The 126,646-nt window shown below is 35.6% G+C and overlaps 4 protein-coding genes and 5 long non-coding RNA genes across 17 annotated transcripts; 6 read left to right on the top strand and 3 right to left on the bottom strand.

Moving 5' to 3' along the window:
* Positions 1-28,620: 28,620 nt before the first annotated feature.
* LOC110863756 lies at positions 28,621-36,362 on the top strand. 2 transcript variants are annotated; one of them, XR_002549339.2, is made up of 5 exons: positions 28,621-28,798; positions 29,358-29,414; positions 29,906-30,337; positions 35,480-35,536; positions 36,028-36,362. It is a non-coding gene; the product is annotated as an uncharacterized LOC110863756 (long non-coding RNA). The 2 variants fall into 2 exon arrangements; XR_004860065.1 differs by lacking the exon at positions 29,906-30,337 and having other exon boundaries at positions 28,626-28,798.
* Positions 36,363-39,076: 2,714 nt separating this feature from the next.
* Positions 39,077-49,096, top strand: LOC118479691. Its single transcript, XR_004860064.1, has 5 exons — positions 39,077-39,220; positions 39,351-39,494; positions 48,643-48,723; positions 48,836-48,946; positions 49,035-49,096. It is a non-coding gene; the product is annotated as an uncharacterized LOC118479691 (long non-coding RNA).
* Positions 49,097-51,732: 2,636 nt separating this feature from the next.
* On the top strand, positions 51,733-52,335 carry LOC118479690. The gene is made up of 2 exons (XR_004860063.1): positions 51,733-51,792; positions 52,198-52,335. It is a non-coding gene; the product is annotated as an uncharacterized LOC118479690 (long non-coding RNA).
* Positions 52,336-61,505: 9,170 nt separating this feature from the next.
* Positions 61,506-63,641, bottom strand: LOC118479689. 2 transcript variants are annotated; one of them, XR_004860062.1, is made up of 3 exons: positions 62,176-63,641; positions 61,773-62,089; positions 61,506-61,663 (listed from the first exon to the last, which is right to left on the bottom strand). It is a non-coding gene; the product is annotated as an uncharacterized LOC118479689 (long non-coding RNA). The 2 variants fall into 2 exon arrangements; XR_004860061.1 differs by having other exon boundaries at positions 61,773-62,079.
* On the bottom strand, positions 63,642-67,716 carry LOC118479688. 4 transcript variants are annotated; one of them, XR_004860058.1, is made up of 7 exons: positions 67,428-67,716; positions 66,558-66,587; positions 66,291-66,493; positions 65,795-65,871; positions 65,269-65,397; positions 65,005-65,143; positions 63,642-64,921 (listed from the first exon to the last, which is right to left on the bottom strand). It is a non-coding gene; the product is annotated as an uncharacterized LOC118479688 (long non-coding RNA). The 4 variants fall into 4 exon arrangements; XR_004860057.1 differs by having other exon boundaries at positions 65,269-65,394; XR_004860059.1 differs by lacking the exon at positions 65,795-65,871 and having other exon boundaries at positions 67,428-67,715.
* A 5,156-nt stretch (positions 67,717-72,872) lies between these two features.
* Positions 72,873-73,658, top strand: LOC110944394 (ethylene-responsive transcription factor RAP2-2). The gene has a single exon (XM_022186057.1). The coding sequence runs from the start codon at positions 72,873-72,875 to the stop codon at positions 73,656-73,658; it is 786 nt and encodes a 261-aa protein (XP_022041749.1).
* Positions 73,659-74,469: 811 nt separating this feature from the next.
* Positions 74,470-77,748, top strand: LOC110864709 (cytochrome P450 76T24). Its single transcript, XM_022113828.2, has 3 exons — positions 74,470-75,070; positions 76,487-76,939; positions 77,010-77,748. The coding sequence occupies exons 1-3, from the start codon at positions 74,615-74,617 to the stop codon at positions 77,625-77,627; spliced, it is 1,527 nt and encodes a 508-aa protein (XP_021969520.1). The 5' UTR covers positions 74,470-74,614; the 3' UTR covers positions 77,628-77,748.
* Positions 77,749-91,527: 13,779 nt separating this feature from the next.
* On the bottom strand, positions 91,528-93,672 carry LOC110864708 (casein kinase II subunit alpha-1-like). 4 transcript variants are annotated; one of them, XM_035974392.1, is made up of 7 exons: positions 93,468-93,672; positions 93,339-93,387; positions 92,694-92,732; positions 92,545-92,627; positions 92,371-92,434; positions 91,866-91,934; positions 91,528-91,752 (listed from the first exon to the last, which is right to left on the bottom strand). In XM_035974392.1, exons 1-7 carry the CDS (start codon positions 93,542-93,544, stop codon positions 91,693-91,695), a joined length of 441 nt encoding a protein of 146 aa, XP_035830285.1. In that variant the 5' UTR covers positions 93,545-93,672; the 3' UTR covers positions 91,528-91,692. The 4 variants fall into 4 exon arrangements, with proteins under 4 accessions (XP_035830285.1, XP_035830284.1, XP_035830286.1 ...); XM_035974391.1 differs by having other exon boundaries at positions 93,339-93,373; XM_035974393.1 differs by lacking the exon at positions 92,694-92,732 and having other exon boundaries at positions 93,468-93,671.
* A 10,537-nt stretch (positions 93,673-104,209) lies between these two features.
* Positions 104,210-105,284, top strand: LOC110863755. The gene is made up of 2 exons (XM_022113075.2): positions 104,210-104,559; positions 104,858-105,284. The coding sequence occupies exons 1-2, from the start codon at positions 104,404-104,406 to the stop codon at positions 105,113-105,115; spliced, it is 414 nt and encodes a 137-aa protein (XP_021968767.1). The 5' UTR covers positions 104,210-104,403; the 3' UTR covers positions 105,116-105,284.
* The last annotated feature ends 21,362 nt before the right edge of the window (positions 105,285-126,646 follow it).

Below are 126,646 nucleotides of genomic sequence, written 5' to 3'. Positions count from 1 at the left end.
TTAGGGACCAACTTCATAATTTTCAATACAAATAATAGTTTCAGTATGTAATACCCATTATGCCTCTCATTAGTTATATGAATTTGTATATGATATTCGCTAATTTACACATATTTTACTCCCCCGTTTTACCCCTATTTTATGCGTTTTCGGCCGTAAAACCATCATTCGGATACTTAAATATCTACATCTTTGTTTACAGGCCTAAAACAGCATACCAGACAAGATGATAGCAAAAACGAGGACTTTCCGGACAGAACGACGAAGCTGCGAAGATTCTGTGAAGAAAACTGACCTGGGCGTTTGGAACGGTCATGCGACCTCATGCACGACCGTGCATATCCGGTAATCCTGAATGACCCGGCAGTGAACGAGGCGTGCAACTCCGCGTGCAAGGCATTGAAGGCCAACCCGAAAAGGCACGGTCGTGTCGTATGCGGAACGATCGTGCGGATCCGACGTTCAAACAGGACCTCGGAACTGAACGACCGAAAGACAAGGCGTGCAACTAGATTTCGGTGAGGAACGACCGTGCCAACTGAAGAACGCCCGTGCGTGTCCGAAGACCAATCAACGATCTGTGACGTCATGCAGTATGGTGGACCACCACCAATAATTGCTTAAAGTGTACGGTCGTGCGATCGGAAGAACGACCGTGCAACATGGAAAAAGCATAAAAACAGAACAGAACTATTCTATTCGCAACTCTGGAATTTTGGAGAGCTTTGCAGGCGATTTTTAGGCTCCGAAGGCTTCTGCTTTCACTCGGATTCAAGCCACATTGCCCGGTTTTGCTCGTTTACTATCCGGATTCTTAATCTTGTGCTTGTTTATGGTTGGGTTTTCTAATCTTTCCATGTTTTTGTTAATATTTCAAGCATTTAGATTAATATTTATGTATTATTGTAGCCTTTGGGCAAAAACACAACAATCCCTTGCTTGATTATAACCATTAGTATGTTAATCTATGTTTGTAATGAAATTTGGAAGTGTTTTCTATGATTATCTTTGATGATTAGTTTGCAACCTTGTTATTGATATTGATTTCTTGATTATAAGTAATTGTGTTGGATGATTGGTGCTTGGTTAGGTAAGATAGTTGAAAAATGAAGCTTATTTAATCATGTATTAGTAAACTTTTAATTTGGTTAACTAGCTTAACTTGATTAAAATGTGGGCACCATGATACTCTAACGGGTTAGTGGTTTAATAAAATGTAATTATTGTTAATCAAGAAAGCTTGCCTTCACGGAAGGACTCTAACGGGTTAGATGGTGTTGTTATGAATTCTTGCCATGATTTGTTAGCTTAGTTAGTAGTTTCGGCCAAAATTGCTATCTTGGTGAATTTATGCGTAAGATTTGTAAAATGAACTCGGTTGTGATTTAATCTAGTTTATGCTTGTCTCGGTGGTTGCATTGTGTTTATCGGTGTTGCTTTCCTTGATTAAGTGAGGTTAGAAAACTCCTAACGGATGACTAACTTATTTTTAGGAGATCTTCATAGACATTTATCAATTGCACGTTAAAGAACAATTTTAGGTGGTTAAAGTGTGTTTATCGTTTTAACTTTCCGCATGATTGTCATGTTAGGATTCCCGAAAGGGATACTAATTGTCTTAAATTGGAAAATTGACCGAATGCATCTAGTGCCAAAACCGACTTAGTTGACATGCTTTGGTTGTGTATTAAGCAAGGCTATTTATATATAATTTACTATGTTTTATAAATATTTGTTTATGCTTATGTTAGTTTAATTAAAACCAAAACAACGAATGTTTTTACCGATAGTTTAGCGACAAAGGTCTAGTATTATTTCTCCGCTCATTTCCGTGGATCGATACTTGGTTCTTACCAATACTTTACTACATATATGACGGGGTACACTTGCCCTTTCGTGTGTGTTTTGATGTAAAAGTAATAATCATTTTTATAAATTTAAAACCAATTCGTGTGTAATTTCATTGAAAAATATGTATAGTCGCGCACGTACCAAGTTTTTGGCGCCGTTGCCGGGGAATGGCGAGTTTTAGGAACGACCCGAGTCATTGTGTTATCGGTGTATATACTTGTTAATATTTGTGTATATTTTCATGATTATTTATTTGTTGATTTATTTGTTAATATTTCTAGCTTTTAATTCAATTTATTCATTTTCGTGATTCTTTTGTACACTTGTAAATTTTTATTCTATTTATTTGTTTAAATCCGGATTTATTTATTCATTTATTCTTTGAGTTTTCGGCACTTAAAAATCATTTTCATACTAGCCGATTCGATTATTTTCGTTGCTTTAATTTTTATAAAAATTTCGGCCCATTTTCGGATTTTTATAAATTTTACAGCCCATATTTATACATATTCTGCTTCTATTCAGCAAAAAAAAAAAAAAAAAAAAAAAAAAACAGCATTATTTTATTAATAAAATATTCATTGTGTCAGTTTTTCGTTTGCAGGTTGATGCCTCAACTCCCGCGCCCGCTATTGCTGAGCCGACTGACGAACCAGCGCATAATCTTAGAAGAAGTAAGAGGCTGCGCGAAAGGTCGCTTGTCATTGCACAACGCATAGCAAATGCAATCGACGAGCCGGTGATTATCTCTGAAGACGAAAGCTCAGGGGACGAGGAGAGAGTCGTCATGGCGGACGACGACCGACCGCTGAATGAAACAAATCAGCCCGGAAGGGCAGGCCTGGAGCCGAGTATCCTTCAGCCCACTATAGATGCACCTACTTTTGAAATTAGATCTAGTATTATTAACATGGTGCAGAATTCAGTACAGTTTGACGGACGTGAGCATGAGGATCCCGGGAGGCATATCGCTGCTTTTCTTGCTATTTGTTCGACATTTAGGATTACAGGTGTTTCAGAGGATGCGATTCGGTTGAGGTTGTTTCCGTTTTCATTACGTGACAAAGCTAGAGCTTGGCTTATGTCACTTCCTGCCGGGTCCATCAGGACCTGGAATCAGTTGGCGGAGCAGTTTATGCAGAAATATTTCCCACCTGAGAAAACGAACAAGCTACGGAACCGGATTGTTTCCTTTCGCCAGGACGAGGGCGAGTCGTTGCATGCGGCTTGGGAGAGATTCAAGGATTTGTTGATTGATGTGCCACATCACGGCTTCTCCAAGCGACAGCTGGTTTTGACGTTCTATCAGGGGCTCAGCTATAATACGCAAGAGCGATTAGACGTGAACGCGGGAGGCGATCTTGGAACTAAGACGCCGACTGAAGCATATGATATTATAGAAAAAGCTGCGTTGAAATCCAGCTCGCGTCGGGACGGAGATAGAGGTCGGGCATCATCATCATCATCTCGTTCAGGAGTTCATGCTGTAGACGACTACACGGCCATTACTGCACAAATCTCGGCTCTTGCATCGAGATTCGACAGGTCCCAGATGATTGCGCGTGCTGGCTCGGGATGTGACCAATGCGGAGTGTCACACGAGCCTGGGGCATGTTTTCAGGGAGTCGTATATGAGGGCCACGAAGAAGTAGATTTCGTGAGTAATCAAGTGAGGCCGCAGAACAACCCGTACAGCAACACCTATAATCCCGGTTGGAGAAATCACCCAAATTTTGGGTGGCGAGCGAACGCAGGAAATCAGAACCCATTGGGGTTCACTCAGCGTGCTCCAGCGCCCCAGCAGGGTCAGCAGTACCAGCAGTACAACCAACCCTACCAGCAGCGTCCATATTCGTACCAGAATCAGGGCACTGGGAGTAGCTCCCAGCAGCAGGTCCCTCAGTCTAGTTCCAAGCTGGAGGATATGATGGCTCAGCTTCTCTCTAGCTCTGAAAAACGATACCAACAAAGCGAAGATCGTTTTCTAGCTAACGAGGGAGAAATGAGGAGTCAGAAAGCCTCGATTCAGAATATCGAGAATCAGGTTGGTCAGCTGGCACAGATGATGTCCAAAAGACCCCCAGGCGGTCTTCCGGGTAATACAGAACCAAACCCAGGCGGACACAGGGATGTGAATGCTGTCATGACCAGGAGTGGAAAAACTACCGGACCCGTCATATCGGACTCAGTACCGATCACTGAAGCGGTCCCGACTGACACACCGGACGAGGTGCAAGCCAGGCTGCGCCCAGCAAGTACAGCACAAGTCCAGGAGCCGGTCAAAGATTACTCTCCTCCAGTACCTTATCCAGGCAGGCTGAAGAAGCAGAAGAATGAAGAACAATACGGTAAGTTCCTTGAGTTGTTTAAGCAACTACACATCAATATACCGTTTGTTGAAGCCTTGGCCCAGATGCCAAAGTATGCGAAATTCCTTAAGGATATCCTCTCGAATAAACAGAAGCTCGAGGATATATCATGTGTGGTGATGAATGAGACTTGTTCCGCCGTTCTGCAAAACCGTCTGCCCACGAAAATGGGAGATTCTGGTAGTTTCACGCTCCCGTGTTTGATTGGAAACATGTCTGTTAGCCATGCATTGGCTGACTTGGGAGCGAGTATTAACCTTATGCCGTATAAGGTTTTTACTAAACTGGATCTGGGTGAGCCGTCACCTACTAGGATGAGCATTCGGTTGCCAGATCGCTCAATAAAGTATCCGCGCGGATTTGTGGAAAACATGCTTGTAAAAATCGATAAATTTGTTTTCCCCGTGGACTTTGTTATCCTTGACATGGACGAAGATTCAAGGGCACCTTTGATACTTGGACGTCCTTTCCTCAATACAGCGAGGACGATTGTTGATGTGGCAGCTGGCCAAATCACGCTCCGAGTAAATGACGAGCACGTGACATTTGATATTAAAAGATCAATGCAGCATCCGCAAAGTCACGATGACATGCTTTACTATGTCGACATTGTCGATGCATGTGTGTGCTCTCATTTTCAAGGTACTATTGACGAGATTGATTTGGACACACGTCTGTCGTGTGGGGACCTGATTGGCATTACGCAGGAGGGCCACGATTTCGAGCAGCCAGTCTATCAGATTGGTGACGATGGTTCCCAGAGTCCGGAGAGATTTCTTGAAATTGACCATGTGAAAAAGGAGGAAGCAGAGCCTTCGGTTGAAGATCCGACGCCTTTGGAGTTGAAAGAACTCCCACCACATCTCGAGTATGCATTTCTGGACGAGGAGCGTCGCCTACCGGTCATAATTTCGGCATTATTGGAAAAGGATGAGAAAAATCAGCTTCTCGAGGTTCTGAGACTTCATAAGAGAGCCATTGCATGGAAAATCATGGATATCAAGGTCATCAATCCTTCTTTTTGTACTCACAAGATTCTGATGGAAGACGAGTACAAGCCGTGTGCACAGCATCAGAGGCGTTTAAATCCAAATATGCAAGACGTGGTGAAGAAGGAGGTGATTAAATTGTTGGATGCCGGCATGATTTATCCTATTTCAGACTCTGTGTGGGTGAGTCCGGTGCAGGTTGTACCTAAGAAAGGTGGTATGACTGTAGTCTCAAATGATAGGAATGAGCTAATTCCTACCCGTACCGTCACTGGGTGGCGAGTTTGCATTGACTACCGCAAGCTCAATGATGCTACTCGCAAGGATCACTTCCCACTTCCATTCATCGACCAGATGTTGGAACGTCTGTCGGGGAAGTTGTATTACTGTTTCCTAGACGGATTCTCTGGGTACTTTCAGATTCCTATCGCTCCTGAGGATCAGGAGAATACTACCTTTACATGCCCCTTCGGCACATTCGCCTACCGGCGGATGCCTTTTGGGTTGTGTAATGCACCAGCGACCTTCCAGAGATGCATGGTTGCAATTTTCCATGACATGATCGAGGATTCCATGGAGGTTTTCATGGATGATTTTTCGGTATTTGGGGATTCCTTCGATCATTGCTTGGAAAATTTGAGAAAAATGTTGAAGAGGTGTGAGGAGACGAATCTAGTCCTGAACTGGGAGAAATGCCACTTCATGGTGAAGGAGGGCATAGTTCTGGGACATAAGATTTCGCATGCTGGTATGGAGGTCGATCCAGCCAAAGTGGATATCATTTCACGACTTCCGCCTCCCACCTCTGTTAGAGCGATACGGAGCTTTCTCGGTCATGCCGGGTTCTATCGGCGATTCATTAAAGATTTTTCAAAAATCGCCAGACCCATGACCCGTTTGTTGGAGAAAGACGCTCCGTTCATATTCGGAGATGATTGCTTGAGAGCCTTTGACCTTCTCAAGCAAAAGTTGATTGAGGCCCCTATTTTAGTTGCACCGGACTGGAGTCTGCCGTTTGAGATTATGTGCGACGCGAGTGATTACGCTATAGGGGCCGTTCTTGGCCAAAAGAGAGAAAAGCACTTTCACCCGATCTATTATGCGAGCAAAACTCTTCACGACGCTCAGGAGCATTATACCACGACAGAAAAAGAGCTCTTGGCGGTCGTTTTCGCATTTGACAAATTTAGATCATATTTGGTGCTTTCGAAAACCGTTGTATATACTGATCACGCTGCCATCCGATATCTCTTCAGCAAACAGGACGCTAAGCCATGTCTGATCAGGTGGATCTTGTTGCTGCAAGAGTTCGATATCGAAATTCAAGATAAAAAGGGTGCGTTGAATGTAGCGGCTGACCATCTATCTCGGTTAGAGCATGGAGACATCGTGGACGCGCGTTGGGATTCCATAAATGACAACTTCCCACACGAGTCTTTGATGAGTGTTGAGATATGCGATGAGTCGCCATGGTTCGCTGACCTTGCGAACTACCTTGCTTGCGGGATTCTGATTAAAGGGTTGACTCACCAGCAAAAGAGGAAATTCTTTTCGGATGTCAAGCACTACATTTGGGATGACCCTTACTTGTTTCGGGTTGGTGCTGATCAGGTGATCAGGAGATGTGTTTCAGGGAAGGAGGCGACCGATATTCTGCGCCATTGTCACGAGGGACCTACCGGAGGCCACCATGGAGCCAACTTTACCGCCAAGAAAGTGTTGGACTCCGGGTTTTATTGGCCGACTATATTTCGTGATGCGCAGAGTTGGGTTAAAGCGTGCGATGCTTTCTAGAGGGCGACAAATATATCGGCACGTGATGAAATGCCTCAGAACTGGATTCAGGTTTGTAAAGTCTTTGATATCTGGGGGATAGACTTCATGGGACCATTTCCCCCCTCACGAGGTAATAAGTACATCCTGGTTGCGGTTGACTATGTATCGAAGTGGGCGGAGGCACAGGCCTTACCCACCAATGATGCCAGGGTGGTCGTGAGATTTTTGAAAAGCTTATTTGCCCGGTTCGGCGCTCTGAAAGCGCTTATCAGTGACAGAGGGACGCATTTTTGCAATACTCAGCTCGAGAGAGCTTTGTCCCGTTACGGTGTGCATCACCGTCTATCCACGCCCTATCATCCACAGAAAAGCGGGCAGGTGGAAGTCACGAACCGGGGGCTGAAAAGAATCCTTGAGCGGTCGGTAGGTGCAAACCGCAAGGATTGGTCGGATAAGCTTGATGAAGCGTTGTGGGCTTTCCGTACGGCTTACAAGACGCCTATTGGGACTACTCCCTTTAGGCTTGTATACGGAAAGGCATGCCATTTACCGGTTGAGTTGGAGCATAAAGCGATGTGGGCGCTAAAAATCGCAAATCTGGACCTAAAAGCCGGAGGTGAAGCCCGGTTTCTCCAGATTCATGAGTTGGAAGAGTTGCGACAACGCGCTTACGAGAGCTCCGTGTTGTACAAAGAGCGCACGAAGAGATTGCACGATAAACGCTTGAAGGACCACAAAGAATTCCAAGCGGGCGATCTTGTTCTTCTTTACAACTCGCGGTTGCGCTTATTTCCCGGAAAGCTTCATTCACGTTGGACTGGCCCATACACAGTTAAAGAGGTATTTCCTTATGGGACTGTTGTAATAGAGAACGCGGACGGCGTTATTTTCAAAGTAAATGGGCATCGCGTGAAGTTATACGTTGCCGGGCCGACAGAGTCGGTGATGGAGGTCATTGAACTCCAAACCCCGCACACATCATAAGTGTGGGGAGGAGAGAGTCTACGCTGCTGACTCGTGGATCAAAAATGCAGCAAGAGCGTATTTTGCGCTTTAGGGGTAGTATCGTCATTTAGGATTTATTTTTCTAGTTTTAGCTTGGAGTCTTGCTATCGACTCGTCGACAAAAATTTAGCATGAGTCTACGCTACTGACTCGCCGACAAAAATGTAGCAAGAGCGTCTTTGGCGCTATAGGGGCAAAATTGTCCGTTTTTATGTTTTTATAGCTTTAGCGTAATTTAGGTTAGTTAGGTAGTTTCCGTTAGTTTGTACAGTTTCTATTCGTGCCGAGCGAAGGTTCTATGTTGCAATATTGTTAGAACAGTAAGCGTGTTGAAAAAATAGCGAAAAACGGCCAAAACAGTTGCTGGAAATGGATTCTGCAGAAAAATTCTGATCTGCAGCTGATGCACGACCGTGCCAGGATTCGCACGACCGTGCATTTCCGAGATGCTGGCACGGTGGATCGCACCCTCGGTGCATCACCGAGAAAAATGAAAGTCGTCGGATTCGCACGACCGTGCCAAAAGGCGAACGACCGTGCGTCAGGCTGAGGGCATTTTTGTCATTTTGCACATTATATATACCCTCATCTGCTGCAAAATCCCTCATTCGCGAACCCTAGCAACTGCAGCCGTTCCAGAGCGGTTTTTACACCAAATCGCATGGTTTTTCGCACGATCTCGCACCCAACTTCGCACGGTACGTCTCTAGTGTTAGATTTATTGTTTTCTTACTTTCTAGGTTAGATTTCTTCCGATTCTTCAAGGAAATTTTTAGGGTTCTCTTCATAAACAAATCGAAACCCTAACCCTTGTTGAATCGAAGTATCGTGAACACCCGGTTGACTTTCAGACCCCTGTTGACCCAATACTTGTTAAACTTTGGCAAAAATCAGGTTGTTCTAAGTACAGGGGTCGAAATCTGCAGACACTGTGTCGCACGGACGTTCCTTAGATGGAACGATCGTGCAATTCCGGCTTGTTCATGATATCTACTGTTGTTCGGTGTTGCACGGTGGTGCCACAGATCGGACGCCGTGCAGTTCCGACAATCTCTGGGCTTGGTCTGTTAGTTCTCGGAGACGCACGACCGTGCGTCTCGAAGAACGACCGTGCCATTTGCCCAGTTCAGTTGGACAGAAGCTTCATAATTTGCTGCTCGACTGTTTTCAATTCAATTTTCTCCTGTTTCTGTCTTTCTAACAATGTTCCCCATTACAGATGAATCATCCCTTCCTACAGTTCGATCCCAACGACGAGCGTGAAGCTTTATGCATTCCAAAAAGAGACGCATTATGGGCCCGGAGGGGGCAGTTCGGAGTCCCTAGATGGCTGGATTGGGAAGTAATGCAAGAACTCAATCAGTATGACCGTTTAGAAAACATGATGAGTCGTCCACTTACAAATCTGGTCGGTTGCAACCGACCCGTTTACAGGGAGCTGACCATAGAGTTCTTTGCATCATATGCCTACGAAAAGCCGGCTGCTGCTCGACGACCCAAATTCCGCCACAAGGAGCGGGTAGCTTTCAGATTATGTGGTCGATGGCACAGGTGGTCGGTTGGTCGTTTGGGTAGGAGGCTCGGGATTTACACTAGAGAAGACATGGATGATCCCGATGTCTTCACAGAGCAGTTCACCTTCCCTTCTGATGCAGCACGGGATGCGTTTTGGGCTGCAAATGCCGTTGGGGACCCATATAACCCGAGGATGTCAAAGGCCTCACGACTTAGAGACCCTCTGGTGCGAGTGATGCACCATGTGTTTAGCCACACTATATGCGGTCGCATGGACAGTCTTGGTAACTGTCCAACACCAGATTTGATTTTTCTATACGCATTGGTGGAGAAGGCACCCATCAACTTAGCGACGCGAATGGCTGAATACTTTGTGAAGTGCTCAGGGAGGACTTCTAACAGTCAGATACATGGCGGTCAGTATGTGACCGAAATTGCGTACAACGAACACCTTATGACTGAGGAGGTACTTCAGGGTCTCACTCTGATAACCGAGGGGGTTCATGTTGACATCAGGTCACTGAAGGCGATGGGGGTAATTGTTGAGACTGATCACGGGGATAGGTTGAGGGGGCTCAATAACGAGGTCTGGGACCCGTTGCCCCCACTCCCAGCAGAGGAAGAGGAAGAGGATGTAGAGATGCAGGAGCAGCACGGACCAAACACACCACCGCACCACACACCGCCACACCAGCCGCAGCACCATGAGTACTACCAGCATCAGGATTGGCCTGAGTTTTATCAGCAGTTCCAGCAGATGCGTGTTACGCAGGAACAGCATGGTACGTACATCGACCAGATTAGGACCAGCCAGGACCAGATCCGGGCTAGTCAGGATCAGCTCAGGGCCACGCAGGATCAGCTGAGGCATAGCCAGGAGAGCTTATACCAGGGGGTGAGTGCCGGATTTTCGTACCTATTCGGGGAGATGCACCATGCATATCCCGACTACTTTCAGCACCCTCCACAGTTCCCATCGTGGAACCCACCTGGTTATGGTGGTGCGGGCCCATCCTTCATGAGAGACGATGACGGTGACGACGAGTAGGAGTTGGTGGTGATGTTCGTTGGTGGTTTTTATTATTATTTTAGTACTTGTCATTTCGGGTGCTCTTTTTGCTTAGTATGTCGAACACCCTCGGATTGTATTGTATTTTCAAAACACTTTACTTTATGTTGTGTCTTTGTTTGGATTGGTAGTATTTATGTACATTATGGTTTATTTGTGTTTATTCTGTTACTGTTCTGTTTTGCTGTGCCATATGACATAATTGCAGATTTTGGCTATCAAGTCTTTGACCGGAGCATATGACAGACGCAACTTTGGAAGTCTCGATTCATCAGATATCATCTTGAGGGGAGTACTATTATCCTTTTTCTCTATATTTCGGGTTTCGCATTGGGGACAATGCGAAGTTCAAGTGTGGGGAGGGGGTTAACTTTGTTAACTTTGTTTGTCCTCATATATATAAAAAAAAAATCAGAAAATCAGAAAAAAATCATTCAAAAATACCTGTATTTTGTATATATTTTAGTAAATAAACCGGTTGGTTGTGTTTTAGAAAGCTTCGGACTTGATAAAAACTCGACAAGCAAAATATTTTTGAAAAAGGAAACCGGAAAGCGTGACAAACAAAGAAAGACTTACATGATAGTTTTCACACTTTTACCCATTCCATCCGTTACGTGAGCATATTTGAGCCTATTGTTATATATTTGTTCATTTCGGATATAGGAGTGAGCCGGATGTTATGTGTAATATAGAACTTGTCACTAGTATGCTTGTTAAAACCATGAACTTGTGGATTTGTGTAAAAGTGATAGAGGCACTTAGATTACCCCTTTGTTGTAAACCTTGTTCTTTGTGTTGTGCTCCCCGTTCACCTTATATTACCCTTTAGGATTAACCATGTCGAGCCTTCCCGTTTACCTTTGTTTACCCATATTATCGCCCACTTATCCCAATTTAGCCTTTGTATGTTTTATACCCTTTTTAGTGTTGAAACTCGGACAAAATAATCGTTTAACTAGCGTTTGTTTCAGTTTATTGTATAATTAGATTAAAAAAAACCAGAAAATAAAACACCCTAAAATAGGGTGAAGTTGATAAAATCGAGCAATTTTGAACACTTAAATGTTAAAATTTCGTTGATAAGCTCGATTGCGCAATAGTCGCCTTTTTAAGGCATTTGTATGTATAGTTGTATACGTTGTTGCTAGTTAAACGCTACTACCGAGTTTCAACCATTTTCGCCACTTTATATGTCTACTTCCATACCCTTCGCCCAAGCCTAACGTTACAACCCGTAAAGACCTCTTGATTTACACTTATTTGCATGTTAGTTGGTGGAGACGAGATCTTATGACAAGCTTATGATATTGCATGTTTCATTGACGAGGCATTGAGTGTTTGCACATACACATTATATGTATGTTTAATAAATAAAACCGAGTGTGTGTGAACATTGTGAGTCGCGTGAAGATTAACATGTTGAGTCGATTAAATGTGAAGTCACGGCTTTTTGGTTGTCGCTTTATAATTGCATATGCTTGTTGGGTTTGAGTCTTTTGATGTTGTCTTTCGACAAACCGGCTAACCGTTTATAGTAGTTTTCAATAAAATAGTGTGTAAATTATCGTTCTTGTTTGCTTCCGTCTTTTATTGCTTTTTAGTTCAGCTTGCTTGAGGACAAGCAAGGTTCAAGTGTGGGGAGATTTGATATTCGCTAATTTACACATATTTTAGTCCCCCGTTTTACCCCTATTTTATGCGTTTTCGGCCGTAAAACCGTCATTCGGATACTTAATGATCTACATCTTTGTTTACAGGCCAAAAACAGCATACCAGACAAGATGATAGCAAAAACGAGGACTTTCCGGACAGAATGACGAAGCTGCGAAGATTCTGTGAAGAAAACTGACCTGGGCGTTTGGAACGGTCATGCGACCTCATGCACGACCGTGCATATCCGGTAATCCTAAATGACCCGGCAGTGAACGAGGCGTGCAACTCCGCGTGCAAGGCATTGAAGGCAACCCGAAAAGGCACGGTCGTGCCGTATGCGGAACGATCGTGCGGATCCGACGTTCAAACAGGACCTCGGAACTGAACGACCGAAAGACAAGGCGTGCAACTGGATTTCGGTGAGGAACGACCGTGCCAACTGAAGAACGCCCGTGCGTGTCCGAAGACCAGTCAACGATCTGTGACGTCATGTAGTATGGTGGACCACCACCAATAATTGCTTAAAGTGCACGGTCGTGCGATCGGAAGAACGACCGTGCAACATGGAAAAAGCATAAAAACAGAACATAACTATTCTATTCGCAACTCTGGAATTTTGGAGAGCTTTGCAGGCGATTTTTAGGCTCCGAAGGCTTCTGCTTTCACTCGGATTCAAGCCACATTGCCCGGTTTTGCTCGTTTACTATCCGGATTCTTAATCTTGTGCTTGTTTATGGTTGGGTTTTCTAATCTTTCCATGTTTTTGTTAATATTTCAAGCATTTAGATTAATATTTATGTATTATTGTAGCCTTTGGGCAAAAACACAACAATCCCTTGCTTGATTATAACCATTAGTATGTTAATCTATGTTTGTAATGAAATTTGGAAGTGTTTTCTATGATTATCTTTGATGATTAGTTTGCAACCTTGTTATTGATATTGATTTCTTGATTATAAGTAATTGTGTTGGATGATTGGTGCTTGGTTAGGTAAGATAGTTGAAAAATGAAGCTTATTTAATCATGTATTAGTAAACTTTTAATTTGGTTAACTAGCTTAACTTGATTAAAATGTGGGCACCATGATACTCTAACGGGTTAGTGGTTTAATAAAATGTAATTATTGTTAATCAAGAAAGCTTGCCTTCACGGAAGGACTCTAACGGGTTAGATGGTGTTGTTATGAATTCTTGCCATGATTTGTTAGCTTAGTTTCGGCCAAAATTGCTATCTTGGTGAATTTATGCGTAAGATTTGTAAAATGAACTCGGTTGTGATTTAATCTAGTTTATGCTTGTCTCGGTGGTTGCATTGTGTTTATCGGTGTTGCTTTCCTTGATTAAGTGAGGTTAGAAAACTCCTAACGGATGACTAACTTATTTTTAGGAGATCTTCATAGACATTTATCAATTGCACGTTAAAGAACAATTTTAGGTGGTTAAAGTGTGTTTATCGTTTTAACTTTCCGAATGATTGTCATGTTAGGATTCCCGAAAGGGATACTAATTGTCTTAAATTGAAAAATTGACCGAATGCTTCTAGTGTCAAAACCGACTTAGTTGACATGCTTTGGTTGTGTATTAAGCAAGGCTATTTATATATAATTTACTATGTTTTATAAATATTTGTTTATGCTTATGTTAGTTTAATTAAAACCAAAACAACGAATGTTTTTACCGATAGTTTAGCGACAAAGGTCTAGTATTATTTCTCCGCCCATTTCCGTGGATCGATACTTGGTTCTTACCGATACTTTACTACATATATGACGGGGTACACTTGCCCTTTCGTGTGTGTTTTGATGTAAAAGTAATAATCATTTTTATAAATTTAAAACCAATTCGTGTGTAATTTCATTGTAAAAATATGTATAGTCGCGCACGTACCAGTATAACAAAGTTAAAAGATAATAAAAGCTGACTTTCAAACCAACAAAGTTCCCACAATACAATATTCGTTATTACCAGTGTTGTAGTAATCGCTAGTCGCTAGTTGGGCGGCGGGGTAGGGACTAGCGATTAATCGGGGATTAATCAGAACTTATGGGGATTAATCGGGACTAATTTGATTAATCGGCGACTAATCAGGGATTAATCGGCACCTAGTCGGGATTTTTACAACCATGGTTATTATTGTTTTAAGTGGTTCTATAATACCAATATTACAGAGATACAGAACATGAAGAGATAAGAGAGAAACATGAACCAAACACCTGGTTAGTCAGCTGTCCAGCTCTGCTCCACAACCTCCCTCACTTTCCTGTTATACTCGCGTTTATTCTCACTAAATAACCGCGCTGCCTCTGAGTTTGCCGGTGAATTTGGGTTCAGGTCACATAGCAATGACTACAGTGCAAGAAACTAAATCATTATAAAATTATTTCGGTTTATGATAACCTACAGAATACAAACTGAGTTGTAGTTATATTTTGTATATTAAATAAAAAATTACTATTTTGGTATGTGAAGCTTGGGCGCATTTAAGCTTGGCTCACTTGGAGGTTTTAGTGAGTCATTTTGAGTGTCTCACGAGTAGCTCAGCTCGTTTACACCCCCACTTATCTCCTTACTAATCAGGCAGCTTGGATTTATTACATCTTAAATAAATTTACTTTTATAAATGCATATCCTGTTCACCTTTTTATGTACTTTTTAGGCTGCATATGGCACATACAATGCTTATGAAAGCACCTATGCTCAACCACAGGCCCCAACTTCTGTTCCACAAGATGCTGTTGCCACCGCGCCTGTGGCGCCTATCTAGCAATCTACCCAGTCGAGGTAAATTTATCCATCCGAAATGAATGCTCTGTGATACTTAAATTATTTACTTATGTTAGTATGTTAATCTTTTATAACCCATCTATAATTTACAACCCACACAGGCTGCCCCACAACAAGTTTATGCACAACCTGATGCTTCAGCAGTGGCGGCACCACCACCAACATTGACGCCAGCTCAGCAACCTACGGAAGCCGTTGCTCCTCGGTCATACTACGACACCTGTTATTAATGTCACACCCCCAAAATACCACATGCGGAAACACCGTGACGCGTGTGACGTACCAGGATCCAGCCACCAATCACATTGAACCACAACATTGTAATAAATAAAAAGTTTCCATTTATTTCATAAGAAATTCCAAAACACAACTTAAACCAAATTCGTTCAGCGGAAGCATAATGTAAATAGTTGTTCAAGTAATTCAAAACTAATGTGCAAGATCAATAAACATGTATCCAAGAGCTACGACCCATGACCACTCCAGTTCTCCCAGATAGCAAGTTCCATCCGTGAATCTAACGACCTGCAAGCATGCAGAGAAGTGTGTCAGACGATGCTGGTGAGTTCAAAGTTTGTTAACACGTTTTAGTTACCAGATATAAGTATAACACATTTTGGAGATTAGATGTTGTTAATAACTCGATTACCGCAGATGGCTCCAGATTATTTGCCCTTCCTCAATGCTCTATCAAACATTGGTCAAGTGGTTAAGGTAATTAGTTCACGACCGTCCTCCCCGGTACGGTGTGAGGGTGCCAAACCTAATAGCGCTATCAACTAATAACCCCGTTGCCTCCCCGGCAACCAATCGGTATATGATGGGACTTACTGATAGAAATGAGTGTATTAACCAACATCCCAGGTTTAACATTCCAGTCAAACCCAATTACCCGACATTCCTCCCCGGAACGTTTACCAGATGTCCCTCCCCGGGACGCATGCTTGGAAAAAAGCAGTGAACTCACCTTAGATTTGCTTGGTATTTATCAAGTTACTCGTTCCGATTAATCAACCAACCCTACCGTGGTTAACAATATTATCAGTTTTGTAACAGACTAAATCACATATTTCACGCAGACTATATTCATCACCAAGTTTACCATATAACATGAATCAAGTACCCAGTTTGTATACACGGCAACACATAACAGTTGGGTCTACTACTCCTATGAATGAAACGTGGTTTCTCATCACAAGTAACAATTATTTCTAATGCACATTGACATCTATCAACATGTGTATCATAATGGTTCACACAAAACTGTATTACATATGACAAATATTTAATTCCCATACTAGTCAACATATCCATGTGCATGTTACACGAGTCAAAACAAGCTCCTTATTCTTAACCAGTATTATCATGTACTCAAATAATGTGCATAAACATCAATATTTATTATCATAATCATCACAGTAGGAAGCCGACGAAGAACCTTCACCTCGACGAAGATCCCTTCAGCGAAATACCCCATTCTTCGTCATAACCAGGTCGACGAAATACCCCATTGTTCGTCGAGATGCTTATCGACGAAGAATCATCCTTCGTCGACCTATGGTTCGTCGACTATTCTTGACAGTTTTGAGGTTTCCACAATTCCAGTAAACAATTTTAATAATCCAACCAAACAAATCAACCATATACTTCAGTTAGTTTTCATTCATGATTACACAGTTTCATATCAGCAGTTAACAAGTAATTGGCATGTTTCACAGATCAATCACATCTCCTAATAACATCGAACAACAGTTCCGATCTCGAAATCAATTTCATATAATAAACCTGACCTATCATCATCCACTCAACCACTTAATCAAACTGATAAACTAACAGTTTCTAATGCTAGCGTGCAATTCCCTAGCCATAACCAATTCATCACACAGTACGTTACAACCCATTCATGATCACAGTTTTTATCATCACTGACTTAATAGTATGAAACCCTAGTCAAACATTTAACAAAACAACATCGTAGGCATGATACACTGTCAATCAAGAGGGCACTAACCGTAAGATGCTGTAGAGAATACTCGTAATCGACTGAGAGTTTCGCAGCGCTAAGGGATTGCCGTATCGAATAGAGGAGGTGAGGGAGTTTAGGGTTTGATTGTGGTTTACGCACAACTTAAACAACTAAATAATAGTTGGGCCTAACTGGGCTATGGGCCGAGGATCCTATTCAGCGAAGGACCTGCTCGGCGAAGAACCCATTCTTCGTCGAGCCCAAAGGTGGCGAAGAACTTGTTCTTCGTCGAGTAGGACTTGTGGCGAAGAACATTAAATAAACTATATTAACATTTCATTAGTCATCAACATTGCACAATTGAATCCACCAACTATCAAGACTAATCTTTCAAACAATTCTACGTTACATAACATAAACCAGATTGTCAAAACAGAATTGCGAAACAAGTGATACGTAGATGAAAGAACTTGAAATCTCGAGTTGTCACAATTAAGCCATCAACAAATAATCTACCATAAAATCTATCTCGTTTTATACATGTACGCCTCTCATTCCTCCGTTTCGACCTTAATATGTCGTCTTCGTAGCGAATGTACCTCCCCTGCCCCATTCCACAGTTCTTCTGGTTGTTTTCGATGATCAATCGCCAAATATAATTTACATCTACTAATTTTTAACAATATCAGAATATAACTAACCTCGTTGTAACACCTCGAAAATTCATGTCCAATATTATATCGACACGTGTCATGAGCTCTAAACGTGTAACAGATTAATTTAGAGGGACTAAAGTTGACAAACGAAGAATCTACGTGTGTAAAAGGATTCAAAGTGTCAACAATGGATAAATATACATTTCAATAACCCTACACGATGTTTATACCCTTAAACGAATGAATTATGAATCATACGGAGCCAATTGTGGAAGAAAGTAAGAGATTACAAACTACAGGGGTTAAATGTGTCAATATGTTTAATTTATACCTCTGAGTGACCTTTTAGCAAACCTGAAGCATTGTAACGATTAATTATACTCACTTGAATAAGTGATAAAAATTTCACAAGGTTTCGATAATGTATGAGAAAGTTATGCTAACATTCGTATGTGAGGGATTAAAAGCGTCAACGTTGAAATTTAGGGCTTTTTCGGGTGATCATAAAGATAACCGGGGACTTAACAAAGTTTGGTTATGTCTTAAGGTCCTTAGAAATCAATTTGGTGGGTTAAAAGTGCAAATTAGGAAGTTAAAACCACTTTTAAAAGGACCAGTGGCCAAAATGCAATTTTTGAAACTTGTTTAACCTGTTCTGGGCACCCATACCGGCCGCGTAGACCATGTAAAGGTCTTACGCGGGCCGCGTGACCCTCTGCAGTGACAAAAACAAGCACAGGTGCCTGTGCAGCCTATTCCACCGCCTTTCAAGGCCTGATTTCGATTCCAGGGACTCCTCCAATGGTATTACATGCAATAGGGACACTTGTATTGATCATAAATCATCTGTAGACTTATTTGGAATGATCCTATGCAATTTAATTCACTATATAAGAACTTCCATTTACAACACTTGGACTTGCAATTCAAAAACTTTCACAACTTCTTTCCTGGAGATTTCTGGAGCTCAAGACCACTTCCTAGAGGTCATTAGTCGTGCATAGGACTTCAGTAAGTGTCCTTAACCTTTCTTAATTCAGTTTACTTAGTTTAATGGCCTAAAGTCAAACCGTCGTAATTAAGGTTTGACTTAGTGATTAATCACTAATGGTCCAGTCAATTCTCGAATTGAAAGTACCTATAAGTTGGTATTTATGTGGGTAATAAACCCTTAAAAGGGTATTCTCTGATTCCCACTCTAACTAGGTCAATTGTCGGGTTAAACTTGATTATAAAAAGTCAACAGAAAGCTAATTTTCAAATAAACGCATAATTCACAATGTAGAAGCCATGCAACCTGTTTTATCATTCATATAACTTGGTAATTAATGTAAGAACATGTCTAAGCATGTTCAACCCGACAATTTTCAGTTTAAAGCTCGGTTCGGAACCAAAAGTCGCATAAGTGGACTTTTACTTTTACTTTCAGCTCTGACCCATTATAGCATATTTTAGAAATGCCTTAGAGCTTTATTAGGACCAGGTTACATGTTAGTATAACCCTCTGTGATTATACAACTTGTTTCATTAGTTATCCGATTCATATGCATGTTTCCGTTATATGCCTAAATGTTGACCGTTATGCCCTTTTGACCTTAAAACAAGATTTTTGAAAATGTGAAAGAATAGAAACCTTCATTACTAATTTATAAACTTGTCCCTAAATTTTCACATCAGTTTGAGGTCTAGATTAGGAGTTATGCTCAATAGCGTAATTAGAAAGCTTTTTATTAATTAAACAGCGTAATTAGCGTAAAGCCTATCTAAACCCAATTTTTGATACCAAACTTTTTACCTAGTGATGTAAAATAATATTTTGGGATTTTTAAAGATGTTTATTTATTTTTAGGCTGAGCATAACATAGGGTTATAGCTTTGATTCGGTAAGTGTCGGTTTTACCCCTTTCTTGCATAAAATGAGTTTTACATAACATTTTGACACCAAACCTTTTGCTACTGATTTTATATGATAAATAAAACATTTTAAGCTTTCTGGAATGATAAAAATATCAGCTTTTCTTATAAAACCCGGAAATCGCTTAAAATCGCCTTTTTACGCGTTTTTAACGCATAGTATAAGTTAAAACTATTTTTAACATATAAGGTTTGATACCAACTGATATTTTTAGTAAATTTTATATTTTAACAGTAAGCAAAAGTTTTAAACAGATTTCCAGATTTGACCTTTTAAGCTTATGTGAAATTACCAAAATGCCCCTAAGGTGCATAGTTTGGTTATAAATAATAAATTTCACATATATGCAATACCCTACTGATATAAACTATTAAATTAAGTATTTTTGATGATTATATCAGACCTGAAACTCAGATTAATATTTAAACTCTTTTATAAGACTTAAAATGACCAAAATGCCCCTACGGGGCATAGATTAAGTTTAAATTCGTTTTGGGCATAACGGAAGATATCCTACTGATATCACAACATATTTAAGGCATATTAACTTAGGAAACATGTTCATGACTCAATTGGTTACCCGTTACGCACTTTTCGCGTTCGGTGCGGTTTATGTAACTAGTTTGCATAAATTAGCCGAAACGGGTCAAACCTTATCATTTTTATCTCAAAATCCAGAATGTGTTTAGTTTACCCATATTAAACAAGTATACAAACTTGTCGCGCCTAAAACACATTCTAATCCGGTCTTCGCTAAATCGTGCGTTTTGAACCGTATCTTTCTTTAAAACTAACCGGTCTAAGTCTAGACTTAATTAAGACCCTTTAGGAATCTAATAGGTTATTAAAAACCTTCGTTCCAGATTAGGAGCCCGGTAAAAGCTACTTGCACTCGCTGTTGGTGATATATACTTGCTCAGGTAAATACTTTTAACTTATTTTCACTATACGGGCTTGGGATACGGTATTATAATAATACCGCTTGCTCGGGTGTGTAGTCATTTAAATCGGATTGTGATTAATGTATTTACATAACCCGTTTTAATCTGTATTATTGGGTGTATGGCCTTTGGGGTTAATGACCATGTCCCAGATATCCTTGGCATCATTCATGAAATGGCCACGACTTAAGCGCGGGGTGTAGGCATACACCTGACAGTTGCATATGTAAAAACTGGTAACCCACTTAAAGGAATCAACCTTGTGGGCATTATACCTGTGGCGTGTCAATTAATCTTGTCCGGCTCTTCTAACCGGCTCTAACGGACGACAAATAAGTAAAACTGTATACAAGATTATTTTTAAATAATTGTCCCAAGTTATAAAAGATATTTTGTGCCTTGAGCATTCAAACCAATTTTCTTAAACTCTTTTCAAAATGAGTCGGTTAATTGTATTTACCAGTGTAAACTGACGTATTTTCCAAAAAGGCTAAGTGCAGGTACTAGACGAAATAGGCTGGCTACTCCTGGCATCATTAACCAAGTCTTGCAAGCTTTAGATGTTAAAGTCTGTTGAAAAATGATCTTTTATCTTTTGATCCGCCTGTGGATCCTTTACAGTCCGGTTGTAATACTTTGATATTATTTTTTATTCGGTATGTAATGTGATTCATCTTTTCTTCCGCTGTGCATTTAAATTGTGTTGCTTGACTATGATGATATCAACTACGTCACGATACTCCCCACCGGGCCCACCGGTAATACGTGGAAATATCGAGGTGTGACACTCGTCGACTACAGCAACTGCAAACTCGTCATGGTAGCGACTCAATCCAACAGTTAGTGAAGCAATCAAATGAATTTGGCTATATTTGCCTTTGTGAACCTTCAAAAGGCATTTTAACAGATAGGATTTAATAAATCATTAACCACCTGAAAATAAAACAGAAAAGTCAAGATTGCAAAATTACATAAAAAGAGACTAATGCATCTGCAATATACGACCAAGAAGAATTGGCACCAGCATGGTTCAACGGGCATACAGTATGAAAAAAAAAACAAAGAATAACAAAGATATAAGTTGACGCATGACATAAAATACAAAAAAATATATGAAAAAAACAAGTATTGATAATCAAAACGTGTATAAGCATTCACATAAAAAGAAAAGCATGCACTGATTATGTTTGAGATTGAAAAAGGCATTTAAAGCAGATGAAGATAGTGGCAAAAGTAGGACCGACCCGTTATTAGAGATGGGTATATAAAAATTATTAGATATTCCTTTTAAGGTGGTCGACCAGAGGCTATGCCTGGTCTCCCCTTCTCCATTGTCTATCTTCCTCTCTCTTTCACATTTTCTCTCCCATCGCTTTTTCATTCTCTAACCCGCGCTGCTCTCTCTGTCTTCTCTGGTTCTCTTTCTCTCTCTCTCTCTCTTCTCTGAATATGTAAATGTACAGTTCAAGTCGCTGACATAAATATGAGGTTCTAAAATTCCATGGATAAATTCCCTATAATGCCCCTAAGGTGTGTTAATTTTTTTGGCAATTTACCCCCTTCCCAATAAAAGTTTATTCTGCACACTATTAATAGAGCTGCGAAAAACCTGAAATCCCGATCTCATACCTTCAACTTAATGATGTATTCCTCTTAACAATGAATAAAATGACTTTCACGACTTCCTTTTTTAGCTTTTCAAGCAACTGAAATGTCACCAAGGTTCATTTCTTCCTTCCCTGATTTCATTGTACCAAACGGTATATTACCCTATAGTGACTATATGGGAAACAGAGCATCCAAAATAATATAATAAGACATATATAAAAGCCTTTCAGCAACATAAATTATAACACGAATTCAAACTTGCAATATGTGACAAAATATAAAACAATGGCACACCGTTGATGGATCGGTGGAATAATTACCACCCTTAGAGTCAGCATGACCATCCGATTGCACCACCACCGCCCTACAATCGGAGAAGCAGTGACCACAATGTGAACAACCACAATCCAAGCCTTTAATCGACACCATCCACACGTCAATTAGTTCACTGGAGACTTACATTAACCCGTTTATACTTACTGTCCACCATATACAAACCCTAATTCTAAAAAGAAAATGTAGTTAACTTATAAAAGCAACACAAACCAAAAATGTTAAACAGGAAAAAAAAATAACGCAAACCTCAATGAAATGGCCCGTACCAACATCAACAAGAATCTTCCCAGAATCATCTAATGGAACGATGAAGCAATTGCAGAACACCAAAATATAGTCATTGGGTGATTGTAATACAAAAACTTTATTACGCAACATCTACAATTCGTTCAAATTAGGTTACACCCGCAAGTCTCAAACAATACAAAAAATAACATGTATCTTAGATTCGAATCATTCAGAAGAACAACAGAACAATGAAGTAAATCAGGTAGTGAATACCTTACCAGAGTATAAAGCTCGATGTGAAGGAAAAATTGGGTTTGATGAGGTTTTGTGAAAGAGATGATACTGGTAATATAGGCGCAATCCTCTTCCTGGCACCACCATCTTCATCAGAACTAGAAAGGGGAAACCTCATAGATGTGATCGTCTGGTTTGAGTTGTGATCTGTAAATTTCAATTGGCCGTTTCAATTGTGGGATTGAAGAAAACAAAAGCAAACAGAAACCGGAGAGTGATGGTTTCTTGAAGGGGAGGTCATGCGATTGAAGGACTGCCAGACGAAGCATCCTCTTACACTCCGACGGTTTTGACTGTTGGGATTCTGGATCTTAAACGCCTCCAGTTTACCCTTGAAGCGTCTTAAAAAGTTATTCCATTTCCTATTCTATCTGCTTGGACTTATTTGTACATACTGTATCAAAACTTGTATATACGGTAAAATTGCATTTTTGTCTATCTGATTTGCTTTATATAGTATTATAGATTTTTGATTATTTAATGATATTATCATAAAATATGAAAAAAATAAAAAAAAACAGATTTATTAAGTATAAAAATGTAACCAAAATTTTAATTTCCATACTATTAATTTATATATTTTTTTGTGCTTCATAGCATGTACCCTATGCTTAAGGGATTTAAAAAAGTGATTTATCACTTCTAATCCAAAACTTCTCATCTTTTACATTTTGGACTAATTTCTTTTAATTTTCACGCCATAACGGGGGTGTGTGGTTCAACGATTTTACGTTTGCTTTTCGTTCGGTTTTATTTTTTTTCTTTTTTAATTTTTTTTTTGTTTTTACGAGCTTTTCCAGTGTTGGTTTTACATTTTGGACTAATTTCTTTGCATTAACACGCCGCAACGGGTGTGTGTGGTTCAACGATTTTACATTTGCGTTTTGTTTGATTTTATTTTTCCTTTTTTTTATTTATTTTGTTTTTACGAGTTTTTCCAGTGTTGGTAGTCGCTGACAGTGGTATGACATTGATGCTACTTGGGATGATTTTACACCCCGCCACAACGCGGGGCTTAATACTAGTTTAAGATAAATAAAGAGAAAGTCACAAAAGATTGATCTTTTCATTTTACTTCCAATCCAAAATGAAAAAAAAAAACGGTCAACATCTTTTTATATGTTGATGGTATATTTTCTATTTTGAAAATAAACATCACTTGATATTTATTAACAAAATCAAGTTATAACCTCGAGATCTATGAATCTAATTTTTAAAAAACTTAGTTTTGCTATTTAAAAAAGGGGTAGCGGCGCAGCATGTTGTCTGTTTACCTTCTATCTTGATGTAATTTCAAGGGGTTGGTTCCAGTACAAACCATATTTATCCTACAAACCGTAAGAACAGATCTTAGCACTTAAAAAAGTTAAATTAGCACATACTAAAACAATACATACATAAAGGTAGCACTTTTGAATTATATTAGCACATGAAAATTAATCAAGATAATTGATTTTAGCACATATTTGAATGATACCAGCACTTTTCTTAATCAGCACATTGAAAATAAAAGAAAGTTCCAAATAAAGAATTAATTGTTTGTTAGGATATTTATAGGGGATTCAATATAATTGATATTATTAAGGATATTATTTTATCATTTCGATATAATTGGTTTGATGTAACGTGACACTTTTTAAATGGTTCTTACAGTTTGTATGCTAAATGTGGTTTGTATTTGATCCTGCTCCGTAATTTCAAATCATATCATGATCAAAGTAAATCATATTATATTTTTTTATTATTCTTGACCCCAAAGACGGGCCACAAAATTTTTGATTTATTGTCTGGGATATTTTTTAGATGTTATTTCAGATAAGTGATACACACAAATAAGTATGCATTCATTACATCCATACATATATGCATGGCTGTAAAAGTCCCGCCTAGTCTCCAAGTAATCCCTGAGTACTGATCGCCAAGGTCGATAACTCCCCGAGTAATCTCTGCCTACTTCCCGAGTACTCTCAAATCCGACTACAGAGCGCCTAACGACTTTTGCAACCACGCATATATGTATTTGTACACGTAAGCTCTATACATACAGAAATCTTTTACTAATTAATCCTAACTAGGATTAAGAATCGCCCGCGTTGCGGCGCGGGTACATCGTAAACATTGAATGGATTGGTCCAAACGTTATATGATGCATTAACTATATGAAAACATATTTTCGACGTATCCAGTTGAACTCAATGTAACCTGTATAAGCATTGTGATTGGATCAAATGTAAAGTAAATCAAATTCATATCGAACGACCATAACGTATTATATGTGACCCAACTCATACATAGAAAACGTAACGGGTATGAAGGAAAATCTGCACATGTAATCGAAAGGGATTAATTAGAGCTTTCGAAAAAAAGAGAGAAAAAAAATCATAATTTGACTCCACTCGATTCGAAACAAACTTTACGAAACATAAATAAAATAAACACGAAAATATTATATTTGACCTAAATCATTTCCCAAAAAAGTTTACGTCAAAACGTAAAACAACTTGAATTTATACCAAAGCGTACATAAAAATATGCACGTAAAAATGGTTTCTTTAAACGAAAACGTATTATTTGACCTGACTCATCTATAAAAAAAGTTTACGTCGGAATGTAGAAAAAATCATATTTATACCTACCCGTACATAAAATATGCACGTAAAAAATAGTTTTTAAGTAAAGGAAGTATAGGGGCAAACTGAAACAAAATATTAGTAAAAAATTTCATAGGTTTAAAACGTTCGTAAACCGTGCCAAGTAGCACCAATGCCACAACGGCATCGACTCTCAACATCGTAAAAATAAAAGAGATAAAATGGGAAAAATTACACTGAACGAAAAGCAGATTTAAAATCGTTGAACCACGCACACCCGTTACAGTGTGTTAATGCGGAGAAATTAAACAGAAACGTAAAACGTAGAAAATAATAACTTAGTCGATATAGGACCCGCTCATTGCAGCGAACTTGTCAAAAGGGAAAAAAATGGACACGTTGCGACGGGTTTGTCAAATATTTTTTCCTCACATGCACGCTACGACGTGTTAACTCGCAAAATTTAGAACGAAACGTAAAACTTGCGAAAGACAAAAAAGTATGGGGGACCAAAGTTGTAAATAATTAAGTGTTGTGTTAAATTATAAAAGATTGAAAACTTTGGGTTAAAAGTAAAAGTTAAAAGAGGCTAAAATACAAACTATGCAAATATTTGGGTTAAAAATGAAAAATCAAACTTTTTTTTTAAAATACTCCCCAAGCTTGGGGTACAAACCACAATACAACAAAGAGTTCCTAATTTATAATATGGGAATTAACTTACTCGAGATAAACAACATTCTTATGAACACCATTGGTGCACTCCTCTCTCACTCTATTTCTCTCTATATGTGTGTATGTATAGAGAGATAGAGTAAGAGGGTGTATCAATATCAACCTCTTATTTAATTAGAGAAAACAACTCATATGATCTTTGATCATGATCTTGATTAATTTTTTGTGACTTCTGTAGATTTGCAAGATGTTATCTGTAATAATCATGCATGTACCCTAGAGGTGTACAAATCGGTTAATCGGTTATTAAAAAACCGGTTTAAAAAATAACTGGTTTTTTCACCCAAAATAAAAACCGGTTTTTTTTATAACCGGTTCCGGTTACTAACCGGTTTTTGAGGTCCAAAACAATAAACCGGTTGGGACCGGTTTTTAACCGGTTTTTCCCAAAAAAAAAACGGTTTTTTACCGGTTTTTTAATAACCGGTTCGGTTAATAACCGGTTTTTGAAGTCAAGAATAGTAACCGGTATAAAAACCGGCGGTTAAAAAAATCCGGTTAAAAAAAACCGGTTATAAAAGAAACCGGTTAAAAAAAAGAACCAGTTTCGGTTTTTTTTTCCGGTTTCAGTTCTAAAACCAGTTTTTTTGTACACCTCTAATGTACCCTAACAATTTGGACATTTGGTAAGAGTTGATAAAGGTTGAATTCTCATTCCACTAACTTGTGGTTTCAAGATGTTTTTTTAAATAACCAAGTAAACATCAATATAGTCTTGGTGTCGAATAGGTTGACATGAGGGTAGATTGGTAGCAATCCCATTGTAAAGGGTTTCTGGCCTTTTACGCCAGCCGTCTGAATGCTTATTTGTTGGTGGTCAAAACTCCCATCAACGAGCTATGATGTTAAATAAAAAAATTGTATTTATCTACTTTGCCATTTAGTTACTTTCCGCGCTATCAAATAAAGACCATTTGAGGCACCTCATGATCAAGTTCTATCAAAATGATTTTACTAAAAAGGAAATTCTCAATCACTTTTCACTGTTACAAAATCAAACCATGAAGAGCTGGGTGTTGATCATATTCTTTATGTGGCTGGGTGTTGATCATATTCTTATGTGGGGCTTAGATTTGAACTTTCTTGCTTTTCTGCTGTCTCTTATTATTTTTTACTTTTATATTTTATATGATAAAATTAACATAGTTTTAAATTTTATTAAATATCTGTTGTCATAGAATTTGAAGAAAAAAAAAATAATAATTCAGTTTTTTTAATCATTTTATAGAAAATTATTTTCTAGTAACCTTATAGCTTCTTTTATAGTTTTCCTATTTTAAGTTTTACAATGCTTGCTACAAAAATGCATTCGCGTAAAATAGAAAAAAAGATTATGTGAACTCTCAAAGTCTGTTTTTAGATCTGTTTAAAAGGCCCAACAAAGCCCATCAAAGAACTTGAGCCTAAAAGGCCAACCCAAAAACTTGGGTCACTCGAGACTTAAAGCAAAATGATCAAATCGAATAATCAATCGAACTTTGATGGGCTTTTACATTTGTGATAAAAAAACAGATTTATTCAACCATCGTATATTCAAATCTTCGTAGTTATATACTCAAATACACTGTTAATTAATCGTTAGATGTTATATATGGGTGAGGATCAAATAGGAAGTTTATTTTGGGTAGGAAGTATAGGAAGCAATAGGATTAGGACATGTGGCAAAATTTAAAATAAAGAGTAAGGGTATTTTAGTCAATCTTATCCTTTTCTTCTTCTTCCCAGTAACATCAAAACCCACAATTTTCAAAACCCACTATCTTCAACCATTTCTTCACTTTCTATCTCAATAATCACTACATTATAGTGCGATTTTCGTGTAACACCCCAAATTTCGTATGTCATAATATAATGTTATAGGCGCTACATTTTGATGAAAAGAAATGGTAAATATAGAATTTTACCATTTTTAAAGTTTTATAAATTTTAGTAAGGGGCTGTTTGGCTAAGCTTTTCAAAATGACTTATTTGCTTATTTGCCTTCTGAAAAGCAAATAAGCAAATAAGTCATTTTGAAAAGCTCCATTTTAAAGCTTTTCAAAACAGCTTATTGACTTATTTGCTTTTTAGAAAAGCAAATAAGCAAATAAGTCATTTTGAAAAGCTTAGCCAAACAGCCCCTAAATCTAGAATTTTATGTATGCATGAAAGTTAATTAGGTTAGTATGTAGATATGAGGAAAGTGGCATGTTATAAAAGAATGAAAGGGTGGAAATGAAAATGTGAAAATAAAACACTTAACCAAAAGAAAAGTGACCAAGTTAGTATGAGAAATAACGATTTGAACACACTTTAAAAGACAAGGGGCTAAATGTGTAAATGTGGAATGGAATTTGATAAAAAAAAATGGCCAGTGTTTGGTTCTGGCTGAGTGCGATCGAGAGAGGGGGAAACCAGGAGAAAACTCTTCTCCTCAAAACCTAACAAAGAAATCATCAAAATCAAGAGGCTTTAAGGCTGAATTCTTGGTGCATGAGTTAGGAATTTAGGTCTCCTAACTATATTTGATATCAAGTAAGTCTAATTTCATGTTATTGTGAAGTATGATGAAGTGGGTTATGAGAAATTCATGATTTTGTATGAAATAAAATATAAATGCTAGATGATATGAACACATAGAGGTTGTATTATGTGTTATTTTGATTATATTGATAGCTTGGAGTAAAACCCACTTGTAATTGTAGGAAAAATAGAGTTAAGAAAAGTTTATGGAATGAATTGTGTAATATGGATGTTAAATCTATGTTAAGGCATTTAGATGAGAAATTTGATATGAAACATATGCATATGGTTATGATATTGATTGTGAAAGTGTAGGTTAATCCTTGGGTGAATTATGGAAAAATATGCTTTAGATACTTGTACTTTATGATTTGTAGTTAGTATGCACGCCATGTGTTCGATGAAATGCCTTAGAATGATTTCATTGTGTTTTGACATGAATTCTTGATAAAATGATGTTATGAAATGAAAATGAATGTATGTTTAGTTGTTTAACGCCATGATGAATAAGTAAAATGCATATGTGATGCAAAGCATATGAAAGCTAAAAGTGTGAAGTTATGACATATAGGCACGAAGAAAGAAGAAAGCACGAGTCATTTGAAGTCACAAGCAATGCAAGATCACGGTAAGTTCATATGAACTTAATTCTCCCTTTATGTAGATTTATGAATGTTAGTTTTGGTAGATGAATCCTAGTGTAGCTTTATATGATTGTTCATGGTAGAATTGTCATATGTTGAATTTTGGAAAATGGATAGGAAATGCAATAGTAATGGATGTGTAATGACCCGCTTCAAGTGGGTCAAAATGTTTGGAAAGTATGATGTCGCAATGGTTTATGTAAAGACTTGTTATGAACGGGCCGTACTAATGGAATGTATGTTGGAAAGTTATGTAGTCGAACCGTGTGAACGGGTCGAATTAATGGAAAAGGTTAGAAACTTAGACGGGTCTTGGATCAAGTCTTAGTCTGTGAACTTGATTTGATCATAAAGACTCGATAGATAGAAAAGTATGTATGATTAAGTACAAGAGAATGATAATTGTTGAAATAAAAGATTGAATATGTTAGATTAATGTTTTGCATATTTAGTTGACTTGTTAAGAATGTTGTAGGTAAATAGTCCCTTGGAGCAAATTCTTGAACCGGAGGAACGAACACACATCGCGCCATTTAATTGCTTCCGCTCGTCAAGTTCTTTAAAGGGTTGGTAGTGTCTTTTGGTTAATGGATGTTTTTTTTATTATGATGTAACGGTTACAACTTTTATGTCTTTTGGAAACGTGTCGTAGAATTTAGTTCTAAATGTAGAATTTAGTTTGAATGGTGATTTTTTTAAAAGCAGGGAATCGCTTATGTTACAAACGGGTCATGCCCGATTTTTGTTAAAATTTGTATGTTATTATTTTTATATTCGAATGTGAAATATGGGCGTTACAAGTTGGTATCAGAGCCGAGATTTGAGGGATTCGAGCACCGGATAGAGTGCCTGGACTCAAACCGAAAGCTCAAGAAGTGATGTGTGTTCGCTCCAAGACGCGGTTAAGGTACGAATTTAGTATTATGATTTTTTTTTCTAAGTTTCATTTTATAGGGAAATGGTTAAGGGAAGGGATGTGGAGTTTTGGTATGGGGTAATACCTGGAAATGGTAATTCTGGAAGCCTCGGGGCAAGTTCGGGTGTTACGGTACTCGGGAACGGGTCGGAATGGGCAAAAAAAAAAAAGAAACTCAGCAGCGTTTTGGGCAGCCGGTAACGCGTCGCCGACGCCCCTTTAAATGAACCAGAAGGTCCGACGCCCAAACCCACTGCCTGCGCGTTTTGTGGCCAACGCCACTTTTGGCTATGCGTCACCGACGCCAGGGAGGGTCTTCGCCGACGCCACTCACTGGGTTCGTTTTTCTGATTTTCTTGGTTGACTTGTGTGATGTATCACAGACTTCTGAATGCCGTAAAACGCATCTAAAGATCGTAATAAGCTTCTAGGAAGTAGTATATGATAGAAAAAGGGGTCGTCGAACTTAGTTGATGTATGATTATAAATTTGATGAAAAAAAAAGTATAGTAAATGGATGTAACAAGGAACTTTAAGAAAGCATGCATATATTAGCAATTAATGACGTCGATGATGATGACAATGATATTACCAATAATGATGGTAAAGATGATGCCCTATGATGAATGATATACGGTGTGGTCACGGAGTGGCCGTTAACACCGAGGATGATGAAATGTATGCGGTGTGGTCACGAAGTGACCGTTAACACCGAGAATGATGAATGGTATGCAGTATGGTCACGAAGTGACCGTAAACACCGATAATGATAAATGGTATGCGGTGTGGGCACGAGGTGTCCGTTAACACCAAGGATGATGAAAGGAATGCGGTATGGCCACTAAGTGGCTATTAACACCCGGAATTATTATGAAATAAAAAGCATGATAACCATAATTAAAAAGGACAAATGTCAATAAGACGTAAGCATGATGGCATGAAGTAACATATAACGAAATGAAAAGTGTATGAAATTAACGAATGTATAATAAATAAGAGAATGAAAGTCATTGAAATATGTTAAGTATATTAACACATTTCCTAAACTATGTTGTAGAATATTTCTTAAGGCAAATCCAATAGTTTCGTTAAGTTTCCAAAAATGCAACCTATGATAATTAGGATCCTCTAAATGTCAACCGGGTCATGCCGAAATGTTTTGAAGTAAGAACGTATATGATTGGAAGGTTGTGAGTGAAGTTCTAGTTGGGTTTATCAACCCTATGATGAGAGATATGTGGTGTGGTCATAAAGGATCGTTAACACCTAGCATGAAAGAAAGGAAAGTATAAAAAATTAAAATGTTAGAATGAAGTGAACATGACCAAAAGATAAATTTTAATAATGATCTCGAATGATATAGTAGATGGCTGATGAAATCGAAGAAATTGTTAACAAAATATGTTCCGAGTAGTGGATAGTACGAGAAAGTAAGTAAGAAGGATGAGGGATTCTATTCCCATATGAACGAAAGGCATGCATGATGTGGCATATCGTGACTGATGTTGATGATGTACAAGTGAAATGAAAGATATTGAAATATGATTATGAATGCATGAATGTAATGAATGTAGAGAATGCTTAATGTAAATGACAGACGAAGGAAATACAAACGATAACAAATGGCACAGTAGGAAGGAATAAAAGAAATGATTATGGAAGAGGATGGTATGGTCCTAGAATATAATAAAGCGAAGGAATGATAATTACGATTAAACTTAGAAAGTATTGAACATGAAAGGATGATAGAATTTCGAGTGTAGTATGGTCCTAAGGATGAAAATTTCGTCAAATAAAAAGTAAATGTTAGTAGAAAGAATAATAGGCTAAGACCTAGATGGATGATTTTAGCACCCATGCGGATAGAGATTTTTGTAAGAAATGGTAAAATGATAACAAGTATGATTGAATTCGAACGTTTAAAAGAAATGAATGAATTTCAAGAATGAATGAGGTGGCTCAACATGTAAACATAATTACGTGATGGACTTACTAGTAGAGGATTTAAAAGAAATGGGATGGCAAGAACAACGTTTACATAAGTATGTCTAAAATCAATAAGGAAGTACAAATATGCGAATTAGTCCATACTGTAGGAATGGATTAACAAGCAACTAATAGTAATAGAGTTACTAAATGTTTGAGGCAAGTATATGTATATGTATATATACACACACATACATTAGTAATCAAACTTTTTACGTCACAAGAGGGGGTGACTAGGAAGAATGATGATATTAATAACAGTGGAATTAAGTAGTAGGCTCATCGTGAGCACTATTGTTTCTAACGGCATAGTGAAGGAACAAGTATGGTTAGTAACTTGGAAGGCAGAAGTAAATGACTCATAACGCTAGTAAATGAATTATAATCTTCATATCAATACAGGAAAATTATGGCGGCTCTAAATTTTTGTTTATTGTAAAGTACGGTTATTAGATGTCTTGAAATGTCATGATGGAAAGATGGTAAGAGTCGACCCACATATTAGTAGAAAGGAAAGAAAAGTGAGGAACTGTTAAGAAAGCGGGGTACACGCTTAGTATGCCAAATTTAGAATAATTAGAAAGAACTGAATGGAAGATGTGAAAGGTTAACGTTGAAGGAAATTAGAATGAAAATATAAGAATGCGCAACTATTAAAGGTGGAATGTTACATAAAGAGGGGTTGAGTGGAATGTAAATTATGATGAACATTTGAATGGATATTTGGATGAATCTCGCCCTTATTCGGGTTCCCTATCGTATGTGAGGATATATTAGAAGGTAAACCTCTAAGGAAATGTTCGAGAGTTAAAGTTTTATACGCATGATTCTTGGTTCGTAATATAAAACAACCATACGTGGTAGAATGTAATCTCAATTATCGAATGAATGATTGTACCAAGTTTTATGTAACTCATACGTGGAACGGAATGGTATATGGCATATGTAATAGGCTTATAATCTCATATGTAGTGGAACCTAGGTAAGTATATAGATAAGAATTAACCCTTTGTGGTACAATGTTAGGTAGTTGTCTTAGTATTACAATTGCTAGAAGGAATGACGTATGTATGATAGCTATGAAATGTGATGACAAGTATAGCTGAGTATGACACCTCGAGTGTAATATGAGTTACTCAAATGTGAGTATTGATTATCGATCATATTGATAGCGTGATTAAAGATTTATATCGGCCCTTGTAACCAAGGGATAGACAGTAAAGAGATTAGAGCAAGATAGTATGTACACGATTTGTATAAACGTATACATTAAATTGTGTTTAACCATGCAGAATGATAGATCATGAATGAAAGAAATATTAGTCTCGGGTAAAGATTATACGTAGGTATTGCAAGAAAAGTATGAAAAGAACTATCAAGCAAGTGACATGAAAGAAATTTCACTTGATATTGGCCCTGGAAGGACGAGGTGTATGTAGAAGCTAAATAGTTAGAAACTATTGAATGATGTTTGATTTTTGATTTTATATGAATGAATAGGAATGAACAAGTATGAATATTATGATAATTATTTCCCCTAAGTAGAAGTCAGAGGTATGCGGGAATGAATAATCTGACACATAAGTTTTAAGAAATCAGCTTGAACAATTGAATGATAATCATGAAGTAATGTAATAGGATCATATTGAATTACCAAGTGCATTGGACAAGTGTAAAGTGGTAGTGATCAAATCATCATGACGGGTGATCGGATGAAAACTTATTGTTAAAGTTCGAGGTATGTACTTACGAAAGGATACAAGTAGACTTGTTAGAATGTATACTAGCTCGAGTCGGAATGGTAGCATATCACATAGAATTACGATCGACACTAGGTGGAATTCACAACATCTCCCATGTGTCGCAATTACGAAAATGCCTCGCGGATGAAACGGCATATGTGCCCTTGGATGACATCGAAGTGGATGTAAGATTGAAATATAATAAACGACACGTGACAATAAAAGATTACAATCAGATCTCACAAGGGAAATTGGAGATGATATGCTGGAACACTACCCGTCATTATTCGATACGTATTTAGGTTTCGGGGACGAAACCTTCTTTAAGGGGGGTAGACTTGTAACACCCCAAATTTCGTATGTCATAATATAATGTTATAGGCGCTACATTTTGATGAAAAGAAATGGTAAATATAGAATTTTACCATTTTTAAAGTTTTATAAATTTTAGTAAATCTAGAATTTTATGTATGCATGAAAGTTAATTAGGTTAGTATGTAGATATGAGGAAAGTGGCATGTTATAAAAGAATGAATGGGTGGAAATGAAAATGTGAAAATAAAACACTTAACCAAAAGAAAAGTGACCAAGTTAGTATGAGAAATAACGATTTGAACACACTTTAAAAGACAAGGGGCTAAATGTGTAAATGTGGAATGGAATTTGATAAAAAAATGGCCAGTGTTTGGTTCTGGCTGAGTGCGATCGAGAGAGGGGGAAACCAGGAGAAAACTCTTCTCCTCAAAACCTAACAAAGAAATCATCAAAATCAAGAGGCTTTAAGGCTGAATTCTTGGTGCATGAGTTAGGAATTTAGGTCTCCTAGCTATATTTGATATCAAGTAAGTCTAATTTCATGTTATTGTGAAGTATGATGAAGTGGGTTATGAGAAATTCATGATTTTGTATGAAATAAAATATAAATGCTAGATGATATGAACATATAGAGGTTGTATTATGTGTTATTTTGATTGTATTGATAGCTTGGAGTAAAACCCACTTGTAATTGTAGGAAAAATAGAGTTAAGAAAAGTTTATGGAATGAATTGTGTAATATGGATGTTAAATCTATGTTATAGAAGGCATTTAGATGAGAAATTTGATATGAAACATATGCATATGGTTATGATATTGATTGTGAAAGTGTAGGTTAATCCTTGGGTGAATTAAGGAAAAATATGCTTTAGATACTTGTACTTTATGATTTGTAGTTAGTATGCACGCCATGTGTTTGATGAAATGCGTTAGAATGATTTCATTGTGTTTTGACATGAATTCTTGATAAAATGATGTTATGAAATGAAAATGAATGTATGTTTAGTTGTTTAACGCCATGATGAATAAGTAAAATGCATATGTGATGCAAAGCATACGAAAGCTAAAAGTGTGAAGTTATGACATATAGGCACGAAGAAAGAAGAAAGCACGAGTCATTTGAAGTCACAAGCAACGCAAGATCACGGTAAGTTCATATGAACTTAATTCTCCCTTTATGTAGATTTATGAATGTTAGTTTTGGTAGATGAATCCTAGTGTAGCTTTGTATGATTGTTCATGGTAGAATTGTCATATGTTGAATATTGGAAAATGGATAGGAAATGCAATAGTAATGGATGTGTAATGACCCGCTTCAAGTGGGTCAAAATGTTTGGAAAGTATGATGTCGCAATGGTTTATGTAAAGACTTGTTATGAACGGGCCGTACTAATGGAATGTATGTTGGAAAGTTATGTAGTCGAACCGTGTGAACGGGTCGAATTAATGGAAAAGGTTAGAAACTTAGAGGGGTCTTGGATCAAGTCTTAGTCTGTGAACTTGATTTGATCATAAAGACTCGATAGATAGAAAAGTATGTATGATTAAGTACAAGAGAATGATAATTGTTGAAATAAAAGATTGAATATGTTAGATTATTGTTTTGCATATTTAGTTGACTTGTTAAGAATGTTGTAGGTAAATAGTCCCTTGGAGCAAATTCTTGAACCGGAGGAACGAACACACATCGCGCCATTTAATTGCTTCCGCTCGTCAAGTTCTTTAAAGGGTTGGTAGTGTCTTTTGGTTAATGGATGTTTTTTTTATTATGATGTAACGGTTACAACTTTTATGTCTTTTGGAAACGTGTCGTAGAATTTAGTTCTAAATGTAGAATTTAGTTTGAATGGTGATTTTTTAAAAGCAGGGAATCGCTTATGTTACAAACGGGTCATGCCCGATTTTTGTTAAAATTTGTATGTTATTATTTTTATATTCGAATGTGAAATATGGGCGTTACATTTCGTCACCAATCAATGATTCAAACACCCGATCAATGTGTTCTTCAGTTTTTTGAAGAAAACCCAGTTTTATTTCATACAAAATCTCGTTTTTTTCTGGTGATTTTTAAGATAATCTCTCGATCCGTTCGATTCGATCTCTGATAAGTGTTTCAATCATTCAAATTTCGTCAATCGTTGAAGAAACCGACTTCGATCCATGTAAGAAATTCTTTAATTTCATTTTTATTATCTGGGTTTTTTATTTCATTTCGTTTTACGATCTTGGCGGGTTCCGGGGGCAGCGCCCCTGATAGCAGGGTCACAGGGGCGGCAGCCCCTGGCGGGGTCCAAGGGGCAGAGCCCCTGGCTGGGGTCGATTAAATTGCTTTAATAAAAATGCATAAAAAAATTTAATTTTCTGTAAATCGTTTCTGGAAAATTGCATTCGTAGACAGTCTTTTGATCTCCTACTTCCTGGTTCAGACAAATCACAGACAAAACTATTGTCCTGGTTCAATGCGTTTTAGAGAGAAAACACTTTCTTTGGTGTTTTTAGGCCATTGCGTTTTAGAACTAAGACATTTTTATATGTTTTCTGGCCATTGCGTTTTAGAAAAACACATTTTTAAGTGTTTTTAGTCATTGCGTTTTAGGTAAACACATTTTTAGGTGTTTTTAGTCCATTGCGTTTTAGAGAGAACACTTTCTTTTGTTTTTTTAGGCCATTCCGTTTTAGAAAAGAGACATTTTTAAGTGTTTTCTGGCCATTGCATTTTATAAATAAGACATTTTTTTTGTATTTTGTGCATTGCGTTTTAGGTAAAACACATTTTTATGTGTTTTCAGTCCATTGCGTTTTAGAAAACAGACATTTTAAGTGTTTTCTGGCCATTGCGTTTTAGAAATAAGACATTTATTTGTGTTTTTGGTGCATTGCGTTTTAGGTAAAACACATTTTTATGTGTTTTCAGTCCATTGCGTTTTAGAAAGTACACTTTCTTTTTTGTTTTTTGGCTATTGCGTTTTAGAAATAAGACATTTCTTTGTGTTTTCTGGCCTTTGTGTTTTACAAATAAGACATTTCTTTGTGTTTTTTGTGCATTGCGTTTTATAAAAATGTCATTTTTAGGTTTTTTTTTCATTGCGTTTTACGCAACTGGGTTATTTCCATTGCGTTTTACGCAACTGAGTTTTGAAATTTTGTTTTCCGAAAATATAGTAATAGTATACTCGTTTTAAAGATAAAAAACGCTCGTTTTTTTTGTGCAATTTTTATAAAAAAATAATGTCGTATGAAAGAGTTATTAACGTTTAAAAAATGAAGGGGAATCGGAGGAGAGAGAAAGTATTGTCTTGGATTGACTAGAATGCCCCTAAACAAACTCACGCGCCTCTTTTCTTCCCTTCAATTTCCCTCATTTAATCTTAGCCCTTGATTAACTAAACCCTTCAATTTCCCTCATTTAATCTTAGCCCTTGATTAACTAAATGGATGGTCAAGATTACTTTCTAGCCTTTTTAGCCAAATAAATTTCCTATTATATCCTAACCCTGTTATATATACTCAAATACGCTGTCAGTTAATCGTTAGATGTTATAAGAAATTTAATCCAGGAATTAAAAAATATTTAAATGGTTAATATATCACCAATCTAGTTTAAACAATTAGCTTATTTTTATAGAAAAACTTTAAAAGTTAGATAATCTCCTCAATCATTGTGTAGTATCCCTTGTTTCTTTACATACCATAAACTGAATTAGTTATAATTACAAACTTTTTAATCAAGATCATTTTTAAGGAAAACACGTAACTGATCATTCTGAAATGTAATATACTCCTATAATTGAGTAAAAAATAAATTAATAATAACTAAAATGTCCTATGTTATGTGACAACATAACATAAACTCGAGACTTTGTTATGTGACAACATAGTCATAGTCATGTATCTTCTAATTAGTGTATCTCACTTTGTTGTATGAACTTTGGTTTAAATGTCCTACAATTTGCTGAAACCTTTTCAGTTTAAAGCAATACTCAAAATCGCATATATACAGAAATGGGTATAGATGCCCACGGATGTGATATACTACACAGAGGATAACGCATAAGAGACAATCACTATGTCAATTGTTGTGCATGGTTGGTTCGTAATGTATGGATCAACAACTCATGCGACTAATAGTAGGTGCCATTTTATGAGCTATTGTCCATTCCATAGACATATTGCACCCATAAATGACCAATGGTTGGGAGTTGCTAGCGTGGAATATGTAGGACTTCTTTGTTTTACAGGTCACGCTATATTTTTAAGAGTTGTATCGTATCATATTTTAAGACTTTTAAAGTACATAATATTGTTAGTAGATTGGTTGAAAATGAGTCGATGTTTAATTCGGATGTACAATACTGATTTCGCATAGTAGTAATATTTCACAAGTTAGTGCTACTTGGGGACGTTGTAGGAAGGTTATATTATCTTAAACTCGCCAATGACTTTTCATGTCAGTTTACAGCGTATCAACTAACTAGTTTTAAGTATTAAAATCACATTTTTTCCCTTTGTTTGAATGAATGAGAAACACATCTATTATATATAATAAATGTGTTAATTTTTGCTGATGTGTCAAGCTAGGAGGCCTCTAGATTTTGCTTTTTGGCGGGAAAAATTCGGGTCTCTTTTTTTCATTAAATGGGTAAGTGCGGGATCCATACTATGACCCGATATTAAAATGTATTGAAAACCTAATTCTCTATCTCTTCACACGGCTTCCTTCTGACCTAAATCCTTCAGCCGCATCTATGTGATCTCTCCATCTGATCGATCTATGTGATCTCTCCAAATAGTCCATGATCTTACTGCTCTTGATCCTCGGTGTCGATTTTAGGTAAATATTTATTTTAGTTGATATAGTTAGGGTTTCATCAACTGCTTCTTTTTTATCGGATCTGCTCTTCATGTTTCAAAAAACCTAAGGTTTAAATCAAATAAGTTTATGTGTTTTTGTATCATTCTAGGGTTTTAGCTCTGCTCAGATGATGAAGGAGATGAAGATGACGACGATATTTGCCACCTGCGTCATTTTAGGATTTCATATTTTCAACTCTCCAGTTTCGTCATTCTAGGGTTTCAAGTTTGCACATCTTATTGGGATTTCATTGGTAATCTTCAGAAAATTGCTTTTTTTAATGATTAAGTTTTTTTTTTGGTTTTGATGTGTGTAAAATACAACATATAAATCACATCAATTAAGGCATAAAACTAACCCTTTTTAAGTACTAATGTTGGAAAAAGAGTGTTTTTGTCTTTCTTTTGTATTTTCAGGATGAAATGAGCTCAAATTCACAAAAGAAGCAAAAAGACAACTAATTCTAGCATAAATACAAGAAAAGGAATAAAAGTAGACTACCCGGACCCTCAACGGCATCCTCCAAGGCAAAGAAGAGAAAGCAGAAGTCTGAACACGCCCCGTGCTCAGCCAGCACGGGGCCGTGCCCAAGAAGCAGCATAAAAGACAAACTTATAGAAGCTTCCATTGCCCACCACGGGGCCGTGTCCAGCGGGCACGGGGGCGTGGTGAAAGTACAGCAGGCGCATTAATTGTAATTGCAAATTACAATTAATGAGGAGAGAGAGTGTCAGACGGGCACGGGGGCGTGTCCAGCGGACACGGGGCCGTGCCCAGCCTTCTGTTCAGCCTATAAATAGGAGTGCTTGGTTTCATTCCATCTGATCCCTTGGCACACCACCTCTCTCACACTTCATCCACCACCCACCACCACCATAACACCTTCATCCACCACCATCATCCATTGTCCATCGTAGAGTGTGTGAGTCGTCTCGGGATCCAAGATTGATCGTAAGAGTTCTTGACAATCAAGGCCATGTTTGCCTAAGTCTCTTACATCACTTGGTGAAGACAAGTGTTTAGTATAATACTTTTTATTTTTAATCTTTTGCACTTTTTATTTGGTTTTGTATTAATGACTTTAATAACTAGTTGCTTATGTTGAAGGTGATCTTTCCTTATCGTTTGTCCGTGGTGTCTTGGCATTATTTTACTGTCTATATAAAATAAAAGATTTTCACCATTCATATCTCCACGGTCTATATGGAGGTATGTTGGCTACCTGGTCGGGGGTTAAGGGAACGGTTTGGTAAGGGTCTTGCCCTTGTTCAGCGTTTGGAGGTCCTGCTTGGGACCTGGGTCAAATTTAGTAGGATCTCCTTCAATGCCCATAGGTATTGGATGGCGGGGATCCAAACTCTTTGACCCCCTCATAAGTTAACTACTATTAATACTATAACCCGGCTATTTAGGACTGTATCCCTGCTGACTCAGACTACTTAGCCAAGGGTAACGTCACCGCCGAAAGCGGGGCCTACCACAATTTGCATTAATAACTTAATTCATTATCTTCCAATAATCCAACCCTTTAGGATTGTATCCTTGCTGACTCAAACTACTGGGTTGAGGGTAACGTCGCCTTCAAAAGAGGGGCCTACTACAATAACTAAGATAATCTCTTAAACAAGTGCAAAAGTGCGAAAATAATCAAAGGTTATACTAATACACGTGTCGGATCCAAGTGATTCATCTTGTCTATCTGTTTTTATTTTATTTTATTTTTCAGCATTTAGTTAGTTTTTATTTTCTTAGTTAAAAACATTTTTCTCACTTTTTGATTTGGTTAGATGTAACAACCCTCGACAAAACTATTATTTATTATATTATTTTATTCAATAGGAAAACCTAATTGAGACACCCAAGTAATTCTGCACAAACCCTGAAAGTTTCAGAACAATCGGAATCAGGATCAGGGCCCCTAAAACTCAGGGGGGGTATTTCCTAGTTAGTATTATCCAAACTGTTTTCGATAGAAATTGAATTTTAACGAACCGTCGACTCACCCAAGCTACTGAGACGCGTGGCTACCTCATATTAAAAGTGACCTCTCGCGCCACGCGCCAGGACCAGGTTTCCCTGTCGTGACACGCGAGGGGGACTATTTTTCAGCTATAAATAGGAGAGGTTGGGACTTGAAATTCTGCGTTTGAACGACGAAGAAATTCGTCTGAGGCACGGAGTTATGCTCTGTTTACCACAATTAACACACACAAACCTCGAATCGCTGCCGCAATCAGGGTAATAACTCGATCGCTATTACGATTCAACGTCCGATCGATTGTAACTATCCAACGATTGTCCGAGTGCTGCTCAAATTGAGCTTGTACTTTGATTATTCATCGTGATTTCGACTTGAATATTTGAGTGCTGTTCGAATTCGGACTATGCTCTGTTATTCGTTGTGAATCCGATTGAATTATTAAAGTATTATACTTTGTCGTTTGTCGATAATTCGATAAATGAGTTGAAGTATTGCACTTGTTAATCGTTGTGAGGGTTTAATCTCGTGAATTGTCGTAATTGCTGTATTAGTTACAACCCCGTTTATGTGAATTAGGCTAATCAGTAGACTAGACTCTGCCTAAATTGAATCAGCAATATATCAAGGCTTATCTGTAGACTAAACCTTGCCGGTAGAAATCTGCAATGTGAGTTCATTTCTCTTTTCTCACCGTTTGTGAGTCTATACTCTTTTATCACAGTTTTATCACCTTTTTGTGAAACAATTATATTACAAAATGCTTTCTAAAATCCTAAATGGTTACCAGTTATACTTACAGTGATTAAGTTATTATATTTTACTGGTATAGGAGGTATTATACATTATTGATTCTCGTTACTATTATCCAGGAAGTTAGCATGACCACAATTATAACTAATATTACTCTTAAATTATTAGGTATAAATCTAAATGGTGCATGCCATAATAAAATAGTCAAGTATAATACTTTTAGTCAGGTTACTATACACTAATATTACAATTAGTGAATTAATATATTTTGATAAGTTATAATAATTGACATAAAATGTCATTATTCTGGATTGCATGATTTAGTGCTAGAAATAATATATTTGAGAAAGTAATAAGACATCATTATGTCCAAAGTCACTAGCTGAAAGAATGATCAGCAGTGATATGTCCAAAGACACTAGTTGAAAGAATGATCAACAGTGTTATAATTAGAATCACTAGTTGAAAGAATGATCAACAGTGATAATGACCAGAAGCACTAGTTGAAAGAATGATCAACAGTGCCATGAATAGAATCGCTAGTTGAAAGAATGATCAACAACGATATGACCAAAGACCCTAGTTGAGAGAATGATCAACAGTGTTATAATTTGAATCACTAGTTGAAAGAATGATCAACAGTGATATGGCCCAGTCACAAGAATCACCTAATGACAGATAAAGTGAATAATAATAAAGTATAGTTATTTGATAAAATCACTATTGGACGAAAGTAAGCCAATGAGTGATACTATTGCTGTTATGTTGGAATTGCCATTATGTGACAAAATACTGATTGAGTAGGGTAAATGCAAATAAATATAACACCTTAATACTGTAAGGTATAACAATATATTTTATAAAAATGGAATGATCTCACTCAGCATTTCCCGCTGACAAAATCTTTTTCAAACATGTTTCAGGTAATTATCATAAGGCTGGATACGGCACTGAAAGGCATCAAGAAATGGCTTATTTTAATCAAATTAAAGAAATATTGTTTTATTAAATAAAATTTATCTTTATTAAAGCTACCATTTTAAAATAGGGAGTTATCCCATCTATTTAAATCAAATCCGGTGTTTTCTAAACTCTGATATTTTTCCTAACTCACGGTCCTGATGAAAATTCCGCTGCAATGTCTTTCAAAAATAATCACCGGTACCACGGGACTGCTCACGGCACCCGATTCCGTCCAGGGTGGGTCGGGGGCCGTGACAGAAGGTGGTATCAGAGCTAAGCCACTACTTTGAGCCTATAAGTGTTGTGATAATAATATTTAAACTTAAATAAAAGAGTTAGGAGATTGCTATTAACTGGTAGCACATCTGATAACATTCAAAAGTTGAATAAGAAAAGATGCATTCGTATAAGTCAAGCCACTTGTTTAAGCTAATTAGGTGTTCTTTAATACCTAAACAATAAAGTTAAGAAACTAATACAAATTAACATATGTGTTATACATGAATATATATATACATATGTTAATATGCACATATAATCTTCTGGAGGTATTATTTTATTATGTGATATTAATAAGTGACAATGTTTGCAATTCAGATGTCGAATGAAATACCCCATAACCCAGAAGCTCAGACTAATAATGAAAATCCTTTGGATAAAAATGCTATAGAAAATCTAATAGCTCAAGGAATAGCTAATGCTTTACCTTTAATAATTAAAGCTGTTAAAAATCCCATAGAACCCACCAAAGCTATGAGTAGTAAGCATACCCGTGACGATAGTTTTAAACATAGTGTCAATAGTGATAATAATGATATTACCAAAACCCCATTTCCCAAGAAGAAGAAGGCGATGACTCTCGGGTGTACCTACAAAGCATTTCTAGCTTGTAAACCAACTGAGTTCGCGGGCAGTGAAGGTGCCACAGCTGCTCTGCGATGGTTGGAAAAGACAGAGGCTGTTCTTACGATCAGCAAATGTGCTGAAGAAGATAAGGTGATGTATGCATCTAATCTCTTTAAGGAAGAAGCCTTAGAATGGTGGAATACTATTCTTCAGGCAAAAGGAAGGACCATGGCTTATGCCATAAACTGGGAAGAATTCAAGGAAGTAGTAGAAAGAAAATTTTGTCCTCCTTATGAAAAGGAAAGAATAACTAACAAGTTCCTAAATCATAAAATGATAGATGTGAATTGTCGTGAATATACGACAACATTCTTCGAATATGCAAGAATGGTACCAACTCTGGCTTCGCCAGAATCTGTACTAATTTCTCGTTATATTTGGGGATTAGTTAGTGAAATTCGAGACATAGTCAAGGCCGTTAGACCACAGACTATCGAGGAAGCAGTTGAACTAGCTAACATGCTGACCGATGGACTAATCCGCACAAGAGAAGAAAACAAGAAGAAATAATTAGCCCAGAAAATTTTCCAAGAATTCAAGAAGAAAGAAACTGAACCGTCATTGGAGCAACCTATCTGCAGAAACTGTAACAAAACACATTCAGGACGATGTCGTTTTAGGAACACACCCTACTGTGACTTCTGCAAGATGACCGGGCACATAGAAGAAGAATGCAGAAGGAAAACTAACGTCTGTTACAATTGCGGGGAAACCGGACACATCAAACCATATTGCCCGAAACTAACCAAAACATCTGACACCAAGGCTAGAACAACAAACGGAGCTAAGAAGAATGCGCAAGCATACGTACTTACTACCCAAGAAGCAGAAATGATTCCAGACGTAGTCACTGATATATATCTAAGTTAAGTTATTATTTGACCCTAGTATAAATAAAAGTTCATAAATAAATACATTCCGTCAAATATTTCCTCTATTTCAGATCCATAACAAACTTGTTTGGTTTTCACTTTCGTTGAATCATTTATTTGGTCACGATCACCTTGTGGTGACGTTTTCACAAATTTGAAGCCTGTGCTAATCTCGTTGCACCTCTTACATACGGGTTTAATTATTCATTCATGTTGAATCCGCTTTGATCTATTCTATCAAAAATATCTTAACTCAATCGGGTGCTAAGATAATGATACACAAATTCATTCCATATTTCCGTGTATCTATCGAGCGTTTCGTAATCCTTATTGCCTTATCATCTTCGATCGAAAAAAAAAAAACTTTCTTCAATTATTTCAATTTCAATCCAAAATAATTTATTGAAATATCCGGATTTACTACATTTGATTTACATCATGGTGAAACTCGTTTCATTCACCACTACTATGACACCTTGTGGCGTCATAATAAATTTGTAGCTTGAACTATTTTCAATTTTACTCCTAATGTACGAATTTTAAATTTTGGTTCATATTCTTAATCAGTCTTAATACAACTATGTATTAAGATAAAAGTACACAAATTCGTATTATATTCCGGTGTACTTCTTAAACGTTTCTTTCATTATTTATCGAAAATTTTAGAGTAATTCAATTGGTCTTTTTTTTCATTATAAATTGAAACTCCTATTTTTGAATATCCCAGTTTTCTTCATTTAAACTTTCAGTTGATTATATGGTGAAATTGTTCGAGCACCGTAATTATTGAAATTATTCCAATCATTCCGACACCTTGCGGAATCGTTACAAACTTGTAACTTGGGCTAATCCTAATCATACGAACCATTCAAAACCACGTATATCTTTCGTTTGACTCATCATTTGAAAATAGTCTTGATACAATTGTGTATTAAGACAATGATACACTAAACTTTATTGCATTCCAGTGTATCCTTGCAATGTCAACACACTGATTTTTTCTCTTGATATGATTCGATAATTAACAATCATCTTCGTGCTATTATTTCATTCTGACCTTATTGATTCTGAGTCTTCCCCAGTTGCCAATCAAAGTAAGTTTTCTTTTGACCATGAATTTTATTCTAAAAAAAAGTCATTCACTAACTGTAAACAGATATCTATTTGATCATATATCTGTTGACTTGAACCTAGTCCCATTCGAAACTATATCATTTCATCTCATTCAGTTGTCATCGATTTCTTGAACTATTTCAGTTGAACTTTTAAAAACCCTACTGATACAACTAGTATTCACAAAATTTGATTCTGTGTCATTTACCTTAAGAATCTAGTGACTAAATTATGACATAAATCTAACAGAAATATCATAACCCAAATCTCGAGGACGAGATTTTTATTAAGGTGGGGAGGATGTAACAACCCTCGACAAAACTATTATTTATTATATTATTTTATTCAATAGGAAAACCTAATTGAGACACCCAAGTAATTCTGCACAAACCCTGAAAGTTTCAGAACAATCGGAATCAGGATCAGGGCCCCTAAAACTCAGGGGGGGTATTTCCTAGTTAGTATTATCCAAACTGTTTTCGATAGAAATTGAATTTTAACGAACCGTCGACTCACCCAAGCTACTGAGACGCGTGGCTACCTCATATTAAAAGTGACCTCTCGCGCCACGCGCCAGGACCAGGTTTCCCTGTCGTGACACGCGAGGGGGACTATTTTTCAGCTATAAATAGGAGAGGTTGGGACTTGAAATTCTGCGTTTGAACGACGAAGAAATTCGTCTGAGGCATGGAGTTATGCTCTGTTTACCACAATTAACACACACAAACCTCGAATCGCTGCCGCAATCAGGGTAATAACTCGATCGCTATTACGATTCAACGTCCGATCGATTGTAACTATCCAACGATTGTCCGAGTGCTGCTCAAATTGAGCTTGTACTTTGATTATTCATCGTGATTTCGACTTGAATATTTGAGTGCTGTTCGAATTCGGACTATGCTCTGTTATTCGTTGTGAATCCGATTGAATTATTAAAGTATTATACTTTGTCGTTTGTCGATAATTCGATAAATGAGTTGAAGTATTGCACTTGTTAATCGTTGTGAGGGTTTAATCTCGTGAATTGTCGTAATTGCTGTATTAGTTACAACCCCGTTTATGTGAATTAGGCTAATCAGTAGACTAGACTCTGCCTAAATTGAATCAGCAATATATCAAGGCTTATCTGTAGACTAAACCTTGCCGGTAGAAATCTGCAATGTGAGTTCATTTCTCTTTTCTCACCGTTTGTGAGTCTATACTCTTTTATCACAGTTTTATCACCTTTTTGTGAAACAATTATATTACAAAATGCTTTCTAAAATCCTAAATGGTTACCAGTTATACTTACAGTGATTAAGTTATTATATTTTACTGGTATAGGAGGTATTATACATTATTGATTCTCGTTACTATTATCCAGGAAGTTAGCATGACCACAATTATAACTAATATTACTCTTAAATTATTAGGTATAAATCTAAATGGTGCATGCCATAATAAAATAGTCAAGTATAATACTTTTAGTCAGGTTACTATACACTAATATTACAATTAGTGAATTAATATATTTTGATAAGTTATAATAATTGACATAAAATGTCATTATTCTGGATTGCATGATTTAGTGCTAGAAATAATATATTTGACAAAGTAATAAGACATCATTATGTCCAAAGTCACTAGCTGAAAGAATGATCAGCAGTGATATGTCCAAAGACACTAGTTGAAAGAATGATCAACAATGTTATAATTAGAATCACTAGTTGAAAGAATGATCAACAGTGATAATGACCAGAAGCACTAGTTGAAAGAATGATCAACAGTGCCATGAATAGAATCGCTAGTTGAAAGAATGATCAACAGCGATATGACCAAAGACCCTAGTTGAGAGAATGATCAACAGTGTTATAATTTGAATCACTAGTTGAAAGAATGATCAACAGTGATATGGCCCAGTCACAAGAATCACCTAATGACAGATAAAGTGAATAATAATAAAGTATAGTTATTTGATAAAATCACTATTGGACGAAAGTAAGCCAATGAGTGATACTATTGCTGTTATGTTGGAATTGCCATTATGTGACAAAATACTGATTGAGTAGGGTAAATGCAAATAAATATAACACCTTAATACTGTAAGGTATAACAATATATTTTATAAAAATGGAATGATCTCACTCAGCATTTCCCGCTGACAAAATCTTTTTCAAACATGTTTCAGGTAATTATCATAAGGCTGGATACGGCACTGAAAGGCATCAAGAAATGACTTATTTTAATCAAATTAAAGAAATATTGTTTTATTAAATAAAATTTATCTTTATTAAAGCTACCATTTTAAAATAGGGAGTTATCCCATCTATTTAAATCAAATCCGGTGTTTTCTAAACTCTGATATTTTTCCTAACTCACGGTGCTGATGAAAATTCCGCTGCAATGTCTTTCAAAAATAATCACCGGTACCACGGGACTGCTCACGGCACCCGATTCCGTCCAGGGTGGGTCGGGGGCCGTGACATTAGACGTTGAGGATAAACCGGTATTAAAAGCTCTTGTGTCCTTGGACGACCTCGGTATCTTACCAACACTATACTACGTCCACGATGGGTGCACTTGCCCATATGTGTGTTTAGTGTTAGTAAATATCGTGTTCTATTAATTTAAAACTTGGCTAAAAGTGTAAAAGGGGCTTAAATATACATCAAAAATATAACACACTTCACGCACATCATGTTTTTTTGGTTTCGTCTTGAAATGATATGGGAAACGGGTAGAATGGGTCAGATTTCTATAATGGCTTGCTTGACATTCCGTTTGATGTTGCTTCTATATGTTGTATTATTTACATTTTATGAGTTTATTTGATGCAGAGCGTCCAAGATATCTTTGTGTGCTACTTGATGTAGATGACATTAACTGTCTCTTGCAGTCAACCCAACCACAAGATGGAGGTATATTATTAATATACCATAATATTTTTTTGAAGTTTTAACAGATTTGGTGTGATGTTACAGTTGGATTATTATTTTTTATTGTGGTTTGTTTCTCATTGATGTTATGTAGTGTGATATTAGAGTTGTGTTTAGTAAACTCTTTTCCGTTTGGTGTTAATCAACTGAATGAAGAACAAATTTTGTTGCTTGGTGTTAATGGAGTGAAGAAAAAAGGATCATAGTAAGACCTTTTTTTTTGTTTAGTTCCACATTCATGGTTATCTTTATGGTAATGTAAGGGTGATTAATGACTATTATGTTTTCTGTAGTTGTCACTTGCAGCTGCTAGAACTAGAATTTCTACGATCCCTCGTAATGGAATCCCAAAAGGTATGTTGTTAGATAACTTGATTATCGATTAACACCTACTATTTGCGTGTGGTCATTGAAACCTACAGTTAACGTCATTGGCGTATTTAGAAAAAAAATGTCAAGGGGTAATGTTTCAAAAATTTATTTTCTACAGGGGCAGAGAAATCGAAAAAACGCCATTTTTTTCTAAAATTTACACTAATGCTGGAGCATCAAGGGATACGAGGGCTACCCCTATTCTCAAGCTACATCCGCCCCTGGTTAAATGTATGTCGTTTGAAGTGTACTACATAGATGCGTATAATCTTTATGTGTAATCTGATATAACTAACGTTGCATTTTTTTTCACCATCACAGATGCTTAACAAGCATGTTTGCTTAACATCCGTCACAAGGTAAAATCATATATAATACTTATAATCGCTATATCTTAAGTCTATGTCATTTAATTTGTCCGTGTGATTCCGACCGATCAATTATGTTGTCGTTGTAGACTGATCAACGGCAAATTAAGCAGCAACAAGGCAGTAACTGTTGACTTTTTTTAATACATGTCGTTTAGAGGTATGTTACCAGATTAATGAGTATATTATTTAATATATGTTGAAATTTCAATATATAATAACATATCATTCAGTTTATATAAATTATTCATTTGTGAAGCCACGCATTCAAAACGGGATGCACAATATTGTGGTTTTTGATCCATTTGAGTAGGGACGTTCTTCAGGTTTCGGGTTTTTCGGGTCGGGTTGTTCGGTTTTTTTGCCGGGAAAAGGTGACCCGATAACCGACCCATTTAAAGTTCGAGTTGTTCGGGTATGGGTTATTCGGTTTCAGGTTAGTTCGGGTCGGGTTGATTGGGTTTTTTGCTAGGAAAAGGTGACCTGGCAACTTAGTTTAACAAGTTTAAAAAACTTGACTGGTCATTATTTTTCCATCTGAATCATGCACCTAGAGGACGGGTCTTGGTTGGCTAATGATTAGAAGATTACTTTATAGAATGAATTAAATTTGGAACTCAATTGCTTGGTTAAGTTTGACTGAAACTGCTGCAGTTTTTTTAAATATGTATACATTTACTCATATTATGTATACATTTTTCTCTATATATACTTTTAAGCTAACGATAAAGTATCAGTTGGTGAACAAAATATCTCTTGGAATGAATCGAATTTGGTACTGAATTGCTGGCTTTGAATTTGTCTGAAACTTCTGCTGGTTTATAAATAAATATATGTATACATTTACTCATATTATGTATACATTTCTATCTGTGTATACTTTTAACTTTTAGGCTAACGATTAAGTCTTGGTTGGTGAACAAAATCTCTTTAGAAATGAATCGAATTTGGTACTGAATTGCTCTGTTTTGAATCCTTACAGATGTTGCCTGATAGTTTTTTTTTTTCAAAAAGGAGCTTATCCACTCAAAGCAACTTCAAAGGCCGAATAGTTGGTGAGTTAGTGTGTAATTTTCTGATTTCAAGATGTTGTTTATGATATCTTTTTTCTTTTATATTAAGTTTCTACTTGTGTGTATAGCAATAAAAAAAGAGTCAGAAAGAAGCTACCATTTATGTCGTTTTGTACAACAGGGATCTTAACTTTGGAAAACTCTCGAAATTGGAATCAGATTAGGCCGATGGAAGTCCTATTTTTCTTTATATGGAGGATATATTTTTTCTTGAGGGGATCCTACTTATAAGTCAACTCCTTTTCCTCTAGCTTTTGTTTTTATTCATATAAATTTACTTGGAAACTCTCAAGCATTGCTCAATTGAGGATTTTTAAACCATTAACCAGTATACTATAGATTATGTATTATTGTATCTGATTATCAGTAGCAAGAATGAGTCTATATGGATGTAATTATTAGAATTTATTGTTTAAAACCATGCTTCTCAAGTATTACAATAAGGCTTTAAGCAACACATGTCATAGATAGGTCGGTTTTTCTTAGGGATGAATTTCTTAGGTACCTACCATTACTCTAAACAGATTGGGTGTTGTCTATGAGCGAGATCTTATCAGTATATGTCATGACTATATGTCATGACTGATGACTACCATAAAAGTTTGGAATACAAGTTGAAGTGGGTCGGGTTGGGTTGATCCACAAACACTTTTTGTCCATTTTAATGAAGTTTTTAAAAAGAACTATATTTAAAAAAAAATAAGCAGAACGGATCAGGTCTGGTAAATATGAAAGAGAAGGTTGTTGAAGAGAAAACTAAAGTAGAAGAGGTAAATACTAACTTAACTAAATCGTGTGACCACGACATTTTGTTTCTAGAATCTTATATATTTTTTGAATATATCTTTTTAAGAAACAGATAATGTTTGGACCTTCAGAAGAGTAGTTGGCCATAATTGGAGTAGGTATTATGGGCAGAATTGGCAAGAAATTTTTGTTACTTGTAATGTTTTTCTAGATCTAGGTGTGAAATAAGACTTTATTTAAGTTTATGGTATTGTAAATGAGTAAATCAATGTTTCTGTCATTTCCGTTTCGTGTATTTTAATCCCTTTTTATTCAATTTTTTTCTCTGATGCAGGCGATAGCCTTTCAATTTTTCAAGTTTTTTCTTCGTATGATAGGCGATGTCTTTTTACTATCACGTGTATTATAATTTCTAACTTCTAATTATGGTTTTTTAGTTCATGCTTTCATCTCACGGGTTGAAGGTTTATGGTTGTTAGTTACCATATCAGGTTTATGTTTTTTGACATTTTGACGTACCAATAAAGATCCAAAATTAATCGATTTGCAAGTTTGTGTTGTTCATTACTTTGGAGCTATTCAAGTTACACTTTCAATTTTTTTTTTATCTGATGTCAGTGAGTCACATGCTATATCACTTTAGTCTTTACGTTTTGGATGCAATGGATGTCATATATACAATGGTTAACACTTTTTATTTCCCTTTAAGTGTAACACGTTCTCAACCTTGATCCGAAAATAAAAAAAAGTAACAACTGTGATTTTTATTTTACATCTCAGGTATGCAATATTGGACATAGATATGAATAGCATTGGTATATATAAAGAATACATTGAGTTTATTTTTTGTTTTTGAGATTCGATAACTTTTTTTCTTTTATGATCTTTGATTTCAGCTGCATAGTAGAAATTATCGCGGAAGGGAAGAGTGCGATCGGTAAGGATGTTATGGAGATAAAGAAGGCATATGAAAGTAAGCAAAAAGAAAAAATCCAGATTCATTCATACTGGCGTCTTTTGATTATATTGGGAAAGTTGCAAATGAAAAATATATGAGGTTTATTTTTATGTGTTATACATGTGTTAGTGTGTTCGTATAGATTACTTGAGAAATGCTATGGCCTTCTCGGATCTCGGATTATACTGGGAAAATTGCAAGTGAAATATACATTAATTTTCTTTTTATATGTTATGTATGGAGGATCGTTGATTGTATTCAGCTGTTTTATGAAAGGTTCTTTAAAGAATCGATCCTCCAAAATTAATTGATTTAAAACCCTTACCGTCAGGTTTATGCGTGTTTATAGAGGTTGATGAAGAATATCTTTTACATATAGGATTATCATTGAATGTCCTTACAAATTTATCAAGGGTGATCCACATCCAAGGTATCTTTATTTTGCTTAGAAAAATATCGTGTATTAAGAACCTTAGAATAATTTTTATATGTACACGAATCAGTTGAGAAATTCATGATTGGGAGCTACATTTTTCAGTTTAACGTAATTTAATATTTACATAAGTAACGGAACTATTCTTTTATTTCAAGGTTTATGTTTAAATGTATTTTTTTTTCAAAAAATAAAAAAAAAAACATTTCATTTCTCAACACACATATTCATAAAAAAGATTTAAGGGTGTGTTGATGACTACTAAACCCGTATATTATTGTTGCTTTTGATTGTAATTTAAATTTTCCTATCCGGGTATCTACCCGGAGAATAACCTAGTTCTTGTCATATATTTGTTAGTTGATTATGTATATTTTGTGTCAACACTATCATATAACGTAGAAGATAAATAAACTAATTAAATTATAAAAAGAAGTTCGACTTTCTTATTAGGCAAATTGGATTTAAATAATCACAACTTTCTTAATTTGGCCGATAATAATCCAAACTCAGTTATTTGCCAATAATAATCCGAGTTGGTTCACTTTTGGCCGATAGTCTGCGTTAAAAATTGCGTAACGGAGTTAGTTTTTTTTTGGAATTACAAACCGATGTTTTAGGGCTTTTGGTTAGAATGAGGATACAAGTTGATTGACGTAAAATTTACCTCAAAATACTGCCCCAAACGACGAAAACGGTGCTTCAATTCAGGTGTTTAAACTTTCGATTAACAAAAATCAAGTCGTTTGGAGCAACGTTTCGAGGTAACTTTTACATAATCGGCTCGTATCCTCGTTCTGATTAAAATTCCTAAAATATCGGTTTGTAATTCAAAAAAAAAAAAAACTTAACTCCGATAAGCTATTTTTAACGGCGGACTATTATCGGCCAAACGTGGACGAGTTCGGATTATGATCGGCAAATAACTAAGTTGAGTTTATTATCGGCCAAATTGAGAAGTTGGGATTATTTAAATCCAATTTGCATTCTTATTATAATGAGATTTAGAAATGAATTTACCTCGAGATGGTTGGTAAACGGGCAACAAGCTGCGCCGTTACCCCTTTTTGAATAGCAAAACTAAGTTTTTTAAAAACTACGTCCATAGATCTCGTGGTCATAACATTACTATGCAATTATGCATGATCCTTTGAACTCAAAGTAGGTCCACAGCCTCTGACATCAGAAAACCAAAAAAATAAAAAACAAATAGGGTAAACACGTCTTCACTTAACTTTCTAAGCATCCACTAACAATATTTTAAGGATTCATTATGAAAGTTTGTTGTGATAAAAAACTTAAAAATTAGTTATGCATTAGGTACATTTATACACCAATCTCAATGTTAAACACGTTTTTACCTCTATGGTTATAAAATCTTGGGAAAAAATTACGAATCTACTTTCATTTCATGAATCACGAGGATTGACTTTGTTGTACGAAATGAATTATAGCCTTAGATGTAAAATGTGATTTTTCGCAATTACACCGGCGAATGCTTATGAGAAAAAAATTTGGAAACAGTTTGAATCAATGTTCACTTTAGCCCCTCATCTTTTAGTATACATCACAACTATTTTTTTTTCTTTTATTATTGCAAATCAGGTCCTCCAAGTGGCTCCAACTTCATTAATTAATTCTATTTTCCATAAGTTGCAGTTTCAGCCCTTGAACTTTATTCCAAACCCCCGGATGCTCGTTTTTTAACCGTGTTAGCTCGGTTTTATCTTTTTTCGCACTAGGACTTGTAATAATAAATAATAAAATATATGTCTAAATATAATAAAAATTAGTCTAAGCTATTAAAATAATATACAAAATACACAAGGAAAATAAGATGCGTTTGCAACACATCAAACATCCCCACACTTAAACATTTTTCGTCCCGAAAAATATGCAATGGAATCATAACTAGGATAGATGGTTTCAAAACAATATGTACTCCATGAGTTAGAGCATTTGGCGAATGCTTATGAGAAAAAAATTGGAATCAATATGTACTCCATGAGTTAGAGCATTCACAATCCATCTACCAAATTTTGTGAGTGGGCTTTTTATATTATAAAAGGTAGTTGTAAGTGACTGTGAGTCGAGAAAACAGAAAATGTTAATGTTTATATGCATATTTGCGGGATAGTGTTCAACCCCTTATAATTTTTTAATGTATTTTGAAAGTGGTTGTCAGTGGAGAAATAAAAAAAAAGTACTGATAAAGGTATAAAAAGTATATTATTTAATTGAAATGAGAGAGAAAATATGATTGATGAAATGGATGTGAATGCTCTTAGGCATCTTCTACTTGAAATTTATTTTCATAATTCAAAACGCATTCTTTTACCCTCTTGTGATTCGTAACAATTTTTATATTAATTCGAAGTAAAATATCACTATAAAACTACTTTTTAAGATGTGAAAATTCTGAAAATGGCCATTGATCAATCCCTATTTTCAAAATGGTCACCTCTCAAGTCTTGGGAGAGACGTTTCACGGATCCATGTGCATGGGAAGCGTCATTTCAAGAATGATTATCAAGTTGTAGCGTCATCCAATACAAACATGACACGTGGCTGTTTTTTTTTTGTCTTGAGACATTTTCCCAGGAGTCTCCCGACGTCTCCCAGACGCCTTGCAATTAAAACCAGCCACGTGTCTCCATCCTATTGGACGACGCTACAACTTATTAATTATTAATTGACTCTTCTCAAGCGTGAAATGTCTCTTCCATAACTTGGGAGGTGGCCATTTTAAAAATAAAGCTTGATGAATGATTATTTTCGAGATTTTCCTTTATAAGATTGGTAGATGATTAATGATTTTAGCCTTGATAAATGGTAAATTCGTGGCATTTAGACAAACCCATGTGCTTTAGTTGCCCAACCATATACAAAAGTACCTATTTATTATTGTTATTATTATTTTTATTTTACATTTTATTATACTTGAAAATATTATAAACTAGTATTTGACCCGCGCTTCGCGACGGATCATAGAAGAATGCAGGCGAATATGTATTTGTGATCTGGCATATCAGTGGATTAATATTATATCATTCGGGCTTCAATCTAAACGATAGTAAAAATATGGAAAAACACGGTTAATATAGAGTTAAAAGTTAACTTTAATTATTATAGGTTAAATAAAAAAGGAAATTTAAATTTGTTACATGGTGTATTATTGAAGAGTAAGTATAGACTATGCAGACTTAAATCTAAATGGCACTGCGACGAGGACACGGTGAGAGTTCAATTCGATATCACACACTATGACAAAGGATAAGGAAAATAAAAAGTAATAACATTAACCAAAATAATATCTACATGTGTTTGTTGTAGTTGCGACTTTGAACATCGAAACGTAACGATGCAAAAGTACGTCGTAATTTAAACATATCGTAGTCATATATAAGTGTCAACAGCGAAAAAAATTCACATTGAAACGTCAACAAAAATAAACATGTTATTAATTACGTGTTGTAATACGAGGTTTTTAACACTAAAAATATTATATTTTTATGTATAATAAAATAATATTAAAATCTAAATATAAAAATAATATATATAGACCAAACATGAATATAAATTGTTCACAATTAGAAATGTTACTATAGGAATAGTTTATAATTCAAAAAGCGTCTAAAGTAAACGCATCTGAAACAGTGGTGGAGTTTGAACGAAAATTTGATAGGGGTCGGATTCTTAAAATCCTAAATCCGTGAAGGCCGAATTCTTAATAATACACTATTTTACACTACAAAAAAGTTCAGAATTTTTTGATAAAATTAACAATACGAGCGAAAAATCGGTAAGGTCGAAACATCCTCAACACCTAATAAAGTTTCGCCCATGTCACGTTACGCCTCTTTATTATGTTTTGCTTGAAATTAAAACAAATTAAATCTTGTATCACATAATTTAGTTAACACTATTTCAAAGAATGATAGACACTATTGTGTGCGTTTAAGACGTCAATTTATCGTAGCATTATGACAATCATCTTGCATGTAGATGCAATAGCAACCTTTTTGGAAGTACTTTATCATCTAAAGTGACTTGTTTGTATTGAACTCGACAAGAATAAAAAGAATTAAGCAACTTTGTTTTATTTATTTATTTTGTTTTTAAATATGTGTGGTAAGTAGATCGTCAAGTGACATGATTATACCAATTTTAACTCTATATATTTGGAAGCTACCTTAAAGAGAACAATCAAACTTTGGTAAACTCAATCCAACTTAAACTATCGTTTCCAGATAAAAATATATCCAAAAAACATAAAACTGTTTCGAGTTTTAAAAATAGATCGAAGAAATATATATTTTCAATCCTTGATAAAAAAATTCAACCAAAAAACAAAACCTGAAACCCCAACCACCCGGGTATACCTATCGGCAAAAGACCACACACACCCGTGATCAGAGACAACGCTGGTGACCCAACTCGTCATCATTTAATTATGAACTTGTGATGTAATATAGTGATTATTGTATAAAAATGTAATAAACTTTATAGAAAGCCGGTTAATGTTGCATGTTTTGATGATGAATAACTAGAAAACAACTAAAAGCTCCGATTAGACGAATAACTAGAAAACAACTAAAAGCTCCGATTTTTTTCTAAACTTAATTGATCGTTTCTTCCCACAACTGCAAGCATCAAACAAACTGAAGTGGTGAAAGTTTAACAAGTTGGATTACTCTAACTAATCTTATGAAATACTTCTTAATCCAACAAAAATACAAAAATCCACACATCATTTTGGAATTTTCCTTTGTGATAGTCATTAGTCAAGTTCGTTAAAATATAAATTAATTATAGGGGCTTTAGAATATGGCATGAAACAAAAGTATGCTAGTTCTTGATAGGACTATAGGAGTATAGGCATGGGATCAAATACAAACTCTTGTTTTTATAAGAACCATAAGAACCAATACATAAATGACAAGTGTTATTCAATTAAAAATTAGTTTAGGGGTAATTTAGACATTTTGACCCTATTTATTTATAATTAATTAAAATTAATTATCAAAATATCCCTAAATCCATGCATATTAATTCAAACCAAAATTTGAAATTTTGTAACATATTCAGATAAACAAACCTTCAGGAACCACAAAAAAAAAAAAAAAACATAAGCACACCCACATGAACGACATTAGAACAATCAAAAAAGGAACTTCCATTATTAGCACTCCCGTTTCAATAAAAAAAAGGAACTTCCATTATCAACGACCTTAGCACAATCAAAAAACGACATTAGCATAACGTAAGACCATCCACATTATCATCATTCTCGTTTCAATCAAAAAAGGAACTTCCATTATCAACGACATTAGCACAATCAAAAAACGACATTAGCACAATCAAATAACGACATTAGCACAATCAAATAACGACATTAGCACAATCAAAAAACGACATTAGCACAATCAAATAACAATATTAGCACAATCAAAAACGACATTAGCACAATCAAATAACGACATTAGCACTCTCTTAACACCACCGTCTGGGCATCCGACTGTAACACCAACAAAACAACATTAGCACAATAAAAATACGACATTCCAACGAATTTATTTCTAAATAGGCTCCCGATAACAACATAAAAGGAAAAAAATAACAACAGATACTATTACATAACTAGCACAATTTCATTTTTTTTAATTTTATAAACAACACATATTGTTCTATACTAGCACAATTTCATTTTTTTATTTTATAAACAACACATACTGTTACATACTAGCACAATTTTTTTATTTTTAATTTTATAAACACATACTAGCACAATTTCATAATTATTACATAATTAGCACAATTTCATTTTTTTAATTTTATAAACAACACATACTGTTACATACTAGCACAATTTCATATTTTTGTTTTAATTTTGTAAATAACACATACTATTACATAACTAGTAGAAAACAAATTTATTTATAAATATGCTCCCAATAACAACACAAAAGGAAAAAAATAACAACACATAAGAATTACATAATAAAATAAGAGCATACATATAGATTTAAAATTAACACAATACATTTTCATATTAGCACATTCCAACTACGTAACTAGCACAATTATAAAACATGTTTTTGTAACTTTTTAAAAAGTCATTTTTATAAATAAAAAAAAGTATATCAATATGATACTCATATTAAAGATAAAAAAATACTTGATTTTATGGTATAATTTTTTTCCAAAATTAATGAAATATATAAAAGTTATTTTAGTTTAAAAAACTTGGTGGAATTAGTATTTTATAGGAAATGACTAAATGACTAAAATACCCTAACTTGATAGTATTAATTATTAATTATTGGGGTTTTATTTGTAATCAATATCAACCCTTAATTTAAACTATCAATGGCTCAGATCTGTTCTTATGGTTCTTACGGTTAGCATTGTTTGTACAGGATCTCAACCCTAGGAGTATAATATAAGATAATCATTTGAGTGAATTTTCCTACTCTCGCAAAGGGTATTTAGGAAATTAGGATGCACACAAAAGTCTAAATTTGAAAGGATCCAATCTTTTGTGAACGAACTTTATTTTAAAATCATACTGGATACATAGAAACCCAAAATCTTATACGGGTCTAAATAAAGCTGGTTTTAATATCTATATAATATTTTATAAATTTAATAAAACGTGGTTTTTTATTAAGTAGCTTTCGCAGTTTTGGATAAAAATAAACAGGTTCTATTACTCTAAAAAGATATCCATTTCAAACTGGCTCTTTTACATATTTTCTCAAACATTTTTAATGATCATGACGTTACGGCCGTTACCTATCTTTTGTAAGTGTGTTCTTTTAGATATTCCTTTTTGATTACTTCTTTGCAGAAGTCATATAATGTCAACATAAGAACAAAAAAAGTAAAAAAACAAAGACCGATTGTTTGATATAGAACCAAGTTATATATGATACCGTCTAATTAGCCCCTAAAATACAATCATAAATATTTTTTTTGAATATTGGAATTTTAATAATCCAATTATTTATTATTAACCGCCAACAATTTCAACTTAAAAAATAATAACTGGCAATTCCAGCTATTAACATATTGGCCTCCAATAGACCCTGACTAACAGAACCCTAACGCCGTTAGTATCCGGTCATCGGAAATACGTTTTTGGCCAGAAAAAGGTTCTAAAGGTCCGATCTAAGGTTACAAAGAGGTTTGTGACGAAAATGTTAAGTTTTCATGCCAAAAAGTTGAGTTATCCAAGCAAAAAGAAGTTTTCCAGCAACCTCAATAATTGGAGCTTTTACTAGAAAAAGGTTCCTAAAGGTCCGTGACAAAGTTATAAAGAGGTTTGGGACGAAAAAGTTGAGTTTTCTGACAAAAAATGAGTTTTCCGGCCAAAAACGTTTTTCCGGCGACGAGAGACTAACAGCGTTAGAGTTCTGTTAGTCAGGGTCCATTGGAGACAAATTTATTAATAGTTGGAACTCCCAATGGTTATTTTTGAAGTTGAGACTGTGAACGGCAACAACAAATAAATAAGATTATTAAAATCCAATATCCCATATTTTTTTCGAATATATATATTAACCAGTATATGATAATGGGGATACATTAGAATTTTGACTTCAGTAATGAAATAGGATTCATGTTATGATTCTTTTAGCTTATACTTTTCAAACCTTTTACTTACCAGACGGTTAAAAATAACTTTTATTTAAATATAAATAACTAGGTTAATAATGTTTTGTTGACAATTACATGAGTATCCAAAGCTTAGGGTGCCGTCCTTAATTGGTTTATCCATGTGGACTGTGGTGAAAATATAAACTTTATTATTGGATCAAGCTTTGAGTTCATCGTGAAAATATAAACAAAATCATTTCGTATTAATTAGATGTAGGCAAATAGTGGTGACTCCCAAGCAGTGAATACAACTAATGCTTGTTTGAACATGGCTAGATTTATCCAACAATTCGTATATCTCTTGCCGTACGTGCACTTGTTAGTTATATGTATACATTATTTATAGTTATTGTCCCTTTCACTGTAATTCTTTTGTGGTGGTTTCATTTGGGTCGACGTACAAGTACGTGTTCGTATTCAACATTTACCTTAAACATCGTATGCGTATGTCATTCACGCGCATATAATTTTTCTAAATTCTTGAACAAAAGGTCACTTTCAACCTTAGATCGAATATGATTATTTTTATAATACAATTATACTTAGTGTTCATGAAAGTTGATCGACCAATGTGAGAAAATTTGTGTTTACCTTATCGAAAAGCCATTGCAAGTTGTTTTCTGGATTTGCATGATTGACAGAAATTTGCATGAAAGTTGATCGTCAATTGAAATTGATTGTCGGTAGTAACTTGCTATGGATCAGCTCAAATATAATACGTTTTCGTGCTTATTTTTACGTACGTTTTCAGTTGGTCTATGTTTTGTCGTAAATTACAACTAGCAAGTTGTGTGAATAATGTTTTCATCTTATTGGCTTTTTGTTTCTTTCTTAAGTTTTTTTTTTCTTTCTAAACTTTATTATTTTTATTTTTTTCTTTATGTTTAGTGTTGTAGTTTTAAGTTCCTTTAATAATAAACTTATATTTAAGATAGTGTTTGTGTTTTCATTTACAATTTATTTAAAACGAGTTAACGCTACCCGCGCGTTGCGGCGGGAGTTGAATATAAAAGTTTTTAGAATCAAATGTGAATGCTCTTTTATATATGCAAAACTTATTTCTAGCTTAAGTTATTTATCCATAGTAACATACACAACATTTGGCAAACCATATAAACAAATATTAATAATATCTTGATATTATTGGGCACACTAATATACTGACAATTGTTGTACAAAGTTGAAATTTCGGTAAGGGGCCAATATGGTGTTGAAGTGTAGCATAACTAACGTTTAATAGCATAGCAATATTATTGCATCAAATGAGAATTATCAAGTGCTTGATGGTGTTTAGTTATTGCTGGAGTATGATCTGCGTAATGAGGAAAAAAATTAATGTGTGTGAAAAATAATAACAATGTATATTTTTTTGTTTGAAAGGAACAATGTATAATTATTAATATATATTTTATGAAGCTTACATGATTGATTATCTACTAAAAGATAGCATAACATCCATCTCCTTGTAACCCTTAGTTGGAGTATCTTCAAGCGCGTAGCTTTGTGGGGGGCGGGAGGGGGCGGCCGACCCCCCGAACTTTTCCCTCAGTAGTGCAGAGTATGTACTTTTTATATAGAAATTTTTGGGTATATACGTTTTTGAAACCCCCGGTTTTATAGAAAACTTTTGTATATACGTCTTCGACCCCGGTCGGAAATCTCAAACTTCGCCACTAAGTATCTTGTAGTTTAATCACAAATATCTCCTTGAATATCATTAGAAGTTCCCTGTAGATCACTGAAATAAAGTAAATATATGTGATATTTAACGAATGTAATAATGATTTATGTATATTCTCATTATATGTATTGAGGTGAACATACCTGTATATGGAATATTTGATTTAGGAAGTCCGAGAGAACAATATCTTTTGTTATGTTAGAAGGGTCATTTTCTTGTGGTACGATGAGTACTTTTAAGACATCTGGAGAGGTGGCTCTAAAGAAGGCAACATATAGCTAACCATGGCCGAAGATGGGTTGAGGAAGATAAACACCTATTTTGTTTGTAGATTGGCCTTGACTTTTGTTAATTGTCATGGCATAACATAACTTATAAGTCTCGTTCCATTGCACAGACCAGCTGTTTGATTTGTAAAGCTCTTGTGGTTTCCTGTATGCTATCCATCTTCTTATTACTCTTATTTGAAGATGTTTAGCATTATTATGTAGTTGAATCGCTGATATTTCAATGAATGACATTTTGAGGTTCCTATGTGATCCAATGAAATGGTAAAAAGAGTATACAGTGATCAAATATATGTTCCCAATAATATTATAATAAGACATAAAATTCATGTTTGGTAAATAAAGAGATTTGAATAAGTGGATCAGCAGTAAAAACTGTAATTAAACACAACACGTAAAACAAATGAGTTGTCCTTCGAAAAGTTTGCAAACAATATGAAGCACCAACTAATGTAGTTTTGTAATAAGTGATACTTCATACCAGGATAAAAGCGACATGGAACATCATCTGAATAGTGGCACTTCAGCACTTAATATCATGACAAATGTGAAGAATCTAACCACACTTCAGCACTTAAATAGTGACAGGGTTCATCATCTAAATCAAAACCATGACCAAAGAAGGAATACATTGAAAGAATTTCAGTTTTCTTATGATTTCAAACAATAAACGATAATGGAATAAGTACAACTTAATAATCTAAGTTTCTAGTTTTTTTTGTCCTCATTACATGAACATCAAGTAAGAAAAGCATGGAAAAAGAATGATCTTTGGAGGAAAAAAACAATTCACATAAATAAACATAACTATAATCGTATGATAATCAGATGTGAACTCTACCTTTAGATAATTAAAGTTTAAAGAATGAATAAATTGGACCAAAAAAATTCATACAGAATCATAAAAAATATAAACTTATGAAATATGGATGTGAACCTTCAGACTAAATCACTAATGTGATTCAAGTCGACAATACCTTTAAAGCGTAGTGGATAAATTGCAATAGGAATACATATACCCTAATCTGAGACAACCAATATACCCTATAACATAATTGTGTATAACATATCAGCTTTAAGTTTTACTTTTTATTTTTTTTTTAAATCAATATCTATAGTGTAATATAATTTTTAATTCTTACATCATGAAAAAAATACCCCTAATACTACAATAAATTGGTACAATTAGTTCCTTATGGAACTTTTAAATCGTTATGCATAGAGTGATCCTGTTTTAATTCTTAAAATATGCATACAAAATTCCTAATATTACAACAAACTGTTAGAATTGGTTCTTTATTGAAAGAAGACATATAAAAAGGTTACAATGTGGGGGAAATTTAAGCCAATATACAATGTAACCGACTGATTGATCCAGTGATTATTGGATGTGAAATTTACACTAATGTGATTCTAATAGAGAGATAAACGTTTGGGGGACACGATGACAATGCAATTCAGGATGAATTAAAATAGAGAGAAAAAAAAACACGTAATCGTCATCATATGCATGGCAAGAATATCGAAAGTAAATAATACCCCAATTTATATTCAACTTGGCCGAGTGGGAGTCAGTATGAAGATTGAAATTCAATTTCAAGTAAGGGAAATATGATGAACATTTAATGGATGAATTGAATCATCATAATCAAAAGTTATGTACGTAATGGCAAAGTAGAAATATTTTGATGAAGAGCGTTTGAAGGCCTGTGGAAGAAGATTGGGAAAATGCGATTGGGGATGGAAATATGAAACGGTTTTAACTTTTAAGAATTAGGTGGATGATTATTTAAGATAAGTATTATATATTAATGCTGGTGAAAATATATATCATAGTAATATAATATCATTTGTATGTACTCATTTAATTAGTTACTAGTTTAAGAACCCGCGAGGTTCGCGGATGGACTAAAACACAAATGAATAACTATAATTTATTCAAGTAATCGTTTGAATTAAATAAACGTTCAAGTAATAATCAATTAGTAAACTACAATGAAGAATGTTTCCGTAGTCGAAAGAAGATAACTGAACTCTACATGTTTGGAAGATTAAAAAACCCATTTGAGATTAAAAACCTACCTGAAATCAGCTCATTCATAAGTAAATAGGCCGCTATAAGTCCAAACTTTTCACAAGGCTAACCCTAGTGGCGGTTCACCGTGGCTAGAACCCATGAGTTGTTCGTCAAAATGCAATAGCTTATAACATTCTTGGTCTTCGAATCTTGACCCTAGACCATGTCTTCATATTTTAACTAAATTACTATGAAAACTACGTCAAAATGGAACATAATCATTTAATGCAATGCCAGCTACTCACCTACTCCAAATATCCAATGCCCTTTTGATTTTTGTTATTTTATCAAATAATCAAAAGATAGAATATACATACTCAGTAGCCTTGTTGTTGGAAGAAAAGACTTATAAACCTCAGTAGCATATTCTAGTGCCTTTTGGCACTGTATTTTTTCAACACTCTAGGAAAAGAAAATAATTGAGAAGTCTACTCTTCCTCCTCACTATCATGCTGCTGTCTCATACGCCTCTCTCTTAGTTCTCAAAGTATGTTGTTTGTTTCTTATTTCAAGAACTGTAAAAATCTTCCACCAGAAACTAAAAATCAAGATAGGAATCAAAGAAAATACATGCAATCAAAAGAGGATCAGAAGTTAAAGCCAATTACCATAAAGAAAAATACACGAAACACTTCTGTCACCGATTGTAAGTAACGTTGCTGTAAAGTTGCTTAATACAAATTTTCAATTCGTAGTCATGAAACGCCAGCGTACCACCGCTATCCACCGACTATGAAGATTTTTTAGCTTCCGTCCCACAACAAATATAATTTTGATTATAATATAATTGAAAACTTGCAAGTTGGAATGAACTTGCAGTTCATTCTCCTAATTCATTGGTTGAAAGTGAAAGCATTAACAAACGGGGATACCTGGACGTTTGTGTTACATTAAAAGGTAACGATACAACTCCTCTCCCGAGTATTACAATCGCTTTCAGCCAATACCATCAATATTTCAACCTCTTGTAGGTCTTATTTCCGGTGATGCTCCGCTACCTACTGCCAATGAAATCAACCAAAGAAATATTATATGAATAGTAAATCCCTTTTTTTTACGATTTGATCAATGTTTTCATCGCAATTAAATCTTAGAACATCAAACATATTATGATTCATGATCCAAAAGTCAAAACCAAAACATAACGAAACCCAATATAAAATAAGACCAAATCTTCCTAATTGTACATCATTAAAATATCCAAATTTGCTTTTAATCACCAGCTAATTAGTCTATTATCCAAATAGCAACAAATATATAAAGGGGCAAACTATAAAGTTTCTAAATTTATCAAAATTTAAAGAAATTAAAAGCAAAATAAACAAAAACAGACAAACCCCAGATCAAAAAGATGACAAAAAATTACAAAAACATATGATGAATCAAGAAAGATCATACCTTTGTTCATGGGTTTTCAAGAAATTCTATTTCAAGATTCTTTAAATCTTCATATGGTGTGTTAATAAGAAGACTTTCTGTTGATTCACACAGAGAATTCACAATCACAATGTTGTTTTATTAAATTAAAATAAAAAGGGTAAATTTGTAGAGAGAGAAACATTGCAGAGAGGAGAGAAGAGAGTCAAAAGAGCGGAGATTGTACGTGCAAAGAGGAGAGAAGAGAGTCAATGCATTTCACTACACTGATATCTTAAACAATTTCATTAGAATTAGTTTCTTAAGCGTGAATATGAAGCAAATCTCGAGACTAATTTCAAGCAATAACAACCATAGAGAGTTTCTAGACTCCGTTACCTACTTATAGTCAAACAGAAACATTTTACTTAACACAATAAACCTAACATTTAGTAAATATCATCCGTCCATATCCAAAACATAAATTAGGACTAATCATAGACAATAAAGACATCAAAATCTAAACAGAAACCAATACCTTCACATCGATCATCTCATTAAACCTAAGATGCATTTGAATCGCCTTGTCTTTCGTGTTACACAGTCGTAATGAACTCGGACAACTTTATGCTCCAACGCCTTTGCTCGAGCAGTCGAGCCGCTGACTCTTCGGTTGTATTTCGTTGTATTCAGAATCATCTATGCTTAAGGTTCTTCAACGCCTCTGTTTTCTGCAATTAACTATTAATGGGAGCAATTTATAAAAATATCAGAATGTATATATAATAGATAATTTAATTATTACCAGTTCAGTCTTTGAAACTCCCAATACAATCTTCAAGAATCCAGGAACCATCGTTGTTGAAGAAAAATAACATTAACATCAGGCAACAAATACTACTTAATGGAGTAATAAACCATGGTATGTATTCAAACATCACTAAATTTTCACACCGTGCATAATGTTTGTGTTAGAGCGGATCATATTATTAACATCAGATGAGAATGCATAACAATTTTTAATATGTTGTTCAAATTCTTTGGATTCATATAATAATGCTATGCTAAAACTAAAACACCAATATAGGCAAACATACATCATAAATCCATGAGTTCTGTATCATATAATTGTAAGACAAAAACAATAAATCGATTATTATATATGTCTGAATGGATAATGGTTTCGGATACACTATGACACTTAGACAAAACTATGATTTTGAATTTCGGATAACTAAATAAGCTTTAAACCACAAATATAGGAAAACAAACATCATAACTTAATGAAAACTGTATCAAATCATACACCACCAACTTAGTAATAAAAACAAAAAATGATTAACTTATTCGACTTTGAAATCATATAATTGCAATTAAAACCCTAAAACACAACAAAAAACGGCTGCTGCTAATCAAGAAATAAGACTACACGAAGACAACAATTAAAACCCTAAAAAAAACATAATCCGCCAAACATCATAATCGTCTATTACAAATCCTAATGAACAAACTGTAAACAAAAACAACATCAATCGGCGTTTCACTTTCAATATTGAGTATCGACGGTCAATGTATTCATCAACAAATGGAATCAAAAACATAGAATCAATAAACAACAAAACCGTTAATGAATCGTTCAATCAACCATAAAAGAAGAAGATATCAGGATCATTACCATCGATGATGATCACTATTGACTATTTGAAGATTGAATAAACCTCGTCACACAGGATAGAATCAGAGCGAAGGAAGGCGAATCAGCGATTTAGGGTTTCGGAGTATGATGAACGATTATGTGAGAATGAGAGAGAGAGAGAGAGAGAGTATAGAAAAGCGTATGTGAGAAGCCAACTTTAACCAAGCCCTATTAGCTACGCCATGTTGAATCAATTGGAGCGGGGGGTACAATCAAAGTGAAATAGGGAAGTGAATCGACCCATTGCCGCCCAAAGAAGAAATCTGTCTACTATTAACTTGACAGGTGGCAAAAAATGGTTTAAGGATATGCCAAGTGGCCAAAATTGTTTTGTTTTAATATAAGTAATAGATTTCATTTGCAGTGGATATCTATGACGGGGAATGTATTATTTTAATTCAACAGACATTTTCTTGAAGGTGGTGTGTTCAAATGACAATTATTATACTAAATCAAACGTTCTTATTAGTTCAATAGAATAATATTTGAACGGTGCGATTTGATGAGACGTATCGGTATAAATCAAACGTTGTCTTATTAATTCAATAGTATATTTTTGAAGCTATGATTTGAAGAGGCATGACGTTTTTGGTACCGGTGGTGTATCATGTATGTATGTTAAACTAATCCAATCTTATGTAATTATTTATTATGGCAATATTTAACCAAATGGTATGTATTGTTAAATAAAGGGGTATGTGTTAATCAAAAAGGTATGTATGTGTGGTTTTTTTAAAAGTCATCACTTTTCATTCTAAAGAGGCAACCCAATCAAATGTATTTGTTAAGCAAAGGGGTATGTGTGATTTTTAAAAGTCGCAATTTTTCATTCTAGAGAGGCAACCCAAGTTGCTTTTTGTATGGTTATATAATCAGCCTGTCCCGCTGTTCAATTTAAATTTATTTTTATGTTTTCAGTCGATGTATAACACGTGTTAATATTCATTTAAGCATATTTCTTTCGGTTGCTATACTGAACCAAAATAGATATTGACAGAAACCACGGGTAATCTTACTAGTTAACTTAACATAATTTATAACTGTCATGTAATGTTCATTTTTTAAATGTATGTCTTGATGATTGTATATGTTAACAAATTAAAATATATTTTATTCTATTACATAATGCATGGGTTTATTTAACCATGCAATGCATATAGATTTTTTTATTTTTTTTAAAACATGCCCTTTTATTATTAATTATATAACATTACATTTATCAACTTGTGTAATACATGAGATTGTAACCTAGTACATTAATAAACTAAACATGCCTAATTTATTTGGGAATTTTTTAAACATAAAGGTTAACTAATGTTTAACTTAGTGGCTTTTTTTTTTTTTTTTTTTTTTTTTGCAAAATGAGTTTCTTTTTTGAATGGCAAGGGTAAAAGTTAAAACTTTGATTGAAAGTATTACAATACATGCATATATATATATCAAACTTGCAACACGTTTCAAACTAAAAACCTTTCATATTTAGGAATATTATTTTAACAAGTTCCGTGTTGGAGTTACAAAAAGGGTATTTTGGAAAATAGGTAGAAACAAGAGAAGAAACACTAGAGATATAAAGAAAGGTTTGATGTCCAATTTTAAAATGGAAACTCAACGTTCCAAATCCATTAAATCATTTACAAGCCGACAAATGAAGACCGGCTATGCTTTCGTTGGCTTCCTTCTGATTCTATCTTCTGTTTAAGAACACGTACTATTTGGCTCGGCTTGCTCCTTTCAAGCCATGGAAACTTAGTATTTAAGAACTGTTTCCACCCAAACCGTTTCGAATCAAACCGTTTTGACGCGACCCGTTTCGACCCGTACCGTTTCGACTCAAACTGTTTCGACCTGTATCGTTTCAAATCGAACCTTTTTGACGCGAACCGTTTCGATCCGAACCATTTCGACGCGAACCGTTTCGACCCGTACCGTTTCGAGTTTCGACCAATACCATTTCGAATCGAACCGCTTCGACCGGTACCATTTCGAATCGAACCGCTTCGACCTGAACGTTTCGACCCGAACTGGTGGTTGTGGTTGACGGGGTGATGGATTCCAATTCATTTGACAACCAAATACAACAAAACTGGAATTGAGATTGCAATTCCAATTGGAATGTTTAAATTCCAAATCCAATTCCTTTAAATTCTAATTCCTATACAAATTCCAATTCCAATTCCTAATCATCATTCCGCGAAACAAACGCCCCCTTACGGGGCGTTCAATTCGTAGGAATTCAATGAAGTTTAAATGAATTTGAATCTGAATTTCATATCTTAGGATGTTTGTTTCACAGAATTTGATGAAATTGGAATCTAAATTCCAATCTTCACGTGTTTGGTTGACAATGAAATTGGAATTGAGCATGAAATCCTTCAAACTCCTTGAACTAAAGGAATTCAAAATCCTTCCGATATGTGAAGGAATTAAAGTAAATTCATTGGAATCTTCGACCGTTTCGACCCGAACGGTTTCGATCCGTACCGTTTCGACGTGAACCGCTTCAACCCCTACTGTTTCGAGCCCTACCATTCCGACGCGAACCGTTTCGACCCTTACCGTTTCGACTCGAACCGCTTCTACACGAACCGTTTCGACGCGAACTGTTTCAAGGCGAACCGTCCAAGATATACTCGATTCCAAAGTGGTAAAATTGATCACAGAGTTTAAGAATTGCGGTTGCTAACTTGGTCGTAAAATGTTATCAAAAAACAATTGCGACCATGTAAACGGTATATGTAACCGTTTTAACAATCTAAATAATTTCTTGTGTATATCATATGTTAGATAATAAATATATATAAACAAATGTTTTGAAAACCGGACCGGGCCGGCCGGGATTCGAAGCCTGTATCGGGCCGGTTCAGCATATCAGTTCGTTCTAGCATCAGCCTGGGGCCGGACGGTTATATTATAAACAAAACTTCAGTCGAAAACTGATAAAAGAAAGAAATTATTATTATTTTATATAATATATATTGTTTATAGTTGAAATTGACCTAAAGTTTGTTGAATTGTGTGCACTTGACACTACACTAATAAAATACCAAGAACCTGACCGCTTATTTGATGTGTTGGGTTTTTATATTACCTTTACACTTCAAATGATAATTCAACTAGTTGATGCCCGCTCGTGTTGCGGGCTGATGGTTGAATAATTCTTAATCAATTAAAAAACATTACTATAATTTTGCTAGGAAAAAAACTAAAATAATGATAAGAACTTAATTTTAGGCTCAGGGCAAAACTGTAATTTTTCAGGATTAATAAGCGAGAGTTAGGCAGCTCCTTGACACGAAAAAAAAATCGAGTCAACCAGTTAAAACAAAAAACTTTTATAGTTTTGTTAAAAAAACTAAAACGATGGAAAAACGTTATTATGAACTGAGGGCGAAATCATAATTTTAATTCAGGGATAAAATCGTAAATTAAATGGACCAATGGAGTGCCAGGCAGCTGCCGGCATGACTGTATTTTTATACCGGGGGCAAAATTGTAATTCAACCAGGAAAACAAACAAAACGATGGAGAAAATGTAAATTTAAATTGAGGGCAAAATCGTAACTTGGCTGTGAAAAAAATAAAACTATTTGCAAAGCTGTAAATTTAAACGAGACAAAATCGTAATTTTGAACCGATAACAAAATTGAAATTTTTAGCTGAGAGCAAAAGCGTAAATGTATTTTTAAGTGGGGGTAGGAAAATAATTTTGAACGAATGACAAAATTGTAATTTTAAGAAAAAAAAACTAATGGCAAAATTGTAAATTTAAATGGGGCAAAATCGTAATTTTGAACCGAGGGCAAAATTGAAATATTTAGCTTTGAGCAAAAGCGTAAATTAAATTTTAAGTGATGGTAAAAACATAATTTTGAACTGATGACAAAATCGTAATTTTAAAGCGGGATTAAATCGTAAATTTGTTGGGTCAATAGGGGAGTGTCAGGCAACTGTCTGACACTATTACCCTAATCGCCTATTTCAGCCAACAACTGAAAAGCACTATTACCGCTCTTAAAAATGTACGTATTGAAAATATAAAAGAAAGTATTGATCATGTATATAATTAATATATCATTGATGATGACACAGTAGTTATATAATTCAGGTTCATTAGAATACACGATGCGGTAGTTTGGAAATGGTGTGGAAACCCTCCCAACCCCCCCCCCCCCCCCCTCCTATGTCGAAACATCGTTTTATGGGGTGGTGCGGGGCAAAGGTTCTTGATAATATGTGGTTGGTTGTTGTTGTTTGGGTTTGTTTTGATTGTTTGTTTGAATTTAATTGTTTCTTTTAATATATATATTTTTTTTAAATTCCACCCGTGCTTTTTTTTTTTTTTTTAAGAAATCCCCCATACTAAAGTTGCCCTTTTTCTTGTAATTTATTTCATTTTCAATGACTTATACTTAAGTTCATGAAAATTAAAATGAATTCATCATGGGCAATACCGCAGTAATACACATCAAAGTATTAGAATATTAGGGTGTAAGGAGTGGTTAAACACTTTGGAGTGGTAAACCAAAAAACCGACCAATCAGAGTGCGCCATGTCAATCAGTCAAAAATGTTTAAACTTTACTGAAAAGTGTTGACAATGGTTTAAACATTTGGTGAAGTGGTAAACTTTTTAAATAAAAAAAAAGGAAAAAAGATGTGATTGGTTGAGATTGGAATGGACCCCACCCCACACCCCCTCTCTCTCTCTCCTTCCTCCCTTTGCCGCATCGGTGTTGGCTCACCGATTTCACAACAATTTCGTCAAACACTTAATGTGGCAAAAGGTTGGCAATGGTTTGCCACACTTTACTGAATCGGTAAAGGTGGTTTACCGAAAGCCACACCGTATGCCCTTAGTACTTGATTTCGCTTTAGGTTTGTAACAACTAAGTATTAGTACTTCATTTACCGATTTTATCTTTTTTAGATATAGATATATTAAGGTACATGAATACACAAAATGAAAATTGCAAATAAATTAAGTAATTTAAATCAATATATAGGAAATGTTCATGCTTACAAGACGGTAGTTACGTCTTTTGTTTGTTAGTAATATTTACAAAGTATTGATACAAAACTTCAGTTTTTGATATTAGATAATTAACTATAAGATAGTAATTTTAATTACGTATTCTTATGTATTTTAAAAAGGTTAATGAGTAATCTATTAGGGTATATACCTCGTTATTGGGTGTCAAGGAAAAGTTTTGTGCAAGAGAGTATAAAAAAATAAACTCGTAAGAAGACAAAAGAAAGCAAATAATAGAGGAATATTTATAATATATAATAGGGATGCAAACACCATTGGAACAACATTATATATAGTTCCACCCCACATGCAACCATGTAACTACTTTCCCCATCCAAAAATTAATTTTATAGAAAATTATTTCTTTTATAAGTTCCAAATCATATAGTGATCATGGCAGCATCCGAAACTAGCATGAAAACAATGAAACCCACAAAGAGAAAATTTGTTGGGGTCCGACAAAGGCCATCAGGGAGGTGGGTGGCAGAAATCAAAGATTCATCACAAAAGGTGAGGTTATGGCTTGGTACTTATGACACACCTGAAGAAGCGGCTCGAGCCTATGATGAGGCAGCTCGAGCCTTGAGAGGTGAAAACGCGAGAACCAACTTTGCACCTATGGTAAATTCAATCTCCAGTTCGTGGTTGGATTCAGACTCAAGACGCGCACATAGCTTTTCTTCGTTAAAAGTGAGGCTAAGCAAGAACTTAGAAAGCATCATGGCGCGAACCACTGAAAATAAGTCTTCATCAAAAAGCAGGGTGAGCGATCATTTCACTTTCGCTAGTATATTCAACTTTAAGGGCAATCACCAATACCAGAACATCAATGTTGTTGGTGACATAGAAAAAGCGGTACAACCTAGTGTGATTGTACCATCACAAATGGGACCGGATCATGATGTTGCTACAACATATAATTCGTCATGGGAAAGCTCAAGCGTGTCGGATTGTAGCAACGAGTGGACATGTTTTTCGACTAGACAACATGGGTTGGATTCAGATGGCTCTGATATCGGTGAAGGAAGTTATTTTGGAGACCAAATGATTGGAGGGTGGATGAGTAGCCCGGACGTTAGCGATGGTGGTTCGAGGAGTAAAAGGTTTAAGGTCTCTTCATCGGTTTTGGTTCCTCCAAAGTTCAGTGATCAAACCAACGAGTCAGGTTTTCCATGGTGAGATTTTGAAGTTAAAAGTGTTTGAATTGGCATGGGCCATCTTGTTTTAGCTTCGTTAAATTCAAATGTTTTGTTTGTGTATGTACAAAAATTGAAATACAATTATGGGTTTTACTTTGTATTTAACAAATAACCCAAATATTTATTGTTTTATTATGATATTATAATTAGAATGAATAATGTGCATAGTTATTATATAATATAAAGACTTTTGTTAATGTTGGCCGAAAACTCGAAAAGTCTTTACACAAGTCTATAAAACAACCAAAATAATATAGAATGTTGTTAACTCAAAGTGTGAAGATTTCTTGAATTAATTTGAGTCATATGTATCATCCGATGTTCAAAGTGTGTAAATTTCTTAAAAACCTAAATGACCCGTAGATAAAGAATTTTTAGTTTTTAAGTGACCCGCTTTGATTCCCTCACCCAAAACAACCTCTTGTCTAAATTCCTTTACCCAAACTGACCCATATAATAGTTTTTGGGTCAGAATTGTCCCCTCTACTTCCAAATTTGTTTTTGGTTACGTGGGTGAAGACTTTCCTGGATGTCAATTGTCATATGATTGCTCCCATCCACACACGTTTAAGTATAGATCTCTCCTCTAATCTACATCAAAAGCATTGTTGGTGTTTTGCGCATGACATTTCTTATAAACTCATTATCTCTGTAATTGACAAATATGGGCTTGCGTAAGATGTTACACTATCAATCCGAAAAGTAATATGTGTTGATGAAAAAATTCCATGTCTCAAGTTCAAAATTTGTTCATGATTTTAAAGTCATTTACTTTTCTAATTCTACACATCGACCAAGAAGTAATTCTACAATTTCCTCTCCTTTATGAATATCAAAAAGATTTTTAGTTTGTATCTTTTAACTTTATAAAATCTTTTCTTTTAATAAGTCATCTTGTCAACAACCAAGATTTGAGTGGCACCACAACCACACTCTATGGATAACCCAACATTCTTCCTCTTGCTACCATTATTCCTTTTAACTTTCATCTATGTATTCACCATCTCCAGCCGCCGTAACCACCGTCGTCTTCCACCCGGACCGTACCCGTTTCCGATAATCGGAAACCTCTTAGAACTTAGCAACAAACCCCACCGTTCTCTTGCCGCACTCTCTAAACGTTATGGTCCTTTGATGTCCCTTAAGCTCGGAAGTAGTAGAACAACAATAGTCGTTTCGTCACCCGACATTGCCCAACAATTCTTTCATAAACATGATCAATTGTTCTCTAGCCGATCGGTCCCCGAAACGGCCCGAATTATGGACCATCATAAATACTCCCTGGTTTGGCTACCGGCTGGAGATCAGTGGAGAAGGTTACGAAGAATTACTAAAGAATGCTTGTTCTCTGGCCAAAGTTTAGATGGTAGCCAACAACTACGCATGCAAAAGGTACGTACGAGTTAGATATCATATATATTCATATGCATCCATAATTCTTTTGTTGGACATAGATATGGTTATGAGTTATGACATTTGAGTATCCATTAGATATTGATATAGATACAAGTTTAGTTAGCTAATACCCTTTTGAGATTGATTGCGGAAAATGCATTAGTATGGGGCTGTTTGTTTACCTCTTAATTAGTCTCTTAATGATTCAGACCTCTTAGTTCAGCACTTAATGGTTCAGACTGTTTGTTTCACAAGTAGATGTCTGAATGGTTCAGACATTTGCCTCTGAATGTTTAAGATTTATACATAGTCTGAATGGTTAAGACATCTAATCTGAATTGGTCAGACATTTGCCTCTAAAACGGTTAAGCATTATATAGGCTCTTAATGGTTCAGACCTCTTACCGGTTCAGCACTTAATGGTTCAGACCTTTTACTTCTTTTACTGGTTCAGCACTTAACCATTCAGATGTTGCCAAACAACCCCTATGTGAATCTTGACTGATAACTTTGATAGACTAGGGCTGTTTGTTTTCAGCTTTTAATGGATTCTTAATGGTTCACTTACTGGTTTAGCACTTAATGATTCAGACTGTTTGTTTAGCGAGCAGATGTCTGAATGGTTCAGACATTTGCCTCTGAATGGTTAAGCATTATACTGGTTGTTACTGGTTCAGACCTGGTACTAGTTTAGCACTTTCAACATTTACCCCTCAGGGGCGAGGCTTTGGTTTTAGTAGATTAGGGTTTTCTATTCAAAAGGGTTGGCGGTGCAGTTTGTTGCTTGTCTACCTGCTATCCTTATGTAATTTGCCCTGATGATTAGAATGAAAATACTAAGAAAAAAAATCAATGATTGCTTGACACTTATCCCTTGGCGGACCAGCGGATAATTTGCCCTGATGATTAGAATGAAAATACTAAAAAAAAAAAATCAATGATTGCTTGACACTTATCCCTTGGCGGACCAGCGGCGGAGCTTGAACGAAAACTCAATGGGGGTCAGACTTTCAAAATCTAAATTCGTAGGGAGCGGACTCTAAAAAATCATATATTTTACACTACAAAAAGCTAGAAATTTTCGATAAAATTAACACACGGAAAAATTCGATGGGAGCCAGGACCCCAGCACCAATAAAGCTCCGCCCATGCTTTGCGCAGCATATTTACTCACCATCATTGAGGTTAGTTGCTCTCTCAAGTCAAATCTCGGTCTTCAAGAAAACGTGGCGTATGTGAATGGATCTGTTGTCTGCCACATATAAGTTTTTGGTTAACTAAAACAATATGTTAATAAAAAACAAGAAAAGTCAAATGATATTTTTTTTAATAAAATAAGAAAAGTCAAATGATAAGTTATCAGGCAAGATGGTCATTTTTACAATTTACCCTTTTGATTATACGTACTTGTAGGTACAAGAACTTGTTAACTATGTTAGTAAATGTTGTCAAGAAGAAAAAGCTGTGAACATAGGTGAAGTTGCATTTACCACAAGTCTCAACATTTTATCAAACTTGTTGTTCTCTACGGATTTCTCTCAATACGATTCTATGTCATCACAAGAAATCAAGGACGTAATATGGGGCGTGATGGAAGTTGGTGGAAAGCCGAATCTTGTAGACTTTTTCCCGATACTAAGGCCCCTCGATCCACAAGGCTTGACATCACAATGCAGTGTTTATGCTAACAAGTTATTTGCAATTTTTGATAGCATCATTGATCAGAGATTGCAAGCAAGAAGGATTTCTTCGTCGTCGTATGACAATCATTCTTCCACACAAAATGACGTTTTGGACTTGTTGCTTAATATCAGCTTCAAAGATGAGTCCGAGTTTAGTATAAATGATATGAAGCATTTGTTCTCGGTAAGTTAGCAATAGGCATTCATATGTATGTATATTAAATCTTAGATAATCATTTCGTAAATTATTATAGGATTTGTTCGTAGCGGGAACTGATACGGTATCAACCACATTGGAATGGGCGATGACTGAGCTCATTCGTAACCCAAAGGAAATGGAGATAGCTCGGTTAGAGCTTATTAAATGCATGCAAAGTAATGACAAAATTTTACAGGAACGTGATATCCCTCAACTCCCTTACCTACATGCGGTTATTAAAGAAACTCTAAGACTACATCCTCCGGCCCCTTTTCTTATCCCTCACGAAGCCACACATGATGTAGAAGTCGAAGGCTTCATAGTCCCTAAAGATGCACAAATACTTTGTAATGTTTGGGCCATTGGGCGAGACACAAACGTCTGGTCCAACACAAACGAGTTCATGCCAGAGAGGTTTTTGGACGTTGAAATTGACTATAGAGGCCAAGATTTCAACCTCATACCGTTTGGTGCGGGGAGGAGGATGTGTCCGGGGTTGAATATTGCTCATAGAATGTTACACACGATATTGGGTTCTTTGATATACAACTTTGATTGGAAGCTTGAAGGAAACATGAAAGCACAAGACTTGGATATGGAAGAGAAGTTTGGGCTCACATTGCCAAGAAATGTGCCACTCATGGCTATTCCAGTTAAGTGTGACCGTCTTTAAAATCGATGTACTTGCTTTTCTTGTCACTGATGTAGCCTGAATGACTCATGGATCATGTTCATTTGTTCTCAATAAAAGTTAGAAACTAACTGTTTCTGACTATTGAAGTCTTGCAATGCCATCTGAAGTCAAGCCTTTTAATTTATACTAGTGGAATTATCCCGGGTGATGCGGCCGGGAATTTCGATGGGTTTCAGTTCGGGTTGTTATGGTACCGTAAGTCGTTACAACAATCGAAAGAGGAAAACCAAAAAAATAAAGTTATGACCTGCCAAAAAGGACATCGACACGTTGTTTTACATAGATTAAATCCATAAAAGCGAATACCGATACATGTTTCGATAATATCAATACCGGTATAGATGTTTTCAGTCATAATCAAGTCGGTTTGTCACGGTACCGGTACATTACTGACACCCGTATAGTGTACAATGACATAGTAAACAAAAGCAAACTAAACTTCATTGCACGTTCAAAACATAGATACACCGACAATGTAAAAAGTTGTAACGTTCGGTTTTAACGACCTACACATTATTATCCATCTCGTAACATTTAAAAGAGACGATGAAAAGAAATTTCGGAAGGACCGTAAAAAAAGCTCCATAACTTTTATTTTTAAACTTTATTAAAGTTTTGGCAATGGCTAGTAACTTTACTAAAGTTAAGGGACATGACTGTAAATTTAGTTAAAGTTCAGGAGATGTTTAGGAAACAAATATAGATTTTGAAAAACAAAACGGGCTTGAATGGGATCGAACCGGGTAACTGTGTTGACAAACAAACAATCTACTCCACCACCGATAAACTAAAAATATACCTAAAAACAAACATGAAAACGTATTATATTTGACCCGACTTATTTGCGAAAGAATTTTACGTAGAACACCAACTTAAACTTATACCAACACATACATAAAAAAATTATGTTTTTTTAAGTTAAAAATGGTACCACGCGTTGCGGTGGCACAGAAACGTAAAGTAAGTCGAATTTATACAGTCTAATGAAAACGTATTATATTTGAGCCGACTTGTTTTAAAACCAAATTTATGTCAAAACGTAGACAAGCTGAAAATATAAAAAAAAAAACAAAAACATATTACATTTGAGCCTACCAATTTTCAAAGAAACGTAATCAACTTAATTTATACTGACAAATACATTAAAATAAGTACGTAAAAAATGATTATAAAGTTTTTAGAAAGTTGAAGGGTTGTAAGTGCTAATACTAAACGTTGAAGGATAAAAGTTAAAAAAAAAAATATACTAAAAGACAAAAAAACAAAAAATAAAATAAAATAAAACTAGTGAGATTCCCCCGCGCTTCGCAGTGGGAATTCTGCCGGTATATGTTTGCTTCGTTAAGGTACCGGTACCGATGTTGTTTAGTTAAAATTTGTTCAGTTGGTTTGCGTTCTATGTTTAATTTTTTTTCAACATTACGATATAATTTTTACTGATAACGAATATTGTATCTCGCGCTATCATACCAAACTAAACCGAAACCGGCTGAACAACATTCGTATTCGTACCGGTATTATTTTTTTATTGTTTTCTTTTTGATAAATTGACACCATATCACTACCATATCGTACCGAACAACATCTGTGTCGGTACCGGTTTGTTTATATTGTTTTTTCTTTTGATAAACTGACATCTTAGTGCTACCATACCATACCGAGCATCGGTACCGGTACCTGCATTCATTTTTATGGTTTTCGGTTAAAAAAAATTCATTTATACAACTCTATCTATGATAATAAATGAATAACGTTACCAGTATTGTGACACTCTGAACCAGTCGGTGCCGTATGAACAACAGTGGTTCTAATACCGGTGTTCGTTTTTATCGTTTTCGGTCATGTAAAAAATGTGTTGATTTCTATACCAAGTGCATGTATCGTACCCATACTGTAACGAACCCAACTGCATCGACCTAATACGCGCGGTAACGTACCATCACAACGCGCGAGCAAATAATTGAAATGTTAAAAATAGATGCGAATTTTATAAAACGTTAACACTAAATACTTAAATTAAATAATCAATAAAATTTTACTAATAAAAAATACTTAAATCTTATTGGTTACTAGTTATTATTAAAAATAACAAATAAATACTTAAAAATTATGATTTACTATTCATTATAAGCTTCAACTAATACGTATAATAATAATAATAATATGTATAAAAAAATATACCAAATTTCACAATACTGAAAACATTATAAGACTTGAGTGGGTTTTCAATGAAAAAAAAAACTAACTTTAACAAAACACTTAACACTATACAGAGTGTGGGGGTTTGAAAAGGGGACGTGAAGCGTCATATGGCAGCCACATCAGCACCTGTCAGAAAAGTGGGGTGGTGCCAAAAAGGACGGGGTGGGATGCGGCGCGAAAGGTTGGCATGGTGTGACAAGTGACATAAACTTTTTATATTTATTTGAGTAAACTGCCATTTTGGTCCCTATGGTTTGGGCACTTTTGCCATTTTAGTCCAAATCTTAAACTTTTTAAATCTGGGTCCCTGTGGTTTCACTTTTATTGTCATTTTAGTTCAAAATCCAAAAACTCTCTATTTTGACTGTTGCAACCTGATTGTTTTATCTTTTTGTTCAGGGCCATTTTGGTCATTTTAATTTTATTATAACATACTAATATCTAAAACACATGGCAGACCATCATCTTCTTCAAAGTTCAACTCAATATCCCTCTCACCACCACAATCCCCATCCTGCACCGCCACCAACCACCGTGCAAACACCGCACCACAAGAACCTTGCCGGTTACCCTCTTCAGCTCCCACCATCTTCTCCTTTTTCCCCCTTTCAGTTCTACAAGGAATCAAGCAGCTAAACTCTGATCCAAATGCCCTCAAAACCTCACAAATAGTCACCGGAAAATGCACCCAACTCCTCTGTACCTGTGAACATTCTTGATTCTGACTTTGACTTTGATTCTGATCACCATTTGGGCAAAGATTCAAACTTTCTTTATCTTTATAACCTTTAATTCAAACCATCTACCACACCCTCCATCTCACTCCTAAGCATAACTATAACACATCTGCAAAACCTGCAACTTGCCGGAATAACGAAGCTCGCCGGAAATGTTCAGAAACCCTCCACCCCCTCGTTCGGTATACTTTTCTCACCTCTTTTCATTTGTTTTGTCAATCATAACAAAACCCCTATAGATGCAATGTTAAAGCTAACCTGTACAACATGAATTTGGGGTTTGAGGTAACTAGGGTCTCGGGTTGGGGTTAAGTCTTGAAGATGATGGCTTCTCCAAACGGATTGCTTCTCCAAACGGATCTCCGACTAGCTCATCCTCCCCAAACCAATTTCTGGTCAATTTCTGGAGAGTGATGGGTGTCACACCCTGACTTTTGCGGAAGCGTGATTATGGTGTGACTTTCTTAATATCATTGCATTCAATCATAACATCAACTATATGGTAAAACCATAGGTTTGTCATCCATTAAATAAGTGTAAACATAACATCATCGTTTTAAAACGTAGACTTCAAATTCAAGTTTTACAAATCATACAAATTGTTTATGAGTTCATTTAAGGCTCGTCAGAAGTTAATGAATAACACCAAGGTTTGGAAGACGTGTCTCGTCCAGGAATAAGACACACCAACCAAACTCAAAGACCATGGATGACATCTTTATTCTTAACGCAGCATTAAAACTTCCAACGCCCGCCAGATCCACTTTACAATTTCCCTGAAATAAATGTAGTTTGAAAAACATCAACAAAAGTTGAGCGAGTTCATGTGCTCGTTTGTGTGTATGTATAAACCTTTGAAACGTTGTAAGTATGTATGTAAGTCCCTCGTATGTAGCAATTAAGGAAAAAAAGATCACCACTGGGTTGCAAAGCCAATGGTATGTGTGAAGTGATGCAGGAAAGACTTAAACCTAGCAGATTTCGTCAATAAGACATAGTCACCTCATGGTCCACTCAGCGGACTCAGGGGTGGGGCTCGCTACACCCGAATAGATCTATCACTCATGTCCCTCGGTCCTACGACGAGGATTAATGGCCTTAAGTGCTATACCCACCACTCACATGATCTAGAAGTAACCCTCCTTAAGCTAATCATACCATGTAATAAAACGTTTGTAATAATCGTAACATGTATTTCACCGCCGAAGTATAAAACTAAAAACAGTTAAAAGAGGGGGGGTAAGTGTAAGTTTGAGTGGTAACTAGTTAGTTAATAATTCAAATCCAAGTATATGGTTGCTAGTGTTAGTTACTAGATATTCTAGTGGGTGTTATGGTGTTCGGGGATCATAACTAGCCAAGAAATAATTAAACAATGTTTCTGGCAATATTTTGGTGTTCTGGGTAATGTCCGGTTGTTCGGTTAGATACCGGTTCGTTAAAGTGTCAAGCTATTCCGTTTAGCGATTTTTAAGTACCCTTTTGTGACACTTTTATTTCCCGATGCTTAGGAAAGTATCCAGGACCGTTTAGTCATGTTTCTACATAATATTAATGTATTTAAATGCTGAATTGCTGAATTTTCTGCAGAATTCTGCACTTTAGGTAAGTTTTAGGCACTTTCCGGCACTCAAACTATCGCCTAGTGACGCAGTTTTATGGTCCTTACTTCCCTACACACCATACTAGTGTAGTACCTTGTCCCTGGCCCATACTGGGTCTCAAAACACTGTCTGTCTATGTACCGAACATTGTCAGCATCTTCTGAGTTATCCGCTAACTGTGCTAGCTGTGCTTTGTGCATCGTTTTATGTCACTAAAGTTTGTATGTAAAAATGATGTGATAGCATGAAATGTGATGCACATGTGAATATGATGCAAAAAATCAGAAAGCAATTCAAGTCATAAATTGTAAATCAGCACAGTCATTAGGCACTAATCATAGTTAATTAATTGTACGGACGCATGCAAATTTGACAGTTGTCACATTCTCCCCTGTTAAGAAAATTTCGTCCTCGAAATTTGTACCACCTTATCTCCTTAGGGTTGCATTATGCGTGTATGTATATGGATAATTTTGAGGTAGGTAATCACAAAACCGAATCAAACCTTATTCACATCAGATGAATCCAAGTATATATAACAACACGAATCCGGTTAAAAGGTATGTGCTTTTAGCAGTTGATGTCATAGGTACAAGCCGTATTGACATATAGTTTAGTGTAGTCCAGTTAACAGGGGTTCCACAAAAGAGAAGTTTCGACTAATAGGATTCTCAAACGATCAATCACAATATGCAAACAAGTTTTCACAAACCATAGCATCCGCTATATGAACTCAAAATCAACAACTTGAATATGAAAATGATCTGTCAACTTTCGAATAAATAAATGGTAAGGATTAGCGTGTTGACATTTTTGAATTGCGAAAATACACCGAATGAAGTACAAGCGAACCTGGTGTATCATTGTCTTAATTCGTAGTTGCATTAGGAATGTTTAAATGACAGGTCAAACAAAAGTATGCGTAGTTTTGTGTGAAGCAGTTGGCCATGATTAGTACAAGCTACAAATTCGCAATGACACCACAAAGTGTCGTAATGACAAGATTCAAATTTAGTGGTGACTGAACAAGTTCACCGTGTTTGAAATCAAATAAAAGCATGCTGAAACAGTTTGAAGATTTGATTTACACAATGTCATAAAGTTTTCAGTTGAATACGGAATATCAAAGAGCCACTGTTTTTGATCGAGGATGAAAAGTATTAAGTACTGCAAGGCATTCGACTGATAATGAAAGAATCGTTAGGAGGTACACCGTGCTATGAAATGAATCTATGTACTGTTGTCTTAACACATAACTGTGTTGAGACCGTTTTAATCGTGTTAAACGGAACGGATTTAGAGCAAGTTAATAAACAATTAAATCCGTATATAGGGTGCGTAACTTAAATTAGCGCAAGCTTCAATTCTGTGAAAGTATCACCGCAAGGTATCGAAATCAATCAAAAGATTTAGTGGAGTCGTAGACCAACCAAGTCTACCACGACTTGAAATGAAAGAATCTTTGCAAAAATATTTGAATATGATGTTCTCAATATATCATATGACGTCTTAAACTGAACACGCGAAATGGATGAGTTCAAGCAATTGAACTTGGTTTCAGCGTAACCCGGCAATAAACGTATGTATCAACAAAGGAATCTCGGCATGGTCACAAAGATAAACCATGAATGTAACTTGAAATAAATGAAGTTTCAAGAAAGTGTGTTGACTTGATAGCAAAAGAGCCAATAGTCACAATAATGTAGGTCATTCGAATCACAAATCAGTAATTAGATTTAGCGTCATAATATTTGAACTTCAATGAAGCGTTTGAAATGAGACCGCATGCGTAGCAAATGGCGCATGTGTAACATATGAGTTTTCAAGAAATGAAACAATGAGTATTTGCTAAAATGGAGAAATGACCAAGTAATTGAAGCAAATGTGTGTTCGCTCTCAGCGAAGAAAATTAACGCGATGCAACTACCTTTAAGGGTAGTAGAGATGTAACATCTACTTGCTAGAAGCAAAAGTGAAGATTTCAACAAAAGAAATTCAAGTACTTTTATGTTTGGTTAACTGCAATGGCATATATGCTTGAGTTGACAGATGTGGTTCCTGAGTAACAACCTTTGTGAATTTGGACCTGGGTTCCCGATGGTCCTAAGTACATGTTTTCTAGATTCTTAGAGTTTCGTATTCGGTGTAGAATCGTTTTGTGCATCGTGTAGGAAACACCATTCTTGTGTACGTTAAAATAAGTTATTGTCCCACAATTTCCCCGGTATACTTTCTTTCTGAATTTGCAGCTAACGATACTCGATCATCGATCAGTCGGGAAATAGTAGTTGGATCCTCACGGCTAGTTAAATAAGTAATTCGTTAATCCTTAGCAAGAGTCACCGACTCTTGTTGGTTAGCTCGTTCGGCTCCTGGTAGTTTGATGTTCGCACGAAAGCTATCGTCCTTTCTCTCGACGAGCAGACTAGGGTTACCCAAAACGGAAAACTTGGTTTGTTATCTTCCTTCTCTCCCCACTACTGAAACTACACAGTCAATCCTTGCATTTCCGAAGGTGTAAGCCGCTAGGGTGCATTAACTACAGACGCGGCGCTTGGAATTAAATTGATGCGAAATTCGACTTGTCGTTGAGGAGATAAGTCCGACAAGTCTTTGGGGGAGACTTCAGGGTATCCCTTTATCACTGGAATATCTTCGTGTTTTGGCCCTTCGACTCCCTTGTCCACGACATGACTCAAGAAAACAACATATCCTATTCGCAAACGACTTTCGTGCCTTCAAGCAATTAGGAATCTGAAGAGGCGTATCCTGCTTCATGAGCCACGATCGTTCCTTCATTCGCCATCGGGATGCGGATATCAGTCTCCGCTCGATCGCTTGACCACCAATCCATCCCACTTTCCTCGTCGAAGCTTCCCAGCTCAGCTGGCAGTAGATCAAGCGTAAACTCACACACACTCCGGGTTCTATCACGTCGTTTCCAAATACTCCGTTGGCTTCCACTAGCTTCCCATTAGCTAGTTCTATCGAGTATGGGTTATCTAACTTACTTGCTACTAAACCAAGTGTACTTTCGAACTCTAGAGATGCGAAGCTAAAATTTGCAACAGTATCTAATAGCACAGATGCATAACGTTGAGTAATATGGGACGTACCGATGTCCATGCTTGGATTCCTGGTGTGCTCCCCTAGCTTTGCTACTGAGCTTTTATCCTTGTGCCTGATTCTTCTTAGGGCAGTATTTTCTGAAATGATTCTTGCTCCCACAGCTAAGACAACTTGAGCACGTTTTTGTTTGTCACTCGTCCTGCCTTTGTCGTTGTTTTCTACGTGATTCTCGCTGCCATCTTGGCCTCCATTTCTATGTTCAGTGTCTTGCCTACAAGTTTCCTTAGGATGCCCCCTCTTACCACAGTTATCACATTTTCCATATTTACATCGCCCGACATGATAACGTAGACAATTGTCGCACTTAGGTAGGATACCCATGTAGTCTTTTCCCTTTTTGGCCTTCTTCTTGTTACTCGCCCGAGTAACCTTCTTGAAACCTGTGAGCTTTCTCTTGTTATCCCCAGATGACTTTATAGGAGTCTCATTTTTCTCTTCCGGAGTGGAAAATTCTCCTAGTCTAACCGCTTCTTCAGTGAGCGCCACGCTTATGCTGATAGCTTCGGTGATTGTTAGGGGTTTAGATGTTGTGACCAGGCTTAAAATCTGAGGGGCCAATCCCCCATGAAGCGTTCGATCTTCCTAGATTCTGGTTCCACCAAACGCAAAGCAACTTGTGATAACTCGCAAAATCTCTACACATATTCAGCTATCCTTGGACCTTCCATTTTCAAGTTCCACAGTTCAGTCTCCAACTTCTGGACTTCTGCCCTAGAGCAATATCTTTTACGCATCAATTCTTTCAGTTTGTCCCACATCAAAGCATTCGCAGCAGTTTCGCCCATTGTCTGAACCTGAAGGTTCCACCATGACAGAGCCCCATCTACAAATAGTCCAGCTATGTAAGTGACCTGATGTTCTGGGCGCATTTACTTAGTCGCAAAACAGAATCCGTCTTCTCAACCCAACGCACAAAAGCTAAGGCACCCCCAGTACCATCGAATTCTCAAGGTTTGTGGTTCAAGAACTGCTCGTAGGTGCAGCCGCTGGGTGGATTATTTCCTAAGGCACCTCCGCCGTGTTCAGAGAGAAGGGCCTCGAGCTGTGCGATGGCCCGTGAGATACGCCGTTGCAGTTCTGATTCTGCTGTCGCCGGTAGAGGGTTGTTGGTATTGATGTTCCCTTGTATCGACATCTTCTGAGAAGAAGATCGGTTAGGTCAGGTCTTAGTGTTCAGGGAGTGCATATAGTTGTTTAAAGGTCATTTGTACATACACATAATAGGTTATCATACCAACCAATCAAGCAATAGCATAATAATAGCATAACCAAGTAATTTGGCAATTATGTTTAATGAGAGCATAGCTAGTAAGCACGTAGCATAAAAATTATAGCACACACATATAGATCAATAACGTGCTTAACGAAGACATAGCGACTGAGCTTTCATTGGTCATTGGTCACAAAGTATTGTCGCATGTTTAATGATGATTTGGCTCTCATTATTCCTTGACCACAATTGTATTATCTTCCAAAATGTATCGCATCAACAGGGACACAGGGTTACCCTACCCTTGTCCATTAAATATATTAGTGTATCAAAATCACGTAGTCAGATGTGGTCTTCAAAGTCTCCACAATTCCGGCTTATCATTAGTGTCTTTACCCAAATGTAATGCAATCCGCATAATCCAGAAACCAACTATGCTGGTGACTGAGGTGGAGGAGGAAAGAAAAGTAAATTGTTAACATGTGTGAATCCCTCATCGAGCTTGTATATACGTCGAAGTAATCAACTGATCTACCGCTTGACAGTGAAGAAACGAGCAACCAAAAACCCGGGAAAGGTGAATAGCAGCAGGCGAGAGTTCAAAAGGAATCTTTGATAAATGTGGAGGACCAAGGTGTACTAGCAATAGACAGGGTGGAGGACGTGGTGTCAGCTCAAGCTCCAAAACTCTGCGACTTATATCCTCAACTATAGCTGATGTTACGAAAGTACTCATTCCGTGTGTAGCCTCCATAATGTGAGGGATGGTAAAAATCAGCACAGTGTATTATAGGAACCATCAAAACGGCTCGTCCAGTGATATAGAGGTGAATGTAGCAAACGGTGCGGCCTGTGGGGTTGTAGAAAATGCTGCAGTAGCAATAGGGATCGTTACACGGGTGCCGACCTGGAGTACCATTTCTGGGGTGCGGGTAAGTCCTAAGAGAAAGCGATAGGCATGCCAGTGCAATGGACGTCGGTCTCCATAAGAGCAACATCAGCGGGTGAAGGTTCAGGAACAAACGTCTCAGCTGATAAGAAGATCATTAAGTGCAGGTACTGGGTCATGTATAAGGGATGCATTGTCTGGTAAACCAAAAGAAACAGGGTCGTGATCAGGTAAGGGTGCAGGATCAGCAGGTGCAACATCAAGCTGACCCAAAAGGTGCAGAAGCTAGCTCAGGAGCAGGCTCTGGGTCATGTAACGGTGTGGTGCCTCGAGCAGGTGATAGTGCAGCAGTCACGTTGTCGTCGTCTGCGTCAGTAGTAGAACGCTGTAATCCGGCTGTCTGTAAGGCTGCAGATGTCACAGACTCAAAGGAGTCTGAATCGAATGCATGCTAGGCTCAGAGGATAGCTTATTAACAGGGGTCTCAAACGTGAAATTAGTTACAACGTTCTCGTCTAACTTTCCATCATCATGGGTGTTATCAGAAGGACTATCAATAATATGTCAATGTCATCATCAATTATTCGTTGAGTAGCCAACCTTCGGAAGGAATGTCCACAGGAAGCGCATCGTCGAGGATCGGAGCCATGGTGTTCACCATCGGGATGACCAGTGATGAGGTGGTCATGGACTGAAACAAGAGTGAAAGGAGGATTCCTGTCGGAGAAGCCAGCAGCAAGGGTAAATCGTCGCCAAAATCTGGTAGCGCGGATGGTTGCAAGTCGTCCTTGCCCTTGGTCAGCATGTCAGGGTCACTCTCAGTGTCTGGCGTAAACATCTCCGGCGCAGGTGCAATTCTCAGGTGCAATTCTCATTAACTGTGGTGGTGGCCATAGGGTCATCACGTCTGACAATTCGCTTTCTAATCAAGGTGACATGTGTGCCGGTACATATTAGTCATAGCACGTATATCCATAATAATTACTAACAATTAGCGTATGCAAATAAAAGTGATTTATCATGTAGTCATGTATTCACATTATTCTTCCTAGTCTCTCAGACTAAACTTCCCAGTCTCTCAGACTAAACTTTTCCCCAGTCTCTAAGACTCAATTTCCCCAGTCTCTAAGACTGAACCTCCCTCAGCCTCTAAGACTGAACCTCCCTCAGCCTCTAAGACTGAACCTCCCTCATCCTCTAAGACTGAACCTCCCTCATCCTCTAAGACTGAAACTCCCTCAGCCTCTAAGACTGAACCTCCCTCAGCCTCTAAGACTGAACCTCCCTCAGCCTCTAAGACTGAACCTCCCTCAGCTTCTAAGACTGAACCTCCCTCAGCCTCTAAGACTGAACTATGAACATAAATTTTGAAATGTGATTGGTGTCTTTTGTTTGTAAAAATGTTTGTTCCCTGGATCTGGACGTTTTGTGTATGCAATGAAAACATGTTGTAAAACATTTTCGTGAGAGCCCTAATGATCGTAGTCTAGACTCGAGAAAGAATTGTAGTTCGCTACGATCGAAGCTCTGATACCAAGCTATCACACCCTGACTTTTGCGGAAGCGTGATTATGGTGTGACTTTCTTAATATCATTGCATTCAATCATAATATCAACTATATGATAAAACCATAGGTTTGTCATCCATTAAATAAGTGTAAACATAACATCATCGTTTTAAAACGTAGACTTCAAATTCAAGTTTTAAAAATCATACAAATTGTTCATGAGTTCATTTAAGGCTCGTCAAAAGTTAATGAATAACACCAAGGTTTGGAAGACGTGTCTCGTCCAGGAATAAGACACACCAACCAAACTCAAAGACCATGGATGGCATCTTTATTCTTAATGCAGCATAAAAACTTCCAACGCCCGCCAGATCCACTTTACAATTTCCCTGAAATACATGTAGTTTGAAAAACATCAACAAAAGTTGAGCGAGTTCATGTGTTCGTTTGTGTGTATGTATAAACCTTTGAAACGTTGTAAGTATGTATGTAAGTCCCTGGTATGTAGTAATTAAGGAAAAAGAGATCACCACTAGGTTGCAAAGCCAATGGTATGTGTGAAGTGATGCAGGAAGACTCAAACCTAGCAGATTTCGTCAATAAGACATAGTCACCTCATGGTCCACTCAGCGGACTCAGAGGTGGGGCTCACTACACCCGAATAGATCTATCACTCATGTCACTCGGTCCTACGACGAGTATTAATGGCCTTAAGTGCTATACCCACCACTCACATGATCTAGAAGTAACCCTCCTTAAGCTAATCATACCATGTAATAAAACGTTTGTAATAATCGTAACATGTATTTCACCCCCGAAGTATAAAACTGAAAACAGTTAAAAGAAGGGGGTAAGTGTAAGTTTGAGTGGTAACTAGTTAGTTAATAATTCAAATCCAAGTATATGGTTGCTAGTGTTAGTTACTAGATATTCTAGTGGGTGTTATGGTGTTCGGGGATCATAACTAGCCAAGAAATAATTAAACAATGTTTCTGGCAATATTTTGGTGTTCCGGGTAATGTCCGGTTGTTCGGTTAGATACCGGTTCGTTAAAGTGTCAAGCTATTCCGTTTAGCGATTTTTAAGTACCCTTTTGTGACACTTTTAATTCCCGACGCTTAGGAAAGTATCCAGGACCGTTTAGTCATGTTTCTGCATAATACTAATGTATTTAAATGTTGAATTGCTGAATTTTCTGCAGAATTCTGCACTTTAGGTAAGTTTTAGGCACTTTCCGGCACTCAAACTATCACCTAGTGACGCAGTTTTATAGTCCTTACTTCCCTACACACCATACTAGTGTAGTACCTTGTCCCTGGCCCATACTGGGTCTCAAAACACTGTCTGTCTATGTACTGAACATTGTCAGCATCTTCTGAGTTATCTGCTAACTGTGCTAGCTGTGTTTTGTGCATTGTTTTATGTCACTAAAGTTTGTATGTAAAAATGATGTGATAGCATGAAATGTAATGCACATGTGAATATGATGCAAAAAAATCAGAAAGCGATTCAAGTCATAAATTGTAAATCAGCACAGTCATTTGGCACTAATCATAGTTAATTAATTGTACGGACGCATGCAAATTTGACAGTTTTCACAATGGGTGATGGAGATGTTGACGGTGGTGGGTGGTTGGGGTTCAGATGGAGGTGGTTGCTGTCATAGTGGTGGTGGGGTTGGGATTTGGTGGTGCCGACGACAAATTTGGTGGTGTTGGTGGCTGTCACGGAGGTAGCAGGGGTGGGGGTTTGGTTGAGGAAAGAACTGAGAGAGAGGGAGAGAGAGAGAGATAGTTAGATAGAGAGAGGGGATGTGTATGGGAGAGAGGGGTTTAGTTATATATATATTCATTTTTAATTAATAATTAGTTATAATAAAAGTATAATGACCAAAATGCCCCTGAGAAAAAGGACAGAAACCAGGACTTTTTTTTAGAAATCTGACCTGATTTGAGATTTGGACCAAAATGGCAATAAAAGTGAAACCATAGTGACCCAGATTTAAAAAGTTTGAGATTTGGACTAAAGTGGAAAAGTGCCTAAACCACGGGGACCAAAATGGCAGTTTACTCTATTTATTTTGTACTAAAAAAAGAAAATCAAATAAAAAACCCACCACCCAATCAAACCAACACACATCATCACCATCTTCTTCGCCACGCTGGTGAACAACCCTGCACCCAAACCTCCACGCAGCCTTCCATGCCACCGACGGGCCGGTGTGCCTGGCATGGAAAAGCTTTCACGCCCACTCCGTGTAATCTAAAAAAGTAAACTTGCTTGCTGCCTTGCTTTTCGGTGGTTTTTTTCTATCTTTTATTCTGAAAAATATATCGTTTTCTTAGTTACTTGGTTTTGTCGAAGGACCATTTTACACTTGTTAGGCTAGAGGGTATGGTGATGGTCCTCCCTTGGAGGATGATCCGCCACGTAGGCGCCACATCATAGTCCTCCCAAAGATGGTCCATCCCACAAAACTAGAGGGTATGGGAGGATGATCCTACCCCACTAATTATGGCAATTAATACAAGTGAATTAAAGTAACAAAAACTATCTGATATGTTCAAGAATCTTTAGTTTATTTGAACATAAACACGGTGGACGGCTAAATAACATCAATTTGACCAACATAACAGTATGACAGTTATGATTTAGGAAAATATAAATCAAACGAGAAACGACAGAATACGAGTCTTATTACTGATAGGGTCATCTAAACACAACGGGTGTATCAAGGTCGTTCTATAACATTTGTCTGTGCCCGATTACTGTGTCTGCATCCTGCTGTTTTCTGCAGCCCGCACTTGCATGAAGAAAGGGTGTGCCTATGCAAAAGACATTAGGCAATGATTTCAATATGCACTGAGAGATATAGTATGTAACCAATGCAATATTAACCGTCTATCTAGTATGGTGCTAATATATAAGAATTAATTACCATTGCTTCTTTTGCTGTGAGCCTGTCCTGGTGATCATAGCGAAGAAGTTTATCCAGAAAGTCAATGGCCTGATTGATAATCGACGTACAGTTAGAACAACTGTTTTCGAGTTTAGTAACACTTAGACCATGCGTAGTGGGCATGATTCACCCTTGGGCGTTTTACGCCATGTGGCAGCCCAGTCAGCAATGGGGCATTATTGGGCGTTTTCTAAAATGGATGTAATGGGGATGGGGCATTATTGGGCATTATGTTTTGTTTTAAAAAAAATAAATAAATAAAATAAATAAATAAAAAATCTCATTGGCCAAACTTCCCCCCACCCGGCGTTTTTTATACCACGCCTAAACCAAAAAGGAGCCAAACACGCCCGCGTGTAGTGGAGGTGTCGGCGTGATCCGGCGTTTTGGGGCGGTATCAGGGGCAAAAACGCCCCAGTACGGTAGGTCTTACAGTTATTATCAAACTAATCTTTTACAAGATTCCAATATCAGATTCTATTACCTCTGGAGATGCTAAATGCTGATTATCTGCATTCATAAATTTGGACCACAGTTTCCTGCTATGCCTGTGCACACACACACATATACCATTTAACTTGCAACTAATATATCTATTCCACCAATTAAAAATTGGACAGCACACATACTCTTATTAAAAAAAAAAACCTTTTTTTACCTTCCAACAAGAGCTTCAAGTTGTGGTTCAAGCTCTAACTGATACTTGTTCAAATATGCATTTAACTCATCGGTCCCAAGCACCTGCAGTCGCAATTTTAGATCATTAAACCAGCCTACTTAATATCTTAACTACCATAATTTGCTCACAGGATGCTCCCTCTTCAAAATAGAATTCAGGTCTTCCTCCTTTAGTTGGATCAAAACCAGGTTTCATTTCAGGAACAGCACTGGTAAGAATGACAATAGCATATGTGCATTGAATAGTCGGTTCCAGAGTTGCAGCGTTCGTTATATCGCCGATCAAAACGTCTTCGTACGATTCATACTAGACTAGCAGACTAACAGCAATTTGACCAACATAACAGTATGACAGTTATGATTTACGATTCATACAAAGCACAATCATATGCACACATGACACACCAATAATCATATAAAAGTACATCCTTTACTCAAAAACTATATCCAATATTCCATCATATATTACAAAAATACTAGCAAACAACATTTTTGTTTCAAAAACCGATTTCATGAACAATTAATCACAGATTGTTTAGATAAAGAATTAACTGAAATCGAACCGAAATCATAACCGAAAAAAAACCTAACTGAAAATATGAACACCACTACTTGAGAAAAATCATCCATATCAAGATCACAACACTTTAACCTAAATTTACATAAACAAAAACCCTAACATTTCATTAAACTCAAATCAATCCACTAACCGACAAGTAAAACTTCACTTTCCCCAAATCTAAACATAAAACCGACCGAAAGCTAAATACGTACCTGGATAAGCTCAGTAACAGAAACTGGATCTAATCCTGAGTGTATACGGCTAACAATAAGTCTGCAAATCAGTTGAATTTTGCCGTTAAAATCGAAAATAAAACCCTAGATTTTGGGGAGGGGGCCCACCAGATTGGATCGTCGCCAACGTCCAGATGCTGCCGCTGAGGACGGGACGGGAGGGGGGCGGCGTGGTCTGCCGGCATCGCCGGAGCTCGACGGAATGGGGGACGGTACCCATACCCTATAGCCTTATTTGGTTGGGTATGAAACCGGGTATGATATAACCTGGTATAACCAAGTTTGACTTTATTATTCAATCTAAATGCATTTCATTGGTAAATTTTAAACAAAATGATAAATAAATGGATTATATGTGGCACTATCCAGTATGGAACCAGGTATGCTACAACCTGGTATAGAAAAACCGGTTTTAGGCTTTTGGTCTGGTTCTGGTCGTAAAAGTCGCTAGACGCTTTCTAGTCGGTCGACCGGTGAGTTGAGAGTACTCGGTGTAGGCGGAAAGTAACATGTTAATATAATGAAATTTGTTTTTGGAAATTAAATATATGTCAAATAACATAAATTTACTAATATTTATAACAAAATACGTTTTATTTTTTTATGTCATAATTTTATTTTATTTTATCATACATAACTTTTTTTCAACCCTCAATAATGTTCGCATAAGCATTTTGGTTGTTAAATTATGAAAATACAGGGGCGGATCCATAGGGTTTTGGGGGGCTCACAGGAACCCCATCGGTTTGGAAAAAAATGGAAAAATATTTAATGGAAACCTTGTATGATTTGAAAAAAAAAAATTAGTGAGGATTGGTGAAAATCTACAAAAAGGAACACCTGGAAAAATTTCTAGATCCGCTATGTTCGAGATAAATCTTACTAATCCTTATATATAATTGTGTAAGAACATTCGTAATTTTAATTTCCAGCATGTGAGAGTAATAATGCTGGAAATGAAATTCTATTCAAAATAAGTTTTTTTTTTTTTTTTTTTTTTTTTTTTTTGTTATCGTAAACTATACAAAAATTGGTTTCATGATGAAATGAAATGATTCCAATCAAATTAACATGGTATTGGTATTAGTATTATTTGAACTTTAATGTTTTTTTAAACCGAACCAATTATGAAAGAACAATGTTAGAAATGAAGTTGTATTCAAACTAATTTTTTTTTTTTTTTTGTATAGTGAGTGTCGGGTGGTGTGACAAAAACAAACCAATTTCAATCAAATAATATCAGTATCGACATGGTATAATCCTACGTTTCCACATAGTATTCACTAATTCTGAGACGTAGAACAAAAGCACAGAAAATAAAATTAGATTTCACACAATTTCAGATAAAATTCTTAAAACCTAAATCTTAGAGAGAATATAATAAAATTTTTAAAACCTAAATCTTAGAGAGAAACTAGCACTAAACACATATTAAACACCTAACCATTACTAGTGCTCTAGTGGTGACCACATTAATTTAAGTTCCACCTATGTTGAGTCCGGGTGAGTTTTCCTCTCCAGGTCTAAAGTTCGAGTCTGGGTGATAGGGGTTTCTCATTGAGGGGTTTAAATTAACGATCTATTGTGCGAGAGGGCTCTCTAGCGCGGACCCGATTAAGACAACGTGTGCTAAACCTCCCGACATTAGCGAATAACTCACACCTTTAAAAAAACATATTAAACACCTACTCGTCAGCATGTATGATACAAATCAAGTAGTATATAGGGGTAAAATATAAGATTAGTGTTAATTAAGTTAAGATTACAATGTTGCTACTTGCTTACAAAGTATTGTATATTGTACATAAAAATGTATGAATTGACTTGTACATTTTTTTTAAGTTTATCGTAAGTATATATGATGATATCTAAAGTAAAGTTAAGTGTTAAACCCAACGTAAACAATATATCGTCGATTAATGGGTTTTAAATATTAATATATGTGATATGTAACACTTTGTTCAAAAGAAATCATGATGGTACACGAATTGCAATGCATATACATGAGTGTGTGGATTTGTGTATACATCCCATCGCACACACAAACATAAAAAGAGTAGTTACTTTATGGTGCAAGGCCATGTTTATAAAAAATGAGTAATGGTTTTCAAGGTGGGTGGCTAAATTCAAGGAGCCATAAACCCATGTGTTGCCACACGAGGACAAGCAAATATGTACATATATACAAAATATATTTCCTCGTTTGAAAATAAAAACAGCTCGACAAACTTTTGCATGCTTGTCACCTTCTCTCTCCATAGTCCATATTTTGTTTACATTATATGGGTTTGGGTTAGGAAGGGTTGACTCGATCGTTTAATACTCTATTTTTTTACTTGACTATACAATAACCGACAATATTTCATATGGTCACTATTCTAGTACAATCTCAAAAACATTCATGTTTTCTAAATTCATCATCAACATACTCATTAAATGTCAGTATAAGATGGGGTTTGAGGAGGGTAAGATGTAGATTGTCTTACCTCCATCCCATAGGAATAGAGACGCTGCTTCCAGTGAAACTCCTAGCTCTATAGTAGTTTTGTATCAAGCCTCGGACATAAGACGCATAACTCTCGATAAAAAGGCCGATTAGTGCATGTACCCTATTGTCTTTCGGCTATCAACGCCACTACATGATGCATGATCAACTCCCTCCCTCCCCCCCCCCCCCCCGCGCGCGCGCGCGCTTTTAACGTTAGTTACACGAAATTAGTAAAATAACGTTAAACCCCCCCCCCCCCCATCCGAGGGCCCACACATGTGTACACCGCAAACGGGGCGTACAATGTAATTCACAGAGGGTGTGTACAATGTAAACGCATTCCCAGTACATATATGCATATTGCAATCGTATTTGTACACTTACAATTATTGTTCTCTAGTCTAATATACATTCAATATTCAACTGAAGACCTCAAGTTCAAATCTCATTTTTAATGATATAAGACTACAAATAATCTTGACTAGATAAAAGACCACACGTTCAAATTTCTATATTTATGATATGAAACTATATAGATCATCTTGATAAGTGACAGGCTCCGCATCTTTTCACTAGAACTATAATTTTTTGGTCCTCGTAGTATTATCGTATGCATATCATAAGAGATAATTTACCGGGTTGGTCTCCGAATTTGTTTTACCTGATTGAGTCAAATCATTGAAATGTTTTGAGGTGCAATATTTTGAGGTTTTGAATTTGCATCAGTCGTTTTTTATTTAGTTCGTAAATTCACATGAATTTATTAACGAAGAAACACATGTTTTAATCCGCATGGGTTTGAACCAAAGAGGTAGTCTCGACAGGGGGTTAAACTCTAATCTCTTTTTGATTCACAAAGCTTAGAGCGATCTACAAAATAAAACACCATGAAATTCGTTACGAGAAGGAGAGGTGAGGGTTCTTCTCATAACTACCCTCCGACGTGAGAATAAGTATGGTCTTAAGAATAATAAACCGAGTGTGTGTTAAGAGTGAGAGGGAGATGAATCAGATCCTTAAACCTTTGGTTGAAGGTTGGTATTTATAGGCTTATAGCCGAAGAGTGTGAAGAAGGAATTGGGCCAATGGTCCTTGGGTCGAACGTCTCCAACAAGGAATATTCGGTTTGTCCCTACTGACACGACAGTTAGTGTTTGCAGAGGTGGAAGGATGCTGGCGCACAGTGGTTGGTGCCACGTGGCCTGCCGAGTGTACTTGTTGTCGAGTATGTCATCAGCCGTGAGTGGAGATCATGGAGCAATGAATGGCGCACACTGATTGACTACACGTCACTGTCCTTTTGTATTATTTGTCTCCTACACGATTGATAATCGTGGGAGCTGTATGGGTAGAGCCTCACACATGTTGATTGGCTATAGGCTTCTGCCACTTCTACTGGTTGTACATCTATGAGCCGTCATTGTTGCGCGTATGGTTGTGACACCCGCACAGGATTTTGGAAAAGGCTAAGTGTTGCTGCTATTAAGTTTGGGTATGGTCTTTTAGGTGCATGGCTTGCTCACGATTTGAGACCATACTTCTTTAGTGGCTAAGTTCCAACAAAATAACAAATCAATCAAAATATTATATTTTAGACGTTTACAATTCGGTACAAAAGAATTGTTCCCAAATGAAGCCCATGATTAAATTATAATAACAATGATCTATCATCTAAACACAAAAGAAAGAAAAAGTAGTCAAAGAAATGGAATTACCAACCTGAAACTTGTGGTGATAGTGGTCAATTCAACCACAAACCAATGAAGGTGAGTTGAGAACCAATGTGGGAGAGAGACTGGCGGGGAGGTTATTAGGTGGCAGTGGTGTTGGACCGATAGGCAATAACATGCATCAGTTTCAAATTTTGAATGGACTTATGCTAGATGATGTTAGAAAATGACATGAATGACCACAAACTTGTGGTCGAAAAATGAAAGCACAACCTTATATTAGAAAAATAAATCAAGAAAAAAAAAACAAACAAGAATAATAAGGGAAAAGGGAACAAAAAGAGTGAAAAAGTAGGGTGGGAGGTTCAGGCCCACGACCTTTGATTAAGGAGGGACGTGGTAAACACTCCAACCATGTATCATCCTTTTTATTTGATCACACAAAATGTTTATAATGGTTATTGTATGAAAACCTACATGTCAACTGACTTTCCGTACTATATATTACATATAATAAAAACTCTAGGGTCACTTGACCATAATGCATGTAGCCTTGATCCACCCTTGATCATGATTTATATGTTAGGCTCTTAGGGTTCTCTTCTTTATTTGTGCCTCTTGTACTTCATTGAGATGGACACATTGTCTTACCGGTCCCAAACGTTACTTAAGTTTCATATTGTCGTATATGTCATATGCGGATAAACATGTTTTTTTATATATACATAATCCTCGGGAGCCATAATTTAGTTCTCTCAAACGCATAATCCTCGAGGGCTATACTTTAGTGATCATGAGATGAGATGAAGCTATATGTATTATCCATCTTTTGTCTTGAAACATATTTAGGCATAGACTAGGAGGTTCTCTTTATACCCCTTGGTCCATTTTTGGTTTATTGTGTGCTTTTTAAGATAACTATTATTTTGGCCTTCCACAATATATCTCATGCTAGTAGTAAAACCTATGTTGTCAAAAGCGCGTCGGGGGCGCGCCTAGGCGCTCAGGCGCAGCGAGGCGAGGCTATAGCGCCTGGTGGTAGCTTAGGCTCAAATCTAGGCTTTTTTTTTTGTAAAAACGGTGTCCAGACGAGCGCCCGGAACCAGGCGCAGCGAGAGAAAAACGTGGGCTTAATTCTGTCAGGCGCTCCTTTCTTTTTTGTGTTATTTTTTAAAGCTTAGTTTTTCACAGCTGTAAACCATTGTTTCAACTGATTTGAAAAGTCAACTTTTTAACCATTGGATAAAGATGTGCCTCCTTGTCCTTTTCAATCTAATCAACCACCACCAGACCATACTCATCTTTTTTAAAACTTAAAACACCAAAATTAAATGGCTTTTAAAATAGTTTCTTTATTTTGTATGTGGAAATTGGCTTAATTTTCAAAGCATAATATATCTTTTAATTTTTTTCCTCTATAGGCGCCTTTCTTAAAAAAACCCTCTTTTTTTTTGCGCCTTCCGCATAGGCTCCAGGCGAGGCCTATGCGCCTCGCATGTGCCTTGGGTCTTTGACAACAGAGATTAAAACTTATTAGTAGATGGTGGCTGTAATAATTGTACAAGCATGTGGGCTTGAAAATCTACTTGTTGAGCTCCGTTTTCTTTTACTTCACACCTGTATTTTCTAATTTGAGTATGCCAACACCCCTTAGCTTTTAAATAATCTATTATAACATCAATATATCAATCATATTCAAATTAATATTCAGTTTATTCAGAAAAAGTTGTGATAGGCTGGCTTTACAATCCTCGCGTTCCGTTGAGTTCTTAATGCTCTAACATGTTTACAAAGTAGAGCACGCAGTGTTTTATATAGCAATTGCAACAGGAATAAGGAAACAATGATGTGAGAATGGTTTGAGTGTAACTTCCGACTACTTATACCAATCAATATTGTTCACTTTGACAACAAGGAACTCATGAATTTGTTTTTGGTTTTCAGGTGGGAACCTCCTGAAGAGGTCAACCATCACAAATTGCTCTCATTTAATCACTTTTAACTGTGGAGTTCTTTTCTTATCCATTTCCCATGCGCCAAATCACGTTGGTGATATTTGAGGCCTTACATTTCTTACGACCCAATATATCTCCTGTAGATTGATAGAACAATATGAGTATCACGTAAGGTGTTAAAATTCGCACCTTTGGACATATCATCCTCTTTAATATTTTCCCCACCATTGTAAACATAACACAATTGGAATGACTCTTATACCATTTATATCATAGCGCTCATACGAGGAAATATTGTTAGCAAGGCCCATTGCAAATTTAATTTGGATGTCCGAGTGGGAACTTCTGTCACACCCTGATTTCCCGGTGAGCCCGGACGGTGGGGTTTATGCATGACGGTTGAATAATAATTTCACAATTTGCAGCGGAAGTCACCGAGTAAATGTACAGGTATTTAAAAGCTTCAAATTATATTAAAATGTATAACGTTGTGTTCGGCACAAATATCCCACAAGGTATGATCTAATAAAAAGGACTTTAGAAATCATATGTCTATAGCCATGGAGTCGCAAATTCCAAAGCTCTTTGACCGAACCTTATCCAGCCTACTATTGAGGTTCGCCACCTGTAAGTTTAATCTTTAAAAATATGTTAGCTTTCGCTGATAAATACTATTAACCGACTCATTTTGAAAATCATTTAATAATCATGATAACCATTTGGTAATCATTTGATTGTCATTGGGATAGATTCTTGTTACCAGATTTATATGTTTGTCATACATTCGGAGACCAATTCTTATAACTAGTACATGATCAATGTACACACCATTTAATATTTGCGTCTGTCATGTGTATACCTACACCACATGCTATTTATGGCCATTACAATTAATGAGTCGAGACGCCCGGACACGGTACTATTAACCCCGAATTGTTTTAATGTTAATCAAGCATATCAGATTAAACTCGGGTTATTAAATTCTTTGAAAGCGTTTGCCCATATTGCAATACCCGAACCAAGTGGCTAAAGCCATATCCCAAGTTACATGTACTAGCTTAATGCACAGTGTATCTAGTTCTCGTAGTACAGTCCGTACTCAAAGTTTATTAAATTAGATGTGATTCTTTGGAGAGTTCCATAGTTTGGAATGAATGGAAACATTATCCATTAGAATGTTTACGGTTCATTATAAGTCTTTTGACTTTGACCAGTTAACTTAGAGTAATACTCGGTATCGTGAAATTAAGCGTGAACCGCATAGAATGTGATTTACACCCGTACGAGTGAGGAGTCTCGTGTGGTATGGGTTATTTAACCAAATATTCTGATTTGGGAAGGTTTTGAATTTATTTGACCCGTTACGATTAGTTTATATAGTTTACGCTATTTTAACTAGTCGTGCGCGTAAATACGGGTTCAGATGGTCAAATGGGTTTGTGACAAGTTTGACATGCTAAAATATATTTTATAGGGTTATACAAACTGTTTTGAAGTCACAATACATGTTACATACGCTTGAACCTCATTCTTTGAATATTCACTAAAAGGGTATTTTTGACTTTTTAGAAATATGTATTTGACTCGTCACCTGACCCACTTAAACGTGATGAATTAAAAGATATAAATGTAGGGAACTATACCCTATGTTATGATGATCACGTGGTTGGGTTTAACTGAATTTTGGTTGACCAAAGTGGTCAGAATCGAAAGTCAAACAAAAGTCAAACTATTTGACTTTCGGATAGAATTAGACTAATATACTGAAATTAACTAAAGGAGAACAATTACTAGAACTTTAAGACTCTATAACTTCAGAAAGAAAGCTCCTAGTTGCAGAAGAAAGCTCCACAAGTGTTTTAAGAATGAAAGTGAGAAGCGTGATGAACTAGTGCAACTTAGAGGTCTATTTATAGTTGATCAAGAGTGATAAGAGTGTGCCAAGTGTTCTCATGGGTGTTTAGAGGAAGATTGGTGGCATACCAGGTGGCCAACTGTGATTTAATGCGGCAAGATTTCGTGAAGAGTGGCAATGGAATACAGCAGGTTGCTGCCAGCTGCAAACACACATGAAATTGAGCTATAAAATATGAAATAAATGAACTTGAGACATAAAAGCTAGAAATATAAGAAAATATAAATGGTTCAGTTTGGTTCGTTTAATTTTGGTCAAAGGAGGGTAGAAAAAAAAACAGATAACCGATTTTTAGTTAATTCAATTTTCGGTTAATTTGGTTTTCAGTCAACCAGTTTTTAGTTAATTTAGCTTTTTGTTTATTCCAGTTCGGTTTCTTCTGTGTTTTATTCGATTTTGTTAACGATTCACTTATTGCTCATCTTTAAATACTGTTAATCACCACATATCATTTTTTATTAAAAAAACTATAACAATACTATACTCAAATTTAAGATAATTAAATTCTCGTTTTATGGTATAATTTAATATATATATATATATATATATATATATATATATATATATATATATATATATATATATATATATATATATATCAATTATGAAAAGTTACTGCAGTTTATAAATAGTGTGGGTAGTTTTTGTTAAGAAAATAAAGTGTAATTACTAATTAATCTTGTTAAATATGAAAGAATTATAGTGTAATTAAGATGTTGGGATTAAAATGTAATTAGTGTTTAAAAGACTAATCTATCCTTATTTTAGAGTTGTATCATGCATTAAACTAAAAAAAATTGTCATCTCTAAAACACATTTCCAAATGCATTATAGTATATATAGATTTAACATTTAACATTAATAAAATTAATAAAGTTTTTTTGGGCCTATATTTAATGTGGTAAAGGATTCTGTTAAAAAGACCAAAAGTGTGAGAATGGTAAGAAAGAATCTACACCATTAGATCTTTGATCTAATGGTTGAGATTAATAGGGACCAAATTATAAAATTTGTTTTATTTTTTTGGACTGAATTGAAAATTCTAGGGGTAATAAAGTCTTTATATCCATTCAAAATAGGAAACTGTAAATCAAAATCCCTACAATTCCGATCTCTCTCTCCAATCGATCGAACAGTTTCTCTCTCTCTACAATTTCGTCTATCTCTCTAATCGCTCGAACAGCGGCGGCAGCGAGCGGCAGCGGCGGCGAGCGGCAGTGGTGGTGCGGATCGGCAGTGGTGGTGCGGATCGGCAGTGGTGGTGCGGCAGTGGTGGTGCGGATCTCTCTCCCTACACGACAGCGGCGGCGGACGGCAGTGGTGGTGCCGGAAGTGGAGAAGATGATACAGAGGTGTTATATTCTTTACTGAATGGTGTTATTTTTTTCAATGAATGGTGTTTTTTTCTTTTACTGAATGGTGTTTTTTTTCTTTTACTGAATGGTGTTTTTTTTCGTTACCGAATGGTGTTATTTTTCGTTACCGAATGTCGTTACTGAATGGTGTTATATTATTTACTGAATGGTGTTATTTTTTCGTTACTAAATGGTGTTATATTTCGTTACTGAATGGTGTTATATTTCGTTACTGAATGGTGTTATATTTTCGTTACTGAATGGTGTTATATTTTTGTTTACTGAATGGTGTTATATTTTCGTTACTGAATAGTGTTATTTTTTGTTTACTGAATGGTGTTATATCTTGTACTGAATGGTATTATTTTGTGTACTGAATGGTGTTATATTTTGTTTACTGAATGGTGTTATATTATTTTGTAAAAACATCATGAATTGAATTATGAATTTATTTAAAACACCATGTCATGAACATGCTCTGATTATGGACGGTTATAAGTCCTTAAATCAAGGATTTTCTCTCTCCAAATCTTTAAATCAAGGATTAACATATTTGAATTTGTTAATGCATTTACAATTATACCCTTTTCATTTAATTTAGATATAATGGCTGAGATTCTTTCTTACCTTTCTCACACTTTTGGTCTTTTTTACAATAACTCCACCCTATTTAATGTAGCATTATAATATAATATAGATTTAACATTAATAAAATTGATTAAAGTTATTTTCGGCTTGTCCTCTGTTTATGGTAGGAGATGTGGATTTTCCAATGAAATCTCAAGTTCAATTCTCACCTGTGTCCTATGAGGTGGATATAGGCAATCAAGAATTTGAACTAGACCTTCTGTGAGGTTGTTAGTTCGATTCCCGAGCCCAACCGGGTTTTCGTCCCATCGTGTGTTACGCTAGAGAGTTCTGCTCTTGTGGTGACACAACGACTGTCAAGTGGCAGCTAGCGGTATGGTTTCCCGGGGGACTCCCAAAAAAAGCCAAACTTTGAAGACAGCGTATGCCCAGTTAAGACAACATAGCCTGACCAAAGTGGGGTAATACGAGGCTCTCTGATTTAAAAAGTGTGGTAACCTTATATATGAAGTTCACCGTTAAAAAAAAAGGTTATTTTCGGCCTATATTTTAATGCAAAGTAACTCAAACGGGCAGCAATCTTCACCTTTTCAAACATATTCAACTTTTTACACTTATATATAGTATAAATCAATGTTGATAAATTAATACAAGCATTGACCAAACTTTATTTCTAAACTATATAAATATAATATATATAATATGATCATGTATACACACATTCCAGTCTTGTATCTTTAAGTTCTGGTTGGGAGAAGTTTGAGGAATTGGTCCCTCACAAGTATTTTGGAGCTAACTAGTGGGATATAAAAGGAAGAAAACGGAGAGACATAAAAAGGAGAAAAGGGGTCAATCCACATATTCTTTCGTTTTCATACATTGCATTTTCTCTGATGTTTAAATTCGTTGAATAAATAGTATATATCTCTCTGGATGTCAATTTCGCATTTAATGTTTTGAGTTTCCATCGTATTACAAGTATCACCCCATTCATCGTATCAGTGTATCACCCTCATACACAAATATTTTTCTTCGTTCGCTTCATAATATTATTGATCTTCTCACATTTACTGATGTCAAGAGTGTTACTGATCTCATCATCATGTGTTCTTGTTTTACTTCTGTGTTTTTCACAAGAATGTTTATGTAGCGGTCGACATCTAAGAAGTATTGACGATCATGCCATGGACGTCGACAAAGCAAAACTTCCCAGCCATTCAACCATCAAGGTCAGTTTAGTAACTTGTTAAAAAAGGAGTTGCGGCGCAGCTTGTTACCCGTTTAATTACCTGCCACTTTATTATTTTAATGTAAGGATTGGTTGTGGATTTCTAATATAAAGATCCTATGTTTTTGCTAAGAGAATCTTAGAATAAATTGATTTTCTTGTTAAAGTTTTTTTGAACAGCTAATTTCTTTTAATCCCTTGTTATCTGTGGGATTTGAACGTGTTTTAAAGGCTTTGTCTTTGCTAGATTTTCTTGTTAATTATTCTCTTTCTTTTAACGTTATCTCTGAACTTTTTAGGGTTTTGGGAACAAACCGTTGACCGTTCATGATGAACTTGACCACAAAATGAATGAAGATGAGTATCAGAAGCAAAAAGGTGATGGATCAAAGCACAAAAAAGACATGATTAAAGACCAAAAAGTGAAGAAAGTTAAAGAAGTTGATCCGAAGTCTATCACTTTTCGAGTTCCTGTGGAGCACCAAAAGATCCATCAGCAACCTGGTTTTAATCTTGACTACTCTCCGCCAAAGACACACCCTCCTAGTCACAACTAAAGATCGATATATATATAGTTGCATGATCTCATGTTATAACTTTCGTTGTGAGAAAAAGGGAAAGAATGAGTTTTTTTATTTGTTTAAATATATCCATGATACAAATATGATGGAAAACATGTTTTGTTTAGGGTTTTAATTAGGGTTTGAGTAAGCCTCATGATCTTAGTGATGACTGATGAGCATGTTCTTGATCAATACTATATATATCTTTCCTACAAGATATAACCATAATATTTTTTTTTTAAAAGAGAGTGCTATACAATATAAGTATGTTATGGGCTTGGGATTGCTTAAAGTGTACATGAGATATATGAGTTTTGTAGAAACTTTTAAACAAGTTATATGATTATATAATCTTGTGTTATTTCTTCTTCTTCTTATTATAGGTATGGGAACTATATGAGAGCTGCAATATTAGCATCCAACGAAAAAACAATTTTATGTTAATTTCATATCAAAAAATGAATAACTTTATGTTATTTTAATTTCCCTCTATATATAATGATAATTCAACTTATAAAAGTTTATGTTTATGTTATAGTCTAACTTTTTCTTTTATAGTTACGTTTTTTCTTCCCATTATTAAACTTTTTAATGTCAATGTGAGTCTAACTTATTTGGTAAAGACTTTTGTCTTATAGAAAAAAGTTTTAGGTTCAATCCCTAACAAGAAGTAAATTAGGATTAATTTGATGTAAATTAGGAGTGAATAACCATTGTCATTAAAAAAAAGTGAACTTTTTTAATGAAACTGGTCGATCAGTAATTCTTTTTTTTTTTTTTTTTTTTTGAACGGCAAATTTGGATCACTGACGGACCACTGGAGTATCATCGTGCCACCAGCGGAACCACCCCCCGATCATATCCATCTCCACTAGGCATAATGCCTATACACCAATTCAGGAGGAAACCCAATAAATATGGGAAAACCCCCCTTGTGAGAATCGAACCCAGGATCTATTGCTCTCAAAACCTTATCCCACCCCTAAGATATCACTAGGCTATAAAGCCATGGGTGATCGATCAGTAATTCTAGCAAACACAAATTAAATGAGTATATTAGTTGCTTTAAGACGTAAAAGGATTAGGATACATAACACATGTCTCCATCTCAAATCATCACATTACATAAATTAATTCTATGTTACAACTCAAAATTGTAAATAAAGTCTTGGAACAGATTAGGTCCACTAAATAATTATTTTCCATACTAAAGAATTCCCTAACCTTTTTAAAATTTATTTTAGCGTACATATATACTTGATTAAAATAATAAAAAAATTATTAATAACAAAACATTTAGAGAAGAAGATATACTGTGCGTGCATCATATTCTTCTTAAACACATATACTCTTATTATAAAACACACATGTAACCATTTAAACATTTACAAATTGTTGTTTTGTAGTTAATTTTATTTACACCACCGTATATTTATTTTTTTAATTACCAATTCCAGGGGCATAGATCTTTAGAATGCATGTAAATATGTACGCATGGTAAGGAAATCCTAGCTCAGTTTGTTAGAAGTCGGTTTCGGAATAAATTTATTTAAATTTTTAGCTAACAAAAATAAAGTAAATATGTCTGTGTGTGCGCGCACACACATATATATTAAGTGAATTTTATTTGCAGAATTAAGTATTTAAAAACAGAAAACTTAAAATTTTATTATCGATGGTTTATATTTTTTCTAATTATTTACTTCTTACATACAAATCTGTATGTTATATACATAAAAACCATTGAACTAATTTGTTTATATTTTAAAATTTTTAAACCATTTACCTATACGTGTGTGGGTAATAGAATTTACATACACATGACTTACACATTAAACATAAATGAAAATTGTTATTAATTTAGAAAAATATAAAAAAGTGAAGAATAAATTTTCAATTTCAAAGTAGTCTTTTTTTTTTTTTTTTAATTTCGAGTGTTTTTGCAATTTATAGTGTTCTGTATTAGATCCTTCACCGTGTTTGTGTGTATATATAAATATTGGAGAAGTGAAATAGTTATATATAAAATCCCATGAGAATAAATAAGAGAAAACCTATGATTGTAGCAAGCAAATGACCCCTATGTCAATTTAAGATTCAAAGAGAAAGACAAGTTGCGACTTTTTAAGCATGTCGGAAGGGGTATGAACTGAATTAATGGAGTGCATTTCAACCTTTGAACCAGACAACTTAACGTAGTTTAGTTTCATTCCATGTAAAAAAAGTACAACATTTACAGCTAAACATACGTTAAAGTTCCCAAAACATTGGATCAATCCCCACTTTTGACGTTTTTGAATATTAAAAGTGTAAACCATTGACTGAGCTTCTCAAGATTGCCTGCCATCTTTCATTTAACAATGCATAAAAAGCAGTTTTATTTTATATGTGAGAATGTTTCCTTTAAATTTGTAGTTTTTATATGCACACTTGGCAGAAGGTCTATTTTATAGGTTTAAAATATAACTTTTTTCATAAAATGAAATTTAACAACACCTAAATAGTTGAACTACTTCATTTATACCCTGAATAGATGATCAGTAAACCATATAGAAAAAAAAACAAATTATTTAAATTAATAAATAAATACCTTAAAATTCTCACTAAGAAAAGAAATGGTTTATTCTATTCCCACACCTCCTAAATTCTTATTCTCACATCATTTTTATTTTTTATTATATCTCTATATATATATTTATGTATATAAAAAGAGACACTACTAGAAAAAGGGACAATTTCCTACAGAAATTTCCTAATTACTATACTTTTATGACGAATTTTCTACAAAAAAAAAATTTCAAGATTTTGTTACAAATTTTTGATGCATCCATGACGAAAAATAAGAAAACCCTAATTAATTGACAGTTGCGTAACAAATCTATCGGAAATAACCTACAAAACAAAAAAAATAAGGGAAAATGATATCGTTTCCTACACATTTATAACGAAAAATAGGAAAACCCTAATTAATTGATAGTTACGTCACAAATCTGTCGGAAATAATTTACAAAATGTTAATTATTAATTTTTACCGAATAAATATTTATATAAGCAAAAAAATAAGGGAAAATAATATCATTTCCTACACATTTATGACGGAATATTTATTTTTTAATTAACTTAAACCATCCGTCGGAATTCCGTCACAACTTGTGACATGTTTCTGACAAAAAATAAGAAAACCCTAATTAATTGACAGTTGCGTCATAAATCTGTCACAAATAATCTACAAAAGATTAATTATTATTGTTTACCAAATAATTATTAATATATGCAAAATGAATAAGGGAAATAATAACATTTCCTACACAATTCTGACAAAATATTTATTTATTTATTAACATAACCCATTCGTCGGAATTGTGTCACAACTTGTGACACATTTATGATAAATATCCTTGTATTAAACAAAAATACAATGATGTGGTATATATCCACCGAAATGGCTCATTCATAATGTGGTATATATCCACCGATATTACCTTGAACACTAACATCATAATATTTTATAGCTTTTATTGGGAAATTTAGGTTTGATAATTTCAAATTTGACTTATTTGTTTGGCCTAAATTAATCCTAACTTAGGAAATTTTTACACACATTACTAACTTTGAATACATTTTCATTCAGCAATATTATACTAACTGAAATTTAACTTGGTCTATACTGACATAAAGTTTTCAACTATTAACATATTTTCCCTTAATATTACCTTGAACACCAGACATCCTAATATCATATACCTATAGAATATTGGATTCTAATAATAACAACTATTCGTCATTGGGTGCCAACAGTGACAACTTCAAAAATAACCACTGGCAGTCCCAACTATTGATATATTGGCCACCAATGGACCCTGACTAACAGAACCCTAACGCCGTTAGTTTCTGGTCGCCGGAAAAGCGTTTTTGTCCAGAAAAAAGGTTTCTAAAGGTCCGATCTAAGGTTACAAAGCGGTTTGGGACGAAAATGATGAGTTTTCCGGCCAAAAAGTTGAGTTTTCCGGCGAAAAATAAGTTTTCCGGCGAAAAAAGAGTTTTCCGGCGACTTTAATAATTGAGGCTTTTACTAGAAAAAGATTCCCAAATGTCCATAATAAGGTTACAAAGAGGTTCTGGACAAAAATGTTGAGTTTTCCGGCCAAAAATGAGTTTTCCGGCCAAAAAACGTTTTTCCAGCGACCACAGACTAAAGTCGTTAGGGTTCTGTTAGTCAGGGTCTATTGGAGGCCAATATATTAAAAGTTAGGACTGTCAGTGGTTATTTTTAAAGTTGGGACTGTTGGCGGCTAACGGCGAATAGTTGGGGTTATTAAAATCCAATATTCCTATACCTATTATTAAAACCAATGCACCAACAGGCGTCACTCGTCAAGTATTTAACAATACATCAGTGAAAACGCTAAAAGAAATAAAGGATTAATCTTGATATATATTTGAAATAAAAGGGAGTGGATAAGTTTATTGGTTGATTTGTTCAAAATATTCATATTGGTAGAGATAATTTTTTAACAGCGACTTCTACTCCTAAATTACACAAATTAATCCAAATCTACCTCATGTCAACGATTCCATGTAGCTCAATATAAGTTTATAGGGACATAGAATGACTCATTATAACTCATCATGGCATGATACGGATCAGTAAGACCAAATCTAGCTAGCTCTTTAAGATGTAATACGACTTGTTAAGATCAACATTGTCCATAGTTTTAGGTCAATTAACTGTCAATGATGAATGGTCCGTTAAAAAGCTATCACGACATTTAAAACACGGTACACTTCTCAAGACATATTTAACTTATAAATGATTTAAACATAATATGGCCCATTAAACCTTGTGTATGTCACATCTTGACCAATATGACTGACTATTAAGTACCCATAATGCTCTATTGAGGCTCTTAATACCCCATACTATTGAGGCTCTTGACCAATATGTGTGTGAAGTTTTTATAATGTAAAGAGTATAAAAAGTGGTTGTGAGTGGAGGAGAGAGAAAATGTTACTGTTCATCTGTATATTTGGGGGGACACTGTTCACCCCCTATAATTTTTTAATATATTTTGAAAGTGATTGTGAGTGAAGGTGAGAGAAAAGGTAATGATAAAGGTATAAAAAATATTATTTAATTGAAAAGGAGAGAGAAAATGTAGTGTGTTTTAGTGTAATTTAGGGTGAAAATATGATGGAATGGATGTGAATGCTCTAACATAACTCATTGCAAAATCATTTTACCCTGGGCCTTTAAGACACCATACAACCTATTAAAGCCCCAAAGCCCAATACACCTTACTAACGACTCAGGCCCAATATAAACAAAGCCCATTTTTTATTTATTATGGGATTACTAAATCATTCTTTCTCGCTTGTTTTTGCCGTTATTTGTTCCCATTTTTTATTCGAAATATGGTCATTAACAATGGCAAGGGCATTCCCTTATGTCCATCACTCATATAAATAAATACATGTCGATAAAAGCACATGTAATTCATATATTGGTTTTGGTCAACAGGTTTCTTACTAGGGTACTATTGTTTCTGGATCGGAACTGAACCGAACCCAAAAATAGGCCCAACAATAGAACTGAAATAATACCTTCATGCTACATACTGGGTCGGTTAAGGTTAATTATCGGTTCGGTCCTTGGATTTTTTTTGGTCCGACCCGATGTATGCTCACCCCTACTATAATATATGAATTATCAAATCAAATGCATAGTATATGTAATTGACGATCTGTTTCTTGTTTAATGGAGTGTAAGGTGCGTTCTCGTACTACATTTTTCTATTTTCTCCCTTTACAAGTTGTTGCTCATTTGGTGATTCTTTTAGTTTCAATAGTAATCTACTTATTCTTACTAATACAATCTAAGGGGCTGTTTGGTAGCCTCTTAATGACCATTCAGATGCTACCTCTTAATGGTTTAAAACCTCTGAATGAATAAGAGGTAACCTCAAGTCTGAATGGTTAAGAGGTAACCTCTGAATGGTAAATCATCACATGTCACATTCTTCTACCTTCTCATTGGTAAAATTCTTAATGGTTCCATTAAGAGGTAGCCTCTTAATGACCATTCAGAGGCTGCCAAACAGCCCCCTCTAAGAGGTTTTATGAACTCAAATTACACTTCGGATGACTTTAAACCTGTATGTTTATGTTATTTTTTAGCGTTTTTTTTTTTTTTTTCAGTTTTGTGTCTGTTCATGTTCTTTTTTAGCATTTATTTTAATTCTGTGTTAAAGATATTATATAACCTAAGTCAGTGGCGGATCCAGAAACTTTTTCTAGTAGGTTCGTTTTGGTAGACTTTCACTAAATTATTCTATATCATACAAGATTCTCACTAATTTTTTCTATTTTTTGATTTTTCCATACTAAGTGGGTTCATGTGAACTCACAAAACAGGGCTGGATCCGCCACTGACAAAAGTCTACCCATTCGTAAATGGGTTGAAAGTATGAAATGGCCACCTCTAAAGAAGAAACAGTTCTTATCAGTTATCACATCTCCAGTTTTAAAAAGATTAATAAATTTGACACTCAAAGATGGTCAACTCCTTGGTTTGCTGTACATTGGCTGTGCTGACTTGATGTGATGGTTATAATTTTACATAAACTATTACATCAAGTTGCAGTATCATGAATCGTGAGCAATGGACGAGTGTACATTTGAATAGAGAATGTGTAGAATTCTTAAATTTTTGACATATTTTCTTTTGCCATCAGTTAACAGCTCTAAGAAGAATACAAAAATCTCATGTTCACTGTCATTTTACTTTTGGTAATTATTTCACAGTAAAGTTTTAAATTAAATTGCAAGTAAGATCTCTCATTTCAAAGTTGATTGATGGAAAGAATGCTGCTATTCAACAAAGCAACAATATCTATCAAGAAATTGTGAGATTTCATTTAAAGACTTTCAAGGCTTTTATTATTTAAATTTCTTTTTGGAGTGGCAAATGAGCAGAGGGGTAACCGACTAACTAACGGGTTAGAATGGATACCAGTTGGTTTGGCCTATGTTTTGTCTATGTTGATGTAAATTGTCGCTCCCGCAACAACGCGCGAGTTCCCCACTATATTTATAAAAGCTCATGTTTTTTTAACAGATTATAAAAGCACATGTAAAACCACATGTTGATAATGTGCAGTTGGCTAGTGGCTTTTTTTATGGCTTAGTAGTTGTAGATAGAGATGACAATCGAACCTGAATCTGATTGACAAACCCGATACATTTGGAATCGGGGGGTGTCCAGTAATCGGGTTTGAGATTTGGTGATATACCCGTTTACCTGACTCGATTACCCGGCAAAGTGTTCCCATTAACCCGATTGTATACTCGATTTAATTTCCTTCATTTTTATTTAAACATGTATATATGTGGTATATCATTTTATTAGAGTACACTATTTTTGTCATCTATCCAATCAGTGGCGGAACTAGACCTTCAACTCAGGGGTATCCCAAAATTTTTTAGTGGTGTCCTCGTACTTGTTCAGGGGTGTCCTGTGTATAAAAATCGGAAATTTTTTTTTTACACTACTCGTAAAAACTTGAGCCGTAGCCCGGGCTACGCCCGTTTACACTACAGGTCCGCCCCTGTATCCAATCAGTGACGGATCTAGAAGAAAAATTCAGGGTTATCCTAATTTATTTTACCGTGTATTCATACAGTGTAAAAATAGATTTTTTTTATTGTACATTTATACAACGTAAATGTGGGCTTTCATGAAATTTGGGCTTTTAATTAATATGAATTTTCAGCCAAATGTGGGCTTTTTATTAATATAGTTTTTTTTTTTTTTGAGGTGTAGAACTTTTAATAAATTTTGTTTGCTAGGGACCAGTGACGAAACCAACCTTTTTAGTTGGAGGGTGATGACTAGGGGTGTAAACAAGTCGGGCTGAGCCCGAGCTCGACCAGGCTCGAGCTCGGCTCGTTATGTTTTTATGAAGCTCGAGCTCGGCTCGCGAGTAAAACCCAAAGCTCGAGCTCAGCTCGACTCGGCTCGAACTATTTTGAGAACAACCTTAACCGAGCTAAAAGCTTGGCTCGAGCTCACTTCAACATCGCTTAAACGAGCCAAAACTCAGCTCGAACTCGGCTCATCAATGTTATCATCATTATTAATATATTATATATAAAAAACTAAAATTTTGCATGGGCTCGTTTAGGCTCGCGAGCCTGAAAGAGCTTTGTATTTGAGGCTGAGCTCGATAACAAAACAAACTCTATTTCAGGCTAGGTCTCGGGCTCGATAAGGCTCGACTTGTTCAAACTTTTAACCGAGCTGATCACGAGTAGCTCTCGAGCCTCTAGGCTTGTTTACACTCCTAGACATGGCTCACGACATAAAACATTTTTTGCATTGTAACTATAACTTTAAAAACACAAAATAATTTCTAATCTTAACCAATATATTTTTATCAGTAGATTTGTTAAAATTACGTTACTAAATAATAAAAAATATTTCTCAGTTATATATACTGTTAAAAGGGAGAGAAGAGAACTTTTAAGAAAAAATAAATAAATTTAATAAATCCAAAACTTGTTACTCGTTTTTACAACTTGTCTAATTTTTTTTACTACGATTTAACATTTAAAAAAAAAATAAAGTTTTATGTGTTAAAGTGGGTTCTAGCCCAATAGAGTAGGTCTTGGGGTTTCTAACTCTTAAATATAATAAAATAACTGTACAATATAATAAAATAGATGTACTTTTACTTCTGGTAAATCCGTCATTGCTTTCAGGCAACTGTGCATACGTCCACCGGAAGAAAAACAAGCTTTCGGTTTGCTTCTGGTAAATCCGTCGCTTAGGGGTATCATAATATTTTCTCAGGGGTATCCTGTACATGAAACGAAAAATAAAATAAATTTTTTTTCACTTCAGAGAGAAAGTTGAGGGGTAGCACGGGCACCCCCTCAATTAGGTATAGATCCGCCCCTTATCCAATTGAATTTTTTATATACATTTTGGTATTTTATTTATATACATTGTAGTTATTTGGATATACTTTTATATTGATAATGTGAAATGTAATTGATTAGTAGTTGCCGGACTAGCTTTGGGTCAGGTATACTCAAAGGGTAGTTTTTTAAAATTAACGTGTTTACACAATACCCGGCGGGTAATTACCCTGTATAAACCTGATGGATTTTGAAACGGGTTTGGGACAAACTTGTCTAATCGGGTTTGGGGTTTGGATTACTTAAACCCGCCCTATTGCCTTCCTTACTTCTAGAAGGTATCTAGTGTGTTTTTTTCTCTTTAATTTACATAGTATTAATCAACAACTTTTCATACATGACGGTGTTGTACTTCATATTTAGGGTGCTTTTAAAAAAATTGATTTTTTTTTATTTTGAAACAAAGCTTTTCAACTTTTCAATTTAACCTCTTAAGATCATTTGTACTCGTCTGTCGTCGCCCTCCAAATGAACGGTTTTCATTGGCTACAAAATTAACCCACACACACTCTTTCATGTTTCTCCCATTTCACACCCGTTAATGCCAAGCCCTTAGCACCCTCGTAACGGTGTTCAACGCCATTTGAAGATGACTTGGCATACATGGGGCGCCAAATCAGTATACTCAGCCTAATCTAATACAAGTCATTGCACTAAGATTAGACCAAAAGCTCCAAAAGAGTCAACAACTTTTATACTTTCAAGAAGCCTTCTCTTTAATACCGCTCGTTACCGGATCATGCCCCAGTGAGGTGGTATGATTGCTAGTGTGATCCGACGTTGTACATGACCCCACTAAAGGTGAAAAAAAGTAAGTCTAGAGCTTATGACTTTATAATGTGCTTGAAAAATTATAAAATGGTAAGACCACCCGTAGTGGGGCGTGATTTTTAAAAAAAAATTGAAAAATAACGCCCCAAAACGCCCCCCCCCCCCATCCACTACACTAGGCGTTATAATAAAAAAAATTCAAAAAATCACCTTTGGCGTTATAATGAAAACGCTGCATGCATCCAATGGGTTGCTTTTTCCATGTTTGACTAGCCAATATCATTTAGGTTGCTTTTTTTTTAATGAATGGAAGGGGCATTATTTGGGCATTATCCCCACTACACCACTTTATGCTATAATGCCCCATGCTGACTGGGTTGCCACGTGTCGGATAATGCCCCATGGTGAGGGCATTATAACAAGTTACCACTACACAAGGTCTAACACATAGCCTAACTAACTTTGCACCATGGTACCATAACGATCATCATCCGTGCCTTCTCCAAAATTTGAGTTTCTGATCACCCTGTTTGAATATGAATTCATCATATTTACAACATAGTTTGGCTATATATGGTTGTACTCTAAGCTTAAAGTGTATTCTCTGCATTTTGGTGTTGTATCATATGTTAATTTGGTTGTAACCATTATCCATTTATATACCCATTTATTCCTAGCCACACATGTCGAGAGAGAAAATGTGATAAACTGAGAGGCAGCATGGCCATCCCACCTTCTACGGCGGCGGAGCCATGGCGGAGCGGCAATGGAGTGACCGCGTAAATGTGGTGGAGTCACGGCGGAGCGGTAGTGGAGTCACGGCGTAGATGCGGTTACAGTTACACCGTCACGAACGAAGCAGACGGCGAGAAGTTAACCGGATCCTTCGTCGTTGTTTCGTCATCGGAGGTTCGTTATTTTTCCGGTCATAATCTCCGGCAACTATAACTGTTTACACACTCAATATATACACCTACGTACATGATTATTCGTCACTTTTTGTACGGAAACCTAGGGTTTCTTCGTGCCAGTTGTAGATGGTTAGATAGTTCTAGATACTTTGGATGTTAGTTGTGCAGAATTAGTGAATTATTGTTTTAGGTTGAGGATTGTTGCTGGTTATGCATTGCTTATTAGTATGTTGAATTGAAGTTTTGTTAGGTTTTAGTTCCTACTTTTTAGTGGATTACAACAATGCCAGTTAAGTAGCTTTTGCACTTTTTAGTGACAACTATGAAATTAGTCTATTAATCTAATTACAACGAACTGCATTATACCCAATCAAAACAAATAATTCAACAAATACATGTACTTTCACTAGGCACACTTTACCAATAAGTATCATGTGTAGCTTGGTTTTAAAAAGCGCGTCTCAGGCGCGCTTAAGCGCGAGGCGTAACAAGGCTTACACATTGGGGCTTTTTCGCTCAGCGCCTAGAGTAATTATAAGAAGGCCAAAAAGGCACACTTTTTTGGGATTTCCTGGCTTTTTTTTTGGCCTGAGGCGCGCGCCTCTCATACCTAAGGTGTTTTTATACATCTAACTGTTGTATTGGAGATGTTATTCAAGTGGCAAACATGTGTTGGAGACGAGCGGACATGCTACCATGGAACAAATTGCTTGAATAGGATAAACGACAGTCGATACCATAACAAAAAAGGAAAAAGAAGGTGTATCCTTTACTAGCCCTTATTTAAACTGAAGGTTGTTTATGATTGTTTATTTACTAGAAACAGAAATGCCGATCCACTGCGTTTATGAACCATTTGGTTTATACTTTATAGTCGTGTAACTACACAGCTATTTGCAGGTACGCGTTCTGTGCACGCCTTTGAAGGCGTTTGGAATACATACAGTGAGTCTACATTCAGGGGCATCCGTAGATCATCAGGTTCACGGGTAATATATATATAAAACCTTTGTAAACTTAACTTCAGCAAACAGTGCATGCAAAGTTGCAAATATAATTCTTTTTTTGGTTTTGGGAGTTGATGTTTTAGTTTATTAGCCCTGCATGTAGTGTATGTGTATGATTAGATGCAAGTATGAACTTCATACTGTATTCATAACATCACTTAATAAAAACTCTATTCCTTTTACAGATTAAAGAGTTGTGAACCTGAGTTACTTATATGCACGGCAGACATAAATAAAAATCTAGCCCCCCGTCGCATCGCGACGGGTTACTTTTCTAGTTATTATTATTTTGTGGAATCTTAAAGTTTTTAAACAACCAATACAAAACAGACGTATAAACCAATTGACCCAACAACACTAATCGGGTTGCGCCTATAATCCGTGAAACACTTAAAAATCTAATAAATAGTTAAGGTTCACACTAAATATGTACTTTTTTATCTAATACATTTTTAATGTCTTATCTTTGTTAGTTAGATTTTTTTAACAGCAATTTAAGTAGTAAACCGAAACTCTAAGAATTTTTTAAAGCTCCAACTTTGAATTGTATTAAAGAATTATCCTCTCAATTTATCATTTGAATGGGTATATGGGTCGGGTTGGTTACCGGAATCTTAATTTCCCTTTATGCAATGTTAAGGTCTTGTCTGACATGCCCTTATAAGGGTTTTTTTTAATGTTAATTGTTACTTTTACGCTACTTTTACGTCAAATAAATCTAAAATATTTATTTGCTCATATTTGAATTTGTGACCTCCCTCTAAAAGGTATGTGTAGAGGTGCACATAACCGGGTTTTCTGAATACCCGGGTTCAGGTATATACCCGGGTACGGGTATCACCGGGTATTGGTTTTTCAGGTATTGCAATACCCGGGTCAGGTTCGGGTCCGTGTATTTACCAGGAAAACCATACCTAGTGCATCGGGTTCGGGTTTTCTATACCAGGGCATTAAAATACCCTTTTTCTGGGTTTTCATAGGGTTAGGTTTCGGGTATAGTCGGGTTTTTAACTTAAATTTTTTTGCATAAAAAATAGAAAGTAAAGTATTGCGTAAACTAGTATTTATACCAGTTGTAGGAGACTTGGGGGCTCAAATCTGCCCAAAATCAATGTATAATGGCCATTGGCGGACCCAAGCCCAACCCAAGGTGGGCGGGCGCACCCCCGGGGAAAAAAAATTTAGTGCTAAGTTCCGTCGAAAATCCCGTCCGCACCCCTTGTAATTTTTCGTCCGCACCCCTTAGAATTTTTCGACCGCACCCTTGAAATTTTTCGTCCGCACCCCTTAGGTAAAAAGTATTATCAATTTATATTTTAATTGTTTTTAGTAAACTCTTATTTAAAAAAAATACTACCTAAATTATAAAACTTTTAATACCTAACTAAGTAAACTCAAATACCCATACCTTTACCCACTTATAATTCCTAAGTAGCTAGCCCACTAAGTCTTAGCTCATTAATCAAACCCAACAATATTTCAAACTATAACAAAATAATTAAAATCCAAAACCTTTAGAAATTCTCTCCCTCTCTCTCTCTCTCTCTCTCTCTCTCTCTCTCTCTCTCTCTCTCTCTCTCTCTCTCTCTCTCTCTCTCTCTCTCTCTCTCTCTCTCTCTCTCTCTCTCTCTCTCTCTCTTGCGTCCCTGCACTGCCAACAAAGAACATCACCCAGCGACAACAGTCCAGCAGCTGGCGACCACCGTAATCAGCCACCATACCACCGTCGTTTGACACCAAATCTAACCGGAATCCGAACACTGGTAAGTTTCTTTGTTATTTTGATGATTTTGGTTGATATTATAGGAGAAAAAAAAGGGTAATAAAGTTGTTAAATAGGTTTGAAATTTTGTGTGTTTTGACGTTATTTATGGTTGTTTAGATGATTTTTAGGGTGATTATGTTGTTTATATATTTTTAGGGTGATTACAACTTACGTTATGATTTCTAGGGCTTAAATAGTTGAAAATTTAAATTAAAATTGAAACATTATGTTATGGAGCGATAAACTTATGTTATATAGAGAAAGAATTGTTTAATAAATTAGTTTTAGATGATATTTTGGATAGATTTCATGAAATGAAAACTCGTAGGGCGTCGACGTTTTAATTATGTTTGTAACAAGGTTTGACGTGTTTTTGATGATTGTATAAATTTAGTTTAATGTTCGTTTGTTATACATGACCCGACCCGACCCGATACGAACCGATTTTTTTACATATATACCTAGGGGCCTAAAATTTTTAAAAATATTCTGCACTCTCATGAAAAAGTTCCTGGGTCCGCTACTGATAATACCTAAAAACAACACTATAGCAGTTAAAAAGGTTTTGGAAAACAACAACAACTTGCGACATTCATTTTAAAACCCGGTATCCGGTATTTCTAAAACCCGGTGCGGGTATTCTAAAACCGGGTATGGGCATTAAAAAAAACCAAAGGGTTCAGGTACTCAATCAAATACCATAACAGGACGCTACCTTACAGGTAGGGTCGGGTTCGGGTTTACAATACTCGGTTTTTATAATGCATGGGTTTGGGTTTTTTTTTCGGATTCGGTTTCGAGGTTTTTGTGCACCACCCGGTTGAACCGTCCGATACACCTGATTAAACCGTTTCTAAGTCAAATCCGATACGATATAAAAACTAGATTTTAAAACACTGTTTTTGTTTTTAATCTGTAATCCACTCACGCATGTTCAAAGTACGTTCATAATCACTTTTTCGTATATATGTGGTTTCTAGTCGAGGGATTAACTTTACCATTTAGCCACGATAATCAATATTTTGTCACAATTTAGAGCCAAATTTGGCACACCTAATTGCTACTTTAAAATTTAAAATGTGAAGAAGTTTGCTACATTCCAAAATTAAAATATTATATATATTATAACTTGTTTTCACTCTATATTATTTTTATGTATTTTAATTTGTATTTGTTTTTACATGTTTAGATAAGTTACTTTCACGTGAATCTTGATATATAAAAAACGATGCTAAATCTTGTAATCATAAAATGAATTATACTGTATAACCGTTTTTGCCTACTTTTTTTTTTTTTTGTATTTTTGTATATTTTTTGTTTAGATTGGGTGGGCGTGAATTTGTGTTTCACGTTGGTATCTACTCATCTTGCATGGCGATGGCATTTACACAACAAGTTTCCCTTTGAAAAATTTGTCGGTTATTCTTGTGAACAAAGAAAAGAACATGTCTTTTACACACACATATATAAACACTGATTTGCATCCATGTCATAGGTTATGATCCAAGTTGAATGGAAAAGAAACTCTTCGTGTAAACTCGATATTACTCACGAAACCTCGACGAGCCAGTTTTTTTGACACCATACATAACATTTAAATCTCAGTGATACTTTAAATCGATCAAGATGATGTGTGTAATGTCCCAGAGTCACAATATATGTTTTACGTTCATTCATCTACTCTCCCGGTAAAAAAAAAATTAAAGAAAACAACATTAAATACCCTTTAAATAAATGATCTTGTCAATCAGAATCTCAAATGGTCTTCAGGTGGGACAAGGCTTAGTGACTATTAGGTTCTGAGTTCGATTTACACAATGATTTTTCTCAGATTTATTGGGTTTCCTCCTAAATTAGTGTATAGACATTATTGCCTAGTAGAGATGGATATGATCAGGTGATTTCGTTGGTGGCATGATAACACTCTACTGGTCCGTCAGTATTCTAAATTTACCGTCAAAAATGTAAATGGATTAAAACACATCTTAGGTGAAATTGTGAAATTAGTAAAAACTAGTGGCACATAATGTATGGTATTTAAAATGAAGGATTTAGGGTTCACCTTTTCCACTTTTTTTTATCGGGAGGATTTGACGCACTCTATCACATAGAAGAAAAGGAAAAGTGAAAGGGATAAACAAAGATTCGAAATTACAAAATCTTAAAACAGAAGTTTGGATTTTAGAAGTCTATAAAATTTGGTAATTTGTGACGTGGACAAACTCTATATTTTTTTAGGGGGTGTTTGGGATTCCTTATTTACTTGTGACTTATCAAAAGTCCTTCTCAAAAGTGAGAAGTTACAATTTATAACTTCTCAATTTCTCCTTTTTAAAGCTAATTTAATCCATAAAAGTCCTTTTGAGAAGGTGTTTGGGATTCCTTTTAATCCTAAAAATTCTTCTCATGGGATGTTTGGCATTCCTTCTAACTTCTAAGAAGTTAATAAGTCAAAAGTAGCTCTAAAATAAGTTAATCCAAACACCCACTTACACTAATAATACTAAATTATTCTCCTTATCCAGGTTTAAACCTAATATCTCTCATTTGAGAGGCATGTCTCTGCTAGCGGCCTATCCCACGTTGGCAGACAAACTCTATGTTTAATCCAGTGTTTTAAAAACCGGTAAATACCGGCCGGTTATACCAGTATTACCGCTTCCAGATGTAAATCCGGTACGAAACACCCCGGTAAATAAGTGAAACGATATTAGGTTTGTACCGGCGGTAAAATCCGGTATACCGGTTTGAAACGTAATACCGGTACCGGCCCAGGGTTAATTTAGTTTGGGTTGTTACTTATTTTTATTATATATATTACTTATCTTATGTAATTTTTATATATTATGATTATTCGTAACTAAAAGTTCTTATTTAATATTGTATGAAACGAAAATTGTTGATGTATTCAACACTCAAATGACTTAAACATATCGTACACTTTCATTTAAAAGAGCTTGTTGGAAAATTGAATGATTTTTTATTATCTTTTGGATTATTTTTTATTATGAATTTACTTTTGGATCATCTATTAATATGTAATCATGCATTTTTGGATTAACTTTTGAGTTAATGTTGTAATTTATGAAATTATAGAGTTAGCTAGTCAACCCGGTTGAACCGCTCGGTACAACCTGGTTCAACCGGTTGAACCATTTTTTTAGCCTAATCCGGTTTGATTTAAAAACCGGTTTTTAAAACATTGGTTTAATCTAAACAAAACCAACCTAGCAAAAGATTCATAAGGAAACTCTACATCATAAACTTCATTATTTTGCCAAAACAAACCATACATAAAATTCACCTGTTTCGCAAAAGATTCATTACAAGATATAACATATGTAACAAATGGCAGTTGTGATATCAACCTTTTCTTTAAGTTTTTTTTTTTTTTAGTTAAAGAATCTTGTACGTAAAGTTAGCTTACGAAATAAAAGCTCGGGTTAAAAAAAAACGAGAATAAAAGGTTGCGATATCAACACATTTGATTTACATACATAGTTAACCTACAGAAAGGAGATGTACATTTCTATATACTTTCTCCTCATTACTATGATTTAAAAAATGCAATTTTTGTCACAAAGATAAAAATTTGATTATGTAAGGCTTTTATTTGTTTTCTTGATTTACTTCAGAGAAACATCAATTCCTTCACATTAATTATAAGACATATTAGATTTAAATAACCACAGCTTTCATTAATTGACCGATAGTACTTCAAATTTTCGCTTTGTACCACACCACTCCAACTTTTAACTTATTGGCCGATAGCACTCTCAAACTAATTGAACACTAACTCAGTTAGTTTTTCGCTGATGTGACGCTTGTGTGTTGACGTAGCATCTGACGTGGAATTTTTTTGATAACATGGCTTTTTTGATGACGTGGTAGCCGATGTGGCACTAGTTTGATGACGTGACAGCTGATTTCAACAAACTGGGTTAGTGTTGTGATTAGTTTTGGAGTGCTATTGGCCAATAAATTGTAAGCTATGAGTGATGTGGTAAAATTGAAAATTTGGAATGTTATCGACCAATTAATAAAATTTGAGATTATTTAAATCTAAAATCCTTAATTATATTAATGTTTTCTTGCGACACATTGAATCACATTTGATTTTTAATGTTTTCTTGCGACACATTGCATCACATTTGATTTATCCTCCCATATTCACGCCACGAAGTATATATAATAAAACAGGTTTTATAGAAAGAAAGTAAAATGGAAAAATTATTTTTGAATATTTAAGTATTAACTTGTTATATGTCCAGAGAAAATGATTTTTTTCATAATATGAAAACACTTTACAAACCAGGGGCGGATCTACGTGGAGGTGAGGGGTTGCCTGGGATGCCCCTCAACTTTCTTGGCGAAATACAAAAAAATATTGTGCTTTTCGGTTTTATGTATTTGAATACCACTAAGCAATTATTAGGATACCCCTGAACATAATATTAGTGAGAAATAAAGAAGAAAAATGAAATAATATGAAGAGTGGTGAGATCTTCGCCATAGTTGCAGAGAGACTAACGAAGAAGACACTCCCTTTTTTTGTTTTAAAACCAAAAGATTAGCAATTATTATTTGAATTTTTTCCTTCTCTTGGAATTTGGAAAATGGGCTGTAGCCCTCGTAGGGTTCAATAACTTATCATTGTTTCCCTATTTTTATTTATTAATATTAGTTTTAGTTAGACCATGTGTAGTGGGGCGTTTTTTTAAAAAATATTCAAAAAAAAACCACCCGAAAACGCCCATGCACCATTACATGGGGCTTTTTTTAAGCAAAAAATCAAAAAAATCCCCTTTGGCGTTTTATAAACCACGCCCAACACCCTTTGTCTTTGTCCAATCAGATTTCATCTCCCATTGTCCTATCCAATAAGATTTTTTCTTTTTTTTCTTTTTTTTATTTAATGCCCCAATAATGCCCCATCTCCACTACACCCATTTTAGAAAACGCTCAATAATACCCCTTTGCTGACTTGACCACCACATGCCGTAAAATGCCCACACTTGAGGGCATTATTTTCCCCTTCCACTACACATGGTCTTATAATTTACAATTACAATTTCACTTTTTACACATATTATTATTCAATTAGTTATCTATTAGTATTTAATAACTTATCTATTAGTTTATTAATCAATATATTATTTATTATTTAATCAACTTATTACGTATTAGTTTATTAAATTTTTTATTTTATTTTATTTAAAGCTCACTACTTATAACAACTTTTTATTATAAATCATCTATTTTTTAAACTATGTAAATACCGGATAACGCTTATCGCCGTATAAAAATGCTTTGATGTCGACATTATTTTATATTAGAAAACCTCAAACACTTTAACAAATATACTAAATTAAAGTCCGTGATGAATTATTAGTACATATCAAAAGATACAAAAACTTACGTTAGGAACCAACCCGAACCAAGCCGAAAATTTTAATGTTCGCTTGTACAGTAAAAAAATTGGGATACCTCTGAGTTTTTCTCCTAGTTCCGCCACTGTTACAAACACCCATAAGACGACATTCAAACAATAATTGGGTTGTAGTTTTTATATATTTGAAGTTACATAAATATAGCAAAACATTGGAAAATCTTAAAATTTTGTTGAACATATATGATGAATTATGTGGTGGCGGACATATGTTGTGCGGCGGAGGAGACGGTGGTTTGCATGTGGTGTTGGAGGTGGTTGAGGTGGCATGTCTATTGGGGAGACATAATAGGTGGCGCTAACAAAAGAATGCATATAGCTACCTTTAATATTGACTTTGATTTTTCCGTGTTGTTGGATTTTTTTTCTTCTAAATCTACATACAAAAAGGTTTGTCTATAAATTAATTAATAATTAATATATATTATTCTAGCTTTGATTGGACGGTAGTGGCTCTTAACTCTTAAAGAGAAGACGAGGGTTCAATTTCTCGAATGAGGTAGATTAGGATTAATTGGTGTAATTTAGAAGTAGGTTATTGTAACATTCACGATTAAAAATTTTAATATATATTGGTAAACCTTGCCCTATGTTAGCCAGTTTCGACTCTGGACCATACCGCATCATACGAAGGCTTCTAAAAATAAGAAGTGTACAAAGACACCAAAATATAACACAATGTCGAGCAAAACAATACCGAAAAAATATAACACAATATCGAAGAAAAAAGACACAATAATAAATAAAAAGGCACAATAACGTAAACAAAAATTCTAAAATCTACAAACTAAACATCTAAAAGCAAAAAGCAAAAACCTAAAATTCCATATCATCGAGTTTGATGAGCCGGTTCCAATATCGCTTAATTGAGGTCAATCGGAGTCCGTTTGATTCCCTTCTTATAACTATTATTTTAAGAGAATTTTTATTTAATCCTAACCCTATATATATATATATATATATATATATATATAAGAATTAGATACAGAGGTAAAGAAAAAGGAATTATCCTTTCCATCTAAGTTTCATAAATAATTATCTATAACATTTTCAATTGGATGTATGGCTTGCTAAAACAATCCTTTCCTTCATTTTTTTTCTCTAATTTCCATAATATAAATTTGCAACAAATTGTTGCATTATGTGTTGTACCCTAAGCATTGGGGGTTTTTCAAAAAAAAAATTGTGATTTTTCTTTTTTTAACCCAAAAGTTTTAATAATTTGTATTTTAACACTTTTAATTTATTTAGTTTTAACTCAAAACTTTACATTTTTTGTAATTTAACCAGAACTTTTTCATTTACAACTTTGGTCCCCATACTTTTTATCTTTCGCAAGTTTTTCGTTTTACGTTTCGTTCTAAATTTTGCGAGCTAATACGTCTCGACATGCATGTGTGGTTCAACGTTTTTCGTCTGTTTTTTCACATTTGACAGGTATGTCGCAATGTGTCTATTTTCCCTCTTTGGCAAGTTCGCTGCAACGGGCGGATCCTACATTGACTTAGTTATTCTTCTCTACGTTATTTTGCAAGTTAACACGGCGCAACGTGCGTGTGTGGTTCAACGTTTTTACATCTATTTTTTCCCATGTAACAACTTCGTCGTAACGCGTGTGTCCTAAATCGACGTAGTTATTTTTTCATGTTATATGTTTCGGTCTTATATTTCCGCATTAACACGCCGCAACTTCAGTGTTGGTGGTCGCTACCAGCGGTGTGGCATTGATGTTATTTGGCATAGTTTTAGGCCCCCGTCGCAACGCGGGGGTGCTTAATTCTAGTTTAGTTAATAAATTATTCATGATCTTTTGTCTTTTTAAATAACTAATTCTTTTTTCACAACATAAGAAGTAATCATAGATAACTTTTTTTTTTTTTTTTTACGTATTTTTTATGTCACACCCCAACCAATGGCGGAAACATCGGGATGAGACGAAGTGTGAAGATTGCTAGAGACATCATAACGCTATTTGTGACAATATTTTATAAACCGATTTCATTTCATAATTCATTTGTCAACGTTACAAAGAAATCAAATAACGTCAAGTTCAAAGGAATTAGAATACAACATAATCAAAATTGATACAACGATTAAACCTAAACGTCTATATGTGTATCTAGGCATCAACGCTACTTCATTTCATAGCATCATCATCCTCAACCTGTAACATGTTTAAAATAAAGTTCAATGCAAAAGCAAAGGCGAGTATACAAGTTTAAGCATAAGTATAAGTATAAGTATAAAAGTTTAAAATGAATCCACATGGCAACTTAGTTTATACGAGATCAACCTATCGTGGCATGCAATATTTCTAGCCAACCTCTGTTTACGCAAGTAAGTTTAATTAATTCAAAATGACCCAAGTTTAAGGGGGGCGGTGCGTTACTCCTATAGCGCTATACATATCGAAGGGAGGCTCGTGAGAGCTAATGACTAAAACATATCACATAAGTATGGTCCACGTAAGCATCAAGTATCATAACATAGTATTCATGTATAAGGATTGTTTTGTGCATTGCATAAAGAATAAGTTTAAGTGTAGTTTAATAGTAAAACATGTTACACCCCAAAAAGTGGTAAACATAAAAAAGGGGGTTGCGAGTATACTCACAAATTTGCATATGCTTTCCGATTATCCAATGT

Source organism: Helianthus annuus, chromosome 6, assembly GCF_002127325.2.
Source record: "Helianthus annuus cultivar XRQ/B chromosome 6, HanXRQr2.0-SUNRISE, whole genome shotgun sequence".
NCBI classification, from domain to species: domain Eukaryota; kingdom Viridiplantae; phylum Streptophyta; class Magnoliopsida; order Asterales; family Asteraceae; genus Helianthus; species Helianthus annuus.
This window is presented reverse-complemented; position numbering and strand designations above follow the sequence as displayed.

Bases quoted from the DNA above. Each gene is read 5' to 3' on its own strand.
- LOC110944394 (XM_022186057.1), top strand. From the start codon at position 72,873: ATGGCAGCATCCGAAACTAGCATGAAAACAATGAAACCCACAAAGAGA.
- LOC110864709 (XM_022113828.2), top strand. From the start codon at position 74,615: ATGGATAACCCAACATTCTTCCTCTTGCTACCATTATTCCTTTTAACT. The intron at 75,071-76,486 runs GTACGTACGAGT...ACGTACTTGTAG, and splicing joins AACAACTACGCATGCAAAAG to GTACAAGAACTTGTTAACTA. The intron at 76,940-77,009 runs GTAAGTTAGCAA...AAATTATTATAG, and splicing joins ATATGAAGCATTTGTTCTCG to GATTTGTTCGTAGCGGGAAC.
- LOC110864708 (XM_035974391.1), bottom strand. From the start codon at position 93,579: ATGGGTACCGTCCCCCATTCCGTCGAGCTCCGGCGATGCCGGCAGACC. The intron at 93,374-93,467 runs GTGGGCCCCCTC...GTATACACTCAG, and splicing joins GTTGGCGACGATCCAATCTG to GATTAGATCCAGTTTCTGTT. The intron at 92,628-92,693 runs GTGAGCAAATTA...TTGCGACTGCAG, and splicing joins TTTTGAAGAGGGAGCATCCT to GTGCTTGGGACCGATGAGTT.
- LOC110863755 (XM_022113075.2), top strand. From the start codon at position 104,404: ATGTCAAGAGTGTTACTGATCTCATCATCATGTGTTCTTGTTTTACTT. The intron at 104,560-104,857 runs GTCAGTTTAGTA...TGAACTTTTTAG, and splicing joins CCAGCCATTCAACCATCAAG to GGTTTTGGGAACAAACCGTT.